We start from the raw sequence: 144,179 nt of genomic DNA, 5'->3' as shown, positions 1-144,179 counted from the left end.
TGTTAATACAGGAATTAAGATCACTTAATTCACATGGTTACTAAAAATAGTTCAGAGAAAACCTAAGTGCTCTTGGAAACGTTTACAGAACAATAACATTAATAGCTAATTAGGATTAAGCACTTAGGGGTGGGGGCAGAGCCTTGAGAATCTCTCGTGTCTAGAGGCAGAGGACCTTGAGAAGTGAGTAGACACAGAGGGACCTAGCAAGGAAGAAAGCTGACATGGTCAGATGGCAGTAGAAGGAAGGAGACAGTATCCATAATGACCCTGAGAGACAGCTTGGGAGCATGAAGTGTCTGCGGAAAAGCTGCTAAACTTGGTGTCTAATGTGTCGCCGGTTCTGGTTACTCGCGTGCATGTGCAGGTGTCCACTGCCTTTTTTCTTTCCTATTGTTCAGAGCCATTACCAGAAAGCCTAGAGAAAGCAGGTCAGAAGGATCCTCTTTTAACATGCTCACCAGGGCCTGGAAGTCAGAGAAACTGCTGAATTTATCCCGAGTGTGACTGTGCAGGCTCCAACCACAGTGTATACCCTGCCAGAGCCTTCAGTGGGTGTGTAGTAGTTACTGTGACTGTCAACCTGACAGGAGCTAGAATCCCCTACTAGCAAAGCTCTGGGCATGGCTGTGAGGGAGTTCTAGACAACTGAAGTGGAGCGAAGCATATTAAATGTGATTAGCACCATCCATCCACTGGAATCCTGAGTAAAAAGGAGAAAGCAAGCTGAGTAGCAGTGTGCATCTTGCCCTGCTTCCTGACCCTGAGTGACAATGTGAGCAGCTGCCTCATTTTCCTGCCACCATGATGGACAGTGCCCTCAAACTGTAAGGCAAATAAAGCCTATTCTCCTAGTGCCTCTTGAATTACTAGCTTATATTAATGAGATTCCTCTCCACTGTGACCAAATACCTGATAAGCAACTTAAGGAAGGAAGGAGTTATTTTGGCTCACTGTTCAAAGGGATTGTTTTGTTATGGTGAGGAAGACATGGCAATGGTCAAGAAAGCCTGGCAGCAAGAGCAGATGCTGGCTAGTTGTATTGTGTTCCCATTCCAGAAGCAAAAACAACCAGGAAGTGTGACCAGGATATTAACCCTCAAGGTCTGTCCACAATGATGCACTTCCTCTAGCAAGTGTCCACTTTTCCAAACAGCACCACCAGCTGGGACAGAGTGTTCAAGCATTTCACATTCAAACATAACACTGTGGAAGTCAGTTCTGATTGTTATCTCCCAAAACAGTAATGAAATGAGATGGAGGAACTTATTATAATGTAATTATTAAAGGAGAAAAGCTTTTGGCAGAAAACTAGTAGGCATCCCATCCCTCTTTCTGTCTCCTCCTCCTCTTCCTCCTCCTCTTCCTCCTCCTCTTCCTCCTCCTCTTCCTCCTCCTCTTCCTCCTCCTCCTTCTCTTCCCCCTCTATATGTGTGTGTGTGTGTGCGCGCGCGCGTGCGCGCACGCATATGCACACACACATGCACACGTACGTGTGTGCATGCGCATGTACATGTGAGTATGGGTATGTATTCTCTGCAGGGGGCATCAAAAGCATGACCTGTCCAAGGCTGACCATGCTCTCTCTTCATACATCTTTGGCTATTATCCAACCATCATGACCATACCCCATAGCTCTCTAAGCTCTTCTGGGAATAGAAGTTTTCACTGAGTCTATTTTGAGTAAAACTGCTCTGTGATAGGTTGGGCAAGACTGACTCTGCCAGTAACGTTTCTCAGATCTGTGATATCCATGGCACCTTTTTAAGACTGTATGAGATACAGGTAAGTGACATGTGGCTTTGTAAAGCTGAGACTGGTCAGGCAAAATAGCATCCATAGCCTCTTTATACACCCCATAGACAGGCTCTGTTGGCCTCTAAAATCTGCAACCTGACCCTTCTGGCTTCTCTACATACATGTGTAATACTCCCACCCTCTGTCTCAGCCTTGCAAAGGCTTTCCCAGTGGTTTAATACCCAAGGTCTCACCCTTAGAGCAGTTTCTGGCAGGGAACGTTCCCCAATGATAATGCTATTGGTCATTACTAACAACCTTCTCCTTCCACCAAATATTTCTAACCATCCACTATGAACCTGACCCAAGAGAACCCTTGAGAGTTGGAGGCACAAACAACACTGGAGTATCTGTCCAGCCCTTTATATAGCTGTCACCTGATTCCAAGAAAAACCACTGGCATTCCTGAGAGAAAGGTCATATCATACATGCTTACAGACGATATTCCCACAGGGAGCCTGGGGCAGATCCTGCAGACAACCATGCCTGAAAGGTCTACGGTGGAGACAGGAAATGGAAGCAGTTTCTTTAGGGTCCTGATTTAGTTTCCCCAGCTAATGATTATCAGAACTTGTGACCACAAAAAGGGTGACTTAAACATCAGAGATGTATTCTCTTGCAGTCCAGAAGAGGAAGTCACAAACATAGCATCAGCAGGACCACATTCCCCATGAAGGCTCTGGAGAAGTCTTCTGTGGGCAGCCGTGGCAATTCTTGCTTGTGTTGCTTTTCTCTGCCTTCATCAGCCAATCGTCCTCTTCCCTGTTCACGTCTCTGACTCTATGTCACCATTCCATACATGTATCTCTCCATCTACAGTAATTTAGATATGAACATCTTTATTGGATACATCTACAAAAACTTTATTTCCAAACAATGTCTTAATCACACGTACTTTAGGCTAGGACAGGCATACATATTTTAGGGGATGGTGCTTACCCACACCAGGCCATATAGCCAGCTAACAGAGAGCCAGGCTGTTATCCAACTCAGGGGTTGAAGCTATAACTAAGTCAGTAGAGTGCTTGCCTAGTATACAGAAAGCCCTGGCTTTACCTCACATAAATGCATGTCTAGTGGTACATATCTGTAATCCCTGCATTCTAGAGATGGAAGCAGAAGATCAGAAGTTCAAGGTCTTCTTCAGCTACACAGTGCATTCAAGGCCAGCCTTCAACCGTGCCCCACAATCTCAAACAAAGTTAAAAAATAAAATGTTTATGACGCAGTCAGTAAAAGGAAAGTAAACCAGGAACCCCAATCTGACTTTGAAGCTAGTAACCCCATCCTCCTGCCCCATCAAGCTCTCAGCTGAATACTTTGATGTAGCAAAAGTTTATGTAGTCAATCACTTGCATATTAGTCATCTTCATAGCACAGCATGACATATGTGATCTGAAAGGAAGCCATTGGTTGACCCATTGTCCACTCAGAGCCTGAAGGAGTATGCAAACTCATGATAGACTTCTACACAGCCTCCACCCGGGCCAGCCCTTCCTTCTTTGTAGTCTCCTACCTTCACCACCACTGTAACCTGTGGCTTCTTTCTGCCCCCAGAAGCATAGGCTTTTCCTCAGCTTCTGAGCATCACTTGGGCTCCACTCACGGAGTACGGTAGGCACTGAGATGAAAGAAGCCACAGTCCTGGGGATTTTTTTGGTCTTGAGCTTTCAGAGGACAGACAGACCCTCGTCCAACGAAACCAGTCAGCTTTAACACTACAGCTCTTTTTGGCCACCCTCACCCATTTTTCCGTCTTTTTAATAAATCTTGCCAAAGGCTCCTTTGTAAAATGTTAGAGCAGTAGTTGTCAATCTGTGGGTCACAATCCCTTTGAGGGTCACATATCAGACATCCTGCATATCAGATATTTATGTTACAACTCATAACAGTAGCAAAAATAGTTAGGAAGTAGCAACGAAAATAATTTTATGTTTGGGGGTTACCACAAAATGAGGAACTGTATTAAAGGGTTGCAGTATTAGGAAAGTTGAGGACCACTGGGAAGGGGGAAGGAGGTCAAAGGTAAACAAATATACTCCCTGTGTACACAAAGTTCTGGGAATTGGGAGACAATGAACTAGAGTTCAAGCACTCATTTTAACTTTCCCCATCTGAGAGCGAAAGAAAGCTTAAAACCCCTAAGAACCTTCTCTGGGCTGCACAGAGTGGGTGGGGAAAAGATGTTCTGATTTAATTCCTACATAATAATGAAAGTAATTGTCCTATGAGTGCCATTATTTCTCCATTATCTTAATGCATCAGTTAATGAAGATTTTTCCAAGCTCATTCACGCAGCTACAGGAGCTGAGCCATCAGATTGCAGCCCGCACCCTGTGGATACAGCCTGGCTTCACTGTAGCTGGGGGTCTGACATCAGACCAGAGCATCTTGATCCTGGTATTATAACAGTGGGCTGCACAGGCCACCCTAGAGTGAAAGGTGTCTGTTCCATCCAGGTGAGCTTCTCCCCCACTGCTGCTCATTTGTGGCAGTGCTGGGAAAGCCAGCCTGTTCCGGAGGGGACCCACTGGGCTGGTGACAGCAGATTGACAATTCTTGGACAGCATGAATACTGGAGGATGCTGGAGAGTTTGTGTATGGCATATGGGCACATGCTTCTCTATGATAAGGGGCACACCACTCTCAATGTGTGAACAGCTCCAGGCTGTTTTTTCTGCCTACACAATTTCAGCGTGGTCAACCAACCATGCTGCTTCTATCCTTCACCCCTGGGTAGGAAGCCTCCCTCTAAAGGTTCATATGGTGAAGGATTGATCCTCAATTTGGGGTTCAATTATTGAGAAGTAGCTGAGTTATGAGAACTCGGAATCCGTGGGTGAGTCCACTGATGGAGTTGTAACTTGGTGATATTATTTGGAGCTTGTGGAAGCATTTGGAGATGGAGTGTGACTGGATTAAGTCTCTGAGGACACTCTTTTGTAAGGAGTCTTCTCATTACTGTTACCTTCTTCTATTGCTTTCTAAGCATCCTTGCCATCATGCAATGATCAGCCTTCTCTGCCATGTTTCCCCTCCCATGATGCTCTGCTTCACCTTAGACACAATAGACCCAACCTGCCACAGGCCATGAACTGAAATCTCTGAAACTATGAATTGTAATTACCCCTCCCCGCCCCACTTAAGTTATTACTCTCAGATATTTTGTCTCAGCAATAAAAAGCTGACTAATATGAGCTTCTCCCCTACAAAGGGCTGACGTGACTCAGAACCTATTGAGAAAGAGGTCAGATGGGAGGCTTTCCTACATAGCCTCACGACAGCATGAGAACTAATGTGAATGAGTAAAATCACAGATTTGTGGGTTTTCTGAGAATGAAGGCAAATTTAGGATAATGTATTCTGACACCCTGTTTAACTCAAGGTGCTAACACCCTCTGCTCCTTAGCCTGCCTCTCTCTGGAAGGATCCTCCTGTGTGTCTCAGGTCTGATGGACCACCACAGTCAGAAAAGCATGATATTTAATTCTGCCCCCTAGGTCTTGACAACTCACTTAAAAAGGGTTGTAGCAATCTCTCAGAAGTGTGTGTTGTTAGCTTGGTGTTTTTGTGGGACTCCTAACAGTGGAAGTAGGGGTGTCTCTGACTCTTTTGCCTGCTCTTCAGACCCTTTCTCTCCTGAGTTGTGTGTGCCAGACTTGATATGAAACTTTCTCCCTGGTACTGTATCTTGTGGTGCTGTGTTCAGTCGCTATCCCTGGGAGGGCTGCTGTTTTCTGAAAGGAAATGTGGGAGGGGTGGATCTGAGGGAGAGGGGAGGATTGGAAGGGAGGAAACTATAGTCAGGATGTATTGTATAAGAGAAGGATAAATTAAAACTATAATTGAAAAATATGTATGAGTTAATTAAACATTATGTTGCCATGACAAAAATATCTGACGTAAGCAACTTCAGAAGAAGAGGTTTGCTTTGATCACAGTTTCAGAGAGCTCAGTCCGCAGTCACTCAGACCCTGTACTTGAACAGGGCATCACGCTGAAGGGCAGGTGGTAGTGGAGGTGTTCCACTTTATAGTGGGCAGGAAGATACTTGTAACCCTGTACAACCTGCAAAGGTCTGCCCCATTCACCCAACATCTCCAGCTAGATTCCCCTCTGCCAAAATCTCTACTGCTTCTCAAAGTAGCACCACCATCTGCAAGCATTCAATCACAAGTCCATGGGGAGATTTCATATTCAAATCGTAACACAGAGCATCTGTGAGAAGACAACAAAGTGAAGGTGGCTGTGCACACAAAAAATTAGCATGGATTTTAATTATGATCCACAAAACCTATGGTTTGGTTCCCTGTACTGCATCTGCACATGGACTAGGAACATCCAACTGCATAGGGCAGTGAAGACACGTACATACAATGAGTGGTCTGACAGTGCTTTGGTTTTAACATGTCATAGCAAGCTCTGACGACATGCAAATACACAAATATGGCCAACAAATACTGAGAAAGCATTTTCAAATGACAGTCTACATCAGGTACACAGAAATCCTTGCTATCCAATACTATTCAGTCATAATATTGTTTCATTTCGAATACTTCAAAGCATCTTTTAAAGCTAACATTTTATTCAATAAGTGTAACACCTAAGTAAGAATACATTTAGAAACTGGAATCTTGGAAGATTTGAAAGTAAAAATATAGAGGAAAAACAATTTATGAGAAAAAAAAATTCCAAAATATTTTCGGAGGCCAGAAAGATGGCTCAGTGCTTAAGAGTTACATACACACAAACATGCACACACACACACACACACACACATACACGCACTCATAGATACACACATGCACACAGGCATGCATGTACACAAACATACACACACAAATTATAAATAAAATAAATATTTTTAAAAATAAGAGAAAGCAAGAGAATTTTGAGTGAGTGTATCGGTACATATCAATGGTTTAGTTTCTAAGGGTAAGAACAGTTTGTTTGGGTTCACGGTTTAGGGGCTATGGCACCACAGTGGAAAGGCATGGAGGGAGGCTCCATGACACTGGAAGCAGGAACCACATCGAAGCTTGCTACAACAATATTATAATATTTCCTTTCTATGACAGGATTTACCTATGTAGCTCAACATAGCCTGGAACTTATTATTTGCCCTGATCTGGCCTTGAACTCATTGCTTCAGCCTTTCAAGTACTAGTATACAGGTATGTGCCACCATACCTCATATAATATATCATTAAAATAACACTTCAAATGATGTAGTTATTAGCTTTGTGTGCACCGATCTGTTAATTATTTACTTTTCAATATTTCAGTTTCTGCATTCTCAGAGACGGAAATTGAAATAGATGTTGTGGAAAGGCCTCCCTTAAAATGGCATTAGTATTCACATACTTGGACTTTTCACTTACAAACAATGGATGGTTATCCACTCAGGAGAGCTTTTATCTCAACACTCAGAGATGGTCAACCACCGGGAAACAACACATTTGAACAACAATATGCATCCTGCCTGAGAAATAACAAATAAGAGAATGGCAGATAGGGGTCCTGAGTTCTTGAAATTTTTGGTTAATGGGAGAGCTGTCCAACTGTGACTGTGTCTGTGAGAGGGTGGGTGTTATTACCCAGCACATTTATGGCTGGTTCACCAGTGAAATTGGCACCTTTCAGATGTATGAGTGTTCACTGGGCCACCCACCACCTGCACATCAGTGTCACTGCTACACATGGGATGCAGAGCCCAGTGCTGTTTCTTCCAAGATGTCTACAGGTGCTGAGCCCAGACCAGACATCCCATGGTACACTGTGTAATTGGAAATATGACTCTATTCCGATGCTTGTTGTGGTTTGAATGAGAAATGTCTCCCGAGGGTGCATGTATTTGAATACTTGGTCACCAGGTGGTGGTAGTCTTTGGGAAATTATGAAGCTTTTAGGAGGTAGAGATCCTTGCTGGAGGAAATACGTCAGTAGGGTTCAATTTTGAGGGCTTACAGCCTCATCCCACTTTCTGTTCTTCCTGCTTCTTGTGATGATAAAAATATGATCAGCCACTTTCCATCCCTGCCCGCTGCCCTGCCTTTCTTGTCACAGTGGACTCTATCTTCCAGAACCTTACACTGAAATAAACCCTTGATGAAAACAAAAACAAAAACAAAAACAAAAACAAAAACAAACAAACCAAACCTCCTTTCCTTGTGTTGCTTTAGGTCGTAGTATTTTATCACAGCAACAGAAAAGGGACAAGTACCGTGTCTTCGTGTCTTGAATATCCTTAAAGATCCAAATACAAAGCACATTTAAAATAAAATAATAAGTTTAAGGGTGGTAGATGTGAGTTGGTCGAATTTTAAAGTATGATGTACATAATATAATGTACATAAAACAGAGCATTTCCTATATAGTGGGAGAGGAAAACTACACAAAGTGGATATTAATCTTCAGAATGTTGGTTTTTGTGCTGAGTGACATATTGACAAGAATACAGTATCTGGGGTCAGACACAGCAGCCCGCTATCTCTGGTGCTCTGTACTCGTTCCAATGAATTTACCTCATCTGTGAAATATGTTCTCGGCAGGCTCCTTTGTCCTTCCTTGGGTCTTTAACTCTGTGGTACAGTTCATAAAAGCTTTTAAATGATCTACTTTCTAATACTTTCTAATACTTGACTTGTTCCTATGTTTGTGTGGGGTATGTGCATGTGGTGCAGCTGCCTACAGAGGCTGGACTCCTTGCATCCTTTCTGGAGCTGGACCTGGAGGCAGCTGTGAGCCAATCAATGTGGCTGCTAGGAAGTAAACTCAGTTCCATTGCAGCACACGCTCTTAACCACTGAGCCATCCCCCGAGCCCCATAGCTGATAAAATCTTGAAAATGTCTTTTGCATGTGTGTATTCTCCCTTTAATAGCTTTCCTGGCACCCTGGCTAGTAGCAGGCTTCATCCTGGCCTGAGTTTCTTTTTACATATTGATGAAAAGAATGAAGAAGAGGGACTAGAGTCCCTTCATGCTGTGATTAATAATTTGCTAAAGCAAATAATTAATAGCAGATCTGAGATCCCGACGGGCCAGCTCCACCGAGGGATAAAAGCATTTATAGTCTACCACCAGCAATTTACACTGTTTTCTTGTTTCTTCCCTGAGCAAAAAGCTCTTATAGGCACAGACAACCCAGCTATGACTGTTTCTTCTGTACTTTGGGGAGGAACTGTCCTGCTCAATTTAATACATGTTGTCTTATTGCAAGAATGAGAATAAAATGTGTACACTGGCAAAACTCTTCCTGAAGGCTGCTGGGGGTGGATTAAGAGAGCGCTGAGCACTCGGATCCTCACATGATCATGTGATTGTGTTCACCCCTGCCAGGCCATGTCGCCAGTTAAGTAGCACCCTCTCCTCTACTTCTCCCTGGTGGGACCCAGATCCATGGCAGATGGAAGCTTTGAAGCCTGAGACCCACTTTTCAAATGCTCTTCATGCACCGGCAGGCACAGGACTTCTCCTGTTCAGACACTGGAGCCTTCTTGGGAGAATTTTCCTCCCTGAGTGCTATCAAATGAAGCCTCACATCACCTAGTTTTGGACACAGAAACACTCAAAAAGAGCAGAGATGTCAACTCACTATCCAGACACAACCAAGTTGTTAAATCAACCGTAAAAAATCTGTTGCTTTTGAATTTTATTAATTAAAATTTTGAATTTTATTAATGTGTTATTAATTGGGAAAAATAGCCCTGCTTGCTTAAGCTTCTTCAAGTCTGTCATTAGGGACTCTATTCCTTGTAGCTAAACACACACACACACACACACACATACCACATACACACTGTTGACAGGGTCTTTCTCCCAACCTCCCAGCCTTCCTCTGAGTGTGTTCTTGCTTCTGCTCTTTGTCCTGGTGAGGTATACACAAACACACACACACACACACACACACACACACACACACACACATACACACACACACACACTCACTCACTCACAGTTTGCCAAAACATGGTGAAAAGCTGGCTTTTTCTTCAGCCCCTTACACACTGCCCCTCTGATTTCTGACAAGATCCCTGGCATCAGACCCTCAAAGGAGCCCCTGTGAGGGTTGTGAGCAGTGCAAGAAAGGGTGGCCAGCACTGGTAGGTTGTTGATACTGAGATGTTGCCTAGGATGCACTACCTGTGTCCCCTACAGCAATGCACTGCCCCTTATCCTGTAGGAGTTAAGGTCTGATCAGAGAGTAGCAGCCCCTCCAATCCTAGCAATGACCTCCACTGAGGGAGGCTGAGTTGTCCAATTGTGTATATTTCTAGACATGGTAGCAAAGAGAGATGCTGTGGTCATCTGCTGGTGATTACTATTCTCAGTGGCTACAGAGTAATGGAAGAAACCACAGGGAACCTCCTGGGCTGAAGTAAGCAGCAATTGGCTTTGTCTTGATGGATGGTATTCCACAGGGTCCCACAGAGATGCTGACAAGGGCTTCATGAGAAGCCAAGCAATTAGGAACTGCAGAGTTAGTATGCAAGGAAACTTCATCTCCAATGTGCCCCCCTCCTCTCCACATTCCTGTGACCCAGCCTTGACATTCATGCAGGAGAAAAGGAATGTGTTTCTGTCTCAGTAACCACGTGCTGAGGAAGGAAGATAGGAAGATGGCTTTGTCTAATCAGGTGACCCAGAATGAAGGACCAGAATCTAGAGCTGATCCATCTGCAAAAGACCCAAATTCCAACCAGGCCACAAATGCTTCCTTGAAAGACTTCACCCATGGGAAAGTTGTCACTTCTAGCTAAGCCCCTGGCTAGTTCTGCCAGAGTGGAGAAAGCTCTTCAACCCAGGCTTCTGAGCAGGATGTTGTTTATGAGTGCTGTCTCTCATGAGTTCTTCTGAAGCTTGTAATGGCTTGCAGACCCTTCACAAATGGCAGGTTTTCCAATTCTTTGTGCTGAAGTGTGTCTGCACAGCACAGAATAGAGCAGACATTTGGCAAGAGAAAGTCAGACTGGTCCCTAATCAATGGACTCCACTGATAAATATCTAGTGACGTCACTAATCTTGACTCCCAGGTGAGAGCTGTGTTGGTTACCAGGGCAGTAACCATGGTGATTAGAGCCAGACACCGTATTCATGCTTGGTATCACTTAATCCTTGTTATTCTGTACAGAGTTTACATATTACCCATGGGGCTTTGGACAAGCTCTTAATCCCTCCAAGAGGGAGCCAGGAACCGGGAGCCAGGTCCTGCAGTCAGACAGTGGCCTTGCAGCTGTACTTGGTAAGCTTGGCCCTTCCTCTCTCCCCTTTGCTGTTACCCCTACCACTTGCCCCCGACACACACAGTTTACTTTAATAGAGCCTCTGATTTGTTTGGTGATTCGAAAGAGTAATCACAGACCTATTAAAAGTGAGCAGTTCACAGACGCCTGGATCCCTTAAGGCTCTAGGAGCCACACTGCATCAAAGTGTTGACTAATAATACATACCAAGCTCCACACCACAGCTACCTCTGCCTTCTCTACTCCTGCAGTACAAAGAAACTGAAATTTGGTTAAATTAGGATGTTTGCTTTTGAAGCTCCATACAATGCATTATAGATAGTGGCGCTCAGTATAAAGTGATTGGCATACACGATAGGCCCTGCCTGGGTCTATAGTCAGTGATGTTCAGCATAAAGTGATTGGCATAACAAGTGAGGGGGAAGGAACATCACTCTTCAAAGCACAAAATGCTGTATGTCCATCCTAACCGTACAGAGAATTCTGATTTAAAGTTTAATTTACAACGTAAAGATCGATAAAGTAATGTAAATTAAGTCCATAAGTGAGTCCAATCTTCCCCATATAGCCAGCCACAAACTACAGCTTGAGATGCCACTTCATGGGACACTTGAAACCCAAGCCAGAGATTTTCCCAAAAAGAAAAACAGGATATAATAATCAATCATCAGTCAAACAAACAAAAATCAATGGTGAAGACGTTTCATAAGTAAGGCAAGATCCCCAAAGACCCCAAATGCACAGTTTGAGTCTTTGTTGGAGTTGGCTTCTCAAAGGAGCCAAATAACATGACGAACTTTCCAAAATCAATCTCTAATCCAATTTGACTTTCTAGTGTGTGTGTGCAGATGTGCCATGCGTGTGCCATGGCTCCAGGGTGGTGAAAGAGGACAACTTAAGGGGATGAATTCTCTCCTCCATTGTGTGGGTCCCAGAGACCCAAGGCAAATTCCTCTGCCTACTAAACCATCTTGCTGGCCTCTCTCTCTCTCTCTCTCTCTCTCTCTCTCTCTCTCTCTCTCTCTCTCTCTCTCTCTCATTTTTCTCTCTGCACATGTGTATATGCGCGCGCGTGTGTGTGTGTTTCCCAGAGGTCAGCGTTCTGTGTCTACTTCAATTACATCCTCTTTGCATTTGAGGCAGGATTCTTCATTGAACCTAACCTGGAGTGTCCTGATTTAGCATTTAGCAAGGTTGACTATCCAACAAACACCAACACCGTGTATTCTCCTCTTTCTCCCTCACCAGCACTGGGTTTATATTCATAAACCCACCACATTTTAGAGGAATACAGGGGATTTGCGTACAGTTTTCCATGTTTCTGCAGCAAGTACTTTATCAACTGAACCATCTTCCCACACCCAATTTTTTTTAATGAATTTTTCTTCAAAGCATAGAGCCTTATAAGTCAAACATTTTGAAGACCAGGGAATTTACTGAAAAACAAAACAAAACCACTTTAAAAGGGCTTATAAAACCAACCCTCAGTAACTCAACAATTTGCCTAGCAACTTCTACCTCTTCTGTGTCTAAGGACCCCTGGGCTATAATTTAGTATGAAATTTCCTAGACTGTCAGCAATCTAAAAGCTAAGAAACTGTGTTCAAATTTACCCACTCACCCAAAACATGAAAAGAAAAAAAGTTATCTTATTTTGCCTTTTCTGTTGGCTGAATCTCATCAGCATGATTTCATTTTATTTAATTTAAAGAAGAAAATGTGAATTTCTCCATTTACTAATCATGGAGAGACTGTCTCAAAATCACTAGCAATTAGGAGAAAAGCGCATCTTCTTCATGAGAGATTGGCTACTAATTCATTTTCTAGTGTATACACCAGTGGGAAATATTGGCTATGCCTCTCAGAAGTTGTGTTTAACAAATGCTTCCTATTTAAAGACTGGCTTTAGCTTCTCAGAAGCACTTTGGAAGAGATAATCTTGTGTGTTCATGATGCACCCCTCCCATGCAAGGACAACCGAGTCTGACCACACTTGGGTTCTGAGAGCAGATGACACTGGGCCTATCAACTTGTTGATGCTTCTGGGAGCTTCAGACAGACTTGTCCTGTAAAGCCAGTGTCACCTAAGCTTGATTCATTGACACCAAATGTTCTCCTTGGACAACGAAGTCATGAGGGTTTCTCTCTGTTCTATAGCAGTCAACTGGAATTCTCAGCTCAGCCACTATGGGTGCCTGTGCTCCTCTACTTCGTATGTTATAGTCTTCACGCCTCAGGACCTATGAGTGTAAGTACATCTTGGTGAGTAATAGTATGCTTTGAATCTGAAATGTGCCACCAGTCTCATGTTTGGAAGTCTTGGTTCCCAGCTTGCTACATTAAAGCTGTTGACCTTTTAAAACAGCGGTTCTCAACCTGTGGGTCACGACCTCTTTGGGGGTCAAACAACTCTTTTCACAGAGGTCAAATATCAGGTATCCAGCATATCAGATATTTACATTGCAATCCATAACAGTAGCAAACTTACAGTTATGAAGTAGCAACAAAAATAATTTAGAGTTGGGGGCAACCACCACCTGAGGAACTGTATTAAAGGAATTAGGAAAGTTAAGGACTGCTGCTTTAGAAGCTGGGGCCTGCCTATAGATGCCTGGGGTGACCCTCGGGAAATGTTTCTCTACCTGCTGATTCTGCCCATAGGCTCTGCTTCCCTGTAGTGTGTACTACCCACCATCCCACAGACAGCAACCAAGTTTTTCTGGTCTGCCCTTTGGTGGGGAACTGAATCTCTCTGAAACCTTGAGCCAAAATCAACCTCCCTGTCATTCAATTGTTTCTGCTGGGCATTGTCTCAGTGAGGAGAAAAATGACTAAGACATACAAAATCTGAGAGGATTGAGTTGAAAGAAGTCTGGCAGCATGAGCAACATCCAGTCTGACAGATGTCTTTAGAGAAAGAAAGTGTGGGTACAAAATGTGGCACTGAGCATGTGCCCAACAGAAGGAAAAGCTGGGACTATAGGTAACCGCCAGCATGCCTGGCTTTGGAAGTTCTTTTACAAAAGGGGGGCACATAGAACCTTCCCTCAGACTGAATGAGAAACTCTTGGAGAATGAGTTGCTGTGACTGTTTAAAACCTCCTGAAGTGGTCCTAACCCAGAGGAGACAGACTGCAAAACAGGAAAAAACCCTTCTTCCATCCCACGCTGGTCATTTGGAGAGAGCACGCATCATCCGGTTCTACGAAGCAGCGACCTCTCAGTGGGGCCTGCTCCTATCTCGTTCTTTTCTTCCCCCAAACGATGAATGCGCATCAGGGGTTCTGTAGGGAGTCTGCTGCATGAGGCACATGTCAGCTCAGCAGAAGAAGGCTCTCTCTTGGTTGACCAGCAGAAGACTGGGGGGACACAGAAACCAGTTAACCAAGGTTCCAGAACTGAAAGTGTCAGGCAAACCAGGATTTTTGGCATAATCCTGAGAGTGGGTATGTGCAGCAACTGTGCCTCCTGCTTTCACTACTTAAAAACAAAGCCCTTGAGCCTCTTCCCTTGGGTAGTCAGAGTCAGGAGTGGGCCATCTACCTTACTGGGTGGCACTTTCCTTGGACCCTGAGCAACAAGATTTGTCAACACCGGCTGCGACAGATTGCAAGCCCAGTACAAACCTGCCATCTGGGCTGAAGTATTAAATTTGCTTGGTTGTGACATCCAGACTTCCAAGGAAAACTTCCCAGTCAGTGGTGTGTCAACTATGGTGGTGAGTTGTGGATTTATCAGGCTTCAGTAATAAGCCTGTACTGTGGTCACTGGCTTCTAAGTCTCAGGCGAGGACGAGGCCCCAAGGGTTACTTTTCATTCAGGAGCAGCAACTTTCCTCCGTGGGCCAAAACTGCAGCAGACAATTTGCTCATCTATAGGACATTTCCTGGATGTGTCTGGAGAAAGAAGCTGGAGAATAGCTATGTAATTAGAAGGCATCCATGCATACTGTGGGTGTGGTTATAGAGGAACATGTCCTTATTTTTTAATGACATGTACTGAATTTTAGGGACTGGTGAATCATAGTTCACAATTTACATCAATAATTCTGAAAAATTTGGTGAGTAAGAGCAAAAGTATTCAAAGTGATAGCAAATGAATATTCGTAGTAGAAGAATGTCCCTAGTCTCTATGTGGTAAGGTAAGATGGATTTTTTTTTAAGTTAAATTTTTATTGACCTATTTATTGTGCATAGCTATGAGTTTCATAAAGACAATTTCTTCTAAGTATATTAGTTAAATACTTTAAGCAATTTCATCCCAAATATCCTTCTCCTTCCCCCTTCCCACCTCATGATGAACATTCTTTTTCAATATCTTTATTAATTCTTTGAGAATTTTATACAGAGTATTTTAATCACATTCACCACTAACTCATCTGTCTAACTCCTTCCAGATCTACCTCCACTTCCCAAACCCCACAACTTCATCTAATAATAAACGTCCTTACTTGGTTCCTAAAAGATAGGGATTTTTCATATTTACATTTCCAAGGGAAGGCGTATGGTTTTCGATTGCCCAAGACTTATAGCCAAGAAAGAGCCCTGGTTTAAATGTTAAGATTAACATTTCCTAAACTCTGGTCTACTGTAAAGAGTGCATGCAAGTGAGAGGAGCGGGAACCCAAGACCTACCGCTGACATCTTTGGGACTTTGGACAGGAGACAGACGCTCAGGGAGATCCAGGACCCAGCCTGTGATGTGGAAAGAAAAAACCTATGCAAAGCTATGAGTGGAATGACTGGGGAGATAGCTTAGTTGGGAAAGTGGTTGCCATACAAGCATTAGGATCTGAGTTTAAACCCCAGAATCCACAAATGACGGGGAAAGGTATGGCATAGTAGCAAACACTTGTAATTCTAGCACTGGGGAGAAGACAGATAGACACACATGAATGAGCACCTGCACACATGTACCCAACACATATGAACATATGAACCTGGGTGTGTACATGCACAAGAAATGCTAAATACAATAATTTTGTCTGAACACAGGCTGATCAGTTAGTGGAATTTCCTCTCATAGAGAAAAACGTTCATTTGGATATTTTTCCCATGTGTAACAACAGCAGCCCCCTATTCCACCATGACTTAATATCAAGTTCGGTATTAACCTTCCATGTCGGTGAAATGCCCATATTGGTACATTAGATTAGTGGTTATTGGAACCCAACAGTCTCCTAGGAATTATGTGTAACAGAAAATAGTCCTGTGATGTCCACCTTATAAAATTATTCTTAAAGGAAAGTCACCATAATCTATTTCTATTTTTAATTAGTCAAACCTGCTTTATACAAAGAAAATTAAATTTCACACAAGCTATACTCAAGTGTCCCTAATTTCCAACCTTAAGTCTAATTATAATGATGCCATTCATCAAACAGATTCCATAGGCCAAGCACCACTAGATGCTATTAATTTTCATCTTCATCACAGCCTAATGAAGTAGGTGTTTTTACTCAATGATGCCCCATTTAACAGAAGTAATGAGTATCAGAGAGATGCCAGTATGAGGCCCAAGGTTATAGCTACAAAGTCAACAGAGCCAATGCAATAACAAGAAGCACTATGCCCTTGCCAAGGCTCTCCTCACTCTACTGTATGTGATTCACAGCACTTTAGGCCTCAGTGTCTTCCTTATGGTGTGACAGTGAGGACAGGACAAATCTGTACTGAGGAATTCATGGGCTAACACTTCGATCCATGTAAGGAGCCTGCAAAGGATTCCTGCACATGGCTAATGTTCCATGACATCAGGTAAGGCTTGGATAGAAGTCTTGCTTGAATATAAACATAACTGTACTGAGCCTCATTAACTAGGTGCCATTAACGATGACTAGAGAAACCATCTCTTATTTGTGCCATAGTGTTAAGGCTAAAGATGATCTGCCCCTGGGCTTCTGTCTCTAAAGGTTGACTTTCAGACCCCTAAGCCTCTACCTGCTACCATCCCAAGCTTATGTTAATCCAACTCAAAGCGCTATGCCCTTTTCATGCCTTAGAAACAAAATTTAGATAATGAGGCCATCCTACAACTGCAACCCCTCAGAATTACCTCTGGATATTTTAGCAGTGATAGTAATTATAGCCCACACTTGTACTGCATTGACTCAACAACGGTCTACTAGTAACTGTTTCACGTAGATCATCTTATTTAAGCCAACAATATAACAGAAGGCATTACTTTACAAAGAAGAAATCAGGTGCTGATAACTTTAGTTTGTAACATCTATAAGATCATAGAAGCAGGAGTTCAAAATTCTCATTTGGAGGATAATGGTGTTTTGTGCTCTAGAGAACAAGCCCCATCAACCATGAGAGGCAATTTCTATGGCTTGTGGTATCTCCACAGGCAGTGTGCTGGTTGGTGTTTTTTTATCAAGTTGACTTGAACTAGCGTTATCAGGGTAGAAAAACCACAATACAGAAATTCTTCCAGCAATAGGTCTGTAGGCAAGACTGTGGGGGCATTTTCTTGATTGATAATTAATATGGGAAGGCCCAGCCTACTGTGGGTAGTGCCACCCCTGGGCAGGTGGGTCTCCCTTTAACATAAGAAAATAGACTAAGCAACCCATGGAGAGCAAGCCAGTAAGCAGAATTTCTCCAAACCCTCTGCTTCGGTTCCTGCCTCCAGGTTCCTACCTTGAGGTCCTGCCCTGACTTCCCTCAACAATGAAGTAGGACATAGAAGTATAAGCCATGCCAACTCTTTCTGCCTACAAGTTTCTTTGGTCATAGTGTGTTTATCACAGCACTAGAAATCAGTCCCATCCCCATGCATTCTCTCTGTACCATGAGGGCTAGAGTTTTGTTGGCCTCAGGCTGTTTCTTTATTCTGTTTTCTTTCCTTTTGGTTTTTTGAGACAGGGTTTCTCTGTGTAGTCCTGGTTGTCCTGGACTCAATTTGTAGACCAGGCAGGCCTCGAACTTACAGAGATACGCCTGCCTCTGCCTCCTGAGTACTGGGATTAAAGGTGTGTGTCACCACACACAGCTGAGCTGTTTCTTTTTGAACAGTGTTTTTATATGGTTGAACAGGATTTCAGTCTGTGTTGGAATTCAGAGCGTGATAGTGTACTACATTACATCCACACAACATTATTCAAAGGAATGACAACAAAGAAAAACTGAGGGCTGGGGAGACAGCTTGGTAGGTAAGGACACTTGTTGTGCAGTCCTGAGAACCTAAGGTCAGACCATCAGCGTACATGCAAGGAGCCTAGTATGGTTGCATGCTTGCAACCCAGGTATTGATATGGAGTTAAAGCAGGAGACTCACTTAGGTTTGCTAGCCTCCAGCCTGGTGAAAAAAGTACAACTGAGCGCTACAGTTTAAGTTAGAAACCCTATCTTAAGGGAATAAAGCGAAAATCAACAAAGAAAGACACAGTGTCTTCCTGTGGTCTCCACAATAAAGGTATATATGAACCTTTACACACTGGTATACACACACACACACACACACACACACACACACACACACAATGCATAATGTAAAGAAAGGGGGAGATATTCTTCAAACAAAACCAGAAGTAATTTGAACAGTTAGTTCATTCATTTGATACTACTCATTCAATAGAATTCCATGGACTTCTTAGGTTATCTCAGGCTTTGAGCCAGGGGTTAGAAACAGCTCCGTTTGTACTCTATGGAGTGAAGGCATCCATCAGTGATCATGTTTGACCCTGGCCAACACGTCTATCTCTCACACCTGTATCCAGCCTGGGAGGACGGACCTGCATTTAACATTATTGCACCCATATGACTAATAGCTACCTCCCAGTGAAGCTGATGAGATGAACTGAAGGCATTCAAGAGAGTAGAGACAAGAAGGGGTGACACTCATGTGACCCCCCCCCTGATACCCTGGAGTGCTCTCTCGCCTACCTCCTGCTTGTTTGAGAAGTGCTCTGCTCCTCAGAGGTGCAAGGGAGGCTGCTCCCAGGAGTTCCTGTTAGTCTTCATTTCTATTCTTTTCTTTCTCTCCGCTCTCCCTTCTTACTTCCCAAAGTAATGAATTATGCATCCTGTGTTTATAATTAAAGAAAGAGTTCAATCTAATACATTCCCCAACTCGTCATACTTGGGTTTATTTACTCTGCACTCCCTGCTCACTATTAATATTCTTATTGATCTTACCTCAGAGAAGACAGAAATATTAGCTCCTGCTGTTAACAGGCCAAACAGCTTTACCCTAACCTGAAATCAATCAATTTAGTGATCAAGATCCAGGTCACCTGCTATACACTTTGCTCTCATCTCTACAAAGGACACAGTGACAAGAGAAGAAGCCTGTGGTTCTGTCCCACCCCCCAGATACACAGCCAGTAGCCTCAGACCCAGAATAAGCTAGTGATCAATAGAACCAAGCTGGCACTCACCTGGACTGCCCTCTCCTGGGCTGCCCTCTCTGTCTCCACTGATAGAACTCCCTTTACCAGTAGTACCCTTCTCTCCCTGAAGCATCCCTCATCACAAAGCTGTGCGGGCATGAGTGGCTTGCTTTTACAGATGTTTTATGATGCAGCAGCATCAACAACCTGTCAAAATGTAAAATTACTGTGTCTCTTGGCAAGAATCATGCACAGCAAATACTTCTATCCCGTTCTTCCCCATTACTGCTTCTTTTTTTCAATCAGGGAAATGTTCTCTTTTACAATTGACTAAACTTTTTAAAATATCATGTTTTTTTAAAGGGACATGTCCCTGTTGTTATAATGTAATCAACCTATAGGACCATTTGCTTCTGACAGAAAATGGGTTAGTGATATTAGATGTGATGTGTTTCTCCCAGTGGGAAGTGTAGGGGCAATTAGAAGTGTATCTGATGCTCCCTGGTGCAATTTGAAAGGGAGCAGCCAGATGTGGTGGCACATGCCTTTAATCCCAGCACTGGGGAGGCAGAGGGAGGAGGATTTCTGAGTTCGAGGCCAGCCTGGTCTACAGAGTGAGTTCCAGGACAGCCAGGGCTATACAGAGAAACCCTGTCTCGAAAAACAAAAACAAAAACAAAAACAAAAGGGAGAGAAGGTATCCAGGGTGAGACTGTGGGAGGGAAGAGCCAGACAGACAAAGGTGAAGGCCAGATGCTCTGGCCTGTCTTGGGGGGAGGATGGGATTGTTTACACCTGGGGTATTTCGAATTTGTAGAAGGTACTTCCAGTATATAGTGTGCTGTGTTTTTTGACCAAGTCCCCAGTTTCCAAAGCATCAGTGGCTCATACCCATGCCACAGAATTCTGGGCTTTAATCGGGGTAGTCTCTGTCTCCCACTAGGCAGTCATTGTAGCATGTCTCTTAGGAAACGTCTCTACCCACTTCTCAGCTGGTGCAGGAGGCAATCCAATCCCAGTCAGGGACTGAATAGGGAACATGCATCCACCTCCACTTCTGACAGCCAGCTGCAATGTTGACCAATATTTTTTATTCTGTGAAATAATAGTAAGCCTAGAGGAGCCACACACCCACCAAGGAGCTGTGACAGCCCCTTGGTAACACATGGGAAGAGGTTCCTCTGCTAGAGTTGGCACCGCCCTCAACTGGCTACTTTAACTTGCTTCTTCCTATTAGATTCTTTGTTGAGTTACAAGGCATGTTCCATAGAACTTACAATTCTACGTTTTAATTGTATTTATTTGGGTTTATTTTTAAATTTAGAGACAAGGTCTTATGTAGCCACAGCTAGACTCTCCCTCAGCCCTCACTATGAAATGAAAGATGACCTTGAACTTGGGACCCTCCTGCCTCCACTTTCCTAGGGCTGAGTCTACAGACGTGCACCATCATTTCCAGATACTGCAATGCTTGAGGCTTGGTGAGTGCCTGACAATCACCCTACTGACTGAACTACATCTCCAGCCCTGTGGTTTTTAAAACATATAACTTTAGTTGGCCAAATATATTAATAATATGGCGCAACCACTACATTTCTAATTCTAGAACATTTTCATCACCCCTAAAAGACATCCCAAACACATTAGCAGTCCCTTCCCACTTTGTGTCACTTCAGGACCTGGAAATCACTAATTTATTTTCTCCCTAAGTATCCCGTCCCGCAGGATTCAGTTATTCGTGGGTGCGAGGGGAACCGCAAACCTGGAAGGAGATGGGAGGAAAAGAAAGAGAGCCGGAGACCAGGAAGGATACTTATCGAGGTCTCGTTTATTATGCTGAGGTGCCTTCTTTTAAAGCATACATCGAGAGGAATATGGGAGGGGTGGAGGGAGAATTATACAAAGAACAAAGGAGTGGGCATCTGCTGACATGGGGGCTGAAGTCAGGCGCCAAACAGCGGGCACTCTGCATCTTATCTCTGGAACATAGATCCTCCTTGACAGCCTTGGGTGTCAGGCTGGGCTCAGGCATAGCTCATGTCCTTGGATGTCATGGGAACTCAGGAAGAGATAGGGAAGAGGGGACTGTTATTCAACTTTACAGCCTTAGGTGTTAGGAAGGGAATAAGGAGGAAGGGGGTGGCAACCAGCTCTTAGCACAGGGCCATTTGATTTGTTAAAGAGATTTGTGAAGGGATCACTTTCTCACGGGATGGTCTCTGACACCTAAGGATTTACCTATAGTGGATATTGTGTGTCAGTGAGATCAAACAAACAAACAAACAAACATGTTCTGTAGTGCCTGGCTTCGTAACAGGATATTCCCAACACTGACTCAAGTTCTGGTTTCTGTCAGTACCTCACTTCCTGCTGTAGCTAGAAAATACCCCATGGTGTGGATAGACCATAGCTTATTCACTCTTCTTTTGGATATTGAGCTATTTGACTGTGGTTCCTACTTTTTGACCTTTATTTAAGAAGATGCAATTCTCTCTTCTGGGAGCTCACACCACCACATTACTGATAAAAGTTACCACTATGATTCCTATGTGTGGGCAAGCCGAGCAGGTACTGTTAGATTCAAAATCCATTCAAATGCTGGGGTTCCAGGTGGTTACAGGATCGCGTGTGTCCAACACCAGGAGAAGCTGATTATACACAGAATTCCATTGTTCCTTATGACAGCTTTCTGGTAGGATTTGTATCTGGTGTCATCATGGAAGAAACAAAAGAGAAGTTATTCATCCCAAGTCTCAATTCAAATCTGTCAAAGAAAGACAAGGTTTGCTCAATGTCTATTATATTATTGTTTTATATATATGCTATACTGTTATATTATATTATATTACATTAATTATATCATATATCAATACATAGATATTAGTGAGGAAGTTACATTATGGGGTTTTGGGGGTGACATTTTGCTTTGGTATAATTCCAGGCTGCAGACTCATGAGAATAGCACATGGAACTCTAATATGTTTTTCCCAGATTCAACTATCTATGGATATAGGGGGAAAGATAGGAAAGAGAACTTTTCTCAAAAAAATTTGAAAATAAATTTGAGGCACTGTTTCCACTCGCCCAAACGACTGATGTGTTTGTGTCTGAAAAATGGATGGTCTCTTACTTAACTTGTCAGTGCTAAAAATCAGGAACTGTAATGGCAGCTGGAATCCTCAGACTTCTTCCACTGCCCCAACAACAGCCTATCAGGACTACTTCCCTCCTCGTAGCCTGCTCTAGAACAGCACCGTGCTAATCATTGTGTGTCTCTTTAAGTTCATTTGACCCCCAAGGGGTCATCCTCAAAGAGTTCCTCAACTTCACATGCCACTTCGTTCTGACCTCTGTAAAGAACGCAGTCCAATTTTGTAGGATGCTGGGCTGAAATCCCCTCCTGGTCAGATGCCTGTGTTTTCGGTGGGGCTACTGAGGAAGGTTGTTTGCTTGATGCAGTGTATATTGACTGCATTTAAATGCTTCTCACACAACGTTGGCAAAAACATTTATGTATTATGTCAGAAGTAAGTCTTTCAAGCCCTATTTTAGAGTTAGGATTCACCCAAATGATCATTAAACTAAACAAGTGAACCTTGGTTGCAAAATGGAAGCACAAATTAAAGGAAATGTAAGTTATCACCATCATCATCATGGTCACCATCATCACCATCACCATCATGGTCACCATCATCACCATCACCTTTATGGTCACCATCATCACCATCATCATCATGGTCACCATCACCATCATGGTCACCATCATCACCATCACCTTTATGGTCACCATCATCATCATGGTCACCATCATCATTATGGTCACCATCATCACCATCACCATCACCATCATGGTCACCATCATCACCATCACCATCATGGTCACCATCATCACCATCATCATTATGGTCACTATCATCACCATCACCATCATGGTCACCATCATCACCATCATCATCATGGTCACCATCATCATTATGGTCACCATCATCACCATCATCATTATCATCATCATCATCGAACAATACTGTTATTTGATTTTCACATTTTCCTGACTCTGAATAATTTGAGCAGTTTAGCAAGTTGAAAGATAAGTATGTACAAAAGTCAGTGATGGATGGGGAAGGAGTGGGTACCAGAGACTATTTAACTGCAGAGCTTGTTTAACTTCAAGGCACCTTTTGTTGATGGGGAGTAATTGCTCTGTTGTCCTTTCTCTTCCTTCTTACCTCGGTTCATGCAATAATTGCCTCGGTAAGAGGCGCCAAGCAACAGCACAGACCCACAGAGATGCTGCAGGACGGTGGTATGCGTTCACCCACCGTGTGCTGTAAGCACTTATGATCTCATTTCCTTCAAATGAGGTTAATAGTGTGAGATGAGACATCAGCACCCCCAATGGCTCTGATGTATCTGATGTCTCCTGTGTCTCTCACTGAAGAACCAGCTGCAGGACCATCTCACGTTGGACCTGGAACATATACAGTGAGCTGAATGACTGCACGTTATAGGGAAATTATGTTTTTAAATATCATCTGCCTAAAGCTATGAAAACTAATATTTGGCTTATGGTTACCCACATGTAATATTCTTTAGAAACTCTTTTTGTGTCATAAAGCATCTAGCGATTTTTACAGCTTTCCTTTTTTAATGGATTTGTTAAAAAGGAAAAGAGGAGAGTACAAAGAGATGTGCCTCGGGGGCTGGGGAGGTGGTTCGGTGGGTAAATGTGCTTGAGTTTGAATCCCCAGAATCTGCATAAACCCAGACAAGCCATTCCTGATACAAGAAGTGAAGACAGGAGAATCCCTGGAAGCTTATGGGCTGGCTATCCTTGCGAAGATAGCAGTGAACAACAGGTGACCGGAAGGGACTTGTGCCCCTGATCAGGCTGGTTTTCTGCTTCCCTAATGCTGTCTCAGGTCCTGCGCGATTGGATTGGAACCGATGTTGTGTTCAGCTCACCAGTGATCCTAAGATCGTGGAGAGTCCTCTGGGGACTGTGGTGGTGTTCTCCGATTCCACGCCCAAGGTGACCCAGTGCTGGTGCTGCCCAGAAGGCCTGCATGGCCTTTCAAGATCTCAAAGCCCACTCCCAATGACACACCTCCTCCAACAAGGCCACACCTCCTAATCCTTCCCAAACGATATGATTCTACAAGGCCATTCTTGTTCAAATTACTACACTATTGTTTTAGTGTCTGAAGTCTATGAGGTCATCATTCAGGAACAAACCTAGACCAGAAATGGGAGAACCCAAGGACACACTGGAACCCCAGAGGACAAGATAAAATACAGGGCAGGATCAAAAACAATAACACTGTGTCTTTCACCACCTCTGAGCATCCAACATCAGTGTCCTGCACAAAGTCCTGGTGTGTATTTCTCCAGCTGTAGTTCTAGCTAGACTAGAACTAGGATCTGTGAGAGATGAGGATAAAGTATCCAGAAGAAAACTTCAGGCCTCCAGCTGGAATTGCACACAACCATAAGACCCATCTATTGTCCAAAGACATTGTTATTTCTTTGTATATGCTCTAGGTCCATCCTTCCCTTAAATACCTTTTTTTATTCTTGTCATCAGGAATTTATGGCTCAAAATTCTTCACCATGATGGAATTTTGTAGATAGTGATCATGAGAAAGGGACCAACAATTGAGGTTCTGCTTTCTCTGTCCATGCGATGAGAACAGAGCCTACAGAATCATACTTTCATTATGACATTATCTCATACACCTCAGCATGTATTGAAGGTAGGCAAAGCAAAGGCCTGATCGAAGATGTCTACCCAATCCTCCTAGTTGCCTCTGCCCTCCTTGCTGGTAAAGATCAAGCAGTTCGTGGAACATGGAGGTGCCTTTTCAGAATCTGTCTGAAATTGGGAGGGGGGTCAGGATTTCAGTCTCTGGTAAGTCTATGTTACAAGAGATTTTGGATTCTGTGAAGACAGTTTTTAGGTTTTGATGAATCCCTCTCTTCCTCTGGAATTCCCCTCTCTGCTTCCTTCATTGTTCTGTAGATTTGATGGCAGGTCAGGTACCTCGTAGGCAGGTGGGCTAGCCTCTGCTCGTGCCTATATACTGGATGTCATCAGTTTCCTGGCAGGCAGTTTCTCTTTTTATCATATCTGGTAGGCCTGTTATTTCTGAATCTACATAGGCCTAGAACACTGCCATCTGCCTGACAGTGTCCACTATCACACTTCATGTCTTTAGGCAGAATTAGTGGTGTGCCAATGCTCAAACAGAAAGCTTAAGAAAGGCATTCAAGGGAAGAGCTGAGTGTTCCTCAGCCATGGAGTCCCAAAGCCACCAGCTGGAGAACAACATGTGGCAGAGGAGAAGCATTCAGAGAGTTCCAGGAAGAGGGAAAGCTCACACAAGGTGGGCAGTTCTGTAAACACTCTCCAAGGGAAGCTACAAGAATGATGTGATGAGCCTCTGTTCTCCTAGAATTAATTACACCAGTAAAGCCTGACAGCTTGATTTTATATTACAGCTTTTTCCAATTAAATCTCCATTTCTTTCCATCTTACTTCATGCCATTCCACTAATTGGTTTCAGCCTCTACTTTTGCCAATTGCGAACACTACTGTTTTTTATGCACTCTACTAAAAGGAAATTAAAAATGTAATTTGTATTCTATCTCCTATTGCTTAATTTGGGGGGGAGGGTTGTGGCAGAGAGGGTAGAGGGAAGATCATTGATCATCAAAGCTCAAAGATACCCACAATGGGATTTGGTTTTGCAATATGCTGGAAGGTGCTTGCTGAGTGCAGGATTTACCCAGCACCCCAGGCCCTTCCTTGTTCGGTGCATTCTGGGTATGCACACTATGCACCAAACCCTGTTGCAGATGCTTAAAGGTCTGAGCAGAACATTAAGTATCCCAAGAGCATCCTCACCTTCCCCCAACAAGGGCAGAACCACTATTCATGTAAAGAAAGCAAAGCCCTTTGGTTCCAGTGACCTCTCCCTCAGATGGCTCCCCCTGTGGCAATGTCACACAAACAATCATTTCTTAAGCTTACTTCAGTGACTAAGTGCAGGTAGCTATTTTGATGCCACAGCCTCTACCACCATTGATTTTTGAAAATCCAGGGTAAAAGTGTAGGAAGCAAGATTAAATAAAACACATGTTCTGTTCTGTTAATGTTAAAAGATGCTTGGTTCAGACGGGACTCATGAGCTCCCACCACGAGCTGAGGAGCTATTGTTAGTGGAAACACAAATTTGCCTGAGTGGGTTATGCAAAAAAGAGAGGCTGGCGGGAGAAATGAGTGTGGAGAGATGGCTCAGTGGTTAAGAACACTTGCAGCTCTTTCAGTGGCCCAGAGTTCCGTTCCCAGCGCCTACATGGTGGTTTAAAAGGTGGAAAGTGTTTTGTGAGAGTCAATAATTGTTGCAACCAAGCTGTGGGTAAACAGTTCTGGTGCATCCCATTTACATACATTACATATATGCATAATTCATATATACATGCCTACATGTATAATTAGATATATATTTCTATCATTTTAAATAAATGAAAGATTTAAAATTTTCAGGACTTAGTCGAGGCCAACTTCATGGAGGTCAACTAAAGTCTGTTGAATGGACAGATGGAAAGATGACTCCGGAGCTGAGATATGAAGTGATTTGCATGGCTCTCATAACCAGCGAGGATTAGAACATCCCATGGAGCAGAAATTGACACTTATTTTTGTATTAACTTTTCTTTCATAAAAGCCTCATGCCTTTTCTGACTTATTCTATACAACCAACTAATGCTGCAAAACCAAAGTACAGACATCACACTGTGCTCTGGGGTAGGAGTCAGAGCCAAACCCAGGCCACAGAGACCACACACACTTCTCTTCCCTGACCACATGCCCAGATGGGTCTAAATGTAAAGTCACCTGACCTTCCTAATGGCAATTAACCCTTAATAACTATTGTGTGCAGAGCTTCCTCTAAGTACCTTACCTATAGCAGCTTACCCAATGCTATAGCAACAATGGCCAATGAAGAAAAAGGAGGCAGTCAGGAAAACACACGGTGCTCAGATGGCTGTTGGGTAGAACTAGAGTTTGAGCTGGACAGTCAGCTTCAGAGTGTATGTCTTTAACAACCACCTCCTTCTGATCCTTGTATATGAATGCAGAGTTTATAGATGTCTGCGTCAGGTAGGCTTCTACCAGAGTTGATGTACATTCATGCTCTCATTAATGCCATTCTTCTTTCCCTCTACTATAAGCCATTGTTTCCTTCAAATTATGTGAAGAAAAATTAGTTGTATGGTCATCAAATTTGCCAAATAATCAGGTTATCAGGTCAATGTGTGTCAAACACATTTATTATGCAGAAAGGGCTACTCCTGGTTCACTTTCTCATTTTGGAGGCACAGCATTGTTAGAAGAAAATGTGCTTTGTGGTTCAGAGGATGAAACCGTGGTTTGTATTGATTTTGGTCAGACAGCCAGTTAAGAATGTCTTTAATTACCTGGTCCTAGGGGTTCTGTTTGATTTAGACAAAGTCAGTCCCTTTCTATATGGGAAAGCTTTCTCAATTCATTTCTATTGATGGTAGGATGATTGATTGGTAAATGTGATCCTAAGTGATATATAATGCTTGTTTAGAAGATTCAATAATTCAGGATAATAAAATACTTCCACTGCCTGTCTCATCAATAACAGCCATTCTCAATGGAAGGTGACTTTGCTCCTAGGAGCCGTTGGGCAATACTGATGATCTCAACAGGGATGAAGAGCCCAGGGTTGTTCTTAAGCATATTATAGTGCTCAAGACAATTTTCACTTGTTACTGTCTCCTTGCCACTATAAACCTGACTTACACTTTGAGGGAATCTTTCCATCAAGGTGAAGAAGACAGGGTGGGAAAGGTCTGTTGTTGATGAGGGCTGATCACATGCTACCATCAAGATGCAGAGAAAGAGATGGATGCTGGTGTTCATTTCCTGTTCTCCTCACAATGCAGTCCAGGACCCTAGACCAAGAAATGGTGCTCCCCACATTGAGAGTGGGTCTTCCAGCATCAATTAAACTAATCTAGAAAATTCATGCCAGAGAGGCCCAATGTTGGTTTTCATCATAATCTGAAATATCAAGTTGATAATCCAAATTAAACATCACATCACTCCTCACAAAATAATGACTGGGTTCAAAATACCAGTGGTGGGGCTGGAGAGATGGTTCAGTGGCTAAGAGCAAATGTTGCTCTTGTAGAGGACAAAGGGTCAGTTCTCAGCAGCCACATGGTGGCTCATGACAATTGGTAACTCCAGTTCTAGGGAATCCAACAACCTCTTCTAAACTCCAAGGGCACCAGCCATACACGTGGTACACAGACATACATACAAACGCTCATATACATAAAATAAGATAAAAACATCTAAAACAATTTTTGTGTATCAGTAGTGCCAAGACTGAGAAATTCCAATTTATAATACTACCAACAAAAGGCTAATAACAAGAAAACAAGTATTAATTTCACAATGTAGAAAATACCTCCCAATAATAGCTTGATCCTGATGACCGTCATATTAACAAAACTTTGAAATGATTTATAATAGTTCATTACTTAAAGACAGTGCTGAGGTTAGCATTATCCACTGGAAACTTTGCTAGCTCTCTTTACTTTGGACAGATGCTCTTGTAGAACAAGAATGTACTTCTGGGACTCTGGAGAGTCTGAGATAATGTGTAGTCTTGGCAACAGCATAACAATCTTGATTTTCAACCTTAAGGCAAGTGGATCCACAAGTAGTGGTGACATCTACAATTAACAAGATCATGGCTGTGGGAAGGCCATTTGAATTGCATGCTTTATAATGGAAATAATAGAAAAATATTTGGGACATTAAGATAATGGTATCAGTAAAGCACATTATACCCCTATTAAATATAACGTGCTATCTTGAAGAAGGTTTTACCAGGACATCTATATTGTACGAGAAAATAGACACTTCAAACAGCCACAGGAAATTGCCCAATAATGTTTAAATGCTTAATAACAAGCTCTAAAATAGTTATGCCCGAGTCAATTCAATCCAAGACTTAGCCATTCTTTCCTAATCAAACACAATTACATGAATTAGATGCTCTTGATAAATCCAGGAATTGGATGGTGGTGCTACATCTGGAGCTGTCTCAATTATCAACACTGCACAGCTCTCAGAGATGAAACAACAGCTCAGTGCATTCTGAATGAGGTCAGAGCAACCAGAAATAGATATGAGGAGAAGGGAAAGCATATGAAGCCATCTTTCAATCACGTAAAACCAGCCAGAAGGAAAGAAGTGTTTACAGCCAAATCATGGGAGAGCATTGTTCTCTGTGGGTTCTTTTGTATGAACTTGGTCATATTTGAAAAGGACACAAACATATTTTCCTAAATGAAAGCCCATGTTGAATAACTAAAAGCACAGAACTGAGACAAACTGTGTGCATGTGAGTGTGAGTATGCATGTATGTATACATGTGTGTACATGTATGTGCATGTACCTATGTGTGTGCACATGCATGTGCAAGCACATGTATGTGTATATGCATGTGTGTATACGTGTGTGTGTGTATGCGTGAGCATGTGTGTGTGTTTACAAGCCAGAGGCCAAGCTAGTGTGTCTTTCTCAGTTGCTTTTTATCATAATTTTTGAGACAGATCATCTCACTTCTGCCTGAAACCCATCAATTCAGCTAGGTGACTGGATTACAAGCCCGAGGGACCTGTCTCTGACTCACCAGAAGTGAGTTCCCAGGCATTAGCTTGGAATTTTTAGCATGAGTTCTGGCGAGTGAGCTCAGCTCCTTGTGTTTGTGTGACAAGCACTGTGATGGCCAGGAAAAAGCCAATGATTTTTTTTATTAGGTATTTATTTCATTTACATTTCCAATGCTATCCCAAAAGTCCCCCACACGCTCTCCCACCCACTCCCCCAACCACCCACTCCCACTTCTTGGCCCTAGCGTTCCCCTGTACTGAGGCATATAAAGTTTGCACGACCAGTGGGCCTCTCTTTCCACTGATGGCCGACTAGGCCATCTTCTGATAGATATGCAGCTAGAGACATGAGCTCCGGGGTATTGGTTAGTTCATATTGTTGTTCCACCTATAGGGTTGCAGATCCCTTTAGCTCCTTGGTTAGTTTCTCTAGCTCCTCCACTGGGGGCCCTGTGATCCATCCAATAGCTGACTGTGAGCATCCACTTCTGTGTTTGTTAGGCCCCGGCATAGCCTCACAAGAGACAGCTATATCTGGGTCCTTTCAGCAAAATCTTGCTAGTGTATGCAATGGTGTAGCGTTTGGAAGCTGATTATGGGATGGATCCCCGAATATGGCAGTCTCTAGATGGTCCATCCTTTCATCTCAGCTCCAAACTTTGTCGCTGTAACTCCTCTCCATGGGTGTTTTGTTCCCAATTCTAAGAAGGGGCAAAGTGTCCACACTTTGGTCTTCATTCTTCTTGAGTTTCATGTGTTTAGCAAATTGTATCTTATAACTTGGATATTTTAAGTTTCTGGGCTAATATCCACTTATCAGTGAATACATATTGTGTGAGTTCTTTTGTGATTGGGTTACCTCACTCAGGATGATGCCCTCCAGGTCCATCCATTTGCCTAGGAATTTCATAAATTCATTGTTTTTAATAGCTGAGTAGTACTCCATTGTGTAAATGTATCACATTTTCTGTATCCATTCCTCTGTTGAGGGGCATCTGGGTTCTTTCCAGCTTCTGGCTATTATAAATAGGGCTGCTATGAACATAGTGGAGCATGTGTCCTTCTTACCGGTTGAAACATCTTCTGGATATATGCCAGTGGTTTTTTAAGGCAAACAAAAATGCTCCCAAAGAATAACTTTGATTATATAATTTGATTTGTCTAACTGAACGCTACTGTAGCACTGTGCTCGACTCTGAATCACTCCCCTCCTGCGGTACACACAAACCCCAAACTAACAGCGCTCCACAGACAGCAAGCACCCAGACCTCCATACACCCCTTTCAGACAGCCCCCCTTGCCTTTATACTTACTTCTCCACAAAATCTCTTCTCTGCATTAGTGCTGGGCCCTGGGATGTGAACCCTCTCTTTCCGGCTGCCCTTGTTTTTCCTTTCTTACAGAAACCTTTTGCCCAACTTCCCTTACCTGGATCCCAGCCAGCTCAGCAGCTGCTCTCCCTCACCTTGGGTTCTTACAGACTAGCTGGGTGCTTCTCAGGTCACAGTTTGATTGTGGTCTAGATAATTCTGTCCACAGCAATCCTCCTGCCCTGCATCACAACTCAGCAGGAAAGGGAGAGAAGCAGGCCACCCTCACTCTCATTATCCACAGAGCAGGTGCTGTATACCAAGGTTCACCAATACCCTTCACTCTTCCACTTACTGCAAAATTCTGAGAGTTCAGAGCACCCATTTTAGAGTAAGGGAAACTGAGGTTCAAAGAGGTCTATTATTCTTTCTCAAATCCATATGATCACAATCCCTCTAATCTGCCTAGGAGTTATACATAAATACTCAGAGAGTACAGAATGATGTATAGCCTGCCTGGGCAACTGCAGTGCTGATACCAAGAAGTGAATTATACAACATGACCTTAGCATCAGTAAGTGGAAACCAAGGAGCTCAACTGCTCTTGGCATTCCTGGAGCATTGCCCAGGCCACTAGATGAGCCCCAGGCTGACCAACAACCTTACCCAACCCTCAGCCTCCTGGGTCTCTTCTCAGAAGCAGATTCACTCACTCATGTGCAGGGCCATCTTTCTGCCATGTGCAGAATAATAGAGTGACATGCTCTGGCATTTGCAGCTTCACATTTGTAAATAGGTAGAGAAGTAGCCTTAGATTCACACTATCCTTTCAGGATTGCATTATACCAAATGCAGCCATGATTAGGGGTATCTTCACCCCACTTCTTTTCTCTCTCCAATGTAACTCTCTCCACTATTGCTCCTGTGCCAGCCCCATTGGCCTCATGGCCATCCCACAAATGCACTGAGCATTCTTGAGCCTAGGTCACTCGGGATTATTCTTCCTGTCAGAATAGAGTCACGGCTACATGGTTTCTCTTCCCCCCCCACCCCCCCGTCCAGGTGTTAGCTTGAATGATGAGGACTTTCAGAGTACCCATTTGAAAACATTCTTTACCATTCCTACCCTATCACCATACGCTCCAGACCCTGCACCTGGTCTGTTTGAGTCTGCATAACTTTATCATAAGTTTATCTTGTCTTTCCTTTTGGTCCTTCCTTCATTCCACTAAGTCCCCATGAGAGCAAGAGTTCTTTTATCTCTTTTTTAAAAATCACGTTCCTACATACATACAATGTGTCTGCGCTCTGTAAATAACTGTTGATTACACAAATCCTCTCTGCACAGCTCCTCAGCTTGGGACATCTCCCTCATGAATGCATGTGTCCCCCTAAATCCACATGCTGCCAAGGGTTGGTGCCACTCAGAAACAAAAGAGGCACTGGAGCTTCACCCCCAGGAATGGGATTAGTGCCCTTTGAAAAGATCCCCATGGTAACAGACAGGCCCTATCTGTCCTCCTGCATTCTGATGTGCCCACAGTGCTCAGTCCATCTGCTACACGAGGATGATATGAGAAGACTCCCCTAGACATGGATGCCAGCACCATGCTTTGGAGCTTTTAGCTTCTAGAACTGTTGAAGATAAATTTCTGTTGTTATAAAATTTCCAGCCTGTGATATTTTATAGTAGCAGCACAAACAGATCATAGGATACCTGGCAGATTCAGGCCTTTTCTTTTTAATCTTAGAAATAGCAGCTAGATTGAGGTTATGTATTAGGGTTTTTTTAGTGCTGCCATGGAAAATTACTATGAGTCTGGTAGCTTAAAACAAGACAGTTTCACTCTTTTAACTTGTGGAGGTCAGAGTTCAGCAGGAGATTACGGGGCAGGGGGCGGGGGGCGAAGTCACACAAAGCTGTGCTTACTCTGGAGACCCCAGGGGAGGCTGTTTTCAGCCTCAAGGGATGACTGTTCTCTATATTGATGCTATCCAGAAATTCCGGGTAACATTTTATCTCGAGATCCTTCGTCTCATCTGCAACACTCCTCTTTCGACTAAAGGCTGATAGGATTTGGGAATCAGGGCATGGGTATCTTTGGAAAGGACACAGTGTTGGTATCCTGGCAAAAACTATTCACATTTTTTCTTGAAAAAAACGACTCTATTCATAATGGAATATTTATAGTATGTCAAAGAGAAACAACAAGTAATGCCATCCACCTAAACAAGCAGACAATAGATTGCTGTCTGGATTTGGCCTTCTCCCAACATCCTGGAAAATAAAACCTTAAAGACGCTGCATCCCACCGACCTCTGGTGCCTTCGGTCTCCGCTGCCTTCCGGCTAATGGGTGTATAGCCATGAGTAAGTTGTTCCCATCCCTACCATAGCAGATACACTATTGGGTCTATGTGTTTTAAAGTTTTATATAAATAACTTAATACTGTTCATCTCAAAGTTACTCTCTTTAGCACTGCACAGATCCCGATGAGGCTTCCATGAAATTCCAAGACCTTGGATTATTCATTTCTCCTCTTGTGTGGGGTTCCCACTAACCTGTGTGAACCAGCCAAGCCCTGAGCACCGGTGTATGTAGATCTCCACCAAAAACGTGAGCTTCTCAGACAGAGAATGGGTTGAGAGAAGCCAGATTGTCGTATGAAGTAAGTGGCCAGGAACCCTTCGCCTCCCCAGCAATGGGAAGCCCCTCCCCATGCATCCGTGCCAACGCTTTGTCAGTCACCCTAAATGCATGGGTGTGGGGGTTCTGCAGTTTAACTCTGAAATTCACTTCTTTATACAAGGACTTGATAATATTTTTCCATGTCTCTTGGCTGTGAAGGGTTTCTCCTCAGAGAATGGCCATTCATTTTCTTTTCCTCATATTTATATTGGATTTGCCCTTTATTTTTCTTTTGAGTTAGAATTGCATGTCATCCAAACTGGCCTCCAACACACTAGGCAGCTAATGATCTGGGTTTCCCTTTAAATTCCTGGATTCTGGAATTCCAGGTATGCATTACTACCCCAATCTATGCAGTTCTATGGCTCAAACCTAAAGTTTTGTGTATACTAAGAAGACACTCTACTAAACTTTATTTTATTTTACATTTGTGAATATTTTGTTTGCATGTTTGTATGTGTACCATGTCCATACCTGGTGTCCTTGAAGGTCAGAAGTAGGCATAAGATATCCCAAACTTGGAGGTACAGATGGTTATGATCAGCTGTAGATGCGGGGAACTGAATCCAGGGCCTCTGGAAGGGTGACAAGTGCTCTTAACCACCAAGGCAGCTCTCTGGCCCTTAAAACAGACATTCTTTACAAGTTCTGCCTATTGATACCTGTGTCCATTACCTCGATCTCAAAAGCTCTCTTATGTTCTCACATTTTTTTTTTGCTACCTCTTTGCCCAGCAGTTAAAGTTTTTGACTGTACAACTTACCACTTTTATCTGTGACCTGTGCTTTTCCTATTGCTAAAAAGAAATCTGTACCAATCTGTACCATTTTCATAAAGACAATTACCTGTTGCCTTCTAATACTTTCTATCTGGGGTTTAATATCTTTTACACTATTCAAATTAGCTTTAGCATGATGGAAATTTAATATTTATATCTGTAGGATGGCAACAGTGATGGGATATATGTTACCTTCCTCCAAAGTGAACATTCACTATTGGATTAGTGTCGCTGATTGGTCTAATTTAAAACTGCCCCTGTTGTGTACCAAGCGTTTGCACAGACTGTGGGTCTGTGTCCAGGCTGCCTGGCCTTTGTGAAAGCCAGGGCTTTACTGCTTTCTTCAATGTGTGTTGTGCGCTTTGGTATCAAGAGGCAATTTTAGGGACTGGAGAGATGGCTCTGTGATTAGGAGCACTCACTGCTCTTGAAAAGACTCAGATTCAATTCCCAGCACCCATGTGGAGATGCTCCACCCACTGCCTACAACACCAGCTCCTGTAGATCTGATGCTCTCTTCTGGCCTCCACAGGTACCTACACACATGTTACACACACATGTTACACACACACACACACACACACACACACAAATTCTATGAAGAGTAGTTAGCACTGACACGATCAAAGTAAGGTGGCTTCTCCCTATGGTCTGTGACAAGCAGAAGTTTAGATCTTTTTTTGGCATCTTTCAGTAATATTCTATGAAATTTAGTGGGGGTTTTCAGTGTGTGTGTGTTGCATATATGTATATATACATATATGTATATTATATATGTGATACATGTATGTATGTGTAGTACATGTGGGGGGTATATGTGCATGTTGCTTTATGCATATATGTATATATGTGTTTACCATGTATATGTATGTGTGCATATACATGTGTGGGGGGTACATGTGTGTGTCTATGTAGCATATGCATGCGTATGCACAGTTGTTTGTGTGTGCTCACCTCTGAACACTCATACAGATGCGGAAGGAGGATCAGGTGTCCTGCTTTGTCATTCTCTGTCTTCCTCCTTTAAGACAAGGTCTCTCACTCTATAGGTCACTGGTTTGGGGCTAGAATGTCAGTCCAGCAAGCCCCATTAATCCTTCTGTTTCTGTACTGCCCTTACCTAGTGCAGGGGTTACAGGTACATGTGGCCATGTTCAATTGTTTTTGACTCTTGATGTTGGAGACCTGAACACAGCAAACACTCTTACTCATGAAGATGTCTCTCAAGCTTCAAAAGTCTGTTTTTTAGTTACACTTTCTAATAGTTCCTAGAACATAAAAACAGTGCTAGTTTCTATATTGATCTTCTGTCCATCAATTATTCAGAACTGTTCTGTTTTTCCATAGATTTTTTCTGATCCACTCCAAAAGAAAAAATTGACTGCAAAGAATGGGATTTTCTCTTCTGCCCTTATAATTCACTTTATTGTTTCTTATTTTATTGCACCGACTTAGCGTTTTCTGGGCCATGCTGAACAGAATGGAGAGTGAACAGAAGCAATGCAAGCTTGAGTCCTAACTTTAGAGTGAGCTTGTCTAATGCCCCGGCTCTTACACAGACTTTTCTGTAGGCTTCAGGCAGGGACTTTGAGCTGATGAATCTCTTGCCTATTCTTAGATTATTGTTTTGCATAGAATAAATAAATGTTGAGTTTTGAAAGTGACTGTGTTCTAGTTGACCATCATAGAAGGTGGGTGTACCTAAAGAGTGAACTCTGAAATTGATACCTGACCTCTTTCAGATGGTAGCTGGCATGTTCTTGTCAAAGGCACACAATTCTCACACATGGTGTCAGGAGCAGTCCTACATCCCTTGAGCCTAAAGACTAGAATAAGTTTTGGATTTGGTCTCAGATAGATAGATAGATAGATAGATAGATAGATAGATAGATAGATAGAAACATACATAGAAGATAGATGATAGATAGATACATACACACATGCATACACAATACATACATGCATGAATAGATGATAGATTAATAGAATAGGTGTTAGATATATTATAGATAGATAGATAGATAGATAGATAGATAGATAGATAGATAGATAGATCATGTTAAAATTAAAACATATTTAAAAGTATTTGTTGATTAACTTTTAAACAATTTTAAGCCAAATCTATGTCAAGATAAACAATACCTATATTTTAAAACCAGGGGCTGGAGAGAGGGCTCAGTGGTTACATGTGCTGTTCTTATAGAGGACTTGAATTAAATTCACAGCACCCATATTGGGCACTTCACAACCATCTGTAATTCTAGCTCCAGGGAATCCCAAGCAGCTGGCACCTACACACACACACACACACACACACACACACACACACACACAAAAGTAAATCTAAAAATCAGCATATTCTGAAAACTCAATCCAAGTAGACTGTGTACATATAAGATAATCCTATTCTCACATATTACAGTTCTCTAAATTTGTTTCTTTCTTTTTTGGTTACCCAATAAATTCAATTAGAGTTCCTTAGAAAAGCATAGCTGCTGGGTTGTTTACAGGAGCAAGGTACTTTGCCAGTGACTATACCATTGTAGAAAATGTCTCCCTCTCTCCCTAGTAACACTAACTACCCACCAGGTCTCTAGAACCCTTTCCCACCCTGAGAGAGTTTTGGTGGATATAACCTTTAGCAAGTCTTGTGGACTTGGCTATAGCCGTGAAGGTTTCAAGAGTGTGATAGCCGTGTCCTGCTTAGAAGACAATATTTTGCAATACCCCACCCTTCTTCTGGCTCTTCAGTTCTTTCTGCCTCTTCCACCATATATGTCCTAGAGCTTCAGAAGGAACCGTAAGACAGCTCCGTTTGGGGATGAGCATTAACGGACACTTATCCTCAACACTTTAATAAATTCTAAGCCTGTGCAGTAGCAGCTTCACACAGCAGTAAAAGCTTCTTTGACCAAAGCTCATGGCACAGCACAAATCTACGAGCACACACACATATCTAGAAGGCAACGTGAAAGGTATATCATATGTGTTTAGCAATATAATATCTGTTGCTACCTCAGAGGGCATATATATTTCCAGCCATGGGCTGTTGGGAACTTCTGAGTCCCCTTCTATGGAGTGGCCCTCAAGTCCAATCAGCAAGTGATTGGTTACCTCCAAAACAGTTAGGTCATTATTCTATCAACGGACACATCCTGCTTTGCCAGTCAATAGTATAGTTTGCAGGGTCCACATCCGAGAAAGAATGCTGGTGACAGTTCTGCCCCAACGGTTTACATGCAGCATGATAAAAGCTAGCTAGTAGGCAGGAGGCTTCCAAATTTAGTTCCAGCTTGGTTTTTCTATGTCTTGCAACCAAGTCTGTGGTGTATTCAGCAATAGAGACTTAACATCTGGCTCTAGTTGGTAATCAACATTAGAGGCAAAAACCTATTGTTTTGGAACCCTTAGCAGCCTCCTTGGTCAACAACACACAGGGGTGGACGGTAGCCCATCTCTGACAGTGGAATTTCCTTCTGGCTTCAAGAAGTACTTGTTGGTGTGTTTTGGAAAGACCTTGATACATAGCCCAGGATGTCCTATAACTTGAGACGCTGCTATACTGCCATGCTGAGCTTCTATCACAATTTCTCTTCGAAAGAAGAGAGTCAAATAACAGGCTGTCATCCTGTATGTTTGTATTTCCTAAGGTGACATTGTAGCCATCTTATCAATACACTCTGTGATAGTGTACAGCAATGAAAGTGCACTGCGATGCAGTTCTCACATGGCATCCCTGTTACTAGATGACACGTGACCATGCAAACAAATCACTTCTCTGTCCATTAAAAGTTTGCATAGAGATTTCTCTGGCCTTCCATCCTTTCTCTGGGCTTTCATTTCTCCTTTTTCATGACTGCTAATGAACAAGAGGCAACTAAGCATTTCAATGGAACTTGAGAAAGGAAATACGCAAACCCACAGAGACGGGAAGTAGATCAGCACTTGTCAGGGGCTGAGGCATGGAGAAATCTTTTTTAAGTGTGGAAAAGATTGTTCATAGGTACAGGGTATATTTCGAGGGCCATGAACATGTTTTGAAATACAGAAGCAATTATTAATAAGCTCTGAGAATATAAAGTGCATGGAATTCTACAATTCTAAGGGGAGAATTTTATGATGTTACTTTTATATCAACAGAAAAAAGATAGAATGATGGGTAGATAGATGGATGATAGATAGGAGGGAATAGATGAATACAAAAAAAAGGCAGATAAACAGACAGAAAAGCCCAGGCTAGACTGACTCTTTCAGCAAATCCAAAGTAGCCAAGGGCCTCCAAGCAAGCCCCCAAGTGATTTTCTCACCAGGATGATTTTGGCTATCTGGCTCCTGGGCTGCTGCTCTGTGACTTTTGCTGCATGGAAGAAATGCAGTGATGAAGAGAGGCAGGGTGGGGGTGTCACTTAGAGCGCTCTGGGAGGGAAGAAGGTATTTCCACTTCACAGAGCCTGGCGTGGAGACAGAGCACCAGCCAGATCCTCTGTTTTGACTCCTAGCAGCAGGCAGTGATTGCTAATTAGAGAGAAAAGCATGCTGTTGTCATTTCAAAAAACAAAGAACACAAAGCCAAATGTTCACTCATAATCACTTCGCAAAAAAGGCATGGGTGGTCAGGCTGAGCACCCCAGGGGCCCAGGCCATTAGCTAAGGGGTGAATGTCTTAGACCTGCAGATGTCAGCTGAGACATCCTCGCACGTATTAATAGACAGATGGAGTTGGAGAGCCTGAAGCTCTGAGGCTGGGTTAGCAATGGCTCTGATTCCCTGTAGTTTCCGAATCACACTCCTGTAAGATAAGGAACACCTTTGTTTCCCCAAGTCTGTGAAGCAGGAATCTCCATTGCTATGGACCAGGTCTGAGGGTGGTTTTAAACAGAACTATGCTTTAGGGCTACGCTGGTAGCAGTATGAACAAGGACATACATTTCTAGTGATGACAGGGGAAGCTCTCCTAAATTACTTGGACTTCCTATGTATTTTTGCCCTACACATAATCATTGCTTGAGTAATTATCACCTGACTGTGAACAGAAAAATAACCTACTTTAGCCAGCTTGTCTCAGCTGAGCAATGGAACAGCCCCGGTCCTATGAAACAAGATTGTTTATCTCATAAGAGAAGTTGCTATAATTAGTCAACACTCGTGACTTTTTTTTTTTCCTGAAATAATTTCTCTGCAGACTTCTTTTCTCTAACAGAGCACAGCCATGACTTCCGGGAGTTTATTTTGATTACTCTGTTAGCTGGGTCACTAATTAAGTAGATGGATTTGAGGGGGATTATATCAGGATCCTGCAAATAACCTAGGAGTCCTCTGGGAGTTGTTGGCAAAGGCATCCTAAAACACAACTTCTCTGTGGCAGCAAGAGCTGGTCACTGTGGGAAGGGGGACCTTCTCCTACCAGGATGTCCCCCTCTTCCAAGATTGGGTGGGCTTCTGCTTCAAATTCAGCTTCTCCTGTCTTCACCGCCATCAGTCCTGCATGGAGATGTGCGTCCAGACTATAAAGCATGCCTTTATGGTTTTGTTGTTGTTGTTGTTGTTGTTTTGAGGCAGGGTTTCTCTGTAAATATAGTCCTGGCTGTCCTGGAACTCACTCTGTAGACCAGGCTGGCCTTGAACTCAGAAATCTGCCTGCCTCTACCTCCCAAGTGCTGGGATTAAAGGAGTGTGCCACCACTGCCCAGCCACAGCATGTATTTTAATAATAGCTTAAATGCCAATTTCTGGAATTCTATATTGAGTGTCTTCGGTTTATGGAAGAATGATTAGAAATGATGCTTCTCTCTTCAGAGTCATAGCATGTAGAGAACAAGATAAAGAGACCCAAATCATGGTATGCTGGGCCTCTGGGCGTGTTGAGTCCTCTCTCGGCTTTCTGACATTACCCAACAAGCAGGACCTGTGGAAAGAGATATTTCTCCTCAAACTTGCTGGACTAAAGCCTGGAATTTAGGAGATTCCACAAGTCCACAAATGACTTGTGGATGGTAAGGAAAGAGTAGCCTGGGGTGGGAGGAGGCGTGGGATGAGAAAACAAGATTGGAATCAAGAGTGGGTGCTTGAGGGCCACCTTCCAAACCAGAGACCTTCAGGTCCCCTTATGACTCCAGAAGCCTCTTCCATTCTACAGTTTGCCACTAATACCTGGGAAGTTCTGGCTTTCTCCACAGCCAGCCCAGGGTTCCTATCAGACCGAAGTATAAGAACCTGTTGGACTGTGGATCCGATTTGCCATGTGTAAAGAGAAGGGATTGTGTTTGTGACAGTGAGACAGAGAGTTTGGGACCATGGCAAAGAAAATGTGATTCAGTGGCAAACCCCCTTAGAAGCTCTCAGAGAAAAAAGCACCACCCATCCTTCCCTGTATTAGTCAGAGAATGCTGCTCCACGCCCATAGCCACCACTACGTCTCTGAAGGAAAGAGGGACCCATGGCACATTCGTTCTCGTTTTTGTTTGAAGAGATACAGGGATGGTTTGAGTGTCCTACTTCAAGGTCACAAACTAACAGTTTATCAGTGTCATGGCCTCTAAATCGGGAGGAAGCCAATTCCTCTCAAAAGATGTCAGTCTTCCCGCAGCCTCTTCCATGTTCATGCCTTTGCTCCCCAAAGAGCCCACACTTAACTGCACTTTCAGTCCCCCTACCACTACTGACCCAGCAAGCTCCTGCTATGCTCCCAATGCGCTCATGAACTTAGCTAGAAGATTTGACATTGAGTTCCAAAGAGAAATTAAAACAAAACCCACAAAAACACTAAAACAGAAAAAAAAAAAAAACAACATAAGACTGGGGGCAGTGTTTTCATCGACTCCTTGATATTTTTTTTTATTTCCCCAGAGACAGAGCACTGTGAAGGGGAACCCCTTCCCAGACATGGGCTTCCATGCTCTACTGGGTCATGGCTGATTAGAAGCTGAGTCACAGGCAATTACTGCTGCTAATTAAAATCTGCGAGTAAATCTCTTTCTAATTGAAGGAGAATGTATCCGAGGATGTCTTTAAAGTAAAACCTTCGACTCATTTACATTTAGATGTGAATGGAGGAGAGGGGGCAGCATATGCACCCACTTTGCTCATCTTGCTGCAAAATTATGCTAGTTCTAAATAGTTACAATAAACATATTGTTCATGTTGTCCTTGAAACCTAGGCATATCTAGGGTTGAGTAGCCTGCTACCTGTCTTATGAATGTGACTGAATCATTGTAATAGGCACACATAGAAACCCAGGTGTTATGCCTACCTACTTTGTTTGCTACCCCAAAACCCCAGCCTTATTGTACTTCAATTTGTACTTGTGGGAAAAAAATGACTGGGACCTACAACCTACCTCTCAGGCTGCTAGCAAGGATAAGGTAAAGGGGCCCTACCCTGCCATCTTCAAATGGTGAATTTTCAAATGCAACTGCAAATTTGTTTGTCTGCAGAGCAAAAGCCTCCAGGGGAGTCTGACACCAACAGTTGGCAGTGCTAGGGTCACCTACATGGAGGATAGAAGAAGCTAGCAAGAGCCTTTGGCATCTGCTCTTTGAGCCAGCTCATGAAGGCCGGGCATTGTTAGGCTGGGGGATGTAACACATTGCCAGCCTTGCTGCAGCATTGGATAGCTTCTGCTGTTCTGGACCAGGGGAATGGGAGGGGCCAGGACATGTGTCCAGGTGATGTCTGTTGTCATGGAATAATCGTAAATGACATCTCCTTTCATCATGTCCTGGTTTTGAGGTAAGACATCTGGTCTCACCACCCACTGACTCTTCACTCACTTTAGAGTCAGCTTCTGGCACCAAGATGTGTTTTGCTTCCTCAGTAAAGCAGTCTCATCCCTGCTTCCTCATCAACAAGGACGTTGATAGAATCAGAGGAGCCACTGATATACAATGGAGGCTTCCTCTGAGAATCATTTGAAAAGGATTCAAAGGAATTGAAAACATGGCCTTCTTACTAAAATGAAATGTTGCTTGGTAATGCATGTGTGCTGATTAGAATAATTTCAGCAAAATGTACCACATGTTTGAGAAAGAGCATCTTACGTAATCTTTACTGGACTAGGATTGTTATTATAATCTTAATTTCCCATTTCTTTATGATTAGTTAAAGATCCTGCTGCTGAGGGAAAGAGCACAGGTGGAATCCAGGCAGCCTGGCAAGGAGGCACCGTGACAGTCCTTGTCTGTGTTTGCTTGTCATTAGCCTGACTCCGAGTCCCAGTATCTCTCCCTTCAGAGGGTTCAGTGGATGTCTTTATCTCTGAGACAGATACTTGACGCTTACTCGTGGATAAAGGGAGAAAATTTACTTCAAGATGAATGTTGCAAGAATGAATTTATGGACTCAAATAATGGTTGATCTCAAAAGTGCCATCATTTTATGTCACTAAAATTCTGCCAATTAAACTATATCAAATTATCAGCCATGATCTGTTCGATTTCAGGAATGTTTCTTAAAAATACAAAACAGAGGGATGTTAGTTAAAAAACAAAATGAAACAAAAGCCCGCGTAGGTGAAGTCAGGCTTCTGTCTTCTCTCAGTAACAGCAGTGGGAAGCTAAATTCGTGCTTCTTTTCAGCCTCCTAGGGACTAAAGGATCTTACAGCATGCTACAATGTTTACAGAAGAAATACAGTTGATTTGGTTAAGGGCAGTGAGCTTCATGGCATTCAGCTTGTCCCAATCACCACCCCCCCACACACCCACACACATGCACACACACACTCACACACACACACACACACACACACACACACTGCTATCTAGCCACTCAGCACCCTTAAAAAATAACAGTGCACTCCTAGTCACAGACTGGAAACCACCAGAGAGAGTGGAGTGGGCAGTCTTAGTCAGTTTTAAGTGGCTATAACAAAATGTCTGAGTCTGGACAAGTTATAAAACACAGGAATGAATTCCTCATTCTCCTGGAGCAGAAAAGTACAAGATTAAAGGTGTTGGTGTGTAGTAAGTGGTTTATAACTGTGTCCTTTCATGATGGTATAAGGCAGGATAGGAAAGAGTGAGCTGCTTTCACAATTTCTTTTCATTCACACACACACACACACACACACACACACACACATATATAATAAAACACAACCAAACAAAACTGACTCAAGAAGAAATAGAAAATCTGAATAGATCAATAACAAGCACGGACTGCTTACACACAAGATCTCCCCAGAAGGTCTTCAAGGCTCGAGAATCACAGTGGTGACTCTACTAAACAGTTAAAGAATTGAAGACAAGCTTCCCAAATGGAAAAGGTTGGAACACTTCCCAAATCATCTCTAGAGACTAGTATTTCCCTCCTATTAAAACTTGACTTTAAGCCGGGCGTGGTGGCGCATGCCTTTAATCCCAGCACTCTGGAGGCAGAGGCAGGCGGATTTCTGAGTTCGAGGCCAGCCTGGTCTACAAAGTGAGTGCCAGGACAGCCAGGGCTACGCAGAGAAACCCTGTCTCGAAAAACCAAAAAAAAAAAAAAAAAAAAAAAAAAAACTTGACTTTATAAGAAGAGAAAACTACTAACCAATGTATTGCGTGTGTTTAAATGTAAACTCTTCATCAATAGACATTTAGCAAATTGAACCCAGCAACATGCAATAGAATTACTTACCATGACCAAGTTCAATTTATCCTGAAAATTAAAAGTTGGTTTAGCATAAAAGAGACTGTTTAGAATAAAAGCAGATGAGCTGAATTCCAACAAGACTAAGAGTCATTATCAAGTCAGTGGAAAGATGTCACAGAGTGGGTGGACATTTTGCCAACTAATTATATCATATTATTAATAACCCCTAATAGGATTATAATGACTTATTATGTATCACTGGAACCCACAGTAGAGGCAGAAAACTGATTCCTAAAAGTTTTCCTCTGACCTCCATTAGCTCCGTGGTACACACGGATGTGCATGGTATGAGCACATGTGTGTGTCACATGCATATTTATACACTGATCCATAAAGTAGGCCTTCAAACGGTAGAAAAGTAGATGGGTAAGCAAAATGTCACGCTGCCATTCAGTGCAATGCAATCTGGACACAAAGCATAAGTGGAATATTGGCATATGCCATGTGGATAAACCTCCGCAAACATTCTAATGAAAGAAGTCGACCTCAAAAGTCACACGCTGTGTGATTTTATGCCTGGTGCAGGGGAGATAAAAAGTAGCTTAGTGATGAGGAGATAAACTAGCAAGTGACGCGAGTGAGTCCAGGGGTTCTTTGGGAATGTTAGAACTTCGAAAATAGCTGGGGTGGATTATTGAGCAGGCTTACAAAAACATACAAAAAGAGATCACTGGGTTTATTTTTTAAATGGGATAAGTCCAAGGTAGTGTTTGGAAATAATGAGTGAAGTTATCAGTGACGTCATCAGGCCAAGCCTGTCTCTGTGTGGCTCTCCTCTCCTCTGAGCTGAGCACCTTCAGGCTGCCTTTTCTAGCAGGCGTACATTCTCCCCGCTTCTAGGTTTTTAATGTAAATATTTAGCTTAACCATCTGTGGCCATTGCCAACTAGTTACTGAAGCCAGGCTCTCTGCCTGCAACAGTTACTTTGCTTGTTGCTGTGACAGAATGCAGGACCAAAGCAGCTTAGGGGAGGGGAGATCCAGTTTGCCTGGAAACTTAAAGGGCACAGTCCAGCATGGCTGGGGAGTTCTGCAAACAGGAGTGAGAAGCAGCTGATCACATTGTGTCCATAGTCAGGAAACAGAGAGCAGTGAACGCTAACATTCAACTCACAGTTCAGTCTGTGAGTCAAGCCCTTGGATCAGTGCCACCCGCATTTAGGGTGGGTCATCCCGTTTCAGTTTACACGATATAGAAAACCCCTCACAGATATACCCAAAGCTGTCCTCAGAGTGGTTCTAGTTCCTGTCACATTGACAATCTGCATAAACCATCACAGTGTAGTATGCTGCTTAGCCTAGGCCTGACTCATGTATCCACTCATGAAACTCTGTAACTGGGAGGTAGGGAGTTTGAAGCCTTAGGAAAATGACAAATGACAATCAGGTTCTCTCTCTCTCTCTCTCTCTCTCTCTCTCTCTCTGTGTGTGTGTGTGTGTGTGTGTGTGTGTGTGCATGTGTGTGCGTGTGTGCTTGTGAGAGACTGTGTGGTATAATCAGTTCCCCTGAGATGCATGCAATATTCTCACCAAAAATAGGCAAAGGCATCCACTAGGCAAAATGACAACTGAGGCTGCACAGGTAGCTGTGTGAGCGTGAGCGTGAGTGTGAGCGTGAGTGTGAGGGAGCATCAGTGTCTTGGTTTCCTCACCTGTGAAGGGAGAACAGTAGGATCTGTATGCTCAGGTTGTTAACACTGAAATGAGTTCTTCTATAAATCACTAGGGACATTAAGGGCCATATGATGCTAAATTCCACTGGGCAGCAGCATCTCTTCCTTGATTTCCATAACTAACCTCAGTTATGACTTTGTTTACTTTCTTATCAGAATCCATCTTCTTTTAGTTCTAAGTCAGTAATTTTTGAGTGCCTATTCTCAAGCCAGCTCTTATTTTTCCTGCATAAAGGGACTCTGAAGCCTTTTGCAAATTCTTACCCAAGAGTTTGAGGCAATAATAATAATAACAGCCGCAATAATTTCTTTAGCGTTGCTAGGCTATAGCTATTATTCTAGCCAGATTGGCAATCTCTTAAGCATAAACTCCAGTCATTCATGGTTCTGAACAACAGAGTCCAAAACTGAAGGGGATGTTCCTTAAAAGAGGCTTGTATAGATGTTCAGTCTGCACAGGTGCCTTCCCTAGTGACTCACCATCCCCATGACACAGATGGTGTCTTTGAGTCCTAGGATTCCAGAGACCTTGTTTGTGTTCTGGGAGCTCCAGGTCACTGCAGGTCACATGACCATACTGCCTGTACCTGCCTTTTAACCTGGAAATGCCTCGGCACACATGGACAGATGCGGAGAACACACAGATGGATTTTCACACTCAGAGCAAAAAAAAAATCCATCTTTACAACCCAGTGTGCAAAAGCAGTGTGCAAAAGTAGTGTGCAAAAGCAGTGTGCCACGTATGTGTTTGTTGGTAAGCTACAGTCAGCTGGGAAGAAGGAATGCTGATCAAGGAATTGCCATCAGAGGCAAGTTTGTGGGGAACATTCTTGACTAATGATTGATGTGGGAGAGCCCAGCCCACCGTGGGTAGTGCCCTCCCATGGCAGGTCGTCCTGGGATCTATAAGAAAACAGGCTGAGCAAGCCATGAGAAACAAGTCAAATGCCCACCCATCTATGGCCTCTGCTTCAGTTCCCACCTCCAGGTTCCTGCACAGTTTCATTGATTTCCCGTCTTGGCTTGCTTTAGTGGTGGACTGTGAAATATGAACTGGACATAGAAACCAAATAAGCCCTCCCCTTGCCTCATTGCTTTGGATCACAGCTTTATCATGGAAGGAGAAAGCAAGCACAAACACTCTGGGTGACTTTTTTCTTGTATGAAGAGTTTCAGATTTAGGATTGTAAGATTGGCTGCTTTGGGAGATGGGAAATTGAAAGGGCTCTCAGCTTTGCTATAAGGTGATGTGAGAAAAATTAGCAACTCTGTAGCCTGTGAAGAGAATAAATACCTTATTTTTCTCTCTGGTTTAGATTGGTTAGACTGGTGGAGGCAACACAGAAATAAAAGAAAGCAGATAAGCATCTATCTCCAGAAGCAGACTAGGTTTTTAATCAGAACAACTGAAGGGCCAGAGTCTCCCCAGAGTAGGAACTGTGCAGTAGGGTTGGTAAGTGGATTCCCTGATCACATGCTTCCACATGGGTTGCCATTAAAGTCAACTTTCCTGTCCAGAGATTCTCTGTCCACCCTTCACCCTTCACTATGAACCATGAGAATTCCATGGGATGGCAGATATAAAGCTCTGAACCTTAATGAATTGCTCACAAAAGTTGCCCCCAGATCATCTTTCTCTCTCCAAAAGTGTGAGTTGGAGTACACACACACACACACACACTCACACATGTGAACAATGCCAGAATATTTGGTAACCTGGATTCCCATAGCAACCTCTAGCTTTGATCACCTAGGAGACAAATCTCTGGGTATATCTGTAAAGATGTTTCTAGAGACATTTAATTGGGCTGAGAAGACCCCTGCCCCCGAATGTCAGTATGACCATTCCATGGGCTAGAGTCTCAAACATCTCAAACATTATATATAAAAAGGAGGAAGTGAACTGAACGCCAGGGAGCAAGCTAGCCCTCCCTTCCTTCCTTCCCTCTCCCCTCCCCCTCCTCCTGTATTGTATTGAGGATGCAGTGTGGCCAGCAGCCTCTAGTGCTCATCTGTATGCCTTCCCCACCGGGACAGACGGACAGACAGACAGACAGCATCACCTCAAATCACCTCAAACTAGGAATGAAAAAAACCCTTCCTTAAGTTGCCTTTGTCTGGTGTTTTGTCACAGCAGTGAGAAAATGAACTAATATCCCAGGTCGGTTCAGCTCCTACCTCCGTTTAATCCTGATTCCCTTTCTTAATGTTTCTGACAAATGGTTGGAATTCCCAACCACAGCTCAGTATCTGCTTCCGGAAACCCTAAGTCTAGCAGGCATCAAGGATGATCCCCCTGGAAGAACTGTTCCTTCAGACAGTTCGGAGAGGCTGATAGAAGAGTTCAGCACACAGACGGGGGAGGAGGCTTAGTAAGTGACACTTAGTAGAAGTTCAAATCTGGTTTTGTCTGAGGCTCCCACAGATCTGTTGAAGGCCATTTCTTGCTAGCATCCGGGAGACACTGGGTACTCTGTGCAGGAATCCTAAGACGATTTTGGAGGAGGACCAGGAGGAATAGGCATATAGGCACCTCTGTGTCTGGACTCCGATTCTGAGTCATGAGACTTCTCACCAAAAGAAACCAGCCTGTGACAGAGGCTCTCAATGATGGGGGCTGAGGAGGAGGTAAAAATCCTCATAGATGATGTTAGTAGGCCTCCTTTCAGTGCCAGTCCAGGGCTTGTCTATGAGCAGAGGCTATATACGAGCTGTATGACATGGCTGTCACTCTTAAAGATGACCTTGGCAATGTCATACATACCTGGTTATCAAATTTGACCATGCAGCACCCAAACCTGAAGTTACTTATAAGAATCTGGCACTAGCTTGACCAGGCTCTTCAAAGCGTAACCGCATCATGGCGGATGAGGTTTCCCTCACAGAGATGGGCTCTCTTTGCGTGCTCTCCCTGAGTTTGTCTGGGTCATGCTCAGTGACTTGCTGGATGTATTATGGCAGCCTGCACAGCATTACCTCTGTCCCAGGGGCTTTCACCCTGGCAGGAGGAAAAGGAATGCCCACGTCTGCATGAGTTTTTGTGTCCCTCCATCCTACCCACCACTCTGAATTTAACAAACATGAAAACCTGGGGCTGGCTCTACCTTTGGCAAAACCACGTGGAAATGATGATGTCCATCCACTCTTTGGTGCATAGAAATGGCACTTTCATAGGGCTCAGCACAACAGCTGGTGGATTTCGAGGAGTCTCTCCTAGACGAGGCTATTATTACATCTTGTATCATGAGAGAAATGAAATTTTTATGAGGAATTGATTATTCAGCAGTGTAAAGAGGAAGCAGCATTAGCAGGCAGGCATCCAAGGGAACAGAATCACAGTTTTACTGCCCAGGATCCCCGCATATTTTCTATGTTGTGAGACTGCCATACCCACGCCCAAGCCCAGCCTTGCAGGTGCTTCTTCCTGGGACTTAGTGCCTTGAAGGAGTGAGATGGTCACAATTTCTTTATGGCGCCTACTATGAAGTAAAGTCCTGTAATGTGGGGTAAGATTTGCATCAGAAGGAATGCTCTGGAGTAACCGGGGGCAGCAGTAGTCAATGTCTAATGGAGTAATGGTGGGGCCCTGACCTACTTTAGGAGCAGTTGCTTGAACCCAACTTTAGGAATACTTCATGTCCCTTCCATTCCTGTTCAGACCCACAGGCTTCCCACTGTTGACTGATTTCATTGGAGAAAGGGGGTGTTATTTGGTTAAAGCACAGGCTTAGAAATGCCAGCCTTTATATTTGCTTGCTCCTTGGCTATGTCCACATCAAAAGCTGTCAGGCACGTGAACTATAAACGGGTCTCGCGTTACACCCAGTCAGCACACTCCATAGACATGTGTGATCTGGGGGGGGGGGGATGGGGTGAAGGAGAGGGTAGTGCTCAGAAGACAACTCTCAGCAGAGCGAGCCTTGTGGGTTTGGTTTTCAGAGATAAATGCCTTCTATCCCGGAACTCTGTTAGAGAAGAATGGATACTGCTCAGGGATACGCAATCCCCCCTCAGCCTAAAAACCGATGCTACCTAATTACCACCACCTCAAAACACAGAAGTTTGTACATACTACCCAGTGCTGTGGGTTAATGAGACAGAATCAAATTCTTCAATCCCAATATCCTCTGCGGTGAGCAGATGACCATGTGAAGACTGCTCAGAAGGGCTGAAAGGAGCAGAGCAACAGTGTCTTCTGTAGTCATGGCAACAGAATACCTTCCATAGGGGCTGCTCTTTGGCCTTTTCTTCTGGGATTCTCATTAGTGACCCACATCCTCTAACCCCAGAGCTGCCATCTTGCCAGCATGACAAGTTATAGGAGGAACTAAACCATTGCACAGGGAGATGTGTTTTGTATTTGTGATTCAAACTGGTGATTTTTACCTACATGCATACATAAAATATATAACATACATACTGCATGCATGTTATATATGATATATATGTAACATAGAATCACAAGTGAAATTTTCCATTTATCTCACTGCTCCTTGATAAATAGTATTCTTACTCAAATCAACAAGTTTTGTAGATGCCCTTTCCTGACATGATACAAGAATCTTAGCATTTTTCCCCTTTTACAAAACAAAAACATAGCCGGGTGTGGTGGCTCACACCTTTAATCCCAGCACTTGAGAGGCAGAGGCAGGTGTATTTCTGAGTTCGAGACCAGCCTGGTCTACAAAGTGAGTTCCAGGACAGCCAAGGCTATACAGAGAAACCCTGTAAGAAGAAGAAGAAGAAGAAGAAGAAGAAGAAGAAGAGGAAGAGGAAGAGGAAGAGGAAGAGGAAGAGGAAGAGGAAGAGGAAGAGGAAGAGGAAGAGGAAGAGAAGAAGAAGAAGAAGAAGAAGAAGAAGAAGAAGAAGAAGAAGAAGAAGAAGAAGAAGAAGAAGAAGAAGAAGAAGAAGAAACAAAACATAAACAAACAAACTGGAAAAAAAACCAAACCATAATGGAAATTTAAGCTTGATTCTCATGGAGAATTAATTTTCATAACTACCATGTTCTTCTACAAATGTGAAATGTTAATTTCTGTTTTTATTTTCTAATGTTTATTGAAACCCTCTGCATTAATGAAACAAACACAAGGAACTTGGCACATGGCAAATTCAGGTATTTGTCCATTGATTTATCTGGCTGGAGATGCCTGGGCAATTCACTTTACCTCAAAAGAGCATCTTAAACAGTCAGAGACAAATTCTCAGTAATTGGTGTACTTGGCAGACACCTGCCCCTGTGTTGTGAGCCAGACACATGAGTCTGGTGGAGAACCAGGGAGCCTCCCAGATATCCAGCTAAGTGGTAGCAGCAAGGGACTTGGGAAGACACAGAGGGGGCTGGAGTATCAGGTCCCCTAAAGGCTCCAAGATGTTGGGAGTAGATTCTGTGAGAGACACACACTAGGGGAAGGCCCCATGTGAGAGCAGGCAGAAGATATGGAGTTAGAGAGAGGATGGATAATGTCTCCTGGGCCTGGCATCTGACTCTACTCCAGGCTGGAAACTGCCCAGACCTCCAGAAAGCCCCACTTCTCTTTATTTTCTGTAACTGGTACCTATCCCACTGACGGGCATGTTATCACACAGAACACTGGAATGCAGTGGTAGCCTGACCCTGCATCCGTGAAAGAACTGCATCTTCCCATTAAAAATATTATTATCTCTGTAATACAAAAGATAGAGGAAGAATAATGAAGGAAGATTAGGAATGATTACATCAAATTCCTACAGTGAGAGAGCAAGAAATGATTAATATTCCCCTGATTTCATAAAAATACTGTATGTGTATTTCTCAAGATACAAGACTCTTAAAAAACAACCTTGGGCCGGGCAGTGGTGGCACATGTCTTTAATCCCAGCACTTGGAAGGCAGAGGCAGGTGGATTTCCAAGTTCGAGGCTAGCCTGGTCTACAGAGTGAGTTCCAGGACAGCCAGTCTACACAGAGAAACCCCGTCTCAAAACAAAACAAAACAAAACAAAACAAAACAAAACAAAACAAAACAAAACAAACCACCCCACAACCTTGGGTGTTTATTCATTTGTGTGATTTCTATAGTTCCATACAATGAACATTTACTTATTTTAAATTTAACCGTAAAACAAAGCACACACATACAGACACAGATATATATATATGCATGTGTGTGGCCATGAAAGGCACCCTATTTTGGTTGAATGAGGCTTATTCCAGTAAACTTATTCCAGTAGGAAACTCTACAAGGGATGGAATAGTGAGCCACATTCCCAGAGACAGGTGCCTGACACCACAGAGCCCCCAGCTCCATAATTCTGTGACTATAAGTCACGCACACAATGTCCCAAACTTCTGGCATTTTGGCTAGAGTCCAACCCCACAGTTATCTGACTGTAGTCAAGTATGCTCCTCCCCATAGTTACCTGGCAACAGCAAGGTAGCCCAGCCCACTCTAAAGGGAGCTGCTTGATCTCTCCTCACTCCATTTAAGCTCTCACCTTTCTTACTCTCATCTCTAGCCCTCCTTCTCTCCCCACACCGCCATGTGGCCATGACCGGCCTCTCTCCCTCTTTCCATCTTCTCTCTTTCTCCTTGCCTTTCTACAATAAAGCTCTAAAACCATAGACTGTCTCTGCTCATCAAGGCCTGCCATGCTTGAACGATGGGACAGGTTTTCCCCTAACGAGCCGTGTCTAACCTCTCTCCAGAAGGCCTTCCTGTGCTCCAGCTATGGACCAGACTAAGGACTCTCACCCTCATGGGAACCACCCAGCACCCTCTCTCTCCCTGCCTTCTCCTCCCTTCGGCTCCAGGACTGACTGAGCAGCCCCTGGGGCCCCCATTTTGTTCTCAGCTCTTCCATGGTGTCCAGCAGTGTCTGGGATGCCTGAGACTGAGAACCTGTTATCTCTGGCCTCTGTGAGGCCCAGAGACCTAGGATTCCCCTTGTCCACCCCCAACAGGCTGGATCCATAGCTTCCCACAGCTGGACACCCATATGTGGAAAGCGTGTGGCAATCCTCTGTGTCTGCCTGCCCAGAGCACCAGAACTCTGGCAGGACGCAGGTTTTCTCCTACTCCCTCTATTCCCCCACACCCACTGCCCCACATGCATGCATGCACACATGCACACATGAACACACATGCACACACTTGTATGCACGCATATATGCATATACCTACTTGAGCTATATAATTCCTTATATTTTAAAAGGTTGTTTGTATAGGTGAGGGCAGCCTAAGTCCCTGCTCCTGTCCAACACTGGCCAGGAAAACTCTTCCTCCGGTCTGCTCGAAATGGATTGAATAAAGACAACCTTCATTTGACAAGTACTTAGAAGGAGGTTTTGTCAAGAGGATTGACATAAACTAGAGGCCAGCCTTGAGCTACATAGTGCATTGTGGGCCACCCTGGAGCTACATAGGGAGTTCCGGGTCAGCCTGGAGCTACACAGTGAGTTCTGGGCCAGCCTGGGGGAAGAGGAAGATGAGAAAAAGAGAGAGAAAGGGATACAGAGTGAGGGAGGGGGAAGGAAGAGGGAGGGGAAGGGGGAAAAGGAAGGGGAAGAGACAGGTAAGGAAGGGAAGGGGAAGAGGGAGAGGAAGGAGAAGAGGGAAAGAGTGAGGGAGAGAGGGAGAGATGCATAGATAGATAGATAGATAGATAGATAGATAGATAGATAGATAGATAGATACATGGTAGACAGAGAGATGATATCCCTTGTAGGCCAATAATTCTTTCAATACTGCCCCTGTATTCATTGAAATGATCTGATAGCCCTCATTTTAAAGCTGGCTGTCATGGTGTTTGTGTCTTGGAGGCTCACAAACCAAATTCGACTCTATTTTCACTCAAATCCTTATCAAGTCTTCTCTTGCAAGCCACACTTTCAAAAAGAAAGGTCTTTATCTGCTAAAATGATATCTTAGAGGAAGCAATGCTGTCACTGAAAACAGCAGGCCTTGTTTTATGCCTATCAGTAAATAAACAAGGAATTATAGGAAGCTAAGTGTTAGGTTAAGGCTTTGTAAATGTTTGGTCTAATTTAATCCTTTTCTCTGCCACAATAACAGGGGGAAGGAGTTTGTATTAGTACAGTTTCTATCTCTCTGACAGAACACATTGGTCAAGGCAACTTATGAAAGACAGAGTTTATCTGGACTTACAGTTCTGGAGGGATAAGCATCAATCAAGGCAGGGAATTAAGGCAGCAGGCAAGATGGAGGAACACATGAGAACTACATTTCAAACCACAAGCAGAAAGCAGAGAAAACAAACTTGAGATGGTCTATCTAAGCCTTTAAACTCTCAAAATCTGTCCCCAGTGACATACTTCCTCCATCCGGGCCAGACCTCCTGGACCTACGAAACAACCGACAACTGAAAACCAAATGCTCTAATGCTCAGGATGGTGAGGGACATCTCACTGAAGCCAGCACAGAGGCTGAAAGGAGTTAAAGATGCTTCTCAGAGTCACAATGAATGCCCTAAAGCCCTCAGTAACACAGACCTTCCATGAGCCCCTTGAAGATGCAGGAGAAGAGGGACATTCATGTAGATTTTTACATATGCAAGCACTGAGCAGGACTATCAGCAGGGTTCCAAGAGTCATCATGCTATCCAGTTCAGTAACTAAAAATACAGATGAAATCTACATATATAGTAAAGAATATCAAAAGAACAACTCACCAACGTTTGTTTCATTTCATCATTTTAAAAGATTTCCTTTAATTTCAACTATGTGTTTATGTGAGGGTATGTTCTTGTGTAGGAGCAGGAGCACAAGAGTCTAGAAGGGTGTGAACCCTGGGAGTTGGAGTTACAGGTGGTTGTGAGCTGTCCCACTCTGGTGCTGGAGAACACACTTAAGTCCTCTTAACTGCAGCCTTTGACTTTGCTGGGAATATTTGCTTAGCCAAATGACTCAAGGTTCCTGTTGACATTTATGGAACAACAGTGGCTTTTTTATATACATCTTATATATTTTAATATAAATCTTATATATAAATATTGTAATATAATCTATATATGAACATAGTATGTATTTATATTATGTATGTATATTTTATAATATGACATATTATAATACATAATTTATATAATATATTGTGCTATATATCATATAATATACATATTATAAAATATATTTCTATATTATATGTTTATTCAATACATACTTTTATATATTTTATATAAACATTATATAATATATATATGAAAAGGAACTTCAATTTATAATAAACGAAGAATACTTATAACTCAGAAGTAAAAAGACAAAGTGAGCTAAAATATCCCAATAGGGTATTTTTTAAAATAATTACAAATGGCTAAACAGCTGCTAAAAGACTACTTACTGAGTCCTCCTCACCTCACTTGTGTGTTGGCCAGATTTCCAAATTGAAACAAGCACCCGAGATACTCAGTCTCTAAAGGACAATATCTCGGAGCTTCTAGTCCATGCCTGGTTTGCCCCATTGTTCTCGAACCTATACCATGGTGGCAATGCACAGCAAGATGGCAAAACCTTTCACTTCATGGCTGGGGCCACAAAAAATAAGGAGGAAAAGACCAGGGTCCAACAATTCCCTTCAACATCACCTCCCACCCCAACCTGGGCACTTCTCCTAGTGATATAAAAACCTCCCAATGGGCCCTTCTTCCTAAAGTAGGGGAAATCACGTTTTTAATACACGGTCCTTTGGGAGCTAGTTATGCAAATCCTAGTAGCCAGGATAGTTATCACATAATAAAAAGAGAACAAACATTAGTGAGCATTAGTGAGTAGAGAGTCACTGTGTCTTCTCATGCACGATCCTTCTACAACAAACAGTGGCTGGCAATGGTAGTTGCCCTAAATTAATATATCAAAGGCAGAAAAGCAAATTGGGAGTTTTACTGTTTTGTTTTCACGATTTCCAGCAATCTTTCTCCCAAAAGGAAGAAAGCTGATGCGGCTGGTAGCAGAACTCCTCTTCCATGCTTAGCTCCAACCTGCACTCCAAGGGATTCACTTGAGTTTCGGAACTTTGGAGAGGGAGGAACCTAGAAGTCCTAGTTCCTGGAGAGACGACGGACTCTTGGAAGGAGGAACCTGGGATTTCACGGAACCCGACTGCTGGCGCGGACGCGCTACCCGGACTTTGGAACGGAAGAGCTGCGCGTGTCGCTTCCTGCCTGCCAGTGGGGAGGGCCGGGGTGCCGCCGCGATGTTACCCTACACCGTAAACTTCAAGGTGTCGGCGCGCACCCTCACCGGGGCTCTCAACGCGCACAACAAGGCGGCGGTGGACTGGTGAGGGCAGTGCTTCCGGCCTCGGCCGCAGTTCGCGAGGGGACGGGGAAGAACACTGGGCTTCCGGTTTCCCTCGCCTAGACCGCGGCCAGCGTCTCGCAGCTCGCAGATTTGCTTTTAGCTGAGACATTTGTGTTGTATAAGTCGCAAATGCCCGGAGCCGGCAGTTCCTCGGTGCAGACAGTTTCCGTCCTGGGTTCTTTCTCCGCATCTCATTCCTTTACTGTCCCCATTTCCTCTTCCCCAGCCTGCACCCGGGAGGGCTTCTCTCCTTGTCTCCTTATCTCTTCCTGGTCCTGACTCTGTCTTACTCTTTCAGACTCCTCTTTTTTACTTAGATGCATTCAACAATGCCCCAAACTGTGTCCTGTCACCTACTCCCACTTTTATCTTTACTGGTTCCCGTGAAGCACGGCCTCTCCACAGCGAGTTCTCTTTCCACAGTAAAATAACTCCCAAGTTCTGAGAACTATGTGAGACAAATCCTATGACTGTTGTGCTAGGAATGTTGCTTCGGAGGCTGAAACCTCTCATGTACTTTTTTATCTGATTGAAAGGACTAAGACTAGTCACTCATCCTAGGGACATTGTGGAGTCTATGTTGTTATATATATATAAAAAATGTTATTAAATGCTGAATAAGACAGCGTGTGTTCATACAAAACCAGCCCAGATTGGTTTTGCACATCAGAGCTCTTTGTAGATATCTTTTAGAACTGTTGATCTGAGTGAAAATGAGTCTCAATAAATATTTGTAAACTTAGCTGGGGGTGTTTTGTAAATGGAACAATATCACAAGCCTTTCACTTTAAGAAGTACTACTAATAATGGCACATGTGAACTAGATTCGTTTATGATAGGCAAGGGGAAAGTTGAGTCGCTTTGTTTTATAGTTACATTTTAACACTTGTTTCACCAGGGGCTGGCAAGGTTTAATTGCATATGGATGTCACTCACTGGTGGTAGTGATCGATTCCAATACTGCCCAAACTCTACAAGTTCTAGAAAAACATAAAGCTGATATTGTTAAGGTAAGTTAAATCGCACATCAGCCCCATAACCTCAAGTTTAATACATCATCAGGTCCTCATTAAGTTATAGATACAAATACAATTATCTAGGGTTGCCTAGCATTTACATACCCATGACTTAATGTCAATCCAGAATGCATTGTTAAGTGCTAGTTCTGGGGCACTTTGAAAAGGTGAGTGGAAATACCAGTTCTGTCATTTACCATAGCACCCCCTCGTCCATTAGTTTTGAACACTGACTACCATGTGCTAAGAATATATAAAGTGTAACTGTCTTTGTGGGTGTGAGTCTCACTGTGGTTTTGATTTGTGATTTCATGGTGAATATAATTTGTGATTTCATGAACATCTTTTCATAGACTTGCTGGTTATTTGTGGGTCTTTGTAAAAGTCCTGTGACCGATTGTATATGCTCTGCCCAGGGAGTGGCACTATTAGAAGGTGTGGCCCTGTTGGAGTAGGTGTGTCACTGTGGATGTGGGCTTTAAGACCCTCATTCTAGCTGCTTGGAAGTCAGTGTTTTGCTAGCAGCTTTCAAATGAAGATGTAGAACTCTCAGCTCCTCCTGTACCATGCCTGCCTGGACTCCGCCATGCTCCCACCTTGATGATAATGGACTGAACCTCAGAACCTGTGAGCCAGCCCCAATTAATTGTTGTCCTTATAAGAGCTGCCTTGGTCATGGTGTCTATTCACATTAGTAATTAAGTAACTAAGAAAAATGCCTACTCTGATTCTTGGCCCACTTTGAAATGTGTTGCCTTGTTACTATAAAATTGTGACCTGAATGAGCCCCTTATCAGATGCATGACCTGCAGATATTTACTCTTATTATTTGGTCTTCTTTTCATTTCTTTTGACAGTGCCTTTTCAAGAACAAATGGTTTTAATTTTGATATAATTTATTCTTTATTTTACTTTTCCATTTATTTGTGCTATATCCAAGGAATCACTGGTTTCTCCAACATCAAGCAATTTACAAGTTTATTTTTAGCTTTTTATTTTAGTCCTTGATAAATTTTAAGTTAATTTTTGTATCTGGTATGAAGTTGAGGGAAAATATATCATAGGACATATTCACTTATGTCCTATGGTCTTGATAAACTCACTTATTAGAACTAGTAATTTTGGGCTGGATTTTTAGACATAGGTATAAACATGACATCTGCTAAGCAGAGCAATTTAATTCAGTAATCTTTACTTGCTTATTTTTGTTTTTCTTTCCATATTGCATTGGCCAGGACCTCTAACTTCAATGAGTCAGAATGCTAAGTGGTACTTCTATAGCTTAGGGGAAGGCATCCAGGCTTTCATTAAGTTTTATATAAAGTAGAGAGGTTTTAATTTGAGGTTTTCAGGGAGAGAAGTGTTATCACCCCTCCCCTTTCTCTTTCCTCTTTTGTCTTTTCTGGAGTTTTATTTATGTGTAGATTTGGGCTTCAATTTGATAAGTCTGTTTTCTTTTGAACCTGAAGAAATTATTGTCAATTCTTGAAGTGAATATCTTGGTTAATTTTATCAGCTTTTTGTTGGTGTGAGGAAATATTTTGCCTTTGGTTCTTTTGTTTGTTTGTTTTGTTTTAAATACTCTCAAAGGACATAAGACTTCTGGGTTGGTAGCTTAATTTTCTAGAAGTAATTTTAAAATACCACTTCATTATCTTATAGTTCACATCACTCATGAGAAATTCTTTCTTGGGTTCTTTCTATGAATTGTACCTTCCTATGTTCTCTCTGTTGTCTGTAGCTGGGTGTGCATAGTTGATTATGCAGACGTTTATAAAAGTGTCTTAGAAGTTATGTAAATAGACCTCAGTGCTGTAACTTCATACATGCACACACATTTCTTCTTATTCAGAGTAATTATATCCCATAATGTCATTGCAGACATGGAGTTAGGAAATACTAAATCATTGTTTTCTAAGCAGTCAGCTTCCTGTGAGCCACTGGACACATATTGTATCACCTCAGCAGTGCATAACCTTTGTGTATTCCTGTTCCTACCTAAATTGAATTCATTACCAACAGCTGCATCTCTGAACAGAGCTCCTTCACACTTTTTTCCGGTTAGGCACATTGTAACCTCTTGCATGCAGCCACAGTAAGGAGCAGTGTGCTAGGGACCATTTTAAATAAGATAGCCAAGAAAAAGCCCAAATATGGAAAACAGTGGTAAAGCTCTGAGATGGACACTTATTTGCACCGTTAGGAGTGACGTAAGGATTCCTTATTGTCCCACAGCTGGTTACGTGCATGTGTTGGTCAACTCTGGTTAGTCACCACTCTGTCCTTGTCTGCAAATGCCCTATACGTATTGGCTTTGAGCTTATAAACACATGATATCAGGTAGCTGAGTTCATATTTGCAAACTCCATACAATATAAGCTATTAGATTTACCTGTATGTAGACAGTATATATAATATACATGGTATTCAAATGTAAATATATACATATGTATACACACACACACATGTACACATTTATTAAAAAGAGTTTTACCTGAGGAGTTGAAAGATCAGTAAAATTAGTATTCAGAAAACTTTCATTTTCATCTTCTCCATAAATTCTGTTGTAATTTGTTACATTTCTTTTCTACTTTGGCATTCACTATATATGGTTGTTTCTAGGTGCACACACATGTATGATGACCTATGTTTCTGTATATTTGAAGATTCTATAATGTTTATGTATTAAACACACTGAACAGCAGATTTGGAATCTACTCTCTGGTTATGGAATAGAAGTGCAAGGCCTCTGTGGTCTGTTCTGTGGAGCTATCCATGGGCTGGTCATAGTGAAATAAGTGGAGTAGTTACACATCATACAATGGCAGGGTGCTGAGAGAGACAGAAGGTAGTCCCGGGCATCAGGGGGTCGCCAGGGAAAGCTGCGGCTGATGGTGATGACTATGAGATGTGTCTCTTCCTCTGACTATTTAATGTTCAAGGATGTGATCAGATTTACCATACAGTTCTGGTAGGATTTTATTTTTAATTTGTGTTTGTGATGCTGGGTAGGGCCTTGTACAAACTCACCATGTATACTACCACTGAACCACACACTCAGCTCTTATCTTATTGGTTAAAATTTTAAGACAGGATGCTGCTGCATTGCCCAGGCTGGCCTTGAGCTTGGAGTCCTCCTTCCTCCGCCTCCAGAGTATCAGGAATTATTAATGCACCAACAGGCCAAGACTTATTTTTATATTTTAATGATTTGGCATGTTTATATGACTTGTGTGTGCATGTGTATATTCATGTTTATGTTTGTGTACATGTGTTATGGGGCTGTCTTAGTTGGGATTCCTATGTGATAAAACACAACTAAAAGCAACTTGGGGAGGAAAGAGCTGATTTCATCTCATGGTTTGTAGTCCATCATGCAGGGAAGTCAGGACAAGAACAAAAAGGCAATAGCCATGAGGCAGGAAGTGATGCCTCTGCTATGGAAGAATACTGCTTACAGACTTGCTTCTTGCGGCTTGCTCAGCCTGCTTTCCTACGGTACCCAAGACCAAGAGCCTAGGAGTAGCACCATCCACAGTGGGTTGCTCCATCCACATAAATCATCAATCAAGAAAATGTTCTACAGGCCAATCTAATTTTCTCAAATTTCTCAATTGATGTTCCTTCTTCTTAAATGACATAAAACTAGCCAGCACAAGTACTGTGTGTGCATATATATGTGAAGCCCAGAGGTTGACACTGGATGTCTTACACAGTTGCTATCCATCTTATGTACTGGGGGCAAGGTCTCTTGCCGAACTCAGAAGTCACTAACTTGAAAAGTCTAGCTATCAAGCTTGGCCAGAGAGCTCCTGTCTAGAATTCCAGTCCAGATGCTGTGCCCACCCAGCATTTGTATGGGTGCTAGTGATCTCTGGTCCTCATAGGCAGCAAGCACTTTACCTATTGAACCATTTACTTCAGCTTTATTTTTTTTTAACTTTTAATACGAATTTTAATTATAGAGCATACACTTTATTTAAAGAAAGTATTCTTTCTGAAAGCATACTGCTAGAGGTTTGCAAGGTTGTTTATTCCTTTTTCCCTCCAAAAGTTTTTAGATCTCTAATTTTTTTCTTTCTACTTAGGATAATAGAATGTAGAAAAATGTTCTTCTTACCCATTAATGATTTTAGATGCTTTGCCAAAATTAAGTTTTAGGAAAACCAAGTTCCAAGATGGCCTGGGATTTGATGACCTAGGCATTTGAAAAATTCTGTTGTTTTCATATCTGATGTCACCAAAATACTTAAGCTCTGCCTCATTGTTTACATCTTACAGGCATTGTGGTTTTTAAAAAATTAAGTACAATATTTAAAACTAAATAATGAGCCGGGTGTGGTGGCACACGCCTTTAATCCCAGTACTTGGGAGGCAGAGGCAGGCGGATTTCTGAGTTCAAGGCCAGCCTGGTCTACAGAGTGAGTTCCAGGACAGCCAGGGCGATACAGAGAAACCCTGTCTCGAAAAACCAAAGAAAGGAAGGAAGGAAGGAAGGAAGGAAGGAAGGAAGGAAGGAAGGAAGGAAGGGAGAGAGAGAGAGAGAGAGAGAGAGAGAAAGAGAAAGAGAAAGAGAAAGAGAAAGATGTTTAAGTTTCAGAATTAATACTAGTTTCCTACTTTGTCATACCAAACTTTTTTAATCGTCTGAATGGTTACTGTTTTGTGAGAATGCTGCCCAGTGTCCTGTGGTGCAGTGAGGTTGACCCAATCTCTCCTCCCCACAGGTCAGGTGGGCCAGGGAGAACTATCACCACAACATCGGCTCTCCATACTGCCTGCGCTTGGCTTCTGCGGATGTCACTGGGAAGATCATTGTCTGGGATGTCGCAGCCGGAGTAGCCCAGTGTGAGATCCAAGAGCACGTGAAGCCCATCCAAGGTGCGGAGCCCCTCCCTTCCTCTCAGACCAGTCTGTCCGTGTTTCTCTTTCCATGTGCTTGATTTGGTTATTTCCAGGTTAGCTCTTGAAGGTGTCAGCCTAGTACTGAGAGGCACTGACCATTCTTTTCCTCTGAATATACTGTTAGACAGTATTGCCTTACATGTGAACTGATTCTTACCATAGTAAAACTCATCAACTTCAGTGTTCGCCTCAGCTACATTGTTGAGATTCTCAAGCTTCCAAAGCATATACTATCAGGTACTCTTGTCTGCAGTTGCAGTGAAATAGCTGTCAGCACTGAATGATAAAGCGATAGAGATTAACAAACTCGTATTCTCACATTCCTAAGAGTTGCTTGTTTTTTCTTTTAGTGTTAGTCCTCTAAAATGATTACAGCATTCTTTAGACAAGTCTTTGAGAAGGGATCCTGCTTGTCTGGAAAAGAATATGCATATGTGAGGGATCTGGGGGAATGTGCGTGGGTGGAGTTGGGTACAGGTGTATGTACAGGTATATGCCTGCAGTGTGGAGGACAGAGGACAATCCCACGTCAGGCCTTAGGTGCCTCCCACATTTCGTTTGAGACAGTTTCTAGTTGACCCAGAACTTTATCACACAAGCTGGGCTAGCAGGGCTAGCTGGCTAGTGTGCTTCTGGGGTTCTTCCTGACTCTGCCCCTATCAGCCATAACAATGCTACAGTTACAGGTAGGTGCACCTCTGCTGGCTCTGCACATAGGCTCTGGTGATCTGAACTCAAGTCTCCATGGATGCAGGACAAGCACTTTAACTACTGAGCTATCTCCCCAGCCCTGAATAAATTTTCAATTGATGATTTTAAAAATATCTATTGAGTACTTAACTATGTACTAAGTACTAAGAGACATTGTTGTTCTAAGATATTTATTGTTTTTGAAAAATCAGGAAAAGCTTCAGTGTTATCAAGTAACTTCACAAAAGCATTAGTGAAGTGTGGTAGCTTGGTCATGCCTAGGAAAGTCTCAGATCCTGAGTTTATAGTTTCAGATAATGATTATTGTATATTTTCTTTAAAAGTAGTATCTCAGGGTAGTTTAGATGTGAACCAAATAACTTGATTCTATGTAAAACTAACTTGATAGTGCATATATATGTCACACTTGGGGAGGTATTGGATTTGAAGAGTTATACACGCTGGCCACCTTGTCCTTGACACTTTCCAGACATTTTGGAATGATGTCCTATGGTGTGGCCCGTACCTCTCTGGTCTTTACAGATGTGCAGTGGCTGTGGAATCAGGACGCTTCCCGGGACTTACTGCTTGCTATCCACCCACCAAATTACATCGTGCTGTGGAATGCAGACACTGGCACCAAACTGTGGAAGAAGAGCTATGCAGATAACATCCTTTCTTTTTCTTTTGACCCTTTTGATCCTTCACATTTAACTTGTAAGTATAATTTTGTGTGAAAAATGAGTTACAGGAGGTACTAAACATAAAACTAGTGCTGCATACACAAAGTAAACGTTCTATGCCTTCAATAACTTAAATGTGAACACTGAGGAGAAGCACAGCACATCTTCACATGGCTGCAGTTCCCAATCTGCATACTGAATTGTGACCCCGCACTGTTTGAGGTACTTTGTGTGTTGGGAATGTATGGCAGCAAGCCATGCACACATTGAATTCATGGCTGAATGAATAGTATTGGACTAGCTTGGGACAGAGAACTACTGCATTATTCTAGTTCAGACTTCCATAGACGTCGTTTAAAAAACTTGAATCAGGGATTTCATTTAATCTGTAGCCTGAGCTCTTGCTTTTAAAACTATCATTCCAATTAATGCTATTTCATGTAAAAGACAAATTACACTTAAGAGAATTTTTTTTGCAGAAGTGGCTTTTGCCAACATTTTGTTTTGTGGGTCAGATGATCTAAAAATAAGATTTGTTTTAGACTGGTGTTTGTGTAGTTTATTATTTAGAAAGTACTCCGTATGCAGTGATTCAACAAATACTGCTTTACCTAGTGTTTCTATCCTGGGAACTGAGATGGAGTTTCCCAACGGCGTGGAGTTAGTGTTCTAGTGAAAGGCAGGCAGACTATAAACGGAACGAATGAGTTTATAAGGTGTAGTGTTTAGAAGATGTTAAGTCGGGGCTGGAGGAGTGGCTCTGCAGTTAAGAAGATGTACTGTTGTAGCAGAGGACCCTAGCTCAGTTCCTGGCACTCATATTGGATGGCTCACAGCCTCCTGCAAATCCAGCTTCGTAGGATTCAGCAGCTGCACTCAGGAGGGTCACAAACACACACACTCAAAATAAATCTTGAAAAGGTGATCAGTGATACTAAGAAGGAAAAATCAGCTGAGGGAGATGGAGTAGAATGGGGACTAAGAGTTGTCAAGTTTTATTATGTTAGTGGCCAGAGCAAGCTTTATTTTATAATGATTAGAGGCTTGAAGGACGCAGAGAAATGGCTGTAGTTAATAGTGTTTCCCCTGGATTTAAATGTTTCCAAATTCTGATTTTATCTAACAGTATTTATTAAGCGAGGCAGTGTATGTGTGTGTGTATGTTGAAAGAGAAAGAAAATTAAAAGTTTAAATGAGAGCATGGCTATAAAAATAAAGTCAATACATTGCATTCAGGCCTGTCTTTGTATACTTGTACACACCCACTAATTGGTTTGCTGACAAATTCAGGGCTGTAGGACACAGTCAGACAAGTTCATTATAGTCAGTGGGGGATAAGGGCATGAATGAAGGAAACCAGTGAGACTTTGGCAGATGAATTCTGGAACCTGCAGGGAGACAAGGATTGGGCTGAGTTTACTGTGTTAACAATGTATCTCTAGATTTGGCTGCTGGAAGCACTGTGTTTGTGCACATATATGTATTACGATTTTGGGAAAAGGTCTCCAGATTGGCCTGAAACCTATGATCCCTGTGACTTAGTCTCTTGACTGCTGGGATTTCTACTTTTCAAGTGTCAGCTGCTCCACTGTTTTGTGTTTAAACTGCACCTAAAGTGCCAGACTTGTCATAGCATTGCTTGGGTCTCTGCCTACAGCAGCTTCACTGATGTCATCAGGATCTTGTACAGGTGCAGTTCCCTGTCAGCTACCCAGTATTGGCCAGCGTGTGGGGTAGATGATATTTCTAAGTCATAAGAAGGTATAAGTTGTGACAATAACTGTAGTGCTGAGATACTTCTGTTTTGTGGACTGGAAGCTTCCATTGGTATTCGGCTTATGTGTGCATATGTGTGTGCATGTGTGTGCACTTGTATATGTATATAAAATTAGGTATAGACATACACATACAAAGAATGCTTTTAACTCAAGGTTCAGGCTGATGTTTGAGAAGAAAAAAATACTTATTAGACTGAGTAGCTCAAAATAGTCATAAAAAATTAGTATCATTAAATGAGATATTTGAGCCTGGCTATGGTGACACCCAGTTTCTTGCATGTGGGTAGTTTTCTTATATGGATTGTACATTCTGAAAAATGCTTGGATGTTGAAAGTATAGGATATAACGGAAAGGAAAGTCTATGCATAGAATTTTCTTTGAAATAACCAATCTTTGTTGCTATGCCAACAATCTTGTAATAGCTTTTTAATATAAGATGCAGTTGAAAAGCTCAGCTTGGAGGTTTCTGATAACTTGTAGGGACCATCTATTTCTGTGTAGTAGCATTACACTGTGTTAGGGATATGACATCGACAGGTCATACTGAAAGCTTATCTTCCTTTCATGGGTTAGAGTAGAGCTGTATGCTACTCGGCTAAGTTTTAATCAGTTCTTCTGCCTCCCTCTGTGTAGTACTCACCAGTGAGGGCATCGTTTTCATCTCAGACTTCTCTCCATCCAAGCCTCCCTCCGGCCCTGGGAAGAAAGTGTACATCTCCAGCCCACACTCCAGCCCAGCTCATAACAAGCTGGCCGCAGCCACAGGAGCCAAGAAGGCTCTTAATAAAGTAAAGATTTTAATCACTCAGGAGAAACCGAGGTGAGTATGGGGTAGGACTGACTAGAGCACACAGCTTCCTCCCTCGCTTCAGAAAGTGGTTGTTTATATGAGCTTTCTCCTTCGTGTCCCCTTGTCGTCGCCTCTACTAACTTTGGATTTAGTAAAGGAGGAGTCCTTTCTGTCCCCTCCCCTGCATCCAGTGTCCTCTTCATTCCACTGGTGTTGAATTTCCTCACTGATGTTAGGTTAAGGTTTATCACTTCCTGATTTAACATGGGAAGATACGAGATGGTTTTAAAGTCATGGTCACTGAGCACGTGAAGGCTGGGGAGCTGGGTTTTCACTTTGAACTACTTCCTCACTCACGTGCTGCTCCGTAGTCAAGAGTCGGTGAACACTTCTGTGCATGTGAAGGTGCTCACTGGCCAGCCTGGCTGAGAGCTGGGTGCTGACAAGGCTCTTACTGAGCAGATCTTTAGCTTTCTTCAGAGTTTCCTGTCCCAGTCTGTGTGGCAGGGTTCTAACATATTTATAGGCTTATTCCAGAGGTGGACAGACGCAGTGTGTCCATCCACCACTTAGTGTAGTGGCGCACATGTCACAGGCAATCTGAAAGTGTGAGCTCTTCAACTGCTGAAGAAACTGCACCTAAGAAAAAAATGTGATGAACTATTTGTGTGCATTACATATAGATTGCTGGCTTTTGCTAGAACTACAATTTTATATATTTTTATAGCTTTAGAAATTTTCTTGGTATTTGTTTTAAAATAGTCTTAATATACAAAGATTATTCTGCTTAGACTGAATAATTATTTGATTTATATGTCAAAGACTTATATGTAAAAGATTGTGCTATAAATACATTTTGAATTTGTAGATAATTACTGTTTTTGTGTATTATGCTGTAGTCTGGTTAAATTACTGGTGCATTTACCTCAAACCCTATGCTGAGATGGTTTAAGATTGCTTTTTAAGTGGCTTAATAGAACTTTATATTTCTGTAGATTCCTTGTCACAAACAAATAATGTCCTCATCTAGCAGACTGCATAGTTTTGTTGTGCTTGCTGTTTTCTGCCACATGATCTTGAGCATTGGAAATGCTTCATTGACCTTTAGCTAAACTGGACTGACCACTTTCACATCCACCAACCCGTGTAGTCTCTCCAGTCCCGGGCATCTGTGCCTTTCTCTCTGTACAGAGGAAGAAACTAGATCCCAATATCACTCAGGCTCACACAGCTTGGGTTGGCAGTCAGGAGGTTAAAGCGATACAGATTCCTCTCTTTCTCCTTATCCACATCAACTCTGTTGTAAACTTCCAAAGCTTCCAGTGTAATTATGTCAGAATATTGAGTGTTTAATAAAAGATACTGAAATGAGTCTTGAAACTCTTCAGAAGCTTAAAAAACAAACCAGGTTTTGTTATATTTGCAGAGAAGAAAGTGGAAGAGAATAAACTTTGTTTAAGGAGGCATTAAACTGTGGAGACAGAGTAGAGGTGGTACCTGCCCCAGGCCACATGGATGGCTCAGTATCTCACAGTCTAGTACTTCTAACTGCAAAGGGAAATAAAGCTGTCTACGCTGTGAGTGCCTGTGTAGCCACCAAAGTTGTCTAGGAAGGCTATCTGAACATACACACAAAACCCCCAAATCAATAATTTACCTTACATAGGTGTCGATGACAAGTTAATCATAATCAGAAGGCTGTGTTGTTTATCTGCTACAAAGATTTACAAACACTGGTGTCTACTTAACCCATGCAATATTTTTGTCATAATTTGGATTCTGAAGGTAACAGAGGTCTGAGTTTTGGCTGCTAATCCATTCTGGTCATCTTAGGCAACAGCTGCTCATTCTTGACAGCTTTTGTGTGCTTGGTCTTGATGCTGACATTGGTGCTGTTCATCTTTTGTTTTTCTCAGTGCTGATTTTGTAGCTCTCAATGACTGCCTCCAGTTAGCCTATCTGCCTTCAAAGAGGAATCACATGCTGCTGCTCTACCCTCGGGAGATTTTAATCCTTGACCTGGAAGTGAATCAAACAGTTGGTGTGATTGCAATCGAGAGAACAGGCGTTCCCTTTCTGCAGGTATCCGCATGGGTCAGCTACGTGCCGCACAGTTAGTAACTGGTCAGGCTTACCTAGAAACTGTGCGGACACTAGGTAAGGGCCAAAATGATGGTGTATGCTTGTAATCCCATCGATTGGGAGGCTGAGACAGGAAGGTCACCATCAATTCAAGGCCAGTCTGGGCTACATAGTGAGCCAGCCACATTTATCTAGGAAGGCTATCTAAACATACACACAAAAAGACCCAAAACAATAATTTAACTTACATAGGTGTCAATGACAAGTTAATTTTAAGTTTGCAAATGGATTTTTAAAAAAATGTTCAATTTGTTATAGCTTAGAGAGTTAAGTGTATATGTTTGTGTCTCCTATGTTGTGCTTATCTTGTTTAAATATGAGTTTGAGTTTCATGGTATATATTTAATGCTCTTTTAGGTTTTAAAAACCAACCTGTTTCTATTTAAAGGTAATACCATGCTCTCAGCGAGATGGCCTGTTTTGCCTACATGAAAATGGCTGCATAACCTTACGTGTCCGGAGGTCTTATAACAGCATCTGTACCACAGCAAATGATGAACCAGGTAGGAGCACATCTCACAGACATGTTAATGGAATTTTTCTTCAAGATGCTTATAAAGTATCACAGGAATTGTGTTGATGACATCCTTGTCTTGAGAAAGTGTTAGACTATAATTACTTGTGTGACATAGGATTGTGCAAATGCCAAGTGCCTCCTTTGTACAGGAGAGAGACAGTACTTTGTCATTCCTTTCTGATATATGCACGCACCAAGTAGATGTGCCTTGTTGTGAATCCATCCTCTGCTGTGTTCCTTTACCTTGTACGCCTTGACTTTTGCGCTGTGGCAGCTTTCATTGTAAAGTGAGATTGGTTACCCAAGTGTTGGATAGATCTTTTGGGGAATAAGATAATGCTTTTGTGAAATGGTCTACTACACATAGACAGAAGAAATTTTATAAAGCCTGGAAGTTTTCAGACTTCTGCAAAGTATAGTCTACAGTGCACTGTTCACTGATGTTCTTCAAAGCATTCTGCCAAAAATGTAAAGACAAGGTATTGTGAGCATCGAGGTTACACTTGCATACAGTTATTAAGTGCATTCTCGCTACAGTGTGAAGGACTGAGTAATAGTAAAACATGAGTCTAGTTTGGGCAGTTTGCTCTGGTGACAAAATGCTGCCCTGTGGCTGAGTTACTTACACTGAAACAGCTGGTAGTTCTTGCTGTGCTTCCTTTCTGGCATCTGAAAGAGACCGTTTCCCCAGATCTAGATCCTGTCCAGGAGCTTACCTATGACTTGAGAAGCCAGTGTGATGCAATCAGGGTGACGAAAACTGTCCGTCCCTTCAGTATGGTGTGCTGTCCTGTTAATGAGAATGCAGCTGCCCTCATAGTAAGCGACGGCAGAGTCATGATATGGGAACTCAAGTCTGCTGTGTGCAGTCGAAATGCACGGAACAGGTGAGGGGATGCATGGGGTCTTGATTTGCCTGGGGTTGCTGTTTTCTGTTTTAATTACCGAATCATATAAAAAGTGGAGGGCCATTTTTTTGTTGGTGGTGGTTGTTTTTTACAAAGCCTTTTTAAAGGACAGAGACACTAGATCACTAGGGGATTATGTTCTGACAGTTGCTTCACTGTGGCCAAGATTAATAACTGCTGCTATAAAAGAATGCCATGCCAGGGGTTGCTGTTTGAGTGCCTGGTGCACACATGTAACCGGATGACCGCTGTATCGTTGCAGTTCCGGTGTGTCTCCTTTATACTCGCCAGTGTCTTTCTGTGGGATTCCTGGAGGAGTGCTACAGAATAAACTCCCAGACCTTTCCCTAGATAATATGATCGGTAAGCTTGTTTCTCTCCTCTAACTTGCACATGAGATATTCTTTTTGAAGTGCAAAATTAATAGAGTGACTGACTTGGCAGGAAAAGTAAAGTGTGAAAATGGTTTTTTCCACCATTTTAGACCACCAGAGTCTAAAATATGTAAGCATGAAGATATCTGATGTGGCTTGGTTAGGCTCTGCAGTTGTTGGATTTAGAAAATTACATCCTTGTAAGATTCTGATCTAAATGAGAGAGAATGCAAGAAAGGGTGCCTGGATTCTGGGTTGAAGGCTCTGCTCTACAGTCTGTCCCTCCTCGGGACCTGCATGTTCTGGGACCCACAGTTTGGCATTAATTACTTGCCTCTCTCTTCTTTCTCTGCTACTGTAATTCAAACTCCAGCCCAGGCTTTGTTCTTGGTCTAAGCCTCACTTAGGTGCTCTTTTTTATAGTCTCTAATATAGGGAGTGAGCCACAGTGTTATTACTGCAAGTTCATCTCTCTCTTCCAGTCCTAAGTGCTACAGGAGCAGGGTAGTGATTCAGTTTGGTATCCTCGGGCTCGGGCTTATGCTTTGTATATGTGCTGTGAAGATTCACTGAAGAAATAAGTTAGCTAAGCAATATTAGAGAAAAGGAAACCTTAGTGGGCATTTTCTCTTTTGGAGAGTCTTGGTTTCAGCAGATATTTATAAATGAAATATCTAGTCATTGCATGATTATGGAGCTAGGATAGGAAAGGAAGAACATTGTCAAATGTTATGAAACTTGAAATTGTAAGACTATAAAATACCAAGCAATGTTGACATCTAATTCTTTTAAAATTATCAACGTGGTTTATAAAGGATTTTCTGCATTGCTATCTTTCCATAATATAAATGAGAATGGATATTATCTAGTGAGTTTTGTTTAAATGCCAGGTAACATACTTCAAAGAATATTACCTCACTGATCATAGTTAAGTCAGCTGATAATGTCTGTGTGATTAGTACTGCACTTAGCTCTGTGCCAAGTTCACGATGCATCTTGTAGCCTGGCAGCATACTTAATACCCCACCCCCCCAATTTCTATATCGAATGGGTCCCAGAGAAGTTGGCAAACATGCCCTTAACCACTCAGCAGTAGATGGGAAGCACATGTAAACCCCGTGATCCTGGCTGCGGAGAAGGCACTTAACTGTAGTCTCCACCCTGACCTTGATGACCTTCCTTGCATCATGATTCATCAGTTGTAGTCTTTTGTTCAGTCACACCGTCTTTTAGTTCTGTTTATTCTGCCAGACAAATCCCTATGAGGAAGTTTAGACAAACTGAGAATGTTGCAGAATTATTTGATTATTAGCAACTTTCCAAGTTTATTGATTTTTGTCTGTTTTTAGTATAAAATATTAAAGTACAAAGAATTATGAATGTGAATGAGCAAAACTAATCCGCAGCATGGGGCCCAGACCCAGATGAGTTTATGTCATTCATGTGCCTGAGTGATACAATCACAGTGTTTAAAACCAAGGGTATTGACTGTCAAGCAGTTTGTGACAACCAAGTTTATTTAATAATAAATGTTAATAAAGATTTGTCAGCTGAACATTTTTTATTACTTTTAATGATTTATTTATCTTTATCTTTATTTTTCATCTTATGTGCATTTTATGTGCACACACCTATACGTGTGTCTGTTTGAGGGCATTCAGTCCTCTGGAACTGGAGTTGCACACAGTTGGGAGTTGCCATGTAGATGCTAGAAATTGAACCTAGGTCTTCTGGAAGAACATCCAGTGCTCTTAACCACTGAACCGTCTCTCTAGCCCACTTGAAAACATTTTAGATAAAACTTTTAATTAAACTTTTAATTTGAAACTTACCAGGTACTTGGCCAAAATGGAAAACAATTCAGTGAGATATGGAGACTGGCTTCTGTTTATTGGGCTTCTGCTCATTGAGAGCTAAGCTGCCCTACTGTGTGAACTGCCTGAGACATGTGACAGTTCCCAGGAGTCTCTCTAAGCTAATCCTGGAACATCTGTCAAACCTCCCTTTTCACAACATTCCACCAGTTGATATCAATTATATGGCCAATCCCAAGGGGTTGTTTTACCTACAATAAATTAATGGGTTTTTTTACTGTAATCACTCTAGACTTCAGAATAGCTTCATAGGATTATACTCAGCTGTTGTTAGTAATTTAGTCTCACAGTGTACATGGATGTCCTCTATTGTGTACTTTTGACAAATCCAGTGCATTTTTAGTGAACAGTCTTGATTTTATTATAGTTATTTTACTTATATTTTCTTAGTTTAGAACTTTACTGGAGTCATTCAATTTGCATAAGCATTAACTATGTAATAGTGCAACTTAATAATTGTCAAGCCTGTAAATCTCAGAACTGTCAAATTTGTAAAATCCCAGAGGTAGGGGCAAAAGGATCGGTTCAAGGCCATCCTGGGCCACACAGCAAGTTCAAGGTCAGTCAGGCTGCAGTCTCAAAACATAGAATCTACAGTGGGACTTTATATGTTGCAAATATTTTTACTGATAAGTTTATTTGTTATTTTACATACTTAAATATAAAGTCGTGAACATTTTGTAGCTGTGATGATATATGAAGGCTTCTCATTAGAAATCCCGAGTTCTTTGGGTGTTTTTTAATTCTTATTAATTTAATGTGTCTTGCCCAGTCCCTCTAGCTGAAAAGCAGCCCTGCAGAAAGGCAGTAAGGCGCATCTCAGTCTGTAGACAGTGCTGTAAGGCAGGGCTTCTGCTCTCGGTGCGTTTCTCCCAGAGCTCTGTCTGAAGCAGTGTTTCTCAGAAGACACAGGTCCCTGAGTTCTGGGTAGCATGACCCTGGAGTATTCTGTTCCGAATCTATTGAAGTAAGCCCTTGAGTTGTCACTGGTGTGACCTGAGGTCCATGGCAACTCTAGAGCTGTTAGGAGCCTGCACAACCAATGGTTCCCAACCTTCCTAACGTGCCTGCCCCCCTACCCCAACCATAACATCACTTCTGCTGCTACTTCATAACTGTCACTTTGCTACTGTTATGAATCATAATGCAATTATCTGTGTTTTCTGATGGTCATAAGCAACCCCTGTAAAGGGTGGTTTGACCCCTGAAGTGGTTGCAACCCACAGGTTGAGAACTGCTGCACTAGAGCGATACTGCACACCTTTGTTTCTAGACCTGGTGAGCAGATTCACTCATGTTTTTATTACATCTCAGGGCAAAGTGCAATTGCTGGGGAAGAACACCCCAAAGGCTCCATTCTGCAGGAAGTGCACCTCAAATTCCTGCTGACGGGACTGCTCTCAGGACTCCCTTCCCCTCAGTTTGCCATCCGAATGTGCCCACCCCTGACCACAAAAAACCTTAAGATGTATCAGCCCCTCCTTGCTGTTGGTGAGTACTAGCCTATTGTTTTGTTAAACTCATTCTATGAAATACTTAAGTTCCTGGTTTCTAGAAAGCTGTTTGTTCTCTTTGGGGATGCTTTAAAAGAAGAAATGGGGTGGGAAAATTATATAAACAATTTCCTTGAAATCTTTTTTTATCCTGTTTCCTGTCTTAGTTTTAATTGCAGTGAGCCCATGTACTTGAGATTATCTCTGTCAGCAAGTTTCTGAAATATCAGGGACTGTCTGGGACAGAAAAGGCTTGAGGCATAGCAATGGCTGTGAGCTGTTGTTTGGGGCAGTGGTAACAGAATGCTGACTCACCAGGTTACCACCAGGGACCCAGTGCCGCGCTCCATGCTCTGTGTGTGTGTGTGTGTGTGTGTGTGTGTGTGTGTGTGTGTGTGTGTGCGCGCGTGTGTTCTCATCTGACCTCTAAAAGTAGATTTTTGTTATTTGTAGTTTAAAGTGGTTTGGTAACTTACAAATGTAGGCTCAGTGTTGGGTAAGCAGCTCACCTAAGGTCTGAGCCAGAGTCTCTTTAACTTCAGAAGTCATGCTTCACATCATAATATATTGTCCTGTCATGATTTATTTAAAGGAGATAAAACATAGAGCACTCAGGTTAGTTGGTTTTATAGTAAACATTCTGAGTACATAGAGAAAAGTTTAAATTATTATATATATATATTGATTTATAGTTTAAAATCTTACGTCTGTGAAGTTAGGTAATATGTTCTAAGGATACATGTCCCTGAAGTTAGGTAAGATTCCAGAGGACATGAGATTAGCCTCATTCTGATAAGGATGGAAACAAGATTTTCCTTCCTTAATCACTTGTTTTTAAGTATATAATCTGGATGCTTTTGTAGAAGATAGATTTAAGAAAAGACTTTGAGATTGACACCCCTACTAAATCACTGTCATCTTTCCATCCTTTTGAAAGGTACAAGTAACGGTTCTGTCCTGGTGTACCACCTCACCAGTGGTCTGCTGCACAAGGAGCTAAGTGTCCACTCGTGTGAAGTCAAGTGAGTATGGCTGCCACACTGAGATTACAAACAGGATGCCAGAGAAGCTCCACACACCGGCTCGCCTAGGCTTCTTGCACTGATGCTCTGCAGTGGTGTGTGCTGTGGTGACTGATGCGTGTCTAGCTAAGGTTCATTAGGAGTGGGCACTCATTGTCTGCTTTGTGAATTTTTCCTCATTCCAGGTTCTTTTCTCACTGGAAAGGACTGTTGCCAGATTTATACACTTTATTTCTCAGTTTGATTAAGGTCTGTCAGGACTGCTCACTTTTAATTGTTAGTTTGAATATCACCAGACAGGAACTGGGAAGCATTTATTTGATTTCACTGTGTATGCGAGTGCAGGGTGTGGCAAGGCTTTGGAGAGAAGGCCAAGTTAGGAGCAGAGAGCCTCTGGCGTTTGCTTTAGGGTGCCGCTTTATACACACTCGACAGCTTGATTTTGCTGAATGCAGAACTGTTTCCCTTTTTGCCTATGAGTGATAGGCATTATAGAAGTTACATATATGTGCAGTATGCCCAGTGATTTAATGATCTCCTAATGAAAAGACAAGAAAGGTTCTCTGTGTTGTACATTTTGTAATTTAGTCTTGTGTACACTGAAAGCCTTAGTGAATCTAGTGAGCATACTTCAATGTAGTTTTTCTAGATCGAGCAAGGTTAACCTTTAAGTATTACAGCTGGTGATTATCATAAAAATGTCTATTAAGACCACTGCCAATGGCACAGCCCAGGAGACTATTTTTTACTGTCTTGTGTTATTCCTCTCCAGTATCTCTCTGCAAATACATTTACATAATGTCTTCAAGACATTGAACTTGGCAACGTGCAGCACTGTATCTCTTGGCCTCAGGGCCTCAGTTGACCATCCTGGCACTTCTTCCCATGATCTCTGCTGCCACTGTTCTGTCTTCTCATTCTCTTCCTTTCCTGTCTGCATTTCCTTTACCCTTATCTTTTGTGCATAGTCATTCCTTTTATGGCTGAAATCAACCAGTCAGAACTGTACACTGCTATCTGGAAGATTGTGTTCTGTGTCAATATGTTGTGTCAGTCATTTCATTGACCCCATCACAACCCTAAAGAGTAGGTGCTGTCACCTTTCCCAGGGACAGACGAAGAAAGTGAGTAATGCACAGCCTGGGAAAAGGTGGAATGGCTCATGCCTGGCCTCTCAGGCATCAGAACCCGAGCTCTGTACTTGTGGCTGTGATCTCTGACTGAGATGTCCATGGATGGACATGATGGCAATAAACTACATGTTGGCTGAGCCAAGATCATGCTGAGAACCTGACATGAGCTTCCAGAAGGTCAAGCATGTTGTCTTTAGTTTCTGAATTCTGAACCTCAGAAACTGGTTTATCACAGAGTCGGGTTGTGCATAATGCCACATACATGCACATACTGTGGTGTTACTTGTGGCCTAGTGATCCTGAAACTGTTGAGTACTCTGAGGGCTGTCCTGCCCACGGAGGAGCTGGGAATGATCATATGCAGATGTCCCACTTTTCACACGAACTTCCCTCTTTGTTGACATTTTGAAGGTAATTGACTTTATGTTCAAAGATGTTACCCAAGAGGATGCTAAAATCCTGCTGTCTTTTTGTTTCAATTAATGCAGTTTAGAATTACAATTAAAACCATTATGAAAATTTCACAGATGTGCTATAAAAAGTTCTGAACCAATTAGCAATAAACCTAATGTATTCTTGATTTTTCACATGTAAATTAAAGCTAACTTTTATTCTTGATTTTTCACATGTAAATTAAAGCTAACTTTTAGATAGTTGCTTCATTTACTTAAATCATATGTAGGTAGACATGTTACCAGGCACTGTATAATGATGACAGTGTGTAGGAGGGTTGTAGGGAAATGGCGTTTCAGTGTTTTACAAGAGATGTCTCACAGACACTATTGAACATTTTGTGTAAAACTATATTTGGAGGCTTTGGTGCTTATAACCGAGTGGCAGGTATAGAAATTACAAAGTGGAATGGTTGACTCTTCTAGAATACTAGTTTGTATCTGATTTGTCCAGTGGGTTGAGTTTAAGACATTATCTTGGCACTATGGAGAACTTATAAACGGTAGTTTGTATAGACGTGGATTGACTCAATATTGCCTTCATTACATTGAATTACTTGTGGAAAGTGAAATGGTTTCTCTTGTGAACCTGGACATTTGCAGAACAATCATAGGATTAAAGTCTTGCGGAACTGTGGGTTCCCTACTTTCCTTAGAAGTAGTTTCTGTGTTGTATGTTTTGTAGATGCCTGACCTACTCAGCCTGTGAGCCAGAAACTATCTGATGATAAATTCTAAGATTACAGTTGTTCCATGGCTAGGGATTCTACCAAAAAAAGATCAGAGAAATCCTAGCTCAGGGATGAGATGCTGTCCTTAGTCCTTTAGATATTAAGTGTAGAATTAGAGCTAAGCCTAGACAACAGTGTTTAATCCCAGGGGCAGTGTGAAGCTCAGCTGTGTCTGACAGGAAGATTTAATTCTTTTCCTCTGACATAGATAACCCCTTCCTTATCTAATTTACTTTGAAATCCAGTTTGATTTTACTTTAGTTAAGAAGACATAAGCTGCTGATTTGTATTCTGTTCAAAAGCAGCATGGTCACACTGCCAGATTACAAATAAGCAGCCCCTGCAGGCTCTGCTACAGCTCCTGGGCTGGGACCTCTAGTAAGCAGGGCAAACGCCCCACGAATCTGTGTCACACTGTAACAGAAGAGAGGTGCTAGGCAAGGTATCATGGTACCTCCCTTAAAACACACTTCAGGGTCATTGGTAGAGTTCTTATTTAGCACATTCGAGGCCCTGGGTTTAATCCCCAGCAACACACACAGCTAGCCTATTGCCTCTTGCGCTTTTACCTTGGTTGGTCAAGCTTAGGTCATGGCACAGTTTCCAGAGCTGGTCCCTGAGGTCAAAAAGGTCAGAATGTGTGCAGCTCACACAGCTCCTGTTGAGCTCTTTCCATCTCTTTTGCAGTTATTGTAAAACATACTTGCATACTGTCGCTTTTCTGCAAGAACATAAGCTCCAGATGGACAGCGGCTGTGTCTATCTCATCTGCAGCATCTCACATAGCCACTGGCATGTAGTATTGGGTACTTAATGGAGTCATTTTAAAAATAATGGATGGCAGTGGGAAGGCAGGCTGCCAGTGCCCAGAGCTACTGACACCACCATACCAAGTGTAATTATGAATTAGTGAGTTGATATTGTTAGCAGCAGGACTTGGGGAAATGGTCTTAGGGAATCTCTAAGCAAACATCTGCTTGGTGCTACCAGGCTTACAGACAGTAGATCTCATGCAGTGAGTTCTTCCTTTTAACTCTAGAAATTGTGAGGACTTACCTGCTAGGGGGAAGAAAAAAGAAAGAAGAGGAAAAAAAGAACTTTTCTAGTGATTGGCCCAGTTGTATGATAATCAGTACGGGTGTATTTATTTAAAACAGGCCTGATGAAGACAGCAGGGCTTCAGTTAGTTCCTGACTGACTGTGCTAGCCATGAGTATGATAATGGCTAGTCCTACTCGGTGCCCTCTGTACTATTTCTGTGTAACTAATGAGACTGAGGTGCAAAGGGTAAATATTAGAGTCGTCCATCCCACTGTGTTTGGAGAAAGAAGGTGAGAACTTGAGCCAGGAATGGAAATTCCCAAGTGTGCTCATTCCAAGCAGCCATTAGTCTGGGTGTTCGGTACAGCTTTGTTTTGAAATCATTCTAATCCTAACTACCGTAGTTATTGGTACTGCTTCAAATGCTGGTTTTGGCTCTCTGTTGATTATGTTGTCCTGCGAAAAGACAAGTACTTGGGTACCCAGGAACCAATGAGGAAAATGCTTGTAGTTAACATAGCAGATGAGAGTTGGCTGAGAGCCTTAGCCTGGTTATCCCACAGTCTGAGGGTTATCCCAGAGGCTGAGGCAGGAGAATGACTATAGGCTACGTAGTGTGCTTGAGGTGAACCTGGAATATAGAGCAAGAATATCTCAAAATAAAATAAATGACTGCAGGTAAAGTTCTGAAGATAGAGCAGTGAGCTTGGATGAGGCAAATGGCTGATGGCCTTGAAAGCTGCAGACAGGAGCTTACATAGACACAGGAGACGATTGTACTGCTTGGGGAAAGCAAGACAGAAACAACAAGCAATATCTCATGCATAAGATTGTTGTAGATCAGAGGGCAATAAGCATTTTTCATAATGGATCAATAATAAAGTTTTGAGGCTTAAGAGTTTAGATCCTGAAGGTTCTCACAGCTGCTCACGTCTGCCATTGTATTGTGAGAGCAGCCCTAGGCTCTACCATTTGCATTGCAAAGAGCTGGCCTATGGATATTAATGGACAACTGTACATGGGACCCAGCTTTAGACATTGGTCTTAACTAGTTTTACTACATGGAAGAAAATGTACCCCCACTGCTTGTCAGTCCCCTGTCAGCCCCATGTGGACAAGGCATCCATACTGTCCTGTCGGGGTGGCCTTCACTGAGCCCAGGTTTTATCTCTGCATGAGGGAACATCTGGAGCTTCTGTTGCCTTCTCCATCTGAAAGCTAAAGGCAGGCTCTTTGCTCCATCCAATGTTGCTCTAGTTTTGCAGCTGGGAATTTTGATAACATCTCTAGCAGACACTGGAAGGATTCATCTCTGAATGTTTCTGTGCTGTTTGCTTTAAGCAGTTAGGTACTTAAAAATTGCTGTGAAGTGTTTTTCCCTAGCTAGATTTTAGTATCCATTTAAACGATGGTATGGATTCTGATAACTATCTTGTCACTATACTTGGATATAAAATTTTAATTAGAACAAATTTCACATATGTCAAGAATGCATTAATGTAGCCTAAAAGGTTAAGAATAATATTTTAAGTTACATTATGTAATAAAATGAGGCCTTAGGATACCCTAACTTTTCAAATAAACTTTTCAAATGAGAAAAGAATACAAAACTAAAATGTGTTTGCTTTCTAGGGGTATTGAATGGACAAGCTTGACCAGCTTCCTTTCTTTTGCTGCTTCGACCCCAAACAACATGGGATTAGTGAGAAATGAACTTCAACTGGTTGATCTCCCAACAGGTCTGTGTCTCACCTTCCTGAAAGGTTGGGGTAGTGTATCATGCTGATGGGAGATGCTACTGGCATAAAATGTCCTCAGAGCATTTTCTTTGGCCTTGGTGTGTGTTCTTACATCCTGTTTACTTTCTCTAGTTCTGTAATAATTGCCCTAGAAAAGTCACAGCATTGCTTCTGTGTACACACCACTAGAGTAGCACAAGCTAAGTGGAAAACCATTAGCTGAACTCACAGATGCATGACAAAAGGTGAGGTCCAGTCTTCTTTTGCAGTGTTTTATGTATAGCAGCATTCATGTTGAGGTCAGAGGACAATTCCTGGGAGCCAGTCATTTCCTTTAGCCGTGTTGGCTTGGGATTGAAGTCGATGCAAGCGACTGTGCCCGCTGAGCCACTTCACAGGCTCTCTAAAAGATAATTTTTAAGCTTTCTCTGTAGTTGTAGATTTTAGTTCCTCTGCTTAGAATTTGGACCATTGTAGGAAGGAAGCCTTCAACAATTGTATAGGTTAGTGATGATTTTAAATGCTCAGATTTAAAGCTTTTGATATTGAAAGGCTGATTGAATTAGGGAACATACAAAATCTTTGCAGTAGAAAACATTCTACGGCTAGGAATGTGGCTTCATTCATACAGTGCTTGCCTTAGCACGTGGAAGCCCTAGGTTCTAGCGCCAGCACCACGCAAACTGGGAGTGATCCCAGCACTCATGAGGATGAAGATGCATCATACTCAGCTCATCACGAGTTCAAGGCCAGCCTAGGAAACTGAGCCCTGTCTCATAGTTGAAAAGGGGAAGGATAGGGTTCTTACTCTGGGAACTGGTTCAGCAGTTAACCCAGGGGGTAGAGAAAGAGAACGGATCCCCACAGGTATTTTTCTGACATCTCTGTGTGCATACTCACAAAATTACAAATTCAATAAATAACTATAATAGAAAAGAAAGCATTTGGGTAAAGTAACTCATTTAGGATTTTTTACAACGTGAAACCTAATGAATTTCAGGAGTGAAGAACTTTATAATAGCACACAAATTTTAAAGACAGTGATTTCAAATATGTGAGTTTCTGCAAAATAATACCATATCTGAGCATGGTGGCCAGATCTCATTGAGTTCCAGGCTAGCCAGAAATACATAGTGAGAGCCTATCTCAAACAAAACAAAACAAAACAAAACAAACAAAAAACCCAGCCAACCAAAAAAGAAAGCAACAGTGAAATCAATATATGCAGATGATTTTAAATACTAGTAATGTGTAGGAGTAACAAGCATTTGGTGGTTTTCTGTGTGTTGTTGGTGTTAAAGACTCAGCCATGCCCACATTCCAGTGTTGCTCTAATACCAGAACGTGACGTGCACAGGGACGGAAGGCCCTGGGTTCCTGCCTTGCTAGCATGCTGGCTCTGACTTTTTCTCAAGTAGTGTCATGTCCCAGAGTTAGAGCAAGACTATAATTAGTTTTCACTTGTTTTAAAAGTTCCCATTTGTTTTCGTCAGCGGGACTGTTGTTTAATTTAGGATCGTTGCTTACAGATTTTCCTTGTTAATAGTCAACACTTGCTGATTTCCTAAAGAGAAAAGTGTGAGCACTCAGCCTGTAGGGTTCTGCAGATGGAAGCTCTAGCCCAGTGCGTCTCAACCTTCCTAACACTGCAACCCTTTAACACAGTTCTCCATGTCGTGGTGACCCCAACCATAAAGTTATTTCATTGCTACTTCATAGCCGTTGTGAATCGTAATATAAATCTCTGTGTTTTCCTGTGAGAAGGTCATTGTCAGCACCCCTCTCCCAAGGAGTCAGGAGCCACAGGCTGAGAACCACTGCCCTGCAGGTTAGTAAGCTAGCAGACTCTAGAAAGGCCCATTTTTGGAACATAGATTGCACTTGGTGCCTGCAGGAGCAGGGTATGTAGGTGTGTTCAGTTATTTTTCAGCTGTTAACTTTAATTCAGTGTAAATAAAAATCTCACAAGAATATATTAAAATATATTTGTTAAAATGAAAGGTAGATTTTTTTTATTTATGAAAACTTATATTTTGGCACTTAACTAATATAGTATATAGTTATAACTCCCAAATTTCCCTCAGAAGGCTTTTTGGTAGTAATGTGCTCAGATATTTCATTTAATACTTTGCACATAGGATAAGAAATCCTCAGTATTCATTTCAAGGGCTTTTTTTTTTTTTTTCTCACAACTAATCAGTACTTGAAACCATGGGCGTGTGTGTCTTCTATGACTTAGATGCACAGTGAATCACTGCCGGGCCACAGATGCTGCGCTAAAGTTTTAGACAGCAGTATCTCTTAAGTTTCTAAAATTGAATTACAGAATTGAAGAAACTGTATAACATTAAAATACCTTTTTATAAAATAGATATTTGAATATAAGTAATATGTTTTTGTTTCCTATCCATATTTTAAGAATTGGGGGGAGGGTATAGGGAACTTTCGGGATAGCATTTGAAATGTATATAAAGAAAATATCTAATAAAAAAGAAAAAAATATATTTCAAATTTAATTATTAGAACTGGCTTTGAAGTAAAGAATTGAGTGACCAGGAGGCAGAGGGTGTAGCTGACGGCATCAGGTGGTAGGGCTTCCTGTTCTATTCTGTGGTGCATGCTGTTCACCTTCTCATTTCTCAATTAAAGGGAGGAGCACTGCTTTTCGTGGTGACAGGGGCAATGACGAATCACCCATTGAAATGATCAAAGTGTCTCATCTGAAGTAAGTGTCAACCTATACCATCCATGGTTGTGTCTTGGGCATCTCACAGCTGCTTTTTCACTTTTAAGAAAGTAGGAGTGTGCTCAGTATTAAATCTGTTAGTAACAGCAAATAATTACATGTGACCATAGCAGAAAGCAGAGTTTGACCACTGATGTGACACAGACTGGAGATGCTCTGTTCTCTTGCCTCCCCCTCACCTCCCTTCCTTGTTTTTACTAATCCTACTTTATGTGCATTTTCCCTTGGAACAAAACATTCAAAAGACTATTGGAAACAAAATGAACCTAAATTGTACTTGAAGAAAACGAGAGCTTTCACAATAATCCCATGCTCAAAAGGTCACAACACTTACAATACAACAGTCTTTACCAGGAAGAACATACTTCATCAATTCATAGAACTGGTTGTGCTGGCTGGCATCTAAAAGGAGGTAACCTCAATGGAGAAAATGCCTCCTTAAGATCCAGCTGAAGGGTATTTTCTTAGTTATTGATGGGGAAGGGCCCAGTGCATTGTGGGCGGAGCTATCCCTGTGCTGGTGGTCCTGGGTTCTATAAGAGCAAGACAGTAGCATCCCTCCAGAACCTCTGCATCAGCTCCTATCTCCTACCCCAATCCCCACCCCCACTCCAATCCCTTGTTTTGAGTTCCTGACCTGACTTCCTTCAATGATGAACAGAGATATGGAAGTGTAAGCCAAACAAACCCTTTCTTCTCCAAGTTGCTAACCCTAACTAAAACATCTGGCTTCATTAATCTCATAACATGTTAAATTTATCCCAAAGCCCTATCATTTTAGAAAAACGATAAAAGTGATTGCAATTGATAGCAATGTATTTTGGGATTTCCATATCAATTTTAGAAGCAGCTTGTCAATTTTACCCAAAACACCTTCCATGGGTTTTGATCTGAGTATCAGACTGGGGAAGAACAGACATTTTAACAAACTTCAAAATCATGAATGTGGCACATAAGATTGCCTATTTATGTCTTCTTTGTTCAGAAATATTATATACTTTTTATATGGTATTACATGCAGTATTGCATATGATTCAATATGTAAGTCCTTACATGTCATTAAATATCTTGTATATTCTGTAATCTGTTATAAGTGGATTTTATCTCAATTTTCAATATTTATTGAATATTAATATAACTTAATATCAATAATATATACTGAAATTACAGGGAAGTTCCTGATGGTGACCTTGAAACTTGTGACCACGCTAAGCTGAATTATTCTAGTAGTGTTTTTGTTAGTCTCTTAGAAGTCTCTATGCAGATAGTCTTGTTTGCTTATAAAGACACTTCTGATCTTACTTCTCAGCTCCAGACCATTTGTTTCTTTGTTATACAATGTAGGGCTGCTGGTAAATGTTGATGCAGGTGGTGAGAGTGTCTCCTGCCACAAGGGCCTGTACTTTTGATGCAGTGTATTTTCATATTAGTTCACGTCATTCTATCTTAACATCCCGTCAGCATATTTATATATTTGGGTTCCCTTCCCCCCAACCTCCTATACACCTCTCTGTTATTTTTTAATTCTTTGTAGGCAGAGAGCATGTTTTATGTTATTTCAGACTTCGGAGATTTAGTGTAATTTGTCACATGACTACTGAGTCTGCTCTGTGTCTGATTTCCCATTAATGTGGACCAGTCAGTGCTAATCTTGCCCTTAGCCCACTGTAAATCCATCCCTGCCATCTCGGGTCCTCAGTGATTCATCTTTAGTGTAACTTTGTACATGACTTGTAATGGGGTCTGAATGTTAGTTGTTTTTGCATGGGACATGCTGTCTGAGGCCTACCCTCTCGGCTTATTAACTAATTCATGATGATTTTTGTTGTTGTAAAGGGAGATCTTTTTGATAGATTTTATTTTTGTTGTTTTTTTTAGACAGTATTTGGCAGTTGTTTTCAAAGATAAGCCCCTGGAATTATGGGATATTAGAACTTGCACTCTTCTTAGAGAAATGTCTAAAAGTTTCCCTGCTATAACTGCATTGGTAAGTCGTGCCCATGAGCTGATTCTCTTGGGTACTGATCTGTGTGGTGGCTACTTAAATTAACATCATTCCTGCCATGTCTTTTCTTGTTAAAATGTGTCGTTTGAGTATCTTGAGAAACATAAATACATTTATGAGAGAAGGTGGGCTCTAATCATTCTAGAAGTAAAACGACATATAGCTGGTCATGACATCTAGTGTTAGTAATTTTAAAACATCATAGAAATAAAACCAATGTCCAGTTAACAGAGGAAGAGGAAATGGATCAATACCAGAAAGAGTTCAGAACAGACCGGTACAATGTGGTCATATGCAAATCAAACAGAATAGTCAGGCCATTTGCGGGTAAGGAGACAGTCTCACCTTTTAGTTTGTAAGTTGACGTACAAGTACTCATTGTATGTTAAGCACACTCCCCTCTCTTTTCCCTTGGACCACTCACTAGTCCCCTTTGTCCTTCTAGACAAAAGTTAGTCAACTTTAGTAAGGGAAAATAAAAAAGAATAAGAATCAGGGTGGCATGTAACTCAGTGCTGTTTATATAAATTAGATCCTCATGCATATGAGAGTTGCCCACACCCAGACATTCCAGCACTACAAAGGCAGAAGGAGAAGGGCAGCACGTTTCACACAGCCTAAGCTAGACAGCAGAAGGAAGAAAGACTGTCTTAGAAAGTCCATGTGTGAGTAGCTACATGCTGATAGTTTTTATAGGAAAGGCTGGAGACATAGCTCAGAGGATGGGGGTTCAATTCCCAGCACCCCTGTGTGGCTCACAACTCAGTCTAACTCATGCATGTGGTGCGCAGACATACACAAGCAAAGCACATACACATATAAAGTAAACCATACAAAGAAACTTTTACATGAGGCGGCAATGCTGGATTAAGCTCATTAGAATAGGCAGAGGCATGAGAATAATCACAGAAGCGAGCAGCTATGTGAGCAGCTATGCCTGAGAACGGGCCTGATGGACCAGCTCGAGTCCCTAATCCTGCATGCGTGGGAGTGCACAGGACTGCAGTGGACTTCGAGAAAGCTTGAACACCTACTTCTAGAAGGTTGCCAGTAAACGATGTGTGCTGATCATAAGTAGCTATGGCCAGCTGCTTTAAGCAGGTTTTAATGGAAGAGAGCCTGGTGTGTCTGTCTTTGCTGTGCAGGAGTGGTCACCATCTCACAACCTGAAGAGCCTGAGAAGGAAGCAGCTTGCCACCCGGGAGGCCATGGCCCGCCAGACTGTGGTCTCGGATGCAGAGCTGGGTGCTGTTGAATCATCTGTGATCAGGTAGGTCCCTGTCAGTGCACCTTTGTGCTGTCCCTGTCCTGGCAGAGAACCAGGCAGACCCAGATGGCTAAAGCTCAGTTTTGTTGTCCCTGTGCTCAGTGTTGTCAATGAAAGGCAGTGCTGCTAACCTGTCAGTGGCCATGGGTGTGATCAAGTCAGCACCTTTAGCTGAAACACAAATGAATACTGATAAGGATAGACACAGTCACCTTCACAGGAAATGTACTGGGAGCTCTGGGACCACTCAACAGGTGGTTAGATGCTCTTGGACCTCCTGCAAATGCATCTATACAGTGGGTAGTAATGGGTGTCACTCTAGGGAAAAAAAACATTATCTTTTTCTCTACCTTTAGTTTATTACAGGAGGCAGAAAGTAAGGCTGAACTCAGTCAGAACATCTCTGCTCGGGAGCATTTTGTGTTTACTGACAATGATGGCCAAGTTTATCATCTCACTGTTGAAGGAAATTCTGTGAAAGACAGTGCTCGGATTCCACCAGATGTGAGTGTCATCCTCCAGTATATCTCTATCAAGAGTGTGACCATATCCAGTGAAGACGTAGTTAAGCCTAACAAGATAAATGCTGTTATTCCAGGAGAAGTCACTGCAGATTGAACGTGGTCCATACCAAGTTCACATATTGCAAAGTAACATAGCCACCATGAACCTAGACCACATGTGTTCTTCTGTCTTACCACAATGGAAGTCCACAGGAGCTATCTTGGTTTGCTTATGAAACTGAAGACAGGAAGGGACAGGAAGGTTCATAGCTGAGTTGTAGCGGCCAGACTGTTTACATTTCCATTGGTTAGTGGGAAATAATTATAATTAGATTCTAAGTGTAGTGGCGTTACTATTTACTCATTTGTAGGTATCTTTTTTTGGCCTTGTGGAATCAATTATAGTTAATAATTGACATCAGCATACATCTTACAGATTGTTCTTAATAGATTAATTAATAAACTTAACTAATATAGATTATAATTAAATGGAGGCATTAAAAGGAATTTCAAACAATGCATGTTTAATTAAAATTTTCATCTAAGAATAGATGTCCTAGAAGAAAGCAGACTCTCATATTTTTATAGTGACTCAGCAAGGATCTTGACTAACTGAGGTCATTTAAAGTTAAATGGGCAGAGAGACAATCTCAGGGAGAGTCTCTGTTACTATGTGATAAACGCCATGGCTGTACCCGTGGGAAGAAAGGGCTCCTGTCACCCTGCACCTCTCAAGTCACACTCTGGATTCCCACTGAGGAAAGTCAGGGCAAGAGCTGAAGCAGAGGCCACAAGGGAATGTTGCTTATTAGCTTGCTCACTATGACTTGCTCTGCCTGCGTTCTTACACAATCCAGGACTATCTGGCCAGGGATGGCACTGCCCACAGTGAGTTGGGACATACCACATCAGTAAAGAAGATTCATCCCAGGCCAGTCTGCTGGAACCATGTTCTCAGTTGAGGTTCCCTCTTCCCAGATGGCCTTCTGCATTTACACAAACACTGGCCACCGTGCTTATCCACTCCAAGGTGGTGCTATCACATGGATTTTCAAAGTTAAAGCTGTGGGTAGTGGAAGTCAAATGCTTCTTCACGTACTTCTTGTGTCGCCTCCCATCTTGGCAACCGAGTTCTCCTCAAGTGAGTGAGTTAGGAGAGCCAGGGCATATGGCCTACTTTCAGAAGCGATGCCCCGTCACGTTTGCAGTCTGCTGTTGGTCCTTGGATCAGTCCTACTTTATTGTGGGAAGTGACTACCAAGGCCTTGGAGTGGATGAGGGTCCTTTAGAGGCTAGCTACCAAGTCTCTTTTATTAACAAAGAATTATTTAAAACCATTATTTGAAAATCAAAGTTAGCATCATAATCTTCACATTATAGCATAGAATAAGTTATATCTAAGATAGTAGTAACTATTGTTGAGTACATCTGATACTGCTCACATTTTTAGCATGAATGTGGGAAGTTGATGTTGGTGTGTATAATAGGAAAGTAACTTTAAATGTACAAAGAAAAGCTGCTGTAGCAACGCTCGAGAAAGGTCAGGGGCTCTACTGCTCACCCTGAGCCTCCACAGAGCTCTCTTGTAGGACCGCAGGGAAGATGTCCGTGGGGCTCTTACAGAGTCACCTACAAATAATTTGGTCTCTTCACTTTTCCAGTTGCTTCACACTGAGGTTAGAATGTAAAGGGGCCAAAAACTCAAAAACGCCAGTCCTTCCTACTAAACCAAAGAAAAAGCTTTGAACTTTGGACATGAGTATTCATTTTTTAATTTATTACATTATTATTTACAGTGTCCGTGTGGTAGTCCCAGGATAACTTGTAGCAGTCGGTCCTTTCTTACCAGCATATGGATCCCAGATCTCAAACTCAGGTTATCAGGCTTGGTGGCTTTACCATCCAGGCACTGGTCCTCTCTGGACATGGCTGCTCTTACAAATGCCTTCTTAGGACAGCCATGGCACACAGCTCCAAAGGTGGCACCTTTATTCTGTGGGGTCGTGAAGTCAGGGTACAAGGACTCTCTTTATTCCCCTGAATTCTTTTGTTTCAAATGAATCCAAGTCTTTAAGAAATGACTATTAGTAAGCAGGCCGCCTCCAGTGGAACTGGCTTATGATTAGGGATGGGGTTGACATCGGTATACGCTGTGAGGATTGGTTTTGGCTTGGTATACTTTCTGAAGCTGACATTTTTCCAGTGGCTGGAATATAGTATATAGAAAAAAGGGTTCTGTTTGTTTCAATCCAGCATTCTCTTTATTGTTCTTTCAAATGCAAGGTTCTGAACATTGATTTTGACCTGAAGTTTTCACTCTGGAAGTTGGTCCCCAGACTGTGAAAGTGGTATATAAAGTGGTAAAAGCAGAGAGAAAGCTCAGTGAGTTTTAAACTATGTGTGTGTGTGATCTGAAGTGGCTGCCATCATCCTGGAAATGGAAAGAGTGAGACAGTGAGTCTCTGCTGTTTGTACAGCCTGCCTGGCATGTGGGCAGCACTGCAGCCGCAGCGGGGAGCATGGAGCACCACAGAGGGAACAGAGAGAGCCACAGGGGATGCACAGCAGCCCTCCAGAAGCACCTCCCCATCCCTACTTCCCTCCGCCCTGCACGAGGGCATCTGCATGTCCACATAGTTGAATTAACACAGCAGCACTAATTTGTAGATTAATTTAACATCATGTTTTCATTTTTAAATGTGAAAAGTAAACTAAGATCTAAAATGTGAAAGTATTCAAGACAAAGTAAACTTAAAGGCAAACTCTTCTTAAACATCCCATTCAAATTTCAGAAAAATGGAAATAAGATCTGAGAGCATTGCACAGAATTTCATGTGCTTAATGTAAGTTGTTGTTTGTTGTTGTTGTTGTTGTTAAGTTCATTGCAATATTGATTTTTAATTTTGGTGGGGTTGTTTGTTTGTTTGTTTAGTTTTGGTATATTACCCGGATTATGCAGTATTTATAAAGGTAGTTGGTCATTTTGTCAACCCTTGGCCTAACAGTAAAGACCCTCCTGAATATTTTTATTGTTGTGTAATTATAAAGCAAGGGTTCTTTTCATGAGTGGAGAAGCAGTGAGGAGCAGCAGTATTTAATACTAACACTGTGAGCTGTGTTTACAGTGAGGCAAACATTGCTCTCCGGGCTTTAGCTTTATAGATTTACACCAGCACCCGACTCTGCCCACAGTAGGCCCAAGACACGAAAGGTTAAGTAGACACGTCCTGTTCAGAGGCAAAGCTGGGACACAAGCCTGGCAGGGTGGTCTGATGCCAGGGTGTAGGTACTTGGGCCCCTGACCCTCCCAGCACCTCTGCTGGGTTGCCCGTTCTCACGCTACACTCGCCTCTTACAATAGTGTGTCAGCAAAGTTCTGAGACTAACCATTGCACAGCTAGTTGAGGGTCATTGAGTTTCCCTTGGGATAAATTTATAATTAAAGATGATGCTCTAGACTATAGTTTTTTGTTTGGGGGTGTTTTATTTTGTTTTGTTTTGTTTTTGTCTTTCTGGAATTTTCCTTTTCCTAGAAGGCATGTCTTCTCTGTAAATGTAGTTTAGGTGACTGAATGGCTATCAAATTGAAATATCCTGCTTCATCACAGTTGAAGCTGATATGCAGTGGCTCTTTCAGTGTTCAGAGTTTTGGGATATGATGGTATTCATGCTAAAGTACGCACTTTATAAGTGATGTCTTTGTTATTTCATTGTGAGCATTACAGGGAAATGTTTCTGTCCTAGTGGTGACTGAGCAGAGAAGTTCATGTGTGAATTTGTTTCTCTTGCTTCTAGGGTAGCATGGGCAGTATTACCTGCATCGCTTGGAAGGGGGATACATTAGTGCTTGGAGATATGGATGGAAATTTAAACTTCTGGGATTTGAAAGCCAGAGTATCCAGGTAAGAGCCAAGAGAAACCTTTGTTCAGTTATAAATAGGACCAATAAACATGAGTGGGAATTGGAGCTTTGAGTCCCTTGACACCTAAACTTTGAGGAAGACTGGTCATGAGCCAGGCTCTGGTCAGTCCCAGTAGACCCTGACCATATCTGCAGGCAGCCATGCAGAAGCCCTGGGATCTTGTTCCAGCAGATATTAATGGCAGACCTACCTATCATATGTGGCTCCCAAGAATGTAAAGTGGTTCTCCCATCCGCACACCCGATCATAAATAGTGGACACACTGAGTGTTTCCTTTTATGTCCTGTTGGTGTTTTTATTTCTTTGTCCTCAGAGGAATACCCACACAGAGAAGTTGGGTGAGGAAGATTCGCTTTGCCCCCGGCAAGGGAAACCAGAAGCTAATAGCAATGTATAATGATGGTGCTGAAGTGTGGGATACTAAAGAGGTAGGCCCAGCTGTGCAGCCTGCCAGTGAAGCAAAGGAAGTGGTCAGCCATGGGAACTGGCTCTGTGTTCTACTTTGTCTGAAAATAGAATCTCCAATAAGTATGTCTAGCTTCTTATAAGAAATTATTTATTAGAGAATTTTGCTCTTAGAGTGTTTCTATTGTAAGCAAGACAACATGATTGATTGACGTTTTAGTGTCATCACTATGATTGAGGCCTATGGAGCACAGTCTGCATGTGGGGATGGGCTGTCAGTGGCTATTCATTTGCAGACATACTCTGGGCCTCTGTCACCCAATCTGACCATTTAATCCAGAATGGTAAACAACTTTATTTTCTGTCAATCATTCTTACAGGTTCAGATGGTGAGCAGTTTAAGAAGTGGAAGAAATGTTACCTTTCGGATTTTGGATGTGGACTGGTGCACATCAGATAAGGTGATCTTGGCATCTGATGACGGCTGCATCAGAGTCCTGGAGATGTCAATGAAGTCTACGTGTTTCAGAATGGATGAGCAGGAGTTAGTAGGTAAGGCACACTCCTGAGAGGGTGCTCGTTGCCACAGGATATGATCATCTACAGAGACGGCAGCTGCTGCTTTACTTGAGAGAACTCTTAGCAAACTGTGACTCGAGTCACTTTTCAATAGTGAGCTTTATGTGCCTGCCCTACATTATCTATCAGTGGAAATCCACTGTGTGTCGCGACATCTGAGTCCTGAATTACGTGATCAATCAAAGCTAAAACTTGGTGATTGTTGTATCTTCTTCCTTTTTTGTGTGGTAGTTTTGAGGAGTTTTTGTTTGTTTACAAAACCAAACCAAAAAACATAGTTTAAAAGAAAATAAAACTTGCATGCATGACTCCTTTTTCCTAAAGAAGAAATGAGAAGATGGCAAGCGTGCCCACCCGGCGGTTCACTCAGAGTGGGGTTATCTTTAGAGTGCTCTTTCAGAGAACAACAGTGGTTCTGATCCTACCTCGGACTTTCAGGGACTTCCATCTCCAAATGTCTTCTTGGCAAATCCTCCGTGACACTCCTGGCTGACTGGTTAGCAGAGAATGTCTTGAGAGCCTCATTTATTCATTTATGATTCAACTCTGCCTTACCTGTGCTTGGCAGAGTCGATTGCTCTTTGGCACTTGAGAGACTGGGGCTTTGTAAGCTGCTATCCTTTATGCCCACACTGGAGTGGCTGGGGCCCTGCTGCTGGTGTTGGTGGGTGCTGAACCCTTCCTGTGCTGTGCTTGGCACTTCCTGACCTGCACACTGCACTATCACACTGGCACCTCTCTGTAGCCGTGAGGGCCACAGGTGAAGTGGAAGCTGCTTGTCACATGTCACATTCCCATTCCCATACTTGATCTTGAGTAACCTGTCAGCTCTGAGGGGCCAGGACCTCCTCACCAAGGGAGAACAACAGAAACAAACACTTTAAACTGAATTACCAAGGGACTTGAAGGAACGTCAAGGGTAATGTTTAAAAAACAAAACAAAGCAAAAACAATTGCTAGTTCTAGGTTAAAAAGTAGATAAATACAATCTAAGTATTTGAAGCTTTTATTTTTCTCTTTTGATTTAAAATTTGAATCTAAATGGCTCTATCATCTTGTGGATGTGTTCTAAACTAAGCTGATCACAGAGTGCAAATGGAGTCCTTCGTGTCTACTGTGGCTGGGTCCCAGGGGTTACATCATACTTAAAATCTGTACTGATATTAAGAAGGCCATACTTCTCTTCAGTCTCTAGTGACACAGCCTCACCAGAAAAAATGGGATTTTAAAATAATGATGGGGAGGGGTCACCGATGGGCACCAGCACGCGGGAGGGAGGGCTAAGCAGTCACATGATTATGTCTCCAGCTTCCAGGCTCTAGGCTTTTACAAAGGCTGTGACTATCAAGCTCCTTGTGGGATGACTAACAGCCTGTCAATATGAATAGGATTTAGCTGCTTTTATTGAATCAGCAGTAAAACTCTCACGTGTGGAAAAGTAGTAGTCGAGACATTTCTCACCTTGTCTGACTCTCAAGTTGAGAAGCCTGTACACAGTATTCATCTCCTGTTTACATTTTTTGACACAGAATTACGTCTGCTAAAGCAACATTGCTTCTATTAACTTTTATATATATATATAAAAATTATCATTTCAAGTATAATCTTTATTAATAACTACTAATGATATTTTTAGCTTTTTAAAGAAGTTCTTAAGATCTTGTTGGTATTCCAAAGAAAACTGGGGTAGCTGTAATTCAGAGGACAGCTTTGCAGCAGAAATATGTGAGCCCTGTTTAGATTTTGCAATGTTTCATGTGAGCAGTAGCTATTATCTGAGTCCCTCCAGATTTACTCCAAAGTGACACAAGGACCAAGTCAGGTGTCTGGACTTTTTAAGTTATTCTTCTCCTCATCGAACTGGCCATCTTCCAGGTGCTCAGTAGCTATGCATGTAACGAGTAGGTATCTTTCATATTAGATGGCACAGTCTATCATACATGTGGGCCATTTTAACTAATTGTATCTGTTCAAGGGATGAGAAGGAATGGCTCCATATAGGAGCTGGAGAGGACCAGGGAGTAAAAGCCAGTGGGGCCCTGGGCAGTCGGTCAGAGACGGGGAGCCCAGTGGAGGGAGATGCTGAACAGAGCTGCCAGGTAGTAGAGCCTTTGGTCCTGCTTCTTTCCGCTGGGATGTGTTGAAAACAACTGGCTCTTACCTGTTTTGTAGTGTCCTAATAAGCAACTGCTGCATAGTGGGGCTGGGGTGGGGATGATGCTTGGAGGAAGTTATCCCTGTGTCCAAAAGACTTTGTAAAAGCCGCCTTGGAATGCCAGACATCAGAGGTCTCCCCATTCCTTCAGCAACAAACTCCTGATGGGTGGGTTAGCTCAATAGTCTCAGAAAAACAGATGTAGTGGTATAAGTATTTCAGGTAAATGTAATTGTTTTTAATTCTTTTTTAAAAAATGAGCTTTATCTGTATGTATTGAGTCATGACATTGAGTCTTTTATTCAGTAGTACAGAACTTTGTACCATTCCATATACTTAAACTTCAAAAAAGAGAAAGAGAATATACTAATCAGACCGAGTGCAGAGAGTCTCTGCTATGGGATAGACTCCCAGTCATGCTGGGTTTAGGCGTTGCTCTCTGCTGACTGCCGTGTAAACAGTGATAGCTGAGACGTTGCTGAGGCATGAAAGTTCATTTTATTGAAAAGCACTCCTTTGCTGTCTAGAGCCTGTGTGGTGCCCATACCTCCTTGTTCCGAGGGCTGCCCTTGCTTTGAAAGCCTTCCTACTGCATCAGCCTTGGAATGGGCGATATTCTTTGGACATTTCTCACATGTAAGTTACTTCATTTTTGTTTTCTTTGCATAATTTACTCGGGGTTGAAGGACACTTATGAAAATGAGCTATGGATTACAGTTCAGAGCTTAAAAAGAATGAAGCCTAAGACCAATCCAAGCAAAGGCAAAGGCACTAAAACGATATTGTTTTCTACCCCTGTTTGCACCACGGTGGGGCCTTTGTGGAAGAGTGGGTCAGTGAGGAGCTGCAGGGCCATAGGATGCTCTCAGGACTGGGTAACCATCACTCAGGGGCATCATGATAGAGGAAAAGAGTGAGTGTGAAGACGGACAAGAGATGCTGCAGTCTGGAGGGCAGGCCTAAGTCTTTATAAGGCAGAATCAGAAGTGTGTTTATAAATCAGTGTCTACCTCACTTGAAAAAGGTCATCACGGGAACACATTAGCAATTATTAATTAATTCTACAATTTACTGCACTTACGATATGTGATGTGCAGGTTGGTGTGGGATGAGAGTTTTGTTGTTGTTGTTGTTGTTGTTGTTGTTGTTGATGTTAAGGCAATAAATATCTGTTGCCTAAGAACTACCATGCCTGCTCTGTAGGGCAGAGGGAATGAATCACTAGGCATTGTTTATTTAGGCTCTCTGTTAAAAGCAATCCAAACCTGATTGTTCTTAGAAGCAGTGGAATTTTCTCTTTTGGAAGCCTGTGGTTTACTTTACTCATTTCCTTGTTTTACTCAGTAAGGCAAAGTCAGCCATGAAAATGGCCAGTGAGTCTCAGGCACATTGTTACTACTTTGATCTGTAGCCAAAATTTTAACCACAGGTTATAAAAAGGTTAATTCTTTATTAATACAACTTTTTTCAATAAAATAAAATATGTGACATTAATTGCAGAGACGATGAATGATTCCATTTTCTTTCTGCACAGTGATTATCCAGAAAATGAAGAAATAAAGACCCTCCTTCAAGAACAGCTGCATGCATTGTCTAAGTAAGTAACTTTGTGTTTCATACAAGATACGAGCATGGGAAAGTGACACACAGTCATTTGACTTTTTAAAACCAAAATTTAGTTTTCTAAGTATTAGTGGCCCACAGTCCATCCCTTGACACAGGTTTGTTCCTCTTTGTAGCCTTGTTTGCCAGAAGGGCCATCTTAATAATCACACGGAGAGAGGATTGGTCTCTCTCCAGTTTCCAACTCTCAAACAGCTGTGTTCTGACAGGAGCAGAAGCTCTGTGTAGTGAGGCTCCATTGGGAACGTCTCATGGAGCTATGCTAGAGAGCATAGATAGGCAGGCGACCCTGAAGCAGCCTGGGCCAGGTGTGAGTGTACAATTCTGGCTAAGAAACTGATGTTTCTTAGAGCCATGAGCACTTAAAGTAAATAGTGAGAGTTAGATAGCAAAGCGAGGAGAAAAATAGGGGTCTACATGAAGTTCTTGGTTCTTAGAGGGAGTTTTTGCAGTCTAGACTCTGCCACATATTATAATCATTGTCGCCATCATCTTGAAAAAGTTATAGTACCTGGTTAATGGCAATTTCAAAATAACTATTCACTTTTCTCCAGTTTCCAAAAATTAACATTTGTATTTAATTGGGAAACTGCCGACTTTAAGAATGCTATCAATGGTGACGTCCTTATTCTTGTAGTCAGGTAAACTCTGCTAGACTGCACAGCAGAGGCCTGGCCCTAGTGCTCATGGTGATTGACGGCACCCTTCTACATGTGAAGTTGGGAGCCAGGATGAAGTGACCGCTCTTATAAATTCTGCACTTGTATTGTTACCTCTCTTTGCTTTTTGTTTGGCTGGAAATGTTTGTCCTACCTTTGTCTGGGCTCCTGTCTGCAGCGACATAAAGAAACTCCTGCTTGATCCTGACTTCTCTCTCTTGCAGAGGTGCCTGCTCGTTTCCAGGTAAGGCTCTCTGAAGTGGGATGCTATATTCAGCGATAATTTCAGGTTAACTTATTTTATTGAGGCTTTGTAAAGGTTACAACTAAACATATTTTGAAAATCTAAGCTCCTCTTTTAGATTTGACTTAGTCTAGTTTATGAGTACTAATACAACCCCGGAAGTCCAGCAACATCTCACATGAGATCTGGGCTTTCTATGCTGCAAGGACTTTCACCTATAGGCAGCTTTTACAATATGAGCTACAGATTACGTATTTGTAAACATACTGATGCGTTACCTTTAAAAGCAATAAGCTGTAGTTCCCTAGTGTTCAGCAGAGTCGTGGGAGCATTTCCCTCCATGTTCCAGAGGGTAAGCAGCAGACTGGTTTTGACACTTTATCCAGAAGCTTTTACTGTGAAGCTGATGCCCAAACACAGTGCTGTTGGCAAAGCAGGCATATAGAGCTGTTGGATGTGAAGGGCTCTGTGTGATCAGGCCTTAAGCTGTTGGGAACCAGGCTAGCGGGCGCACTGCCTTGTGATTTCCCTAGAGCACTCTGAAGTGGACACTGTTGCTGATGCTTGAGGCCACTCAGGGCAGCCTGCTCAGCCTGGAGAGTAACTTCAGAGGCCTTGCATTCCTCTTCCAGGCTGTACGGCGATGAATCGGAGCTGCACTTCTGGACAGTGGCGGCCCACTACCTGCACAGCTTGTCCCAGGCCAAGTCTGGGGACACAGTGGTAACCAAGGAAGGTGCTCCTAAGGACAGGCTGAGCAACCCACTGGACATCTGCTACGATGTGCTCTGTGAGAACACCTACTTCCAGGTGCCATTGCCTCTAGAGAAAGTTTTCACGGATACTACCTTTGTTTTGAAGTTTTCCTGAGTATCTTAAACTTGGGAAACTTTTGAACCAACTTACAGTCTACATCCTAGAAATAAGTGCTGTGCCTTATCTGTGAGAGAAAGACCTGCTTCTCTGCAAGCTTATAAACACCAAATTTTAATGCACATGAAAATTTTTATTAAACGGTCTTGATTTTTGTCTTAAAATGTTTAACTTCGAAAGCTCATTTTAATTAGCTCACTCCAATTTTCAATAAATCTCAGTTTTTCTACTTAAAAAGTCTGATCTAAACTAAATTTTCTTCCATTTTTCTTTTTCTTTCTTCCTTCTGCCTCCTCCTCCTTTCCTATTTTAGAAATTTCAGCTAGAAAGAGTTAATCTACAGGAAGTAAAACGGTCAACTTATGATCACACGAAAAAATGCACAGATCAGCTCCTGCTGCTGGGCCAGGTATGTCAGTTTCTGTGCTTCAGAGCATTGTTACACACGCACACGCTCTCACTTACGCATCTCTGTGTATACACACACCTGAAAGCATGTCCTTGGCACACACTTAGGCTTTCTTTCACGGTGTCAGAGCTTGTGAGGTGTACACCCGCAGCTAGCTTACTGCAGCTATAGCTTCTGTTTGGTTTTCTCTGCTGTACTCGGCGATGCACAGCCGAAGTGGGCAGTGCCCAGCAGTCCTACCAGGCTGGCTTTATGCTGCCTTAGAGATGAAGTGCAGACAGTACTGTCGTCAGTCCCGAGTGTGCTATTAAAACATCCAGGAGCGTGTGCCAAAGTGAGTGCTGCCTGTGGGCTGCAGACTCTTTCACCACACACCACAGCTTTCAAAAGGCTCTGTCGGGAGAGTGTTTCCATAACTAAAGGAGGTGTCTCTCACTAGACCGACAGAGCCGTGCAGCTGCTGTTGGAAACAAGTGCAGATAACCAACACTACTACTGCGACTCGCTGAAAGCGTGCTTGGTCACCACTGTCACCTCTTCAGGCCCTTCTCAGAGCACAATTAAGCTGGTAGCAACCAATATGATCGCCAATGGCAAGCTGGCAGGTAAGGCACTTTGACTGCAGTGGTCAGTGCTGGGCTGCGCTGGGCTGTTAGAGACATGTCTCTTTATATACTCTACAGGAAAGTAGCGCTGCTTGTGGGACGACCGCAGTCATGTTAGCGGAGCTTATTTAAAGCATAGAGGGAGGCGTCAGTGATTGCAGTGACAGTAGACCTAGGTCCTGCAGTCCTAGGAGCATCTGAATCATGCTCTAGGATATCTTCATACTTACTACCCTGGTTGCTTAAGGGGTAACATTCATTATAGAGCACTGTCTAATACTCTGGTTTAAAATTCAGTTCAGTAGCTTCCCATTAGGTCCAGGTTGAATACCCATTTGAAGTAATTAAGTGTGCTCACCCTGTATACAAATCTACAGTCAAATGTGGCTTTACTCTTTAATGATTTGCTAAAGGGAGCACTGCAGGGTCAGATGACTGATCTTCTGTCTTCCAGAGGGTGTTCAGTTACTCTGCTTGATAGACAAGGCTGCGGATGCCTGTCGCTACCTGCAGACATATGGCGAGTGGAATCGGGCGGCATGGCTTGCAAAGGTAGGCAAGGCATTTCCAGTATGTGTCCTGCTCTCTTCATTTGAAGCTGCTTCATGTTTGGTAACTTGCAGTTCCACCTCTGAGTATCAGCTAATGATGCTTATTGGAAGACAGAGCTTGCATTGGTATGGTCAGGTGAAAAGCAGCTGGCTCCTGTCTGCTGGGGTCTGGTGCATCCAGGTCCCACGGCAGCCTCTGGGCTGTGGAAAGAGCAAAGCCTGGCCGCTTGTTTCAGAGAAGCCCCCTCCCTTTGTTTCTCTGTAAAGGGTGTTCTAGCATGGACCTCTTTCTCAGGTTCGGTTAAATTCTGAAGAATGTGCAGATGTTCTGAAGCGGTGGGTTGACCACCTTTGCTCTCCACAAGTCAATCAGAAGTCCAAGGCCCTCCTGGTCCTCCTCTCTCTGGGTTGTTTTGTCAGTGTGGCAGAGACGCTTCACAGGCAAGTCGTGTGAGCCCTGGCTGCTCAGGGTGTGCCACGTGAGCCGTTGACAGTGGTACCTGGTGTGATGTGAAAGGAGAGTGATACAGATCAGGTGTGTGAGACAGAACCTAGATCGTGCAGGGACATCTCTGGTCAGTAGTGATTTGTCCTAGAGCCTGGAACATTTTCTACTAATATGTTTGCCAAACCTAAATGGCATACTTTAAAACATAGAATAGAAGTCTTTAGACAGTTGGGGAAGACTGAACCTTGAGAGAATACTGAGCAGAAGCCCCGGGGGCTATAATAGGTTATATTTTATATGTGTGTATGTGTGTGTGTGTGTGTGTGTGTGTGTTTGTGTCAGGGTGGGGTGTCTGCCATGAACGCCTCACTCCGATGGGGGATTAATTTATTGAGAACTAGAGGCAGTAAGTTGAGACAAATTTGACACATGACTTAATAACTTTGGGCAGTGGGTCCATAATTTAGAAAATCATGTGGTCCTAGATTACAGTGGTTTAAACTCAGTGCACAGTGTTCTGCAGTATCTGCCATGAAGCTAGTACGTAGAGAAGTGTGCTCTGCTCTCTTTTATAAACCAGGGCTTAGAGGTGTGTTGACGTCACTTATGGAGCAATCCGTTTCCACAGAAAATGTGTACAGAGCTCCGGATGGAAATGCATGCTTGCTTTTACCCACCTCGGGCAGGGCTTGAGAACTATTTTATTTTTTATTTTATTTTTATTTACTTTTGAGAACTAACTTACGTTTGTTCTGTTGCCCAGCATGAGATACTTCGATAGAGCTGCCTTGTTTGTGGAAGCCTGTCTCAAGTACGGTGCATTTGAAGTCAGTGAGGACACAGATATCCTTTGAAGGACGTGTGTGCTGCGTGGGGAAAGGCATCATCAGGTTTCTGTTGAGGGAGGTCTGTGTTGTGGGTCACTAAACCTAGAAGAGAAGGAGAGGAGAAAGAGTCAGGATGGGCTGCTGCACTGCAGGTCGGTGAGAGGTGAGGCAGGAGGACTGCCCAGTGAAGGGCCGTCTGTAATGTGTGTTTGAACTTAAAGGAAGGGATGTGGTCCTGGTCCTTGAAAATAGCATTCTTCCAAAATGAGACATTCTGTGGGAAATGTTTTATATGTTTACCTTGAAAATATTGGCTAAAATATTGAACCCCTCCCCTATTCCCCCAGCACCACCACCACACACACTGTACCCAGGTGAGCCACTGATGCAGAATAAGACAGAGCATTGGAGAAGTGCCCTATAGTCAGGCTACAGTGAGCTGCCCATGCATGCCTAGGAGCTCTGAATTTCTACTAGCTATCAATGGGGGACTTTGTTTGAAAAAGAATGGGCTGTGGATATGGCTCCCTGGTCCTTGCATGTCCATAGCTCTGCCTTTTCTTACTGCACTTTTTCTTAGGCTTCTATATTTGGCCTCCTTTCTATATGCTGGCTATGAGCTCTATACATATTCTTTCTTTGAAAAAAGCTAAACTAAATCAATTTTTTGAAAAAGTAACTAAAACCTAAGGTTCGGCAAGGCCGTGTGGACCTATTCACTGGTGAAGTTGGTCTGGTATCAACTTTTTTCAGAACATGACAGAACAGGGCTCTCAGTGCCCAGCTGACAGCCAGGCTCTGAGAAACTCCCACGTGGAGTGAGGGTGTACTCGAGGCTCTGACCTGTCCTCTGCCTTTCCCATTCTCCGACCTCAGAGGAGTGGGCAGTGAGAGAATCTGAGGATGTGGCTGGAGTCTTCTGAAGGAAACATGGACTCAGCTGGGGCAAGGTACAACAAGGTCACCTCATAAAGAAGTGTCGATGCTTGTGACATGCTGTTCCCCGTGCCCACCAGGTCCCCTGCAGCGTCTGGCTCCAGAGCCTGTGAGGAGCCACTCACCCCCAACCCCTTGTGCTCTTCAGTTCCTTAACTGGGGTTTACAGAAGCTCATCGCTGCCATCTATGCAGACTATGCCCGAAGCCTGAAGAGCCTCGGCTTTAAACAGGGAGCAGTGCGTTTTGCTTCAAAAGCTGGAGCGGCTGGCAGAGATTTATTGAATGAGCTTGGGTCCACCAAGGAAGAACTAACAGAAGGTTGACAGGCTCTGTGCAGGAATCTGATGTCGGAAGCGAGGGGTGAGGAGAGCTGGCCTGGCTGTGCTCCTGGTCACAGCTATGGTCAGTCCAGACCCGCGTGAGGGCTTGGCCCTTGTTAGCTGTGACACCACCTTCTTAAGTCTGAAGGTGCTCAGCAGCATAGGCCCGTACACTAGGAGTCAGATCTGTGTCCCAGGTGACCTCAAAATGGGGACACATAGTGGGAAAGTATATGGCATTTATACTTTGGAAAGTGCTTTTAAGATCTGTGAATACTTTTCAATTTTTGTAACTTAAAAATTCAAAAAACTGAATTACTGTTCTTTCTCATTAGCTATTTTGAAGATGTTTAAGAAATCTGTGGCAGGAGATGGGGCTTCTGATGGATTTTCAGATATGTGCTGTGTGTGCCTGTGTTGATAGGCAGTCATTTAGGACACAGCAGGGCAGAAGCATTTGACGATAGCCCCCCACAGCACCTCTTTTCTTGAGGACATGGTGGATTCTTTGCTTTAGACATTGCTGGACTTTGTATTTGGGGCTCATAGTCTTCATGGACCACGTCTAAGCTTACTGTTTAGTGTCCATGGTCTCTGATGGTCTGAATTTTAACTCCCAGGATATGTTCCGGAAACCTCATTTCTGAAGCCTCTTTTGTACATTTCCCACCTTTGTTTTCTTCCACTAGATGTAATTATTATAAATTATTACTCAGAACTTAAACATCTGTAACTATAAAAATGATAAATAAAGGAAAATCCCAGCCAAGACTTTGTTGTTTGAGTCTCTTCTTTGAGATGGGGTCTTTTGGCCCCACACAGCCGAATAAACAACAGCTTCACCCCTACTGTATCTTTTCAATATTGTGTTTTACTGAGAAATACAACTTCAGGTCAAATTTAGTCACTGGTTCCCAGCAACTTGGGGTGGTTTCCAGCAACCCATCTTCCATTGTTAAAGTTAGGGAAGTCAGGGTGCTTCAGTGAGATAGCTTGTTCCAGGCCCCATGTGGGACCTTGGCCAAAAGACTGGGTGCGAGGTGAGGTAAAGAAAGCTTCGTCTGTACTTTGTGGTGTACCCAGAGGTGCCAGCTTGCTTCCTGCAGCTTCAGCATTTGAGGAAACAAAGCTGGCTGACATGGAGGCTGGAGAGGAGGGCTGTAACAGTTCGGCTCCCACATCTGCCGGTTGCTGTGAGTGTAGCTTCGCTAGTGTATCATCAGGCCCCGGGGTTCACTGCCTTTGGTCGATCTGGTTGGAGGACTGATGGGCATCCATGTGACTGAAGGCAGGTGGCTTGAAAAGCCTAAAATGTTACTGCCCTGCCCTTGTCAGAGCAGTTTTATGACTTCCACTTAGGGGCCAAATTGCTGCCTTGTGAAGTCTCTGGGTCCAACTGACCCGCTGGGACAGATTGGCACTTGGTCTCTTGTTGCTGTTACAGTGAATGCAGTAGACTCTTCCCCCAACTCCCTGTGCTCAGGAGAATGTTAGAACACTCATTCCACCCGGCACATTGCAGTCTCAGGTTCCCCCGAGAGAGGCTCCAGGAAATGTCTGTGAGTGGCCCAGGCTGACTGCTGTGTCATTTGTGACAGTTCTCAGGTAAGTGGTCTCAGGTGATGCAAACAGAAGGCAAGAGTATTTGGAAACCTTTGAAGCATATCTGTTTTACTCCAGACACTCTGCTGCAAGACTCTTCCATCTTTGGTCATTCTCCATCATTTTTAACCAAGATAGTTAAGGCCAGAAGACAAAAATTAGTTGTGTTTAAAACTAGTGGTGTGCGTGCCTGTTGCATAAAATAGCTTAGAAAGGAGCAAAAGCATGTGTGCCCTGGCTGGTCCTCGGGCTTGATGGCTGGAGTCCCGTACAGTCCCACAGATCCGAAGCAGCAAGTGGGACCATCAGAACTAACAAGGCTGCAGTAAAACCAACAGGACAGGGTCCGGGAAGAAACTGACACCGGACTGCACAGGCCCCTGTGTCGGGGGCAGAAGCAGACACATGAAGACATGGGGAAAGGGCTTGCACCATTTTCTCAAGAGGCATCGAGTTAATGTGAGCGCTACTCATTAACCTTAGTGTATGATTGCTGGCCTTTCCACTTATCTCGGATTTACCTGCGACTGAAAAGCAAAAGGCATCTGGCCTCCAGTACTTAGAAACCAACCATGATGATTAATGATGTCTGATCCACCAGGGTCCTTCTGACAGCACTCATGGTGTCTGGACTGCACCAGACAAATGCTTAGTCAAGGAATATCCTAACTCCTTGCTTCTTTCTAGATTCGGCCGGTAACTTTAGTGAACTGGGCTGGGACTGCTTTATAACCAACATGCCTTGTACCTGTCGGCTGCTAGGAGCTTTGGTGAGTCACCACTTCAGGGCTAGACTCTAGAACACATTTGATTGTCATAACTCTGGAGTGGGCATCTAGTTTTTCAAAAGCTTGCTGAACCCCAAAAGTCCCAAGTTCCACACAGCTGTGGCAGAGGTACAGTTCTGTGGTTTCATGTCAGTTACCCTACAGTTACTGTGTTATTCGTGCTGTGTCTCAGGGTTTCTATTGCTGCAACCAAACACCATGACCAGAAAGCAAGCTGGAGGGGAAAGGGTTCATTTTGCTTACACTTCCACAGTACAGTTCATCATTGAAGGAAGTCAGGACAGGAATTCAAGCAGGGCAGAAATCTGGAGGCAGGAGCCGATGCAGAGACCATGGAGGGGTGTTGCTTACTGGCTTGTTCCTGTGGTTTGCTCAGCTTTGCTTTCTTATAGAATCCAGAACCATCAGCCCAGGGGTGGCGCCATTCACAATGGGTGTGGCCCTCTCTCATCAATCACTAATGAAGAAAGTGTCTTACAGTCAGATTTTATGGAGGTATTTTCTCAGTTAGAGCTCCCTCCTTTCAGATAACTTGTGTGTGGAGTTGACATAGGACTAGCCAGCACATGCTTCCTAATGTATGTCACTAGAAGAAGTATATCTGTCAACTATCCGTCAACACACAGGAAAGGAACTTAACTGTTCGACAGAATTTGAGTCCTGCTGATTTCTCCTTCCCAGTGCCCTCAATCCAAAGTGTAACTGGCAGTCCTCTGCCCTGGCCTGGGACAGTGTTATCCACACCCTGTGTGCTCTCCCTTTCCAGGACTCTCAGATCCCAATAACGGTGAACTCCATTACATGCTTGGTGTGACCGAGTTTATGGGGAACTGGGCAGAGTGCGGCTGGATTTGAATCAGGATTAGGACTCTCAGCTGATCGGTGAGGAGCCCCTGATAGGACTGTGGGCTTTGGCCCACGGAGGGCTCACCTGAGCTTACTGCTGAAAGTGGGGCATCTGAGACCAGCCAGCATCAGTGTAGTCTTACACAGGTAATAGAGCCTTCCCATATGACTGGCTTTGGTAAGTGTTCTTTGACTTGGCAGAACACTTATAAATGCCTAATCATATTTCAGAAGTTTCTCTTTTCTCCTGGCTGGTAATCATCCCTCCCTTGTTATATTTCATTTCCTTTACCAAAATGCTCATAGTATTTTATTGAAGTCAATTCTCAGAAAATATAGTGAGTGCCTGATCTGCTTAGTTTAACAAGCATGCTGTTGATGAATGCAGGGATAGGTACACACTTTCAGTAGTAGGAAATGATTTGTCATTTTATGCTGGCATCTCTGAAATCCATAGAGAAGTATTATTGTATTTGTTCTTGTCTCAGTGCTGTGACAAAAACCTGATAAACAACTTATGGGAGGGAGACCTTGTTTGGGCTCAACATTTTGGGGTACAAAGACATGAGGCAGGAGGTCACACTGTGTCCATAGGATGTCTAGTGTAGGCAGGAAATAGGATCCTATTCTAAAACATCCAGGACTTCCCCCAGTGACCCACTTCCTCCAATGAGACTCCACCTAAAGGTTCCATGACCTTCCTGTAGCCTGTGCCACAGCTAGGGACAGGGTCTTCCAACACACAAGCTGATGAAGATCATGCCATATTCAAACCAAAACATCAATTTGATTTTCCCCAACAGTCTAACCAGCCCTGAACCTTCCCCCAAAGTCCCACAGAATATTCTCAGTACCTCTTGTTCGAGATAGCCCTGCAGACTTCAGAGTAGCGTGTGCCCTGCCCGGTCCTGACCTGCATGCCCGGTTCCCTGGGCAACACTGCATCTGTTGCTTGCTAGGAATATGCCCAGGATCCAAGGTCCCCTCTCAAAGTAGCTAGAGAAGAGAGGAGGTCCAGAGGCCTAGCAGGAGATCAGGGCAGGCAAAAGAGAGTGAGCACAGGTGAGTGTATCCTGCCTGCCTCCTAACCTCAGCCTCCCAGGTGAAGCCTATCCTTGTATCACCTGACTCACACAGCACTGTAGAGTGAAGAGACACAGGTGACACACTGCCCTGAATCCTCATGATGAGTTTCTTGGGACACCAGACTTTCAATCCTAAAGTTCAGATATTCCCTGGCAAACAAGGAGCGGTTGGTCACCCTGCTGGTAAGGGACAAAAGGGAATGCAAGACCTGGTACATGTAACACCCAGCCCCAGCCATCTCTACACTCCAGCTCTCTAAAGCAGGGGAAATTGAGGGGGTCTGACTCAATGCTCTCCTTTAGGGAGTCAGTTGAGGAAAAAGCAAGATAGTCTGAAGCTGGCTGGGCCAGGATGGAGAACTGCAGGTCAGGCATGTGCTGTTGGCAGGAAAGAAGGGCTTGCAAAGCATTTCTCAAACCTTTGTGTGGCAGTTTGGACATTGGAAGACCTATTTGCAAAGCGGAATAACTGAGACCACTGTGGTTTGGGTGTTCTCCTTGTGTGCAGAAACCACTGCATGCCCACACTCTCTCTTCATCCGTATTTTTCTTTTAGATGAGTACCAGATGTTTAGAGGGAGCTGAAACAGTACCTGTTGGCTTAAAAACCACACTACCGTTCCTCGGAGTCAGCTCTGCTCCTTGGTCAAGGACTTTGGAGCCTTAGCTCTCTGCTACTGGAGAGTCCCTCTGTTTTCAATTATAACGTCAGTGAGGGATGGCAAAGGGGCAGCATGGTCCATTTTCCCCTTGGGTGGGGCTGCAGTGCCTGCCAATCCTTCCATCCTGAACTCTATTCTTAGGCCCAGGGTCAACTTCCACGTGAGAATCCTGGTAGGCATATGCTCTGTAGACTACCTTAGCCTCACAAGCAAGAGCTTGACCAGCAAAGATCGAAAGGAGATGGAGCCTGTGATCTGTGTGGACCATATTCCTTTGCATGTTATCATTACAAGCAGAGAGAACATGAGGAAGCTATGTGCAAAGAGGCCTTGCTGTGACAGAGAGCAAGACTCATGGTATACTGTCAGGAGCCAAGCAGCACCAAGCATATCATAATAATCTAGGAAGAAACAAGGAAGGCACCTCTGCAGTGAGCCCAGCTGTTCATGCCAGCTTCAGACTTCTGCCTGCAGGATGGGGAGACCAGGTTCTGTGCACTGAAGCCACCAAGTTTGTAGTCCTTTGTGATCATGCTCTTGAGAGCCAGTCTACCTCCATTGACCCACAGTGGGTAGGTGGAATGCCTCAGAACCTTCAGAAGATTGGTAGTTCAAACACTTCTATCTCCTGGCTGAGGGTGGGAGGAGACCTCTGCTTGGCCTTGCTATGGTCAGTGGAATTTCCCTACTTTTTTGTTGGGGGATGGTGCCAGGATAGAGCCTAGAGCCTTCTGTATATCAGGCAAGGGTTCTACCACTGAATTAATGTCCCAACTACACTATTTGTTTGTTAAAATGTGTGTGTGTGTGTGTACATGCATATGTGTGTGTGGGAAGCCATTCCAGGCTGTAAACAGGCCAGCCGGATGGAAATCTGATCCAGGCAGTAAACAAGCCCATGTTTGGTGGATGGCCTGCCCTTAATCCCTGATTGGCTGAGCAAGTCTGCCTGGTGAGGTGATGTGACCTGTGGTGATTGGTGGGGGCGTGGTTGTGGCTGGAGTGGAGAAAAACACTTGTAACCAGAGAGGCTGGGGGATTTTAAGAAAGAAGCTGCCTGAGTAAAACTGCTTTAAGAAGAACTGGTGGTTGCGTCTTGCTTGCTGGTGGAGTTGGACGCGACATGTGTGCAGGAAACCAAAAGAGGATGTTGGAAGGCCTGGAGCTTGAATCACAGGTGCTTCGACTCACCTGTGCCATGAATTGAACTCAGGTCCTCTGCAAGAACAGTACATGCTCTTAACTGCCAAGCCATCTTTCCAGCCCATGTGTGACTCTTTTGAGGCAGGTTGGTTTCATAGCCCCTGGCTGTCTCCTAACTCAGGGCAATCCAGCTGCCTCAACATCCTAAGGACCAAGATTACAGGCATAAGCTTCCAGGGCCATCCAGGAGGAAACATTTGTGACAATGAGATAGGTAGCCTAGAGGACTCGAATTCAGTGCTCAGGATCCCAGAGAGGAGTGAGCTATCACCAGAGAGGCCACAGGAAAGGAGCCATGCTGAGTGAGCCCCTGTGGTGAGTGCCCTGTCTATGGGCTAACTGCAAACATGGCAACCTGTGTCTGGCTTTTACCCCAGGGTGGACCACTGGTGTTGGTATCTACTCGTACCAACACTTGGAGAATCCTAGGTACTGCTCAGACCCTCTGTAGACACACCCACCCTCCTTATTCCTCTCAGCCCTCTCTTTGGCAATCTTCATTGGGAGAGCAGAAAGAACTGAAGAAGCCAGAGTGGTCATCTTTGTTTATCTTTATTGTTTGCTTCTAAGGTGTTAGAGGTTGAATTCAGGGCTTCTTACATGAGAAACAAGCCCTTTACCACTGACCTAGAACTAAAAGGTTTGTTTTTTTTCTTTTTCCTGTTGTTGGTTTGGTTTGATTTGGCAGTCTCCAGACATGGCCCTGGCTGACTTGGCCTGGAATTCTCTATGTACGGCAAGCGCCAACACACACTTTTAAAAAAGATTGCTTCCTGGTAGACCTCTTCATGAGCCAGGTTCCCCCCAGCCCTCTCCACCTTCCGTTCCCACTGCCATTTGTAATAGCTCCATTGCTCTGCCAGCATTTCTCCTGCCTTCTGCTGACCAGAGACTCATGGAAACCAGCTGTCCAGACTCATACCCAGGGTCCAGTTTGTCAAAACCTCTGGAGCCATAACAGTGTCTGAGACAAATCCAGTCTCTGGTTTTAAGCTTTTCAGACTTCTGGATCCAAGAATGCCTTTTCCCAGCATGTATATCCCAATCTGTATTCCTTGCGACCACGACAACCAGGAAGGTATTAAATATTTTAAGCATTATCAGGGCCAAATAAATTTAGGAGATGCCAAAACTCAGCATGTTTCTTTGTAGCAGACCCTCTCAGTACCTTTATGATGCAAATTAAGTTGTTCCCTAGAAAGAAAGCATAGGACATTAGATATTCTAAGATTCTTGGTCTGTCAAACAGTTTGGGTCGTTGTTGTTGTTTGACCAGTAGGAGAGCTTGTTCCACCTCCTCTACATTCTGCCTGCTTCTGTCTATAATATTCCCAACTTCTTCAGTAAAGATGTCTCTTTCTTCCTTTCCTAAGTTTTAGGAAAATCATCTGGCCTTCCTGTCTGCCTTACACTCAGTGGAACAGTGAAGTGTCCTCGACTAGCATCAGTCCCAGCAGCAAGCTCAGTGGCTTGGTTTGGTTTGGTTTGGTTGGTTTTTGAAGCATAGTCTCATGTAAACCAGGTTAGTTTCAACTTACTATACAGAAGGTTGTGTGTGGACCACCATGTATGTGCTGGGAATCAAACCCGGTCCTCTAGAGGAACAGCGAGTGCTCTTAACTACCGAGCCATCTCCTCAGCCCCACAAATTCACTTGTGAGTAGCATAAAAGGCTTCTATAATCCAGGACCAGGCTACACTCTTCTTTTGGATGCTGTCACATACCCCACCCCTATGATGGGGTCAGCCAGAAACACGTGTGCTTCTGAGTACACAGTAGTCATGTGTTGCTCTTGCTGTCTGGTACACCTTCCCTCTGTGAGTTTTGGAAGCTGGCATCTATGCCCCCCCTACACACCTCACATTCCCCAACCCCTCCCTGCTTCTAGACCAGGAGCCCACTGCTGACCTAACACCATAATAAAGGACCAGTCGATGGACTGCAAGTCTGCAGCATCAGCACTTTCTACCCAGGCACCTGATCTTGACTTCATGCCCAGACCATGGTGAGTGAGAGCCTGTGGCTGGTCCAGAGATGAGAATCCTTGGCCTAGGCACAACTGACGTCCACGCTCACTGCTCCTGCTCTGCATAATTAGAGTGAGGAGAATGTTTCCTCTCCCCTGTGGTTACATCCTTAATGTTCCCCCTTCCTTTTCCTCATCAAAGTTCCATGTCGTCTTCTTACCACCCGGCCAGGTCCCTTCAGGTTCTTCTTCTAGCTGTTGCATCCAGCCATTTCTAAGCAATGGTGTCTGCCATATGTGGTTCCATCAGAATCTGTAACTTACTCTTTGCTTTTTGTTTCACCTTCCTTTGCCCTCCTTTTGGATTTATACTCGTTCATTATCCCACTTCCCTCCTTATTATGTTGTTTGTAGCATCCCCTTCTACCAATAATGTGTCTAGTTATACCATTTGCCCTTGACTTACACTCTGACATAAATTCACACTTTGGCTATTTGGCCCTGAGAGCATCCTACTCCCATTATCCCTCTCTTGGTTAGTGCCCCATTATTTCCATGTATGTCCCTTCCCATCCCCCATCAGGACATCTGCCATGCTGTCACCATCCATTTAAACTCAGCCATGTCAGAAAGGCCTGAGTCCATCCCTGGCTTTGTGACTTTAGAGACTTGCAACATTTCCAGTTCATTTTATCCATGTAGATATGAACTTTCATATGTTGAAGATATGAAGCCTCAGTGCCTACTTCCACTACCATGCCTGCTATGCCCCCCTGCCATGGTAGAGACTCTTACCCCTTTGGAACCATAAGCCCAAAGAAGCGGCTTCTCACGTAAGTCTCCTCAGTCAGATCCACACTAGTATTTCCAAAGTAGCTCTTTAGCTCTGCTATCTCTCCACAGCCTTCTGAAGGGTGCACTTCAGCACCCAGCTTCTCAGTCACCACTTTCAAACCCTTTGACCACTTCCTGCTGCAGGAGTCAAGATAACAGAGGCCCCGAACTCACCCGCTGGCTCACAGCTGTGTCATGCTCCTTGAACCTGCTGAAGGAGCATCCTCCTTTTAGTTCAGCAAAGATGCCAGAGGTTTTCATACTAGCGGGCTCTAGTGAGCAGAGCAGCAAGCAACAGGGCACTGGGAGACAGACAATGACGGTGAGGTCAACAGTTAGATTCTTTTCTAGATTCATTTAATGGTTAGAGTAACAGTGAAAATAAAAACACACGGTATCGCTGTATTTTTAGTTGGGTGGCTGGAGTGGCTTGGCTGGCTCCTGGGATAGAAGGACTGCATTGTCAGCTCTCATATCTGCTGATTGTGAAGCTGTTGGTACCAACCACAGATGGGAAAGGCTTGAAAACAGCAGCATGCAGTCGCTTGGCATGTCCTGCCTAGTCAGGCCCATTGAACATGGCAGACTGCATTGAACATGGGCAGACTCTTGTTCAGGGTGCTATTCTCTGGGACACAGGCTGTGGATATTTGCACAGCATTCACAATGAATTTGGTATTATGAGGATTATAGACGTGATGTAAAAGTATACAGGGCTGGGATCCAGCGATGGCTCAGTGTAAAGTGTTTGTGGGACAAGCTTGAGGACCTGAGTTCAGGTCATTAGGATCTCAGCCCTGGGGAGGTGGAGTATCTCCAGTGTGCTGGACAGCAAGTCCAGCAGGACTCTTGCGTCAGTGAGACTACTGCCCAAAGAGGCATATGCTGAGGACTGGATGAAGAAACTACTTAGCATATACTGATGGCCTACACACACACACACACACACACACACACACACACACACACACAGAGAGAGAGAGAGAGAGAGAGAGAGAGAGAGAGAGAGAGACAGAGAGACAGAGAGACAGAGAGACAGAGACAGAGACAGAGACAGAGAGACAGAGGGAGAGAGAGACAAAGAGATAGAGACAAATAGACACAGATACACACACACACACACACAGAGAGAGAGAGAGAGAGAGAGAGAGAGATTTGTGGAAGTGCAGGGGTTGTATGCAAACACCACTGTGTGCTGACTGTGATGTCTGTGACTTTTGTGTCTTGGAATCAGTCTCTTTGAAGCCTGGGGTTCATATCACAGAACTGTGAATTCAATTTCTGTTGCCTGACTAAGGTTCTAATGGGCCCAAACTCTTCCTTTTATGGAGAACTCTAATCCTAAGGCTCCCAAGCTAATTAGAAAGTCAAGGGTTTGCAGAGGAGAGCAGCCCCTGTGTTGAGGACATGGCAATGGTGTAGCTCCTCTTCCCTCCCTGCGTGATGGCTAACTCCTGAGCCCAGGGCTCTGGGCTCTGGAAAGAAGGTCAGCAACAGACACTCTGGTCCAGAGGACAGCACAGCAGAATGGGAGACCCCGAGTGTCAGAGCTTTTGATCTCTCAAAGGGGGCTGAAAGTTCAAAGAACGATGTGCTATATCAGATTTTTAAATATTGGCTTGACTAAAAAGAATCCAGTCCGAGCCAAACAAAATACATCTCTAAGCCAAGATCAGCCTTGCATGGACAATGTGTGCCTTCTGTGATCATAAAAGTCAGAAAGCATAGACATCAGGCTTCATCTTGCATCCCTGTGCTGCTACACTCTGAGAAGTAAAGAATGCTAACACAGAGCATCCTGCTGCTGCTGCTGTGCATCCCAGGCACACATGGGCTTCTGCTCCTAGCCACCTGAACTGTACTGAGTTTTATTTTCTCAACTAAAGTCATAGGAGCTATGGCTTAGACTTCTAGGGTTTATATAGTTGCCCCAGTTATTTTCATATGCAGCCATGATGCTGTTTTTCTTTGTTTTCTAGATAATCTCCTTTCTCCCTATCAGCACGGTGGTGACCAAAAGCTGCTGTGGCCCCGATGGCTGCCTTGGTAGTCAAAGGCTACAGTGGCTTAGAGGAGACCATCTTCCTCATGATCACGATGTCTGCAGACATCCTGGCACAAATTTTGGACCCATCTCAGCATCTCAGGGATAAGAGATAGGATGTGCATCAAAAATCCTCCTCCTGTCCCTTCCTGGGTAGACTGGATACTTCCCAACTTGAGTTGTATCTCTCCATCTTCTTGTAGAATGAAAAGCAGAATTCTATGAGCAGTTTGTCATTTTTTGTTTGTTTGTTTGTTTTTGTTTTTGTTGGAGGATACCTAGCCAATATAGGAAGGAAAGGGAAAGAAAAAAGAAAGGAAGGAAGGAAGGAAGGAAGGAAGGAAGGAAGGAAGGAAGGAAGGAAGTCAGTTTTGTTCTGGAGGGCTTTTGGAGGGTACTGTCTCTCATGGTGGGGGAGTTTAGTAGCAGGTGCTTGGAGGCAGCCTGTCACATTGCATCTACAGTCAAGAAGCAGAAGTGAGCACTCATTATCTTTTCATTCATCCCAGATCCATACCTCGTGGGATGGTGCTGCTCATAGGTAATGGGAGTCTCTCCATCCTAACTAGCCCTGTCTATAAACTTCCTCACAGACATGTTCAGAAATTCTTCTCCTAGTGATACTAGATTGTGTGAAGCTGCCAGTTAACGCTAGTCATCACACGACTAGCAAGACCTGTTTTCTGGTTGTTCTTGGTAACCACATTCCTGTGAGTGCTTACAAGTGAGTTCTGCTCCTCTAGAAAGCCCCAGACCCAGCTGATTCAGTAGCCCTGGTCTTGGAGTCCTCAACCTTAGAGCAAGTTCCCTCCCTATACCCTCTTCCCTTCCTATGTCACCAGAGCTTGTAGACAGCACCATAACCCTCAAGGATGAGACCTGGGGCCAGGTTTATTCTAGGACATGGAGCTAGTATGTGACTCTGAGTGCTCACTACCATAGTGTGTAGAAAGGATTCTTTGGAGCCCAGTGTAGTGGCTTATACCTAGAACTCCTGCAGTAGGAAGGCTGAGGCTGGAGGATCATTATGAGTTTGAAGGCATCATGGGCTATAGCATGAGTTCTAAGCCAACCTGGGTGGGATCCTGTCTGAAGAAGAAGAAGAAGGAGAAGAAGAAGAAGAAGAAGAAGAAGAAGAAGAAGAAGAAGAAGAAGAAGAAGAAGAAGAGGAGGAGGAGGAGGAGGAGGAGGAGGAGGAGGAGGAGGAGGAGGAGGAGGAGGAGGAGGAGGAGGAGGAGGAAGAGGAAGAGGAAGAAGAAGAAGAAGAAGAAGAAGAAGAAGAAGAAGAAGAAGAAGAAGAAGAAGAAGAAGAAGAAGAAGAAGAAGAAGAAGTTGTTGTTTCTGGTTCTTGCTGTTGACGTCAATCCCTTACACGGCTTGTCCAGTAGGCCATGAGAGCCACAATCCAGGCCTATTGCTCCCTTTCAGGGCCTGAGCTGGCTCTGGCCCACTCAGTGTTCACACTCACAGTCTCTCTTGCTCCTCTTGAGTTAGGTTCTTCCCACATAGAAACCCTTGTCTTCTTTGCACTCTCCCTGAGTGTCCAAGTCCCAAGGTGTTGCCATGTTCACACGTATACAGATAGCCTCTGTTGGTTAATCTTCATGTCACTTTGACTGGATCAAGACACTTGGGGATTAGTAAAGTATATTTCTGGATTTGCCTGTTGGTGTTTCTAGAGGTAACTAAAGGTGGAAGGTGAGCCCTGCAGGTATGGAGGTAGCACCCTCCTGCAGTCATGGGATCAGAAGTAAGAGGGAAAGAAAGAGGAAGGTCGCTAGGATGGTAGAGTCTCTGCTTCCTGAGCACTGGGAGGTGAGCAGCCTGTGCCACAGAGACTCTACCTTACCTCCTTCCTTAAGCAACAGATGTAGCCAAGCTTGGACTGAAATCTCAGAACCTATGAGCCAGAATAAACTCTTCTGTTACCTGTTGATGTCAGGAAGTTTTTCACAATGATAGAAACACCAAAACAAAGATCCCACTCAGGGATCTTCTAGATCACCGAGTACACGTAGGGGCATGAGATAGCCCCAAGGGGCAAGAATAAAGACACTAGTGTTCAGTCTCTGCCGTTCCTCTCCTTCCTTGCTGTGATACTCTGAATGAGAATGGCCACACAGGCTCACAGGGACTGGCACTATTGAGAGGTGTGGCCTCGTTAGAGTGGGCGTGGCTTTGTTGGAGTGGGTGTGGCCTTGGAGCAAGTGTGTCACTGAGGATCGGCTTTAAGGTTTCCAGATGCTCAAGTGAAGTCTAGGATGTCTCAACCTCTTCCTGCTGCCTGCGGACCAAGATGTAGACGTCTCAGCTACCCTTCCAGAACCACCTCTGCCTGGACGCTGCCACGTTTGCAGCCATGACAATAATGGATCAAACCTCTGAAACTGTGAGCCAGCCCCAGTGAAATGCTGTAGTCACGGTGTCTCTTCACAGCAAGAGAACCCCTAACTAGGATGCTTACTTACCTTTCTTTACTGTCTAGTTAACGGCTCTACCAATCACCTGTCCCATGCAGGTGCCAGAAGCACCTCCCACTTCAGAGCAAACAGGAAAGTATCTCTTAATGGCCCTTCTTCTGCCTCAGTACTCCAAGGCTCTCTGTTCTCTTTGACTGGAGCTCAGCCTCCAGGTGCTCTGTTACAACCCCTCCCCCTTCTGCAACAACAGCAACAACAACAACAGCTGCTATTACTATGATGAGGACAACAATGACAACTACTTCTCCCTTCCCCTCCCACCTCCTCCTCCTCCTGATAGAGAACTTGGTGTTAGTGTTGTTTATACAGAAACCACTTTACTGGCTGAGCTGTCTCCTAAGACCTATATAAAGTCTATCAGTAAGATTACCCTATAATGAAATCATTTAACTCTAGTTGTAAAAGACTCTGCTTCTACATCCCCAGGCTCCGTCCAGTGCCTTCTCAGGACTGCAGCTCACCTGGAAAGGGTGAGCACTGGGGAGTCCTCGTGCTCTCTAAAGCCCACTCTCTCCATGCTCTCTCCACGTCGGAGCATCCAGGAAACTTCATATAGTAGAGCCACAGCTTGTTTGACTAAGCCAATTCATGTAAAGTGAGATTCCATCTTCCTCTGGATTACAGGTCCAGTGAGGGGCCTATCTATCGAGTCTCTGAATGAAATGCTGCTGTTGGTGCATGGAGTAACCGCTTCGCTGAAGAGGAGGCAAGCGCAGGGCTGATTCTGTGTGACCTGGAGCAAGCCCTGCCTATTCTGAACATCAGGTTCCCCATCTCTCAGGGCTGCTGTGTCTGAGATGCATGGAGCGTGTGTCCTTGCGTCTCAGCCAGCCATGGCCAGCAGAGGGCAGCAAAGATCAGTACATGGAGTTAAATCACTTCCAGAAAGAGAACTCTAGTCTCTTGGTAGAACCCCTGCTGGGTGGTTCAGCACTGCAGAACCATTAGCCGAAGGAGCAAGATAGCCCTGATTGCTACTTGCTTTTTTTTTTTTTTTTTTTTTTTTTTTTTTTGAGTAGAGAAGCTTCCCACAAAGTCTTCTCTGAATTTTAAATCAATGCCATAATCCCTCTGCCTACAGAGAAAGGCCTGGTGGGGAAGATGTGGCCTGTGGTCACATGCTGGTAGCAGGCTCAAGACAGGGCACAGAACTCCTAATGCCATCCCTTTCTAAGTTCACTGTCTCTCATAGGAGTGAAGTAGGCCAGTGCCTTGGGGGCAAGGCTCCTTTTTGTGGGAACTTAAGGGCATGGGAGGACTGTGGGATGTATGAAGGGTAACTGTGAGCTCCCATGTGGGCCTCAGGAATTCCACCCCACAGGCTGCTGAAAAGAAAGAGCCTTTAGCAGATCCGATCAGTAGGTGACTTCCGGCAGTGCCTCGACAACCCATCTGGTCCTCATGCCCCTCCTCTCCTGGAGTCAGGCTTTCCACATCCCTGAGTTCTGGATCACGTGAGCAAAATCTACAGCTTCCCTGGTGTCACCTGCAGCCCCACACTGCTGCTGGTGTCAGTGGCACTGGAGTGTATACATTACAGTCCCCTGAGATGCAAGGATGTGTCCTCCTGTGTGTGTGTATGTATGTGTGTGTGTGTGTGAGAGAGAGAGAGACAGAGAGACAGAGAGACAGAGACAGAGAGACAGAGACAGAGAGACAGAGACAGAGAGAGAGGAGACAGAGAGAGAGAGACAGACAGACAGATAGACACAGACAGAGAGAGAGACAGAGAAAGGGCAAGTAATCCCATCAGGCCCCACTGCCCACATTCTATATACCCCATGCTGATTAATCACCCTTGCTAACTGAATTTGAAATCACTTGGGAGACACAGCCCTTGGGTGTGTCTGTGACCGTAGGTCTAGGGAGGTTCAGCTAAGGTGGAAAGGTCCATTTTGAAAGTAGGTGGCACCATGCCTTGAACTGACATCTTGGACAGAGTCAAAAAGAGAAAGCAAGCTGAGCATGGGCGTTCATCTCTGTTCCCTGACTGTGACAATGGGACCCCTTTCACGTCCTGCTGCATGCTTCCCAGACACAAAGGACTGTGTCCCCTTAAACCGTGTGTCAGAAACAAGCCTGTCCTTTCCTTCCTCCGTAAGTTGCTTCCCCATGTACCACAGCAGTGTGCAGCCTCCTGCCTGCCACCACCATCACACTTTAGATGAGGCTGTCTCCTGCTGGACATCTGCTGGAGAGAGGCACACAGACCTAAGGTTACATGGGCGCCCATGGAGGCTCCAGATCCAAGAGCATATCCCAGTCTACAGACCCCCACAGACAGGCAAGGCTGCAGGAGACAGCATGTTGTCTACCACTCTCAGCAGCTCTGCCGACTCCCCCAGTCCTAAGATCCAGTGACTGCATTGATGGCTGTGACCCCTGCAGGATCCTACAGGCCCCAAAGACTCTGTTTAGCACAGGTGTGAGTGCTGTCATCCAGCTGGAACTCATACCTGTGACCAGCCTGGAACACAGGGGTGTGGGTCTGCAACTGATTCCTGCAGGCTGACACTCCATTCTTTCACTGAGGGCACAGAGCATTCAGGGACAGTAAGGCCCTGGGCCTTGGCAGATACCTAGAAGGGGTGCAGGGTGGGCAGGGTTGCTCACCAGTCACTCAGTTGCTCTGATTTTGGCCTCTCTCCAGACAGACAGAAGCAGTCTGGGGCCCAGTGGCCTGCTTTGGAGATGGGGCATGAGAGGGAACTCACTATAAAAGGGGTGGGGGGTGTCGGGAGGATAGGAAATCTGCTCACATGGCATTTTCTGGGCACAATGCCACCCTTTAGAATCAGTAGAGGCAAGAATCTACAATTTAGCCACCCTCACTCCCGTGGGTAACTTCCACTGTTGGGCTATGTGTGAGAGACACAATTTAGAAATAATCTTTTATTCTTGAAATGGACAGATATTTACAAAGCACTTCCTCTTGGCACTGTCCCACTCCTGCCCCTGACACTGTGGCACTGAGGCAGCTTTCCCAGGCAGTTTCCCAGAATTCCTCAGGCCTCAACCCTACTTCCTCCTTTGGAGTCATCTTTTCCAAAATGGCTGCCCCCTCCAGGTTCCTTCTTCTACCATTCTTTCTTGGATCTTTTCCCACAGACGCGCATGAGCTTCACTGTGCTTTTAGTTGACTGCTCTCAGTGCCTCCCCTCCCAGACAGAAGTCCCTCTCAGGCTCACTCTTACCTCTAAGATCTAAGATCACCTGTTTATCCTCAGGGCTGCTAGGATATAACATGCTCAAGAAATGCCTGTGGAATAATAAGAGAGGCCACTCTCACACTCTCTTCCCATTGGGGCAGGCACCTGTTGAAGAAAGAGAGGATTTGAGAGGAAGGGGTCAGTGTGTGTGTGGGGCGGGGGGAGACGACTTCGAAGCTCAGAGACTGGCATGGTGGGCTGTCCACCCCCGCCTATGAAAAGAGAAGCCCCTAGGAAAGGCAGAGATAGCCCACCCAGAGCAGCGTCTCTGATGAGGAAGGACCAGTGTGGACGCCAGCATTCTTCCTGGAGCAGCATCTGTCTGGACAGGTAGAAGGGAGGCCCTGGTGGGTTCCTGGAACCTCTGCAGAGCATGCTTGTATGTACTTGCTCAGCTGGCACGCCATGAATTGTTTTGGGGCTGTCTTGTTAGGAGATTAAGTTTTCTTTTAAAAAGACGGGGGAGAAAAAAAAAAAGAGTCTCTAGCAGGGGCCTGAGTGGAGCTGACCTCTGAGGAGGAGATGGCGGCAGAGTCTGACTGGCACTGCGTTTGTCTAATTAATCTTCTTGTCAACAGAGTTGTTCTCTGCCGGTGCCAGCCCTGACATCATCCTGCAAGCTTGTCACACCGGTTCCTATCCGGCTACAAAGGCCTCTCCTTGCTCCCTGCTCACACCAGCCAGCCCAGCATGGACTGCTGTATTGCACATATCTGTGCGGCATCATGGCGAGGCTGGATCTCCAGGGAGGAGACAAGAGGGAAGAGAGAGGAGCCTTCCCCAGCCTCTGACTTAGAGGGGCCCTGTAGATCATGGCTGATAGGAAAGCTGGTCAGGGAGCGTGGAGGTAAGAGGCGCTTCATACTGGAAGGAGCCTGGTCACCACATGGAGCTAGGCACTGGCCTGTAGGCAAGGTTAAATTTCAGGGGGCACAGAATTCAATGATATAAAGCACATGGCTCTGGACTTCACTGAGTTGCCCTCAAAACAGCCCTGGAAAATTTGGGTGGTAAAGCTGCAACATACACCTTTAAGCATCCAAGTAGGGATGTCACACTGACCCAGGCTTCCCTGGCTGGGGATACTGGTCACAGTGTGAGTTTGGGGCCCTTAACTCAGGACTCAGACTTACAGAAAGAATGTAGGGCTCTTATGATGGGGCTCCCTAGGTGACCATGTTGCACCTCTGTAGGGACTTCTTAAAGTCAAATTCAGCCATACAAGCCCTCCCTGTTGGTGTCATTGTCAGTGTGCAACTTGAAGTCCCTCAAGCACTCAGCACCACCCCACCTTGCGTGCCTGTCTACTCATTTGCCGGGTAAAGGTGGTACCGAGACCTTCTCCTCCTCCCCCCCCCCCCCCAACTCCATCCTATGCCGTTCTGGGAATTGATTCCAGGGCCATCTATCACTGAGATACAGCCCGAGTCCCCTTTGTACATTAATTTTGTGACAGAGTCACTAGATTATCTAATCCTGTAATCCTCCTGCCTCAGCCTCCCCATGACTTGGCATCCCAAGCCTGTGCCACCATGCCCATTCACCTGGCTTCTTAACCAAGAAAATCTGCTGAGACAGAAGACCAGGGGAGGGGAGTCTGTGAACGTGAACCGAGAAACATGATGTCATTATTTTTGCTCACCTCTCGCTGCAGTTTAGCAGTTGATTCAATTACAAATCTAGGCAGAGTGCCCTGGAGTATTAGCATCGCCTGAGATGTTTTCTTTCCTCCAACAGAAATCACAGCTACTCTCATGGCATATTACAGTTGAGGCACTTTATCTCAAAATATCATCTGGACTCATCACTATTTTGAGACGACTGTAGTTAACAGGCCCAGTCTTCAGCTCTCGTTAACTCACAGTCTAAAAAAAGAACATATATAGGATAATCTCACAATTTTAAAACATTTTGAAAACTGTGCTGAGTGCCGTGTGGGTGTGCCTTGCATTCCTCCTGTCTTTAAAATGCTTTTTTTTTTTTTTTTGCAAACACTCTGAGTAACTCGGGGCTTCTCCAGATTGCCTAGGGAGAGGGGGAGGGGGAGGGGGAGGGGGGGAGGGGGGAGGGGGTCATCTAATGCAAGCTTCTCTCCTGTTCTCTTTCCCGGCTTCAACGCACACCTCCTGACCTGATTGATGCACAGTAGGTGTTCAGCACATTTTACTGACAGAATAAATGAATGGAAGCCAGTATCTGAGCCTGTCTTTGTTCTGAGTCAGGAAACCATGCGTCTTTGAAGAAGCGGCAGATTCTGGACACCCTTACAACTCAGGTGCATTGGAGAAAAGCCCCGTCCAGCCCCACAGCCCAGGCCTAATCAAAGCAGTATCTAATTGGCCCATTCCCTTAACTGATACAGCTACCCAGGCCTCCAACTCCCCGAGCATCACACTGGGGGATGGGGGATGTTCTCAAGAAAATGCCTCCGTAATCCCAGGCTCACCTGGTTGGTCCTCTGGGAAGATCAGAGGGCGCGGCCCTTCTGCGATGCCCGTTCTTGCCACGAGATGGCGCTGTGGACCAGGCTGACGATCCTTGTATGCCCCGCTGAGCTGAATCTCTGGGAACATGGCTTTCTGTGGGATGGGGTTTAGTTTCCATCTCTGTGGCCACAGGGGTCACGGTCTCCGACCTCATTGCAGCCCCACTGTGGTTAATCAGTAGCTGGTCAGTTATCCATCAGTTACCTATCGGTTACTCATCATCTCCAGACTGGAGGTTAGACAGTACTGTGTTCTTGATGCCCTAGGGACAAACCACAGGATTCCCCACTTTGGCACTGGACATCCACACACCTCTCATTTCCTCTTATTGGGACTTAGCATAGGGGCCGTGAGCCAGGTCATGACCACCAGATGGATTCGAGTTCTAATTCAGCTCTGTCTTGCTGACATCATTTTTTTTTTCTCTCCCTGGGCAGCCCACAGGTTTGAGGGAGCCAGTGCTTCTGAGAAACCAAGAACACCTTAGCTGGCATATGCTGCATGCTCACCAAAAGCTCCAGGCCAGTCATTGTCTGTGGTATTGATTTCCACAATGCTAGCCTCACTGTCTGTCACCCAGAAAGGACAATGTTCGTCCCACCCACCCCCATTCCTTTGTTCATAGGATTGTTATGGAATGAACATCTACAATGCTGTGCCCAGTCTGGCACTACGCAAAAGACCAAATGAAGGTCAACCCTTGTACTGTTTATCCTGTAGAGGAACGACCGAGTGGGCAGTTTAGCACCCGAGCCACCACCCCCTGTTGCTCTAATTGTGTCTCTGCCCCATATCTCAGAGGATTATGGTAGTGGTCCTATGCTCTGCCAGAGTCTTCAAGTTCTAGGTAAAACCTTAGCAGAGAGAGACATCCTTAGAGGGTGGTGAACATTCACCCTTAATTCCCTTAAAAATGACCTGGAAAGGCAAGTCCTGGATTCAAGCTGAAGTCACTCAGTTGGCCATGCTCCCTGCTTGCTGAGAGCACAGGGGTAGCCCCACCCCTTCACTCCCCAGCCCATCTCCAGGCTGCATCTTCAGTCTGGATCCCTGTCACTGCCTCTGGTGCATCTGGTTCCTAACCTTACCTGGGCCAGGACCCCTGGCCACTGGGATGTGAAGGCCTCAGGCAGGCTTCTGTAAGCTGGCCACAGGCCAGGGTGCCCACAATTAAGAGACTCCTGGTGAAAGTAGATTCTTGTGGTTGCCAATCTGGGCAGAATTCCCTGGGTGTCTGGGGACAATCGCAGGCTGGGGGAATCTGAAGGCGCCAGTGTTACTGTTTAAAGTGTTATCGGCGTAATGAACTGCTTACGAAGTGTTAAATGAGGGCGATGAAATCCCAGCATCTGGGCCCGCTTTTATTTGTAGACTTCAAGCTGGGCGCTTAGTGTTTGAAAAATGCCAATTAATGCTATCAACTCGAATTTCTAATGAGGACCAAGGAGGCTGTGTAGTCTTACCTGAGCTATTCCAAAATGCACCTGCAACCATGGAGACTGCAGAGATGGTTGTTGCTATTTGTGTAAGAGAGGAGGATATTGCGGGGGGGGGGGGGTCACTGTTCTCTGTGGCATAATTTGGTAGATTTATTTATTTATTCATTTGTTCATTTCTCCCTGCAAGAAGAAAGAACCACGAGTTGCCATCCACATAACATTTCCAGAGCTGACCTAGGAAGTTTGTTGTTGCTGCCCATTCGTTCCAGGTCAGAAAATAATAGACTGTGGAGGAGTATTCCCTGTGCTTCCGGGAGGGAACTTTCTGAGCCACCCTCCAGTCGAAGCAAGCTGAATTTGGGGAAGCTGGAAACAATGTAGAATCACTCCCTCTCTCCTAGGGTTTGTGAGTCCTCTCACCAGTGTGACGTCAGTCCTGTACCTCGGCAGCCATGTTTCTTGCCGCAGACACTCAGCAGCGTTACCCCCAACAACAGCATTCCAAAGCAAACTTTCCAGTTTCCAGGGGACGTGCAGCAAATGTTTAAATCAGTCGAAGTTAAACTAACGAGAGGAAGGCAGGAAAGAAATCCCCAACTTTCTTCTTGCCTTGTACAGACATTGCTTTTAATCTGTTCCATGCTTTGGGGACCCTTTTATCCCCATCTTGAAAGGAGTGCTACACAAAGCAAGACAGCTCGGCAAACGCAGAGGTGTCTGGATATGGCGCTATGGAAGAGCTCTGACAAACTCGCGTGGAGGGGAAGCAAAGGCCGGCTGGGAGGATTTGGGAGATTTGGATGGAGCTGCCTGCAACCTCACCTGGAGCTAGAAAGATGCCCAGGATGAAAGCTTCACTTTGCAGATGGTGTGCCAGCAGCCCAATCAAGATAGCTCCTGAGAGAGCAGTGAGGGGAACCTGTTCCTTAGCAGGCTGACAGGTCCTTAATGAGCAGCTAGTAGTCTCATTTAGGGACATTCACCTGCCTGGGCACAGTGGAGATGATTAGATGAGAACCGGCCCTTTCAGGCTAGTACCCAAGGATCTGCTTTCTAAAAGGAGAGCGCCTGCAAGATTAATTTTTGGACCAAGCTGGTCTTGCAAGGCTGGGTCTCTTCCCTCACTCTGCTCTTACTGCATCCTCCACTGCAAAGCACCAGGCCGGGACGAGCAGAGGCAGAAATCGAAGCAAGAGTTTCTGGGAGGCGCTCTGTAGCTCCATTATCATGGTAAGACAAGCCTGCTGCCTCGGGTCAATGAGAATTATGTACAGAGCAGGCCTGTAGTAGCCTGCAATGTTTCTTTTAAGAAATTTCTGGTAGCTTGATCCATCCCAGAATATTTTTTGAGAGAGTATTTTTAAAGTATTCTATCATGGGGGCGTGTGGGGGGGGGTGTATCGTAAAGTGTCGATGCCAAAAGAAACCACAAACAGATGGGCCAATAGACCTGAATGTCTCGGGCACAGAGATGATGGAGATAAGAGGTTACTATGTGGTAAAGATCCATGGAGAAAAGGAGATTAGCCCATAAGTGATAGGAGAACCAGCCATGTGGGAGAAATTAGAGATAATCCCCAGCTTTCCCTATAGATCAGAATAAATTCCACATATATTTAACATCAGGTAAACCTCTACTCCTGGGGCAAGGACTTTTCTAAAGAGATGCTTAGAAATAGATCTAAAAGTAGAAGAGTTGGGGGTCTGTCTGTAGAAATACTGACACTTCCAGACAGTGGTCACAGTAGGAAGACCTCCGAGACATCACCAAAGGGAGCCCGCAAGGTGGCTTCATGGGTAAAGGCATGTGCGAGGAAGCCAGGCACCTGATTTTGATCCCTGCAATAGACGTGAAGTCGGAAGGTGAGAGGCAACTTCGCAAAGCCGTCCTCTGTCCTCTGCACATCATGAGAGGTACCCCTCCTCCACCCTCACGCACTAATAATTTTTTAAACTAAAAACATTGTGAGTAATCTTATTTCATGTGAAAGGTTATTACCAAACAAGAAAAGAGCTGGCCCAATAGTACTAGGGGGAAAGGCTGAGTGAGAGCAGAGATAGAAACTTGGAAGGAATGTGTAAAAACCTTTAAATCTGTTAATTAAAGCTATAAATCAAAGCCAGGTGCAGTAAGTCATGCTTGGACTCCCATTTGGGAAGATGAGCCAGAAAGCCAGGGCAGCTTGGGCTATACAGCAAGACCCTGTCTCGAGGCACACACATATACTCATATGGACTCATAATAGACGTGTAAATGAGCACTAGATCCCCCATCAGATCTCTGCAGAGTAATCCATTCTCATCCATTGCTGCTGGGAGTTCACACTGCCAGCAAGTAACGTGTGTGTGTGTGTGTGTGTGTGTGTGTGTGTGTGTCACTCTTTGATCAAAGCTCCCCTCCCCCCCTCTCCTCTTCCACCCCGCTGTTTTCGGGTGACCCACTGAACTTAATTAGGGTTACCTGCATGAGCACAGACGAGAGGTTGTTATGAGAGGAAGAGGGATGGACAGGCAGACACATGGCCGAGGAACATGACTCTCCCTTAGCTCACCATAAAAACAACAGCAACAGCAAAAATCAAGCCCCCCCCGCCCCCCCCAAAAAACCCTGTTGACTCTCTCTTCAAAACTGCTTAACAAAATTCCAACGTGTTTCAAGTGGAGGACTTGAAGTCTAAATGAAAATGAGCCTTTCTGCTAATATGTGCTTTTGTGCTGATCTTGTGCAAACTTCTTAAGTCTGCGCACCTGCTTTCTCATGTCCTGTCGGTGGAAATCATGGAGCCTCAGGGTAAGAGGGACATGGGGACAGCTCCCGGGATCTTTATGGCCTTTAAAGCATAGGTGGGTCAACCGGCTCATTTCAGTTGGACCATTGGTCATCCTCTTAATTCTCGTGTGTCCCTTGACTGATTGTCTGGATCCATCAACTATTGATGAAGATCTTATAGAAGCCTATTTTGTTACCAGGACAGAGATGCACACAGAAGTCTGTATGCATCTGTGCTTTCTTACTAATACAATCATCAAAATTCAGTTCTCCTCACCTAAGAGCGAGAGTGTTCTTCAGTGGGACCCACCTCTGTAGACACACGGATGTTGACGTGAGGTTGATGTGATGGCTCCTGTTTACCAAGGTCATTTTTGATATCCCCATCTTTTCTGGCCTCTTGGAGGATGGGTGGGGCCATTTTGACTGGGTCTGACTACAAGCTGTAAGAGGAAGTGGTGTAGTTAACTTCCAGGTTGAAGCATAGCCCCAGGTTGGAGGTGGCTGGGATATCTCTTTCCCTTTCATGGTAATTGTGGAAGCCATACATTTCAGAGAATTCAGTTCTAAGATGCAGAACGGGCCACTAGCCTCCATCCATCAGCAAGTGACTGTGTGGATTAGAGCATAAGCCCCATGCTATCCTGCAGCCTTGACCAACTCACAATGGGCATAGAATAAGCCTTTGTTATGCTTAGGCCCTAAGGCTTCAGGGTCTATTAGTTACTGCAGCTCACCCAGCCCGGCCTCATGGTTGAGGATTTCTGCATCGGCCATGGGCTGGAGCTGATAGTGCTTTCACAGGGGGCAGGCTGGGTGTTCCATCTTTGCAGGACATGCTTTGTGTGGCCCAGCCGTGAGACACTGCCTCCCTGGGGGAAGGCGCTTCTGCTTTAGGGAAAACAGACTCTTAGATCTGCTTTAGAGAAAATAGACCATCGATGGCCAGCAAATGATGTTTCCTTTGGACACACTAGGTACTTGATATCTGTAATCCCTGTTTGTTGTGGGGTCTACTGGTGACTTCAGGATCACGAATATGCATGGAGTGAGTGTCTAATGAGCTAAGGCCACACTTGTCGCTGATCCTGAGATGAATTCTGCACCATTGGTGTGTAGGCACACCCACCTGTAAGTTCAGATGGTGTGTACACATCACCACCTAAGTTCAGAGCAAGGACAGGTAGAAGTAAGAGGGTTTCTGGCTGCTGCATTTTGTGGTTATTTACTCAGTGGCTCTACTCTGAAAACCAATATCAGACCATAACCCGTTTATAAGCAGGAAATGAAGGAAGTCAGGAAAGCCCCCCAGAGAAGTTGTGTATTGAGATGCTGGGCAGTAAAGAAGAGTGGCTACGGAAGCTCTGAATGCTAGCTAGCTGGCTGGTGGAGAATGTTGGTTGTGGTGTGTGACTTCAGATGAGTTAGGAGGAAGGAGAGCAAGGGGCTCATTCTCTGTTCATCTCACTGACCGGAGGAGACAGTCACTGCTGTGGAAACAATTTCCATGCTGGAGCAATTATGTTGAATAGAGTCTCCATAGAGAGCTATTAGCAAAGGCAGGCCATTGCTCCCAGCAGAAGTGTGGGGCTAAAGATGCCTACGAACCACTTTTGCCCACTGATGAATACACAGGGTTTGCCTCATGCACGCCTCTCTTGGGAGGCACCTTATTTAATATGTTCTCTTTCACTGATGCTGAACCCAAGGCCAGAGGTGTTATAACTTGTGCCTGAACAAAGCTTGGGTAACACACATGTTTTTTTCTGTAAGTTGCTTCAGAGTCTTGTTGCACCAGGAACATTAGAAAGCCCTTCAGCAGTACGGGGCGGGGGACAGGGATGGGGCCAGGCTTTCTCAACAGTGTAGTCGCCAGAGTGTGAAAGGACACCTAAGAAAGCCGCAGGGAGAGGACTGGGTGTCACCTCACTGTCTCTGCCAGCCATGTCTGTGCCAGTGACCCAGACTTCTCATTGTTTTGCACTCGAGTGCAAAACAATTATGAAGAAGCCTTGATTTTAAGGTCACAAATTAATTATCAGAGTAAATAAATTTGCAAACATGGACTCTACAAACACTGAGGATCAATCACACTAGAAAAGACCTCAGGGTGAAAGCCATCCCTCCTTTCTGGGGGTGGGGGGGTGAATTGCAGCTAAATGAGTTACTAATTACATAGAAGGAAGCTCACTGGGCTACTGCTTATTGCTTGATGAAACACTATTGCAGCTACAAGATGAACGAATTGCTGAGTATCTTCTAATACAAAACCTTGTGAAATGAAAATACTGTCCACCCACTGGTTCTGCCCCTGTGCATTCAGCTACTCTAAATCAAACAGATCTGAGGGCTGGGGAGATGGCTCAGCAGGTAGAGCATTTTTCACACAAGTGTGAGGACCTGAGCTTGTTCAAATCCCCAGAACCCACCTAAAACTGGGAAGAGCAGCACACATCTGTAATACCACAGTAAGATGGGATGGGGAGACGGGAGGGAGAATCCTGGAAGCTCTTGAGCCAGCAAGCCTGGCATACATTGCAGTGAACAATAAAAGAGGATCCTTGGGCTGCTGAGATGACTCAGTGGATACAGCTGCTTGCTGCCAAGTGGGATGACCTGAATATGATTCCTGGAACCCACATGTTGCAAGGAAGAGAACCAACTTCCACAAGCTGTCCTTTGACTCCACACGTATTCTGTGACATGCACACGCAGACGTGCACACACACACTCATGGTACGCACACATGCAGAAGCACTAAAGGTAAAATAAATCAAGAGATCTTGTTTAAGGTAAACCAGAAGGACCAGCACGTGAGATGTCCTCTGCCCTTCACACGTGCACCGTGACACACACACACACACACCATGGCACACACGCGCTGTGGCACACATGCTAACACTCACACATACACAGGCATACATCATGCACACATAAAATTTTGAAAAAGAAAAACCCTTGCAACTGCATGGAATATATGCCCATATCTTCTATTCTTGTTATCCTCTACACAAAACAATGTAGTATCTCTCTAGCACTTACATTGCATCAGTCACTATAAGCACTACAGGGATAATTTATAATGCATGGGAGGATGCTTGCAGGTTATATGCAAATTAGATGCCAGTAAATACAGAGGAGTAACTACAAGCTAGTACACACACACACACACTCCATTTCCTTGTGAGTAAAAAAGTGCTTAATTAGGATATGTGATGCAGCCACACATGGTTTATAGATAGAAGATTCCGGAAGACATATTTTAATAAGGTACCATGTCTATGAATTGAAATAGCAGATGAATTCAACTGTGTCCCTTCACTCATTTGTGTTTTCAAAATTTGTTTCCAGTGAGAGCCCCTTCTATAACTAAGAGAATGCTATTTTTACAATGAATGTTTCTAGGATGGTTACCAGGTGCTATGCCAGGTGCTAGTCTAATGTGTGTGTGTGTGTGTGTGTGTGTGTGTGTAGATCCCAGAACAATTTCCTTTGTCAGTCTCTAGGCGCCATCCTCCTCTTTTTGAGATGGGGTCTCTCCTGACGTCAAACTTTGTAAGTTCAAATCTCCATATCTCCATCCCAACTATGGAGTCATTAAAATTCTTGCAATAATAATAAAAACAGAAAGAAAAAGAACAGAAATCTCCAGGTACCCTAGCTTCTTTCCACAGAGTCAGAATGCCCTGGAGGGCCTGTTCCCTCTGAGGAATCTTGCTGCCATTCTGAGACCAGGAATGTGAGGTGGAGTCTCTGGCCCAAATCCCCCTTGCTCAGAAGTGCTGAGGTCTTAGTCTTTCCAGCCAGGGCAGAATTCCTGGGATTTGGCCACAAGGCCACGGCTAACAGATTTGGGCAGGAATTTTGTCTGTCTCCTTCTCTGTTTTTAGAAGAAATAAGCCCCTGTCTAAGCAGGATTGAGCCTAATATTATCTAGTTCTCTTCAATGCCTGAGCAAAAATTGCACGGTTACTCTTTGGCAGCGTGACTGTCTGGGGAGTGTGGTCTCTGGGAGAGCATGTCCTTTGCCCAGAACGTGGTCCATTGTTAGCAAGGCCCAGGGCTGTGTGGGAGGAACTTAGCAGATGTTGCCTTGTAGGCAGGAAACATGCTGCTTGTAATTTTGCTTTGGCGCAGTGCAGTGTTCTACATGCAACTTGTGTTTTCTAATTGTAAACAAACAAACTAACTGACAAAATAAAGCAACAATGGCCAAAGGTGTTCACAGGAGCTGAGCTCAGGTTCCACTCCCTTCCCAATAGCATCTTTCCCTGGGCTCTGTCTCTGCAGGATGAGGCTTGACAAGTCTGCATCTCTCTGGCTTTTTCCTTCCAGACTACTGTTTGAACACTGTACTGTAGAAGGCACAGACTGAGATGTTGGGTCAACTGGGCATGCCTGTCTTTGTGACTGGCTGCATTATCGATCCTCCGAGCCTGTGTGCCACGCTGGAAAGCTGGATCTAAGAGTTAAGATTTATTGGCTTAAAAGCGTGCGTGTCGTGGGATTGCGAGGAGCCTCAGTAAGTAAGTGCTTGCCTTGCACACACAAAGACCTAACTGTTCAATGTGCAGCTCCTGTGCTTAAAAGTCTAGTTGAGCAGTGTGGCACACACTTGTAATCTCAGCTCTAAAGAAGCAAAGAGCCCTGGGGCTCACTGGTAGCCAGCAGCCAAACTGGTGAGTTGCAGGTAAAAGTGAGAGATTTTTTTTTTTTCTCACAAAACAGGATGGATTATGAGGAACTACAGTTGAGATTGTCCTCTGGTCTCCACAGACACATATGTACTCATACCTATACATAGTCATGCACCTGCAAACACACACACACACTCACTACACACTTACACACACACACTCACACACATACTCACATACACACACTCACGTACACACATACACACACACATTCATACTCACTACACACTCACATACACACATTCACACACACACATACATGCACATACACACACACACTCACATACACGCACATATACACACTCACACAACACTCACATACACACACATACACACACACACACACACTCATACTCACTACACACTCACATACACACATTCACACACACACATACACACACTCACACACATACTCACATACACACACATACACACACTCACTCACACACATACACATTCTCACACACACACTCACATACATACACACACTCACACACACTCACATGCATATATGCATGCACACAGGTCAGGGTACAGCATTTAGGCCCCAGAATGGACATCATACTACAACCTTTTTTACTGTTTTTGATGGCAAAGCCCCACACTTGGAATGTTTTGACACTCAAGCAGAGAAAGGCGTCCGAAGTACCACTTGATTGCAGCATCAGTGAGTTTGGCTAGGGAGGAAAAGCATCTCTATAGACAGAAACGAGGTGGTCTCCCCAGATCACACTTGGCAGGATATCCTTTAAAGCACTAAGGGAAAGTCAGCTCCCAAGGCTGACTTTGGGCTCGGGGACATTGGAGCTCCCAAGACTACAGGGCAGAATTGGGCACAGTTTTCAGTTCTCCTCAAGGAGGATGACCCTCCACTATCGTGTACACATGAGTGAGTTCTGTGGACACTCACCAGGGAAGCCATGACCAGCTTCTCAACCCTTCCCCCGTACCTCCCCCACCCCTGCCCTGGTTCCCCCTTTCTCTGAGTGATTAAGCTGATGCTGGCAATGGAGAGAACTCTTACAACCCAGCTGGGGCTCTGGGAGGCCTACAGCTTAATTACCTCTCCTCGGCACCACACCATCTCAGTGGCTCTGCCTCACGCTCATCGCTCATCGGGCACGAGGGGCCTGACTGCCAGAGAGTTCAGAGCAGCATCCGGCTGTATTTCTAAGGTGCTGCACCTTAGCAGGCAGGCTCTCACAAGAGGCAGCAAACAGGCCCAACCCAGGAGAAGGACAGGCCTGAGCTGCTTGTTTCTGCTGAGGTATGCAGAGCTAGCTAGGGGGGCTGCCAGTCTGGACCAGCTGAGAGACACAGGGACACAGGAGTGCTGCGGAGTGGTGGTCGGTGCCAGAGGCTGCAGCACCTGTTGGGCTCAGCCCAGGTCAGGAGACTGAGGGCTGCAGGTGTACCTCAGGGGTAGGCAGCAGGACCAGGAGGCAGCAGGAAAACCCCTGGGGCTAGAGTATTTCATCAGAGCCAGTAGCAGCAAACAGGAGGATTATCCAGAAAGATAAGGGCTCTCCTGGGCCCTTAGAAAGGACTTTGGACTTGTGCAATATCACAGACAAAAATTGCACAATCACACCTAGATGGCCCCTCTCTAGAAAAAGAACAAATCCCGGAACTGACTTCTGGGACCTTGTGACTTCCTCGTGACTTAAAGCGTGGACTTATCAGTGACTGTCTAGCCTCAGGTATGTTACCCTGCCTGAAAGTGAATTCACTCCCTTTTCACCTGTAAAGGAGGAAGATGGGAGGAAGGGTCCTGAAAGCAAAAAAGAGAGGTCATTAGCTGGCCATGGACTTAACCAAGACCATTACAGGAGCAAACAGAAGGGCTTCCTCCCTGCAGGGACCCCCGCCTGTCCACAGCAGCTTGGCGAACTCAGGCTGATGTGGGACTCCAGGCCATGCAGAGGGGTAAAGACATTCCCTTCTTTCTGAGAGACAAGTAATGAAAACCCCTAATTGCAGGGAATTCGTTTTGAATTCGGTGTCTTTACACACCACAGTATTCTGCCCCAGGGTCAATCCACATACTTCTTCATCCATTCTATAAAAATGCAGAGCCAGGCGTGGTGGTACACGCCTGTGATTCCAACATCTGGGAGGAGTTCAAGGACATCCTGGGCTACCTGAGAAGTCTGTGGTCAGCTAAGGTGAAAGGTCTGTCTCTGTCTCTGTCTCTGCCTCTGTCTCTGTCTCTGTCTCGTGTCTCTCTCTCTCTCTCTCTCTCTCTCTCTGTGTGTGTGTGTGTGTGTGTAGGTGTGTGTGCACATGCATGCATTAATGGGTCACAGAATGCATCCTGAAGGTTACTGAGGACAATTTGTGGGATCCATTTCTCTCCTTCCACCATGTAGGTCCTGGAGGTTGAACTTAAGGCGTCAGACTTGGCAGTAGGTGCCTTTCTTTATCTGCTGAGCCATCCTGTCGATCCTGAAATGTATTTTAATCCAGTTGATAGAACAAGGACTGGGCTTGCCACAAATAGGTTTCCAAGGCTCATGAAGCACTTGGCATAGACCTGTTCCCCACCAGGAACACCTACCACCAATTCTAGCTACGGATGGGGACCTGCAGAGGGGCTCACTGCCCAGCTGGCTCCCTAATGACACAGAGCTTCCTGGGTCCTGGCCTGTAGGAGGAGGCAGGGACCAGGATGGAGAGCAGGACCTCAGAGCTGCACTCTGACCCCGAAGGCCTTCTTGAGAAGAGGGGAGAATGCTTTGTTAAATCTGGGAGCCACAGGCCAATCCTGCAAGTGGAGTTTGTGGTTTCTGCCTAAAGTAGGGAACAGCTACAAGAACAAATGGAGCCTTCCCTGCTGAGAAATCGCATCCTCATTTCTTAGTCACTGCCATGGGGCAATAACAAATACACACAGGAACACACACACACACACACACACACACACACACACACACACGGCCCAGAGAGCCTTCATGGTTGTTCTATCTAGTTCCAGGGCTATTCTCACAAAGACCCTAGCTGGCTTTGACCTGAGGTCTGGGGCCGGCTGGGAACCCACAGGCCTTGTTACTCACGATGCAGTTCAAAGCCTGGCGACACTCACAGCCCAAAGGCTCTTGCTGCAAATGTGGCCAAAGTGCCTGGGCCACTGAAGCAGGAGCCATGGCGGATGTCATGCCATGGGGTTTCCTGCACTGAAGGACCACAGCCAGGGCAGCACTGGAAGGACACTTCTACTCAAGCTCAGGCCTGGGAGGATCCTAGAGAAACCAAAGCAGTCCTCTCAGGGTTCTGAGCAAGCCTTCAGCTTGGGCGTCCTTAACACTCTGGGCAGGAGGCCAACCAGGCAGGCTTAGAGGCTTTCCAGCACACGGCAGCATCGAATGCGCAGGTAAGAAACAGGACAGTCCAGAGTGCAGGTGAACAATTCATGCCGTGGCAAGCTGTGTGCGTTCCTCTGAGGAAGTGGCCCACATGAGTGAGTCACAGGTCTGTACCTGCCCATACTTGCATTACCTGAGATTATTGGGATTTTCCTTCCACTTGCTCCCAGAAAGGAGCAGTCACACAGAGAGTTTGGCAGAGCAAAGTCACTGGCCTTGAATTTGGATAGAACAGTATCCGCAGAGGCAAATAAAGAACACTGAGTACAGCCACCATAGCGGCTGGGCCAGCATGTGCATGTGTAGAGGAGGGATGGCCCCAACGGCCACCGCAGTATATATAGCATCCCTAGAATGAAAACAGAGAGCAAAGCTCTCCTCTCTTAGTGATCACAAGATCACAGTGTGAGGTCTCAGTGTGAGACCTTTCCGTCACATTCATGGCCTTGAACATTTGAAAATAATAAAGAAAAAAAAAACTTTGAATTAAAATTTGTGGCAGAGTCTGCCTGTCTTGGAGGACCTTGGCTTAGTGGGCAAGGCTGATTGCCAGCCAGGCTACAAAGGCAGGAAGAAAAGAAACACCGTCAGAGCCAGCCATGAGGAGAGACCTCTCCCACAGATCAGTGCGGCCCCTGAGGCTCTCATGCCAGTGTACCCAGCCCTGGAAAGATACTGGGATACATGAATGCTTCTAGGTAGGTGTTGAAAGATGCTGGGACCTGGGCTGCACTGCAGACGAAGCTGACTCTCTGGGGATGGAACCAGTCAAAGAACAATGCTGTTAAAGGCTTGCTAAGTGAGCTTTATATGACCCCAGGCCTGAGAACAGCCAGGTACAGCCCAAGGCTTAGAGGTGGAGGAGAGGGGCCAGAAAGGATAGCTTTTATGTCGTGTTGGGGACCAGTACAGACTATAAGCTAGAGCAGACTCTTAGTAATCACCTGCTTGTGAATTTTACTAACCTTTGAGGGCTTGGGATGGATAGGGAGGCCCATCCACAGAACTTACCATTTGGGCTGTGCTCTGACACACCTGCCTTCCCCACCGGCCTCTGAACCTGGTCAGTGCTTCCTTTCTGTTGGCAGCATGCTGTCTTTCTCCAGAATCTTTGCTGACCTGACCTCAGGCCAAGCTGTATATTAGGTTTCTGCTGCTGATGTAATAGAAATCACACGAGCGTCATGTATCCAAGATAGCAGTAGTTTACTGTCTAATGGCTCTGGAGGTCAGAAATGCTGACGTCAAATTGTGGCGAAGTCTGCATTGCTTCTGGGTGGGGGAGAGAGCAGGGGAGCTGGCAGGGGAGCTGACTGCTCTGGGAGGTGTGCCTTTTCTTCCCTTTCTTCTCTAGTATTTAGAAGCTGGTGCCTCCCTTGCCTCACAGTCTCTTCCTCTAGTCACTCTGACCTCTGCATCTGTCTCAAGTCTTCTTCCACTGGGGCTTCTGTGATTACATGGGAACACATCAGCATAATCTTTCCAGAAATGAGAGCCTTGGTCCCATCTGCTAAGTCCCTCTTGCTAATGGAAGGTCACATCCACAGATTGTGAGAATTCGATGTGAACATCTTTGAAATGCAGTTTCAAATCTCCCACACGCTGACAAGAGCCATGTGAACCATTGTGCAGCACTGCACCCATTTGACAGATGAGAACATGGATACCCAACCGGAGCCTGGCAGGTCTTGGACAGCAGAGGTCACCCTGCATCTGACACCATTTCTTGTAATCCATGACTTCTCTCCTGCCTCCATGAATCTCCAGATGACAGATTCCTGCCCTCCTAAAAGGTGGGTATTTTTACACACTTCTATTGAAAGTTGATGCTCACATAGAATCATAGTCAGGCATTGTAGTGGGTCCAGAAAGGCAGGCAAGGCACATGCAGGTTTCTCTAGGTTGGTAGCCATGACACTTGGGCTTCTCCGGTGTCCTTGACTAGATCATTTCCCTCACACCCCTAAATAATTTGAGCAGATGTTTCATCTCTATGGAATTTGTCTTAGTGCTACCATCAGCAGCTTTCTTCTGTCATTTCTCTTGGTCTTTCCTTCTTAACTCTACAAGACCACACCACAGATCCTATTCTCACTAGAACATGGCAGAGTGTCTGTAGTGTTTGGAGGATCATGAAATACAAGGCTTCACAGAAACCCAAGGCCCACAGATCCTCCAAGCTGTAGCTGATTGCGCTGGTGCTTTCGTCCATTTCTGTCCTTTTATCCTCATTCACTGAGACGGGACTGCGGCTTTGCCTTAGCGGCGTTTGACCATGTGACTTGCTTAGGCCAATGGACTGAGAGTGGATCTGGCAGACGCCATGTCTGAGCACTTCTCAGTGCAGTTACATGGGTGTTTTCTACTTGAGTCTCAGAGTGAAAGGAAAAGAGGAGTGTAGCCACCTTAGAACTTGGACTCTGAACAAGATTGGAACTCTTGTTGCAACAAAATATGACTGAGGAATTTTTGTTACTGCAGTATAACTTTGCAAGTTCTGACCAATACTGAAATCATTGCCAGACATCTCAGGGCACATTCAGCTTTCTTCCTCCCAAATAGAGACAAGGATCCAAAGAGGACCCTGGCCCTGACATCAGAAAGATGTATGTCTCCTTTTTAAAAAATATTATTTTATTTTAAGCCGGACGGTGGTGGCACATGCCTTTAATTCCAGCACTTGGGAGGCAGAGGCAGGCGGATTTCTGAGTTTGAGGCCAGACTGGTCTCCAGAGTGAGTTCCAGGACAGCCAGGGCTACAGAGAAACCCTGTCTCGAAAAACCAAAAAAAAAAAAAAATATATATATATATATAAAAAATTTTATTTTAAATGTTTATTTGTGTGTCTCTGCATCGTTAGGTGCTCTTGAATGCCGGTACACATGGATGCAGGAGACATTGGATTGCTGGGGGCTGGAACTAACTATAGGCAACTGTGAGCTCTCTGACATGGGTGCAGGAACGGCACATGTTGTTATCGACTGAGCCCTCTCTCCAGCATGCGCGATTATTTATTATTTATTTATTCATAAAGACAATGATGAATTCTCTGAGAGAAAGCACTCCTTATTTTTACTGTTTCGTTTATCCATGGTTATGGTGTGCTTTGCATGGTGCACACTTATCGCTGTCTATCTGTGGAGGGTAGAGGACAACTTGCAGGAGTTGGCTCTCTCCTTCTACACTGTGAGTCTTAGCGATTGAAGTCAGGTTCCTAGGCTTAACTGCAAGCGTCTTTACCTACTGGGCCATCTCACTGGCCTCGCCTCATCCCTTAAGACAGAGTCTTTCATTGGGACTTGAGGCTTGCTGTCTAAGCTAGGCAGATTGGCCAGGGATCTGTCTGCCTCTACTTCCCCAGAGCGAGGATGACTATGAATGCATGCCTCCTTACCTTGCTTCTTATGTGAGTGCTGGGAATCAAACTCACATCTGCATGTTTGCATGGTAGCCACTTACTGACTGAGCTAGATCCCCGCAGCCCTCGATCAGACTCTTCAGCTGATTAAAACTCTGGGTGTCCGGGTTTTACATGTAATACTCTGAAGTTGTATGCTTTAAGGGAAGGCACGGACATTCTGTAATAGCACCATCCCAGAAATCTGTACACAGATATTAATAGTAGTAATATTTACAATCGTGCCTGAAGTAGAAAGGGCACAAGTGTCTGTCAGCTGATGAATGAGATGCTATTCAGCCATTAAATAAGTGGCATATTGATGCTGTTATGCCATGAAGGAGCATTGAAGATACGAGTGGGAATGATCCGTCAGAAAATGGCTCACACTGCATAGTTCTAGTTGTACTGAATGTTTCAAATATGTCAGTCCAGAGAGATGGGGAGTATTAACAGATGGCTGAATAGCCGGGAGGCCACGGAGAGTGAAGAGGCTGTGGAACAAGAACTAATGGGCAGTGGCTTCCTCTGAGGGCAATCAAAGTGTTTGAAGTTAGATATGAGTAATGTTGCACAACTGTCTCGCTATACCAAAGGCCAGTGATGGGTGCAGCCGACCGCTTTATGAGATGTACATTCAATGTAGGCTGTACACTATGTGAACTCTGCCTCAATATTACAGAAAACCCATCAAGGGGTATTGGGGATGAGGAGTCAGGAGGGGAGCCATTGGTTTGTGGAAGGACCTGACCACCTCTTACACTTTGATCTTCTAATAAATGTCTCTTCTCTTCTGCTGATGCCACATGGCCAAGGAAAGAGAAAATTCCTTATTGCTTAGCTCCAAGCAAATGGTCGGGATTTTATTAGATAATTTTATTAAAAACATAGAAAGGAAGAAGGGAGTGGGGGGGGGGAGAACTGTACATGAACAAAAAGGCAGAACTTGTCCTGGAAAGTGTTTCTCATGCCCGTGAGTCCTTCTGCTTAGCGCTGTCTAGATTACTTAGCACTGAAGTCTTCATTTGGAAGCTCTGGACAACATTGGCTATCTTCTTTCCCTTTCGAACTGGGCCAGAGCCACAGCTGGCCAAAGTCCGGTAAGAATAGATGGCGCGGTGGGGTGGGGTGGTGGTGTTGAGTGGTCCTTTCAGGATAGGTGGTCCTTTTGTCCCTTGCCGGCTAGCGAAAGAGGCATGGGTAAGGGGGTGAAGGGGGCTCGTGTGAAACTCATGTCTTCCTTCCATGCCGCATGCCCCACCAGAGGAGAGGGCTGCCTTCCCCACAAGGCAAATGCTTGGTGATAACACAACATCCAAGACAGCAGGAAATCCTAACGCCCCCTGCTTCCTTCCTATACTTCATCTTCAGCCTTCAGTTTCACCAATCGCCCAGGCAAATGTTGGGGTGTCTTAGCCAAGAGGGGAGACTGGTAAGCACTGCTCCCTGGCATTGTGTAGGTAACTGTAGATCTTACGATCAGACTGAGGAAGTGGCTCACTGAGTGAAGAGCTCACCGTGTCAAGCATGGGGATCTGGGTATGTCCAGAGTCCACCTAAAACATCTGGGCACCATGGCACACATGTGTAATCCTAGGGCGGGAGTGGTAGATACAGGTAGACACAGGGGCTCACTAGTCTGCCAGTCCAGCTTAACCACTGGGCTCCAGGCAAATGAGAAACCTTGCCCTGAAAAGAAAAAAAAAACAGAAAGGAATAAAAGATAGAGGGGTGACAGATGGCATACATCCAATTTGTCCTCTGCCTTCTACACATTTAGATACGTGTACATGCTTGTGTATGCACGCAGACCCAAGAGATCTAACCGTGCTGTGCTGTGATAATTCTGTGGTTTGAGTCCTGACCACTAGTACATAGGAGACCTGAGCTGATAAGTGCGAAGGGCCCACTCACGCACACATGCATGAGGTGACACATAATCACTGATTTAGAGGGCACTTCATCTTCCTGGCCAGTTTTCACTTCCCTCTGAGGAAGGAGTGTTATCTGGAGAGAATTTAGAATGGAAGAGCCTTTTCTCTGGACTTTAGAAGCCTGTTTACCAAGCCCTCCAGATCCTGGCTTGAAAGGCTCAGTAAAGATGTGAGGTATGCTCAGAACAATCCAGGGCTCAGTCAATATTTATAGCCAGGGGCTTCGGCTCAGGTGGCTTCACGGGACTGTTTGAGCCCCCACTTAACCAGTGTACATTGATCATCTGCGGGAGACCTTTCGCCTGCTGGCCCCTCCATCTTTATTATACTGCGCAATTGGGACTACACTTGACTTTCAAAGGCTCGACTTGTGCCATTCAAAGGGAAAATTTCCACCTTCATTTTAAGCCCTATCTTGTTCTCCCGCGGTCTGAATAAATATTACTCAACAGCCGAAGTTACTTAAGCATCAATCATTTCTACTTCAAGGAGGAGGTAAAGAGAACAAAGATGTAACAGCACAAAAAGACTGAAACTTAACCTCCAGTGCTGGGAGGATTCCAAGCTTGTTGAGATTAAAGAAGCCCCAGAGAGCCGATGTTACCTCAGGTTCACCGGTGTACTCTTTCTCTCCAGGATTACACTTGACAATGAAGCAAGGTACCCTGGAAACCCTGGGCAGGTGGATGGCTAGGCTGGTGTGGGAGTGGTTAGTCTCTCCCCCTGTGAGAGGTTTCCACAAAGCCTTTGCGTTCTTTTCCACATTGCACATCCCCCCTCCCCCTGCCCCAAATGGTCTCTAGGCCACTTTCCACCATGGCACCCTCCAATGCAATCTACCCTACTGTCCTCCCTCCTCTTCCTCTATACCAGTGGTTTTCAAACTGTGGGTCAAGACCCCCTCAGGGATTGAATGACCCATTCACAGGGGTTGCCTAAGACCATCAGAAAACACAGATATTTACATTATGATTCATATGAGTAGCAAAATTGCAGCTATGAAGTAGCAATGAAAATAATTTTATGGTTGTGTGTGGGGGTCCTCTACAACATGAGGAACTGTATTAAAGGGTCACAGCATGAAGACGGCCGAGAACCACTGCTCTCTAATACCTTGAAAAAGAGTACAAAGTTTCCTGTAGAGAACATTTGGTTTTTTTTTTTTTTTTTTTTTTTTTTTTTTTGGTTTTTTCGAGACAGGGTTTCTCTATGTAGCCCTGGCTGTCCTGGCACTCACTTTGTAGACCAGGCTGGCCTCAAACTCAGAAATCCGCCTGCCTCTGCCTCCCGAGTGCTGGGATTAAAGGCGTGCGCCACCACGCCCGGCGAACATTTGGTTTTTAAAGCAGCTACTTCCTCTAATCCCATGAAGGCTCAGTTTAGGACTCTGAGATGCAAGAGCTCTATAGGCAGCCATGTTTTTCCACCTGTGCCTCAAAGCTGGCTGAGCACATACATCTTGAGCTCTACCTATCTCTACTGAATTTAAAGGTTTTACACACTCCCAGGTGGGTCTCCTGCCCTTTGACATTGTGGGTCTGATATGACCATGGGAGTGGCATGTATTTAGAACTGGAAAAATCCGGATGGGACATGGGGTTTGGTCTTTGTGGTGCGATGCTTTTAAACACAGCTTTCTGGAAAGATAACGCACACTGTGAAATTCATTCTTGTCTGTGTGTAAGCACAAGGTTCCTAGATCACTCACAGAGCTATGCACTGATCTCTACAGTCAGTCAGTGCAGTAAACATGTTTACAACCCCAAAGGAACACTGTATCACATTCCATTCTTTTTGTTATGACAAGATATCTAATGAGCAGCAACTTAAGGGCTTATTTTGGCTCCACACCATACATTGTAGTGGCCAGAAGTACAGGCTGCTGGTTACATTGTATCTGTACTCAGAGAAGAGAGGGGGTTGGCGCTCAACTCTCTTCTCCCTTTTATGCAGTCTGTGACGCTAGCCCATGAAACGTGCTGCCCATAATGAGGTCTTCCCTCCTCATCAACCCCACTAGAGACTATCTCACAGACATGCCCATAGTTTTGTCCCGTGGTGATTTTAGAACCTAGCAGTAATAATTGATATCTGCTGCCATATTCCCTCCTTCACTCATAATGCTTCTTGCTTCTCAGCTTAAAGCCAGCACTAGTCCGTCTGTAGACATTTCCATATCAATTGAATCGTGTAGCATGTGGCCATTTGCCTGGCTTCTTCCACACGAGGCGCAGTGTTTCCAGGGCTTCTGTGTTGACATTTATCAGTGCATTATTTATTCTAGTGGTTGAATCACATTACACTGAATGGACAAGCCGCTTTTTAATTAACCCATAAGCTGATTGGCCATTTGGGTTATTTCTGTTATGGAACAATTATGACTCAGGCTCCTGTGAGCATTTGTGCACGATGCTTTGTGCGGCTATTTGCTTTCATTTCTCTTGATTGTATGCCTGTACATGGTGATGCCAGGTCCTGGGATAAGTCTACCGATGGCATTTTAGAAACTGATAGGTTGTTTTCTGGAGGGAGGGGGCGTACCATTTCCCATCGACCCCCAGCCCAGCAGTGTGTGGAGATGAGAACCTCCCTGCGTCCTTGACAATACCTGCTTTGATTTTTATTTTTTTTTTAATCACACAGTGGATGTGAAAAGCTATTTCTCTGTAGTTTTGATTGACTTAACATTTCTTTAATGAATGTTGACACCAAGTGTTTCCTGCAGTCATTGACCATCTGTGTGCCTTTCTCTGATTGTCTACATTGTTTAAGAAAGCATTAACCCCTATGAGCTCAGTGTCCCTGTGGGTTAAATGAAGGGAGTCGACAAGGCAATTCAAGTGACTGCAGCAAAGAAGCCGGAGTTGTCACATAGTAGACATTAACAATGTTACTTCCCCACACCACTGAGCTGGCAACCATAGGTGGAACTGTCACACCCAGAATTTTCTTTCCTGTATGGTCCTGTTTGAGATTCACCACAGGAGGTACTTACGGGGCTTGGCACGAGTGGCTTGACAACTATTTTGTGCCCTCACAGTTGGCAAGGTGCCCTAGGAGCTCATGTCTGTGGCCTGTGCTCCACTATTCCACTTTGTTGGCCTAGGATGTGAGGTATACTAGGAGCTGTGCCCAGCCACCCAGGTATATTCTTCGGCTTCTTCTGGACAACCGTGTGCACTTCTGTGGGAAGGAGCACAGTCTCCTGAGCATGTCACTCACACTATCAACGTTGGATGGGACCCCAGCTTGGGCCACCCATTAGTCCTTGGGGATTCCAGATCATCTCAGCTCTCCTATTCACATTCAATGGTCTTTCCATCCCCCCTATCCTCCACCTCACTGCTTCTCTGGACAAACTAAATTGACTTCAAGGGCAAGAGTAGAGGCAACCTGCTTGCAAATAATTTTATACTTCCTTCTGGCACTGTGTATGACCCACTCTCTATGGAAATATTGGACTTCACACCACCCAGATTGATTCGACCTCTCAGCTTGAGCCTGTGGAATGCCACAAGGGACAGCTAGCTATGTTACCTTTCTTTTCAAAAACCAAACCCAGAACCCTGGACATTTGGTCTCCCCAGAGAAACTAAACATGGTGACTTGGGCTTCTTCTCATACTAGTAGCCCCAGTCCCAGTCCCACTTGCTTCAGTTATAGAAGTGTTCTGTGATGTCAGTTTCAAAGACACTCCCCCCCCCAGTTGTGTATTACCTTGTAGGTCTTTAGGTCACAAGCCCAAATGGGTCTCACTGGAGCCTAAATTACTCAGCCATTCTCCCAAGGGGAGAGACTATTTACTGGAGATGCTGCTGGGCAGGAGGTTTGGAGGCAGCTTTCATAAAACCCAAAGCACACTGGAACAGGAAGCTCTATCTTGTCTTCCAAGTTATACAGGGCATCGTAGTCAAGACTTTTACTCTCTCTCCATCCACCCCACAAGGATACCAGGCTCTTCTTGGCTAGCTCTCCAGATGGATGTCCTGGCAATAGCCTGATGTACCCCAGGCAGGGCTTTGTCCCCACTTCAGGATGCTCACCCTCAGAATCACTCTCTTCCCAGGCTTACGTTGAGACCAACTTCTCCCAGTATAACTTCTGCCTTCTGCTCTTCTCTCCATCCTGGCTCCACCCTGGTCTCGCCTGACCGCCATCTTCTGCTCCTTGGCCCTCTCTAAAGCTGTGAGGATCCACTCCTCTGCTCTAGCTACCAAGGAGCTCCTACTCACATGCAGAGGATACTTGGGGCGGTGCTCACACACTGGACAGTGGGTGATCATGCAAAAGAGCCAATTCATGGAGCCACAGAGGATGGGCTGTTCAGTGTCCAGGGCATTTATCACAAAGGGACACAGAGCTCAAGGTTTCTGTTGATGGAGCTATTTCCCAATAGCTTGGAAGGGGTAATTTTGACATCCCCAGTGAGCACTCGATTTATGGTGATTTAGGAACAAGGTCAGGGGAGCATTGGCAGACTCACTGTGAGTCCTTGAGATATCTCTATCGAGATTGGTAGCCAAGATGGAGATCACAGGAAAGAGGTTTAGATTTACTGTCTAATGTCCCTTCTCTTCCACCTCCCCGCTCTGATCTTGGCTCTCCGTGTGCACTTTCTGCATGGTGAGTGAGCTTCTGGGCTCCTACAGATCCACTCAGGGAGTCACAGCACATTTGAATGCAGCAAATTCAAGTCAGATCTCCTCATCCCTTCTCTGTGAGCATCTTGCCACCATCATGTCTGAACTATTTGTCATCATGTCATAGCTCTCCCCTGGCCCTGCCTTTGAATCCTCCCCCTCGTTCTTTGGTATTCACGTCCAGCAAAACCCAGCCTTCACTGCCTGACTGGACCATGGCTTTCTGATCCTCCCTATGCTACCCTCAGACCTAAAGGCCAAGTTCTGGCTCCAAGCCTTCTGTCATCTGCTACAGATCCTCAGTGTGTTGCCACAAACATTGAGATTCATCTTGCGCCTACTCTTCCTTGCATACCTACTGTGCTCTGCACTTAGCATGTTAGATTAGTGAACAAAATTCTCAGGGGTTCATGGTCACATAGGGAGGACTATGTGACATTGTGCAGTCAGACACAGTGTCTGACTAGGGTCAGAAGTGCCATAAGAGAGAGAGAGAAAGAGGACCAGGAATCATCAGTAAGGCCATCTCTTCTGTTCTGAAGGCCAAGGAAGATTCCAGTACTGGTAGGATTAAGTCTAGAGTCCTCAGCTACTTTGAAAATGTATCCTTCCCCAACCCTGGCCCCAGCCTGGCCTTTCTACTCCTCACATTTCCCATGAAGAATCCACAGAGTACCCTGGCCTTCTCCAGAGTAGGCCAACAGCAGGCTTCTAAATGTTTCCATTTGCTCTTCTTTCTCCCTCAGTTAATTCTTGCTCCTCTCCTCTTGCTGTCAAAACCCCTACTGAGTCTTCAGGAGCTGTGGAAATCCCACCCCCTTCCTTCCCTGAAGCCTCTCCTCTCCTGATTTCCAGATTCACACCTAGCCCCTCTCTGCTGCTCTTGAAGGGCTCTGGTAGGCCCAAGGATAGCAAACACAGCTCTGGCAGGCCTTGCCTTTCCCGTTCCCTCTTCCTTGCTAAAATCTGTTAGATTACATTAGGCCATTCCCTTATTTGGCCACTTCTTCCTCCTGAGGCTGACCACAATGGTCTAGCTATCAAAGTACTGAAGTCCAGCAATCCTTCCTCCTTTGGCTGCCCTAATTAATATGCCTAATTAAAATAAAACACCTCATCCTAACACAGGCTTTCTCCTTTTCCTTTATAAAATGCCTATGGACCACATCTGTCTCCTCAATATCCAGAGGCCTTCGTTTGCCTCCCTAGGGCAAATCCCTCTTCCTCCACTCCTTTAGTCCTCCCTCCTTCTCCTTTGTCCTTCACCTCCTGTCTTTGTTTCTTATTCCCTGCCCTTTGTCCCTCTGGGGCAAATAAATCTTTGTGCTGACAACTTGGTGTCTCATGTCTTGTGCCAATCGATCCTTTTAGCACTTGTCATTTTCTAGATGCTGTGCCGGAGCCTGCCGTGTGCATGTTCTTTGTCCCATTGGGTACCGGTGGACACTGAGTTTGTCCATCACTGAGAAAAACCTACCACAGGGCTTTACAGGAATGTTGAGAGGAGGTGAGCTAGATGGGCGGTAGGGTGCATGCCTTTAATCCCAGCACTCAGGAGGCAGAGGCAGGCGGATTTCTGAGTTCGAGTCCAGCCTGGTCTACAAAGTGAGTTCCAGGACAGCCAGGATTACACAGAGAAACCCTGTCTTGGAAAAAAAAAAAAAAAAGAGGAGGTGAGTTGAGGAAGAGGCCCAGGGCAACCTTGGATCCCAGCCACACTGAGACACAAACAGACCCGGCATAGCACACTGGAGTTGTTCTCTATGCTCTCACCTCACCTGCTCCCCGACCTGTTCCAGTCAAGTGACCTTCATCCGACCCACTCACTGTAGGTCTGCAACCAACACTGCAGCTCTATCCCTCTAAGTCTTTCCCACAGAAAGTCTGAATGAACCCTCCA

The 144,179-nt window shown here is 44.3% G+C and overlaps 1 protein-coding gene across 1 annotated transcript; it reads left to right on the top strand.

Annotated features, from left to right (window-relative positions):
• Positions 1-56,253: 56,253 nt before the first annotated feature.
• Positions 56,254-101,597, top strand: Wdr11 (WD repeat domain 11). Its single transcript, XM_085841267.1, has 29 exons — positions 56,254-56,443; positions 57,363-57,474; positions 62,208-62,361; positions 63,619-63,792; positions 66,171-66,357; positions 68,244-68,409; positions 68,858-68,972; positions 69,678-69,873; positions 70,157-70,257; positions 73,457-73,633; positions 74,573-74,657; positions 79,647-79,753; positions 82,403-82,478; positions 84,378-84,486; positions 85,650-85,774; positions 86,128-86,275; positions 90,070-90,176; positions 90,511-90,625; positions 90,983-91,154; positions 93,864-93,972; positions 94,871-94,933; positions 95,797-95,862; positions 96,495-96,672; positions 97,049-97,144; positions 97,584-97,749; positions 98,204-98,301; positions 98,596-98,741; positions 99,512-99,592; positions 100,680-101,597. Exons 1-29 carry the CDS (start codon positions 56,358-56,360, stop codon positions 100,834-100,836), a joined length of 3,672 nt encoding a protein of 1,223 aa, XP_085697393.1. The 5' UTR covers positions 56,254-56,357; the 3' UTR covers positions 100,837-101,597.
• The last annotated feature ends 42,582 nt before the right edge of the window (positions 101,598-144,179 follow it).

This window comes from Mus caroli, unplaced genomic scaffold (assembly GCF_978045245.1).
Source record: "Mus caroli unplaced genomic scaffold, Mus_caroli_1 scaffold_8, whole genome shotgun sequence".
NCBI classification, from domain to species: Eukaryota; Metazoa; Chordata; class Mammalia; order Rodentia; family Muridae; genus Mus; species Mus caroli.
This window is presented reverse-complemented; position numbering and strand designations above follow the sequence as displayed.

Bases quoted from the DNA above. Each gene is read 5' to 3' on its own strand.
- Wdr11 (XM_085841267.1), top strand. From the start codon at position 56,358: ATGTTACCCTACACCGTAAACTTCAAGGTGTCGGCGCGCACCCTCACC. The intron at 57,475-62,207 runs GTAAGTTAAATC...TCCTCCCCACAG, and splicing joins ATAAAGCTGATATTGTTAAG to GTCAGGTGGGCCAGGGAGAA. The intron at 94,934-95,796 runs GTAAGTAACTTT...TCCTGTCTGCAG, and splicing joins CAGCTGCATGCATTGTCTAA to CGACATAAAGAAACTCCTGC.